Source organism: Dendrobates tinctorius, unplaced genomic scaffold (assembly GCF_039654945.1).
Source record: "Dendrobates tinctorius isolate UK_male_01 unplaced genomic scaffold, ASM3965494v1 ptg000196l, whole genome shotgun sequence".
In the NCBI taxonomy this organism is placed as follows: domain Eukaryota; kingdom Metazoa; phylum Chordata; class Amphibia; order Anura; family Dendrobatidae; genus Dendrobates; species Dendrobates tinctorius.
Genome location: NW_027361863.1, coordinates 13,740,451 through 13,884,629, shown reverse-complemented (window position 1 = coordinate 13,884,629; position 144,179 = coordinate 13,740,451). Strand labels below are relative to the sequence as shown.

Genomic DNA, 144,179 nt, shown 5'->3' with positions numbered 1-144,179 from the left:
ACTGCTCTTACCGTGAAGAACCCTCTTCTATGCTGGTGCAGAAATTGTCTTTTCTCCAAACGAAGAGAATGCCCCCTTGTTCTTGTCACAGTCCTTGGTACAAACAGTTCATTGGAGAGATCTCTGTATTGCCCTCTGACATACTTGTACATATATATTAGGTCTCCCCTAAGTCTTCTCTTTTCTAGAGTAAATAGACCTAATTTTGATAACCTTTCTGGGTATTGTAGTGAACCAACTCCATTTATCATTTTTGTAGCCCGTCTTTGAACCCTTTCAAGTTCAGTAATGTCTTTCTTGAGCACTGGCGTCCAAAATTGCACACAATACTCCAAGTGTGGTCTGACGAGTGATTTGTACAGAGGGAGAATTATGTTTTCATCTCGTGTCCCCAGACCTCTTCTAATGCATCCCATGACCCTATTTGCTTTGGTGGCAGCTGCCTGACACTGGGCACTCCAATTTAGCTTCTTATTGAATAAGATGCCTAAGTCTTTTTCCATGTCTGATTTCCCCAGCAGTTTCCCATTTAGTAAGTAATTGTAGCATCTGTTTCTCCTTCCCATGTGCATAACCTTACACTTATCTGTGTTAAACCTCATTTGCCATTTTTCAGCCCAATTCTCCAATTTACTCAAATCTGTCTGTAGTTGCAAACTGTCCTCCTTTGTGTTAACTACCTTACATAGTTTTGTATCATCTGCAAATACTGATATTTTACTGTGTAAGCCATCCACTAGATCATTAATAAATATATTAAATAGTAGGGGGCCCAGTACAGAACCCTGTGGTACCCCACTAGTAACCCTGGCCCAATCTGAGGATGCCCCATTAATAACCACTCTTTGTTTTCTATCACTAAGCCAGCTACCTGCCCATCTACACACATTTTCCCCTAGCCCAAGCTTTCTCATCTTAGTTACCAATCTTTTATGTGGGACAGTGTCAAATGCTTTAGAGAAGTCGAGATAAATGACATCCAATGATTCTCTTTGGTCCATTTGAGAGCTTGCATCCTCATAGAAGCTGATCAGGTTAGTCTGACAGGAGCGATCCTTCATAAATCCATGTTGATATGGAGTTAAACATTTATTAACACTGAGATATTCCATAATGGTATCCCTTAGAAACCCTTCAAAAATTTTACCCACAACAGATGTTAAGCTTACCGGCCTATAGTTTCCAGGTTCCCTTTTACACCCTTTTTTGAATATTGGTACCACATTTGCTTGCCGCCAATCAAAAGGAACAGACCCTGTTTCTATAGAGTCTTTAAATATAAGGAATAGAGGCCTGTCTATCACATTACTTAACTCCCTTAATACCCGAGGGTGAATGACATCAGGGCCTGGTGATTTGTCAATTTTAATCTTACTAAGGCGATTCTGCACTTCTTCCTGGTTTAGGCAGGTAATACTTAATGGGGAGTTTACATTATCACTCTGCATTTCCCCTGGCAAATCCTTTTCCTGTGTGAACACTGTTGAGAAAAAAGTATTTAAAACATTTGCTTTTCCCACATCGCTCTCTATGATTTCACCCTCATTGCTCTTTAAAGGGCCGACACCATCAATTTTAATCATTTTACTGTTTATATAATTAAAGAATAGTTTGGGGTTTGTTTTACTTTTCTTAGCAATGAGTCTCTCAGTTTCCACTTTTGCTAAATGTATTTGTTTTTTACACATTTTATTTTTTTTCTCTATAACTTTTTAATGCTTCTTCATTGCCTTCTTGTTTTAGCTTCCTAAATGCCTTGTTCTTGTTATTTATTGCCCTTTTTACATCCTTATTTAGCCACATTGGTGTTCTCCTGTTCCTAGCCCTTTTATTTCTGTACGGTATGGCTAGCTCGTAGTGGGTGTGTAAAACTGATTTAAATATTTCCCATTTATTTTCTGTGCTCCTATTTTTGAGAACATTGTCCCAATCAATTCGGCGAAGGTCCTCTCTAAGCTGATCACACTCTGCTTTCCTGAAATTCAGCATTTTCGTAACCCCCTTCCAGGGCACCTTACTGAAGGACAAGTGGAATTGTATTATTTTGTGGTCACTATTCCCTAGGTGCCCATTGACTCGGACTTCTGTTATTCTATCTGGCCTGTTGCTTAAAATTAAGTCCAGAAGGGCTGTCCCTCTAGTTGGGCCCTGCACAAGTGGTGACAAATAATTATCCTTGGTCACTGACAGAAATTGGTTTCCTTTCTGAGATACGCAGGTTTCAGTTTCCCAGTCTGTGTCGGGGTAGTTGGAGTCCCCCATAATAATCACCTCATTGTGATTTGCTGCTTTGTCTATTTGTTTCAATAATACATTTTCAGTGGTTTCTGTTATATTTGGTGGCTTATAACAAACCCCTATGAGGATTTTATTACTTTTCCCTCCTTGTATCTCCACCCATAGAGACTCCACCTCTTCATTTCCCTCTTGTACATTGCATTCTCCCATCAGAAGAGGAATGGGAATCCTACCAATGTATGACCACTATGAAAGAAGGTCACTCAAAGAGCCATTTAGTCCCCCGATGCATCCCTAGACCACTCAATACTTCACAACATGTGCTGGTACATACCATGTGCATCAACACATTAAACAAAGTAGTTAGCAAACCATAAAGTTTCACAATAGTAGAGATGGGGAGGGCACCACCAACAATAAACACGGGGATACACCAATAGTCAGTATAAGAAACTGGAAAAATAGAAATAAGAGAAAGCTACTGACCAAGAACGGGGATTACCACAATAAGTCACAAAAATATCAAAAATTTTTATTTTTATTTAGTGTCAAATTAGACCAAAACACAATTAAAAACATTAAAAAGTCACTCAATGACAATATACCTATAAGGTTAATAATATAACCCATAAAAGGTTGAATAAATAGCCCTACTCTGGAGGATGGTCATCTGGCTGTGAATGTATTTCTGCAGGGCTCAGCTGCACCATTGAAAAAAAATTTTTTTCCGCCTCTAGATTATGTCCTTTGCTCACACTATGGGGGGATTAAGGTTTCATCTTATACTATTTAGCAGTTTATTGTTATTGGTTTCTATTGTGTCCATTTGGACTCTATTTATTCATCTGTATCACATGTTTTGTGGAATAATACAATGTGACTTTTGTTTCCATGGACCAATTACCTGTCAGCATTATACCTGTACCTTAAGTTATAGGGGAACCTTTTATGGATTATATTATTAACCTTATAGGTATATTGTCATTGAGTGACTTTTTAATGTTTTTAATTGTGTTTTGGTCTAATTTGACATTAAATAAAAATTTTTGATATTTTTGTGACTTATTGTGGTGATCCCAGTTCTTGGTCAGTAGCTTTCTCTTATTTCTATCAAACCATAAAGTTTATTATCTGGAAGTTCAATGGTCACGGCATCTAAAGATGCAGGTAGTCCATTCTGCTCCCTCCCGTGTAACATCCTTCAACGCTGACTCTTGCCCCTCAACACTGAGTGCAGCTTCTTGATATGAGGCAATGAGTTGCAGAAAGAAGGCAGCAGAATCCTCAATTCTGTAAGTGAACAAAGGAGGTCCACCTGATCATGGCCAGAGACACAAAAGGAAGAATGCATGAACAGATAAGATGTTAGAAAGGGTGAGCTAATTGATGGATATTCTTTCGTTCTCATCTGCCCTGAAATCTGTAAAAAAAAAACTGTTCTGGAATGGCATAAGGAACAGGATAAAGAGTTCAAAGTGTTGACATGGCCTCCTTCCACACCACACGGTCTGCCATTTTGAAGATGCCCTGACGCATTCATGCAGTTATCACAATTTGTCAAAGCTGCACGTTCATAGTGAGGAATCAAAACCTGAATGAGTGATTTTCTGAATTCCCAACTACTCCTAAATTAGTGGTGATGACAAAGCGTAATACAAAGTTTTTGCCTTCGGTCATGGCCAAATCTAGACCTCAAGATCTGCCAATACATGTTGTTAAATTAACTTTATAGACTCATATCTGAGGTCCCGTGTACATATATATGCAGTATCTTATATGTTCTTAATCAATAAAGATGTATTTTGAAGGCCAGATTTGGTCACCCCTATCATAAATAATGCAACGTTGTTTAGTTTAACAGCCAAGTGTGCCAGGGACATATAGCAGACAGGAGGAAGGTGTTCAGGCATTTTGCAATAAGGAACATTTTCTAAACAGAAGATAGAGCCAAGAAACAAAAAAGTTTGAACCCAAGGAGGAAGCAACAATGTGACCAAACATCTTTGTTAATCATCTTTTGTGTTTTTAATATTGTCGTTAAGCTGGAACTATATGAGCTTCAGGCTATATTGATGATGCAATTGTAGGCACATTTCAATGGGATTATAAACTGCAAAGTATTTGTCTACTGTGATTCTCGTGGCAAATAAAGGAGACATGATCCACCTAAGACTGACACTGAATTTACATAAGAGGACGTAAAACTTTTGCAATAATGTTCCGTTATTTCTAATTGTTACAATATGTACTAATTATAATTATGTAATACATTGCAAAACTTTTCCTGTGGCCAGAACTGGTTTTCAGGTGACATATTGACACCTTGTTGACCCAATATGTGAACAGGACATGTCACACATGTCTGATAGATGAGGGGTCCACCTCTAGGACCTCAGCATGGACAGATCCTGCATATTTGGTACTGGAGATTTAGACAAGCATGTACGGCTCTCTAAATTTACCTCCATTGGTGGGCCATGCTCACAAATTTGGATATGGTCTAAGAAGTAATATTTTCCTTCGGAGAGAAATTTTTTCTTGACATGGGTCCCTAAGTTGGGATTGCCCACTTACCAGATATTTTTTAAACTTTTTTTTTACACAAGGTATCTGTAGACATGGGGAAATGTATTCAAGTGGAATTTAATTCTACTTGAATTTTACAAAAATTTGGAAAATACAGATTTTTTTGTAATTTCCTCAATGCAAAATCAACCTGTCCAGTTGCTCCCGCTGCTACCTGCCCTCTATCCGATCCTCCACACCTCCTTCACGTTGCATCTCTGTCCCCGTGTTCACTCTAGGCCATGAGCATTAAATTAGCAGATAATAAGTTGTCTCTGAATCAAATTTCCTGGTAAAATTTGCTTAGAAAGGTGAATTAAAATTTTCTTTGCAAACTCCAAAAAGATAGGTAGCTATAGATGAATGCATGAGAATGAAAATTTGGTAATTTGTTAAGATGTAATGTGATTAATTTGCTGACGTCAATATTGCCTCATCTAAATACATTTTTTCTACCAAAATGGAAAAGATTAATTTGTCTCTACTTTTTATATAATTAAAAAATGTGGAGTACACAGCCAAATGACAAAAACAAGTGGTCCCTTTTAGATTCCCTTAGATATTGAGCAACCAACATCGGAATGGGGATATGGAGCAAATCAGAGGAGATAATTCACAGAAGAACCCTCAATTGTAAATAATCCCAAAATAAATAGACCCTAATAGAAAATCATGGGCCCCAAAGTCACCTGCAAATGTGTTGTCATCTGCTTACCTAGGGGCTCATTTTTGAATCATAGCTTGAGCCAAATGAGGAACTTCTGGAACTCTGGTGGTCTTTTCTGACCATTTGATTAAAATCTACCATCTGGAAGTGTAGGATTGTATGGAAGGTGTGCCATAAGACTGGAATAGGACTCTCAGCCCCGACATCATGCTGCTCTTAGATTACATGGCATATGTTGATCAATTAACCCCTTAACGACCGCCGATATGACTTTTAACGGCGGCAGATAAGGTTACTTATGTCTCAGCGCTGCTTTTTAATGGCGCTGAGAAGTAAGTGTATAGTACCCCCCAGAGTCAGAATTTCTACCCCAGGTAGCCGAGACCCCAGAAAACATGATTAGGATCGTTTTTTACCAACCCCAGTGTTGCGGTCGCCATTATTAATAGAATAATGGTGACTGCATTTCTCTCTCCTCTGATGTGATCGCACATCAGAAGAGAGAGAAATGGGGTCCCCGATTCCCCCTGGTACCTCCGGTGTCCCTGCATCCCCCCCACCGTGAAGTCCCCTTATGCCAGCATCTTCTTCCAGGAAGAAAATGGCGGTCGCATACGCAGTACGCCCACCAAGATCTGCCGGCCGGCTCCCGCCAACAATAGGAAATTTTTCCTATTGGTTCATTTTGATCACTGTGATTGACTATCACAGTAATCAGAATAAAAAAATAGTAAATCAAACACCCTTTTATCACCACTTAGTTAAAAAAATAAAATAAAAAAAGTATTTATTTCCATTTTCCATTATGGTTAGAGTTGGGTTAAAGTTAGGGTTGGGCTAAAGTTAGGGTTAGGGTTGGGGCTAGTGTTAGGGTTGGGCTAATGTTAGGGTTGGAGCTAGAGCTAGGGTTGGGCTAAAGTTAGGGTTGGGCTAGGGTTAGAGTTGTGGTTAGGGTTCGGAATAGGGTTAAAGGTGTGTTAGGGTTAGGTTTCTGGTTGGGATTACAGTTAGGGTTGGGATTAGGGTTGGAGTGTGTTAGGGTTAGGGTTGTGGTTAGGGTTACAGTTTGGGTTGGGATTAGGGTTGGGGTGTGTTAGGGTTAGGGTTGTGGTTAGGGTTATGGTTAGGGTTGGTATTAGGGTTTGGGGTGTATTGGGGTTAGGGTTGGAGTTAGAATTGGGGGGGTTCCACTGTTTAGGTACATCAGGGTCTCCAAACGCGACATGGCGCCACCATTGAATCCAGCCAATTTTGCTTTCTAAAAGTCAAATGGTGCTCCTTCCTTTCTGAGCCCTATGAGGTATTGGTGTACTCAGGAGAAATTGCACAACAAAATTTTGTGGTCTATTTTCTCCTGATACATTTGTGAAAATAAAAAAAAAATTGGTTCCAAAGTACATTTTTTATGAAAAAAGTAAAATGTTCATTTTTTCCTTCCATATTGCTTTAGTTCTCATGATGCACTTGAAGGGTTAATACATTTCTTAAATGTAGTTTTGCAGCACCTTGAGGGGTGCAGTTTTTAGAATGGTGTCACTTTTGGGTATTTTCTGTTATATTGACCCCCAAACTCACATCAAATGTGAGATGGTCCCTAAAAGAAATAGTTTTGTAAAGTTTGTTGGAAAATGAGAAATCGCTGGTCAAATTTTAACCCTTATAACGTCCTAACAAAAAAAATTATGTTTCCAAAATTATGGTGATGTAAAGTTGACATGTGGGAAATGTTATTTATTAACTATTTTGTGTGACACCACTCTCTGATTTAAGGGTACAAATATTAAAAGTTTGAAAATTGCAAAATGTTCAAAATTTTTGCCAAATTTCCATTTATTTCATAAATAAACATAAGATATATCAAAGAAATTTTACCACTAACATGAAGTACAATATGTCATGAAAAAACATTCTCAGAATTAGTGGGATACGTTGAAGCGTTCTAGAGCTATAACCCCCTAAAGTGATCAGAATTGTAAAAATTAGCTTGGTCATTAAGTACCAAATTGGCTTTGTCACTAAGGGGTTAAACTACTCATTGTCGTATGCGGAATTTGGGATGGAATTTTACCCCAAACATGGGGCTATTAGTTTCTACACCAGGCTCCCTGGGCAGCATCTCTTACGCTCTTCTATTGGAAACTTCACCACTGCATTAACGTATCAGGCAGCCACCCAATTAGGCCGGCGTCACACTTGCGAGAAACTCGCACAAGTCTCGTATCTTAATACCCGGCACTGCCGCTGGCACTCGGGACCGGAGCGCTCAGCTGCATAGAAATACATGCAGCTGAGTGCTCTGGTCCCGAGTGCGGCGGCAGTGCCAGGTATTAAGATGCGAGACTTGTGCGAGTTTCTTGCAAGTGTGACGCCGGCCTTATATCTATACAACCGGTTATAGCAATGTTTGAAAAAGACCCAGGCAGGGTGAAAACGTAATTTGCTCTCGCTTTGCCAATTATCTACTGTTTTTAATGTTGTGGTGCATGACTACTTACTGAACTTATATAACTAAAACATTTCCTGCTATGAATCTCAGTGAGTGCGGCTTATTTACCAGTGGTCGGCGCTCATAAGCAAGTGAGCATTTCTTCTACAGACAGGCGATCTGATCATCGCCTATGTGTAGCAGAGCCGATCAGACAACAGCAGCTTATCTCCCATGGAGACTATTGAAGCATGCAAAAAGTAAAAAAAATGTTTTTAAAAATATTACAAAAATAAAAGTTCAAATCACCCACCTTTTGCCCCATACAAAATAAAACAATAAAAAAAACAAACATGCACATATTTGGTATCGCTGTGTTCAGAATGGCCCAATCTATCAATATAAAAAAAGTTTTAACCCAATCCCTAAAGGGCGTAACAAGTAAAAAATTCAAAATGCCAGAATTATGTTTTTTTTTGTCACCGCTGCATTGCAATAAAATGCAATAACAGGCGATCAAAAGATCGTATCTGCACCAAAATGGTATCAATAAAAATGTCAGCTTGGCGCGCAAAAAATAAGCCCTCACTCAACCCGAGATCATGAAATATGGAGACGCTACAGGACTTTTTTTTACAAAGTTTGGATTTTTTTTTTTCACCACTTAAATAAAAAAGAACCTAGACATGTTTGGTGTCTATGAACTCGTAATGACCTGGAGAATCATAATGGCATGAATGAATGTTCTGTATAAAAGGTTCATAATGTTCCCAATGATTCTCTTTTAATTATATTTGTATTTGTGTTTTAGGCTGGAGGCCGTTATGCACTAGCATCCAATTTATGTTTTGTCAAACAGGTTATTCAAAGAGACAGCAAAAATCTCTTAATTTGTGATTTGGAAAGAAGGAAAATAATTCAGTTTATTTGTTTAACTGTCCAATACATTCTTTTAAATCCATGTGGTTTAGTCAATGAGCTTAGACTTCCAAGTTTCAATGTAATTTTCAATCAAACATTCAAAAGGGGAAATGCCAAAATCTGGAACTTTAGGAAAGCTGAAATTAAGGGAAGTGCTTAATTGAGTAGACTGGAACCAAGTCATTGTAGCTGGAGAACCACTGGCCATAAATGGAATATGTTTAAGGAAATAGTAGTGGAATCTTGTAGAAAACTTAAACACGCCTGCCAGACGAATTCACTGCTTTCAAACAAGCTACCCTTGCCTTCAAATTAGCCCTCACCTCAGCTAAACAGACCTATTTCACAAACCTTGCATCTCCATTATCCCACAACCCAAAACAACTGTTCAGCACATTTATCTCTCTCCTCCGCCCACCACTGCCACCTCCAACTCCCCTCATCTCTGCCAAGGAATTTGCCACCTACTTCAAAAATAAGATCGACCAAACAAGGCAAACCTTTACTGTTCCACCACCCCAACCACTCCACATACCAGACCTCTGTCCTTCCCTTATAACCTCCCTCTCCAATATCGCTGAAGGAGAGCTTAGGCCGGGGTCACACTAGCGAGGAATATGGACGAGTGAGAGGCGCTAAAAGCACGCATTACACACGGACAAATGATTCTCTATGGGTTTGCTCCCAACAGCCGTATATTTCTCGTCCGTATTCTACGGTCTGTGCCAATCGCAGCATGCTGGGACTGTCAGCGTACTACGCCCGTAATACGCCAATGCAAGTCTATGGGTGCGCAAGAAATACGGATTACACACTGACCACACGTGTGACTTGCGAGAAATACGCAGGTCTTTTGGCTGCTGACAGGAAATGGGCCAATCCATCATCAGGAAGCCTAGACATGCAAATGAGCTCAAAAAGCGCTCCAGACATCCAGGAAGTCAGCCTCCACAGAGTAAAGCAGCGTCATGGTGCCATATTTCCTTAATGTGGAGATGCTTATAGTATTAGTGCAGGAGCAGTCAGAACTTTGGGACCAAAGGGATACCAATTATGCCAACCACGCAAGCAAGGAGGCGTCATGGAGGCGCATATGTCGCCAGATGTTCCATGACTTTGGTGATCGGCCACGTGAGGAGCAGCAGAAACTGAGTAAGTATAAGGCCCAAAAATTATTTAAAATACCTCACAAACAAAAATGATTACAGATTCTGCCCCCCTCCCCTTCCTGTCCTTCTCCTTTCTGCCTCATGAGGCGGGTAGATTTTGATGTGACATATAGTTTCACACTGCCATAATTTTGCCCAGGCCACAAGCTCCTCTCCTCTTAGCCAACCAAGTTATTAAGTGTAGTTACTTGATACATAAACTATTCTGACCCTGTGTATCTGGCCTGGATGGGCCAATTAGATATGCCAGCCTGGCTACAAAGCACACCCCAGAAGGCCATATGCCTAGACTACTGGTTGCAAATGTGACCGATCAAATATGTGAAATTGATAATATTTCCTGTCACTTTGCAGTGGAAGATGTGATGAAATGCTGGCGAAGCATCCGGGACCAATACCGCCGGGAACGTCAGCAGCGGTCCAGGAGTGGGGATGCGGGCTACGTGAAACGCAAATATGTGTATTATGACCGCCTCTTCTTCCTCGCCCCAATTCTGGATCTGAGGCCGTAAGTACATACCTCACACCACATTACACCGATACTTTACAGGGCCAAAAATATTGATTTATTTTTGCCTCTGTTCTATTTCATAACAGAACTCAATCCCACCTTACGGATCGAGGAACGGGCTCAGAGACAGAGCCCATAACTGATCCTGTAGGGGATGAGGTGGCTGGCCCATCTTCTCCCCCTACAAGAAGCATGGGTGAAGATGAGTCATCACAAGAGAACCCATTGGCTGCCCAACAAACCACACCACCAGGAGCATCTGCTGCTGCCCCATCACCCATCCTGGAAGAGCAGGGCAACTTGAGCAGCAGCCCAACTGCCCAGATCCAGGGATCCCCACAGGCTGCTGTTACATCCCGGCGAGGCCGAAGAAGGCGCCAGGTTGCTGTTCAAGAGAGCAGGACCAATGTGGACACAGGGGTCCTAAATTATTTATCTCGAGTCACTACAGATGATGGGGAGGAGGCCTACTCACATAGCCTGACCCTTTATCTCCGTGCCCTTTCTCGTGAGGTCAGGCTCTGTATTAGGGGATGTTTTCAGATTCTGCTTGATGCAAGCACCCCCCCCAATACCCCATATGAGCTTTTCGAATATCTGAAGAGGTGGCAGCTTTCCCCCAGAAATCTAATGTGCGTGAGACCACCCACACAGATGCTTGCTCAAGCAGGGTCTGAACATCCTCTAATACGTGGGCCTACACCTCACCCCCTTCCTCCCCCTACCCAACCTTCCCAACAGCAGCAACAGATTTCTGGCTCTAGCCAACCCCACCAATATGGCCACTTTTTCCCACCCAGTGTTGGAGGCTGGTCCCAACCTGGTTGGGGACGACATGGTTATATTGGTGGGTATGAGACACGGGCCTACCCGCCACAACAAGATGCCCCTCAGCAGTATTACTATGGCCACTACCCCCAACAAGCACAGGAGGAAGGTCAGTACCAACAGCATTGGCAACAGTATGCACCCACACAGGGCGATGTTGCTCAAAGTAGTCAGCAGCAACCACAGGCTGCTCCTCAACCTTCTCCTTCCCAACATTCCACATTTTATAAGTGGCTAAAAACATGGAATTAGTAAACCCATACTGTACATGAGTGTTCTTAAGCGGTCTGATGGGAGGAGATGTCCAGTGTGTTTGAAATGGTGGTCAAAATCCCAAGCCAAAGTAAAAAAGAGGTTTTCTCCATCATAAAATGAGCTAAAACAGAAAATACTAACATTTGTTATGACGGTTTTCAAATCATATGATTAAGACGCCATGACAGGCAAGGCTACCTTATGCGTTTCTGAGACATATTACATGTCTGTAAAAAAGACAATATTTCACGGCGCTACACTGGCAAAGTCAAAGGATCAAAATAGAGTACTCACTTGATAATGCATAGAAAAGGCGTGCTGTCCATATTCACTTAGTCAAATTTAGGCCAGCTAACTATATTCCAAAATCAAGGCAAACAGCCTCAAGACCATCACGCTCTCTCTATGTATTATCAAGTCAGTCTTCTAATTTGATCCTTTGACTTTCCCAGTATAGTGCGGTGAAATATTGGGTTTATTATAGACATGTAATATGTCTCGTATGTGTCGGAAACGCGTAAGGTAGCCTTGCCTGTCATGGTGGCTTATTAATATGATTTGAAAACCTTCAGAATAAATGTCAGTATTATCTTGTGTAGCTCAGTTTGATGATGGATAACTCCTCTTTTTTACTTTGGATTACAAATGTGTAAAGTTGCAATGTTGTTATTGCACTAGGTATGTTGTTGTATATGTTTGTAATTTTGTTTTAACAACAATGTTGAAATATGCCAAAAGGCCAATTTGGGCCATTGCCCAAGTTTTTCATAGGGCAAGAATATGTTTGCCTCACAAACTAAAAAAAAAAAAAAAAAAGAAAGGCAAAAGTAAAAATTTGGCAACTACACTTTACGTCTCTGTCTTAATTGTCCAAACCCCTATCAAAATACGCTTACCAAATCAATTCAACAGTCATAGATTCAGAAGGGGTAGAAATATATATATTTTGACAAACATCAAACCAACATTGCCAACATAGATCCAGCATGCTCTTGCCAAGAAGGTTCCCCCTGAGGTGCCATAAAGTAATTAGTGAAAAGATCACGCACTTTAAGGCCAAAGATCGGTCTATGTTGATGGTTGAAAGGTGGTCTCACCCTTCGTACATTGTCTGGCCTACGCACAACACCAGCAGAGGAGGAACAATCATGTATCCTGGTGAAGTTATGAAGAACCATACAGGCTTTCACTACTTCATTAACATTTTGTTCACTCAGCTGAATGGCAGACTGGAGTACCCGCCATTTGACACAAAGAATGCCAAAGGAACACTCCACCAGTCGCCGAGCACGTGATAGGCGCACGTTAAATATCCTGTGCCTGTGGTGAAGGTTGCGCCGGGGATATGGCCTCATGACATTGCGTGTTAACTGAAAGGCCTCATCTGCCACAAGGACATAAGGGACACATTCTTGAGTGGAGCCTGGTAGCTGGCGTGGTGGTGGTAGATCCAACTGGTTGGTGCGTAGCCGCCGAGCAATAATGGAAGTATTGAAGACTCTAGAGTCTCCCGTCCTTCCATAGGCCCCAATGTCAACAATTATAAACTTGTATTGAGGGTCGGCCACAGCCAACAATACAACAGAAAAGTATTGTTTATAATTGAAGAATTGGGAGCCAGAGTTTGGCGGCTTACGCACCCGGATATGTTTGCCATCAAGGGCCCCAATACAATTTGGAAACTGGCATTCTTCCTCAAAGTCCCTTGATATCCTCATCCAGTCTTCCATCCTGGCCTCGGGCATGACGACTTGATATAGTCTTGTCCATATTTCAATACATGTTGACCTGACTATGCCAGATATTGTTGATCTTCCAAACTCATCAGAAACTCAGATCAGAAACTCATGGTGGAGGGCGGCATAAGACAGGCCAGTGGCCAGGAAGCTGAAGAACAACAGAAAAGGATGATTGTTGAATGCACACATTTACAAAACAAACAGGTCCATACATACCAAACTTGGTAAGATTTCAGAGCAAATAACACACACATCTTGCTTTGCACAATGAGTAAGTGATATTCAGTACATATTCCACATAACATTCGGGTCTGTAAGTTGAAACATATGTGGACTAAGATGAGGGCCTAAAACTTACTCCAAGAAGGCTAAAATTCAAACTTTGCCCAGCACATCATGAACATAGAGAATATGGTTGTGTAGTACATACTGTATTGTGAGTAGAAGTCGCTCCTCTGCAGATATAGCTTTGCGCATCCTTGTATCCTGAAAGGTTATCGCAGGGCGCACTGTCTCCAAGAGTCGATCAAATGTTGCAAGGCTCATGCGACAGTATTGGTAGAATTTGACAGGATACTCCCGCAGAGAAGAATAGAGGCGGTGAAAATTAACTCTTGTGAGTCGTTGCCTCAAAAGTGGATGTACCCACATGCGTCTCCGCCTCCGCGGATCCACTATCACTGGGTATGGTTGGCCAAAGCGGCGTGACAAAAGCCAGTTGAAGAGAACCTGATCAGTTGTGTTGAAAGTCAGAGTGTTTGCCATGTTGCACATACAACACCAACACACCTAGTGAAGGGAAGGTGACAAATGGACAGAATGGAGGCTGCCACCTGTTCCTGAGCCAATAAATAGAGTGCAGGCTAATGATTTAAATAGTTAGCAGGCCTCAAAACCGTTAAATGTCCATTTTGCATGGCTGCTAGAAAATCACGCCATATGGATTGCATACGGATGCCATACGGATTACATGCGCAAAATACGTGACCGCACCTTGCTTGCGGATGACCTACGGAGCACTATTTAGGGGTCATTCATCCGTATTACGCCTGTAAACTACGGACCGTATTTTGCGCCGGTTAGTGTGACCCCGGCCTTACTCATCTCCTTTCCAAATCACACCCCACCACCTGTGCATTTGATCCCATCCCTTTCCACCTGCTCCCCAACCTCACTAACACACTCATTCCATCCCTAACCCATCTCTTCAACCTATCACTATCTTCTGGTACCTTCCCCTCTGCCTTCAAACATGCCACCATCACACCCATCCTCAAAAAAACAAACCTTGACCCAACTACTATGCCCAGCTATCGCCCCTTATCACTGCTCCTGTTTGCTTCCAAACTCCTTGAGCAGCATGTCCATGCTCAACTTTCCTCCCACCTCTCATCTAACTCTCTCCTTGACAACCTCCAATCTGGCTTCCGCCCCCACCACTCCACCGAAACCGCCCTGACCAAAATTACTAATGACTTACACAGAGCCAAAGCTAACATACCATCCTCCTCCTTCTCGACCTGTCCTCTGCTTTTGACACAGTCGACCACTGCCTACTGCTACCGATTGTTTCTTCCCTTGGCATCAAAGACCTTGCCCTGTCCTGGATCGCCTCATACCTTTCCGACCACACATTTAGCATTTACCACTCCACACTACCTCTTCATCATGCCCTCTCTCTTTTCGAGTCCCCAAAGGCTCTGTCCTGTGGCCCCTACTTTATTCCATCTATACCCTTGGCTTAGTATAACTCATAATGTCCCATGGCTTCCAGTACCACTTGTATGCAGACGACACTCAGATCTACCTGTCTGGCCCAGATGTTACCTCCCTGCTGTCCAGAATCCCAGAGTGTCTATCAGCCATATCCTCCTTCTTCACCTCTCGCTTCCTAAAACTCAAGGTAGACAAAACTGAACTCATCATCTTTCCTCCATCTCACATATCTTCCCTACCTGATCTATCTATTATGGTAAATGGCATCACGCTCTCTCCCACACCTGAAATCCGCTGCCTCGGAGTAGCTCTCAACTCTGCCCTGTCCTTCAAACCACACGTCCAAATATGGTGTTTGCAGGAACGCAGGATGCAGTGACGAGTCGCGAGACAATTAGATGCTTTCTATAATAACGCTTTATAAGACTAGAGGGAACTTTCCTCAGTCCCGGCCTGATCACCAAAGGGGTAACACGGGTTGCCCTCTCAGCGGTTCTATACAAGCACACACAAACGGTAGAACACGACTACTTCCGGCAACAGCTGGTCACTATAGGGCCGCGGTATGGCTGACTACGGGTCCTTAATTATAAAGTCAACTTAGCCGACCAGACGTCCCTCGCCGTTTGGGTTGGTGGTCTTTCGGCGTAGTAGTTGCTGGGCCCAGTTGCTGAGGCGATGACAAAATCTTCGCGCACTCCGGTGCGCTGATGACACTGGAGCCCCACAGGCTCCGATGGAGTCCTTGGACGGTTGGGCCACACCCCCTGGCCTGGGGCAAGCGGCAGCGAAGTGTGGTGGCGAATGACAGGCCACCTGTGCAGCTAATGGCTGCGACGGGGAGTCCGCGGTCAGCAGAGGCCCGGCCCCTGCTGCGGACCGGAGCGGGACAGTGGTGGCCGCCGGTGGTACTGTACTTGTCGCGGCCACTGGTGAGAACAGGACGGCTGCAGGTGGCGGGAAGCAGGCCGCAGCCTCAGGCTGGAACAAGACGGCAGCGGCCGCAGATAGAACTGGGGCCGCAGTGGCCACAGGCTGGAGCGGGGCAGCAAGTCCCGGATAATCGCCTCGGTACCATCCTTCTGGAGTCCTCGGTGAGCGTCCTCCCTGGCACTGGTGAGTCGCCCTCACTTTCAGCCACTCCCACCATCTCCAGCTGTCTCTGTGTCAGTCTGCTGACTCATCGTCCCGGGAATCCTTTATACTGGTCCCTCCCCCAGCCCATCTGTCTGTCACAACGGTCTGTCCCCGAATTCTTCCCCACGGGAACAGTTTCCCCTGGAACCCGGATGACGGCTCCCTTGGTTCCGGCCCGGACACTCGACGGGGGGCCGTTCCTCCCACACTCCCCCGCCCGGTATGCTTGCCTGTCCTCGGGTGAGGGTTTTTGTAGACTGGGGTTAGTTTTTTGGGACGACAGACCTTGTCGCCATACGTACTGGTCCTGTTCGTAGCGTTCAGAGGGTTTACCAGCTGTTGACCGCTCGGAGCGTCGAAGCTCGGGTGTAGTGGAGTCTTCTGGGGTGGTGGAGGGTGGTTGAATAGTTGGTTCTGGTGGGATGTCCGGGTCTACTGTAGTGCCACTACTAGGGCGACCCGCAGATGCGACGGGGAAGTCCTCTTCGTCATCCAGGTCCCTAACCGGGGGCAGGGGGTCGGGGACCTGGAGGGTCGGTTCGAGCCGCAGGGGGTCGGTAGATGCACAGGGTCGTAACATGTTACAGTGCTCAGCCCAAGTGAGAGGCGCGTTGTTTCCTTCAGATTGTATTTCGTACCCAGGCCCGTCGGGGCTTATTCGGTGCAACACTCGGTACGGGTTCACTTCCCACCGCGGTTCTAACTTGTTTTGGGGGCGTTGATCAAGCACGAGTACCCGATCCCCAGTCTGAAAGTCAATGGGTGGGGGCAGTGCTCCCCCCTGGTGTTCTAGATCCTGGAGCTTTGTATGGACGATACGGTAGAGGGTCTGCAGTCAGTGCCGGTGGTTTCGGACCCACGAGGATACCCTGGTCCAGGGTTGGGGTTCTTCCGGGTTCAATTTCACCTTCGTAATTCCTTTACCTTCCCGTCCGAACAGCAATGAGTAGGGGGTGTAACCAGTCACTCGATGCACCCGATTATTGTATATCCACACCAGCTCGGGGACATATTCAGGCCAGCGGGCCTTGCGGTCGCTCTCCAGGGTGCACAACATTTGGATTAGCGTACGATTGAATCGTTCGCAGGCTCCGTTTCCCTGCGGGTGGTATGGCGTAGTCCGCGATTTATCAATACCGTAAAGATGGTGCAGCTCTTCCATGACTTTTCCTAGGAAGCACGCCCCTTTGTCTGAATGTTTTCATTGTGGACAATCGTATACTTCAATAAAGTTCTTACAAATCGCATAGGCGGCCGACTCCGCTGTTTGGTCTCGGGTGGGGGTAACCACGGCAAACTTGGTGAAATGGTCCACCATAATGAGACAATGTTCATACCCCTGATAGGCAGGGCCTATGGTTAGATAGTCCACCGTAAGAAGCTCCAGAGGGGCTGATGTTACAATAGTTTGCACCGGGGCTCGTTGCGCGGGGGAGTTTAGCGAGCTCACACGGGCGGCAGGTTCGACAAACTTTTTCTACAGCAGCGTGCAAGCGTGGGTAGTACACTATCTGCTGCAGCCATTGTAAAGTCTTCTGATCACCAAAATTGAGCCCCCTTTTCATGGGCTTCCCGGGCCAGTTGGTTGAGAGAGGCTCCGGGCAAGATCACCTGCCATATCGTAGCTGATGTGGTTTGTGACATGGCTTTCTGATATAAAAGTCCCTTTTTGATGGCTAGTTTTTCCCACTGGCGCAACATCAGCAATATATTTTGGGTCAAAATCTGTCTTTGTGAGCCCATGGGCAATTTACCGGTGGCCAGCCATCGGCGCAGGAGTCCAATTTCTGTATCTTCTTGTTGCTGCTGGATCCAGTTGACGCAGGGCTGTTCCAGCATCCCTACTAGGAGTCTCGGATGAGGCGCTTCCTGCGTGTGGACTGTAAGCGCGGCGGTGGTGAGGGCGAACAGTGTATCATCTGCCTCTAATTCGTTATCTCGACTTCTCCCTGGGGTGGTGTGTCGGATTCGGGAGAGCGCGTCGGCATGCACGTTTTCAGCTCCCTGTTTGTAGATGATCTTATACTTGAATTTGGCCATCCGAGCCACCCACCGCTGCTCGAGGGCCCCCAGTTTGGCTTTCTCCAAATGGGCTAGCGGGTTGTTATCGGTCCGCACTACTACCTTGGAGCCCGCCAGGTACTCTGCGAACTGCTCCGTCATTGACCACACTACCGCGAGGAACTCGAGCTTAGGAGCTGTAATTGTCCAGGTTGCGTTCTGAGTCGTGCAGCGACCGGCTACCATAGGCGATCACTTTCTCCCGGCTATCCTGCACCTGTGACAACACAGCTCCTAGTCCCTGAAGGCTCCCGTCGGTATTCAGGATGAACGATTGCGAGAAATCCGCATATGCCAATACCGGGACGTCCGAGAGAGCAGCCTTGAGATCTTGAAACGCATCCTCTTGCGGTTGCTGCCACTGGATCTTCCGTCCATTCGCCCCGGTGGGAGCCCCCTTCAGCAGGTCTTGCAGGGCTCGAGCTCAGCGTGCAAAATTCTTCATGAACCGACGGTAATAGCCGGGCAGCCCCAAGAAGGCCCGCACGTCCTTCAATGTCTCGGGGGTAAGCCACCCCTGGATGGCAGTGACCTTTTCCAGGGATGGTCGGATGCCCTCTGCTGAGACGGTGTGCCCCAGGTACTTGATTTGGGTGGGGAACAGGTGGCATTTCTGGGGCTTTACCTTTATCCCGTACTTCTGCAGCCGGCCGAGCACCTGCTCCAGCCGCTTCAGGTGGTCCTCGAACGTGGTGGAGTAGATGATAATATCTTCCAGGTTTATCAACGTGGCTTCAAAGTTGTGGTCTCCTAGACACCACTCCATCAACCGCTGGAAAGTTCCTGGGGCGTTGGCCAGCCCAAACGGCATCCGATTGAACTCGAACAGTCCCATGGGGAGGATGAATGCCGTCTTGGCCCTGTCTTCCTCCGACATCGGAACCTGCCAGTACCCACTGGCCAGGTCAAGGGTTGAAAAGTACGTCGCATTCCCAAGGGCGGACAGAGACTCTTCTATGCGGGACAGTGGATACGAATCCTTGATGGTGCAGGCGTTCACCTTCCGTTAATCCACGCAAAACCGCAACGTGCCATCTTTTTTCTGAACCAGGACAATAGGGGCCGCCCAAGGGCTTTGGCTTTCTCGTATGACCCCCCTTCAGAGCATTTGGGCTAACAGAGTTTTCACTTCCTGGTATAGCTGCGGTGGTATTTGCCGATATCGCTCCCGGATGGGGGCCGCTCCTGCCGTGGGAATCCCATGGGTTATGGCCGTGGTACATCCGAAGTCGTCCTCGTGGCTGGCGAAGACACTGTAAAATTGTCCAAGAAGTGTCTCTACTTGGAGAAGCTGGGCTGGCGCTAGGCCGTAAAGTTCGGCCCGCATTCTCTCCATGATGACTCAACCTTTTTCTTGGGCCAAGGATGCGGCAACCTGTTGGGTTCGTACCGTCACTGCCCAGGGATCTTCGGGTTGCACCCTCAACTGGACTGCGGGGTCAGGCAGCATCTCCTCCAATGGCATTACTAGTTTGGCCATTTCGGCCCGGGGCTTCAGGGCGATATCCTGATCTTCCAGGTTGACACAACATACCAAGACTGTCCCTTCCCGCACTGTGGACAGGGAGCAGGCCACAAGGATGCCAGGGTGCAGGCGCTCCGAGTAACATGGCTCCACCTGCACCTCCACGCCTTCCAGTGGTATTGGGGCGCGGATCGGCAAAGCCACCACTGTCTGCCCCGGAGGAAGCACGAGCAGAGGGCCCGCCGGTGCGATGACCTTGCCCAGCGCCTCACCATCCTGACACTCCTGGAGCACTCGCGCCTCCCGCACCAACCGCTGGAAGATCTGCCCCTTGGCCGTGCAAGAACCCCACTGACTTAGGGTCTCCTGCGTGGTATCGTTGAGGAGTAGATTGCCGAACTTCTGCAGTATGTTCATGCCCAAGATGATCGGGTGACGGTCGTTAGTCTCTCCTTGGGTTAGGACCATTCCCCGGCGGCCGAGGGATTTACCACATAATGTCATCTGAAGCCACACCACTCCGGCGACCGGTACCGGCAGTTGGTTTGTGGCCACTAGTCGTATCATGGGCCCCCATTGGGGCCTTGCAGCTTCCGGAAAATACAGCCGGAAGTATGTTGCCGGCATGGTCGTTACCTGCAACCCTGTATCCACTAGGCACCGTACAGCATGACTCTCGACTTCGGCCCATACTATTGGGCAATTAGCATCCAGTTCTTCGGGACTTCCACCACCCCTCGTTGTGGCTTCCGGCTCTGAGCGGCCTCCCCCATGCCCGGAGCCCTCTAGTTTAATGTCCACTGGGGTGGGTATTTTCCATGCCGGGGACACTCCCAGGCGAAGTGGCCCAGTTCTCCACACTCATAACACCGGGGCGGTGAGGCTTAGCAACCCCGGGTATTGCGAGGCCCCCAGGGCCCAGAATTGTAGCCAGGTCGGCCGGGCGCGGGCTCCGTTCTTTTCACTGCAGCCAGCTCGCCCCAGATACTCTTCAGTTCTTGTCTCATTTCCTTGATCCATCGAGGTTCTTCAACACCGCTTACGGAAGACTCCAGGCTCCGGGCCTTCCCCACAGGAGCCGTCATCCCCTGCTCTTGCTCTCGCACCCGGGCCTGACTGCCCACTTCGGAGAAGGCTATACGTGGGTTCACTCAGACCTGTTCCCGCAATGCCTGCTTGATTAGCGGGTCCCGGAGTCCAGTCACTAACAGGTCACGCAGGGTAATGTCGATGGGCCATACCCCTATTCCATCCTTCCTTTCTATGGTGGTGTGTAGCTCCTGGAGGGCATTCATATACTGGGTGATGGTCTCCCCCTCCCCCTGCATCCGACTGAACAACCGGGTTCTCAATTCCCCCATGTCTGTTGGATCCCCGTGGGTCTCTTCGAGGATCTGTAAGACCCTGGCGAAGGTGTTGCGACGCCCCGGGGGTCTCAACATAACCGACTTCCGGGCTTCCCCTTCTAGTGCCATAAGGGCCACCTCAGCCTCTAAATCGGGGGTCATCGGGTGCATACGGAAGAGGCCCCACATCCGTTCGGTCCAGGTATACAACAGGGTATCGGAGCCAGAAAAAATTATTTTATTCTACCACTGTATCTATACGAATTGTGTTTCTAACCAAAAATTCTACTCTGAAGGCATTTTTTTGTGAGTGTGTCTAAAAAAAATTCTTGTATGCAGTCATCTCTTTCCTATTTGTGGGCCAAAAAATCATTTTATTCTGCCTCTGGATCTATACAAGTAGTGTTTCTAAAAACTTCTACTATGCAGATGTGTCTTTCCTATTTGTGGGCCAAAAAGCCCCTGCTTGTACTGTACCAAAAATACACTGGGAGTACGGTGCCAAAAAGAGTGAACTGAACCTTATAGCCTCTGGGAATATTGTGCCAAAAAGTCTCTGTTTGTACTGTATCAAAAAGCCTCAGTAGTGTGCCAAAAAAGCCTATGTGAGTATTGTGACAAAAAGCCTCTATGCTGCACCTAAAAGCCTCTGTGTACTGTGCCAAAAAAGCCTCTGGGGGTATTGTGCCAAATTGCCTCTGTTTGTACTGTACCAAAAAACCTCTGGGACTACTTTGCTAAAAAGCCTTTGTACTGCACCAAAAAGCCTCTGTGTGTCCTGTGTCAAAAAGTCTCTGAGTTCTCTGCAACCCTGCCTCTGTGTGTAGTGAGTCTAAAAAGTAATTACACTCTGCTGCTGTGTCTGTAAGAGTTGTGGTCCCAAAGCAGAGTTAGACTCTGCACCCATGTCAGTGGGAGTACTGAGTGTAAAAACACATAATTCTATTCTGCAACCGTGTCTGTGGAAATAGAAATACTGTGCCAAAAAACCTGTGTGTGTGTACTCCTCACACATCTCTGTGGGGGTACTCTGTTAAGCAGTCTGTGTGGGTGTGTAAAGGTAACAAGCAGGAACATTGGATGCAGTGATGGGATGCAAGCAGAGCAAGAGTTAACAGGTTTATTTACAGGGGAATGCACTCCACTCAGGGAGTGAGGGATTGTAGGGTGATAATAAGGAATGGGGGCAGAACTGGGAGAGTGGCAGGGTAGGTCAGGCACGAACAAAAGTTCAGTAATAAAGAGGTGAAACTTATCAGTCTGTAGTCTTTTTGGGTGCAGCTCCTCAGGGTTCCAACGGTGGAACCAACAACTGCGGCATGTGACGTCTCTGTGAGGTCTGTTACAGGCGGGGATCCAACGGTAGCATCGATAACAGCGGCGTGGGATGTCTCGGCGAAGTCTCTGGGAGGTAGGAAGATTTCCTGTGCTCAAACGTATCTAGCACGGTACTGAGTGTAGTGTTGGGAACTGCCGGGACGGGACTTCGCTCCGCAGTGTACACAAGTCCTTGGTAGCCAGGCTCTGTCCTAGCCATCTGTCTCTCTCTCTCTCTGTGCGTCGCACTCACAGTGCAGTCTCCACCTTCACAAGGGACACCTCCAAGCGTGGAGGGTAGCAGGAAGCTGACAGCTGATCATCCACAAATGGTGGACCTGTATACAGGGGTCTGTCAAGTGTTCGGTCACTCTTGAGCAGAGCATGTGCGATACTATCACGCCGGGTATGGCACTCAGCTTTGCTCTGCTCTGCTGGCACGGCACTGCACGGCTCCGCTCTGCTGGCATGACTCTGCACAGCTCTGCTCTGCTGGCACGGCTCCACTCTGCACGCGATGGGGGCTCCTTCTATACAGTCCATCACCACACTGGTACTTTCTGGTGGGGGAAGCAGAGCGTGCTGTTTTCTGCTCTGCACACTGCTCTCTGCACTGTCCTCCGTACTGCTGTGCGCCGGCACCCGACTGCACGTGCTTTCCCAGCTCTCCTCGGTGAGCAGGAGGCTCCGTCTCTCTCCTCCTTCCCTCCTGCAGCAGGGGAAGCTCCGCCTCTCTCAGGCTTCCTCCAGACAGCAGGGGAAGGTCTTCCCCACTCAGACTTCCCTCCGGGAACAAAGGATACAGCCTTTCTAGTTCCAGACCCGGCATGCAGGTACCATCGGTCCGGTCTATCTCCTTACAGGTGTACTCTGGAAAGCAACCAATTTGTTTCTCATATTTGAGTAGGCCCCAAATTATTGTCAATGAAAAATACAACAAACAAACTGCAGTCGAGGCTAACCGTGGCTGGGGGCGTCTGGACCCTTGTCGCTTTTGAAATAGTGCTAAGTATGTCACTGGGGCTATAGTTATTTTAATTCAACCTTTCAGGATATTTTCACATATTGCAGTAGTGATATTGCTGTGTAGGTTCCTGTCTCTAAATAAAAATTATTCATTTTTTGTAGAGCTCCGATGTAACAGTCAAGAGAACTATAGTGTAAAAGTCATGGAAGTGCAGTGAGGCATTTCAATAAATTTAGACTGCTCCTTCCAAGTACATTGTTATGGGCTCTGTGCACTTTCAGTCTGATTATAACACTTGTAATACTTGACAAGTTGTCTCATGAAGACTAATATGGTCCTTTTAGGGAAACTGTCTGATCAATAAAAAAAAAATACACAGTATTTTTTCTGGTTCACTGTGTTCCATTCAGGGTGGAACCTAAAGTCATGTGTTGCAATGTAAAATCCTTACCAGATGTCAATTCTTTATCAACTTGTTTAGGTCTTCTTTATGTTTAGTATGTCGTATCATTGGGAAGTAAAGGGCTGATCATGCTTCTTTCCCAAAAACTACATATTTCATGTTTTGTCTTCCAGTATTTACTCTCCCATGTTTAGTGGAGCGTTGCCTGGGCATAGTAACCAACTTTGGCTAGTTATAACAAATTATAATGATTATATTGCACATAAAAACATTTCACATCATATATTCAACACTACAGATTTGCAACACAAATTAATTAAACGATTACCCAAGTATTGATAGTATTTTATTTTCAACTCATTCAAGAGCCTTTGATAAACAACATTTTCGGTTTTTCCTTTCGGTGCCAAGATGAACAGATTTTTGGCAGCTCCAACTCTTGAACAGACCACGTAAAGTTGACCATGAGAAAAGCATGAAGATTGCAAATCGATCCCTACTACTTTCAAGGACTGTCCCTGAGCATTGTTAATGGACATTGCAAATAGCAGTTGAACTGGAAACTGGAGGCGTTTAAAATAAAAAAAACAAATCAGATGGAATGAGTGGAATTCTTGGAATGAAAATGTCCTCTCCTTTGGCACATCCTGTTTCTGAGCTGTGTATCTAACCCTATCCTGTGTGATAATGTCTGCTGAGCTGTGTACCTAATCCTCTCCTGTGTGATACTTTCTGCTGAGCTGTGTATCTAATCCTATTGTGTGTTACTGACTGCTCAGCCATGTATCTAATCCTATCCTGTGTGATACTGACTGCTGAGCAGTGTATCTAATCCTCTCCTGTGTGATACTGACTGCTGAGCTGTGTATGTAATCCTATCCTGTGTGATACTGACTGCTGAGCCATGTGTCTAATCCTCTCCTGTGTGATACTGACTGCTGAGCTGTGTATCTAATACTATCCTGTGTGATACTGACTGCAGAGCCGTGTATCTAATGCTATCCTTTGTGATACTGACTGCTGAGCAGTGTATCTAACCCTATCCTGTGTGATACTGTCTGCTGAGCCGTGTATCTATTCCTCTCCTGTGTGATACTGACTGCTGAGCTGTGTATATAATCCTCTCCTGTGTGATACTAACAGCTGAGCCGTGTATCTAATCCTATCCTGTGTGATACTGGGCTCCCCTTGCAGTCTGTGTCAGAGGGTGGTCTGTGTTGGCACGGTAATAAATTGTGTTATTTCCAGCTTTACAGACGGACAATAACACCATAGAAATGATAAGAATAATAGGCCAAATTGTTTGGTGAATTGGAACGCGCGGGGTTAAAATTTCACCTCACAACATGACGCTCTCGGGGTCCAGACGTGTGACTGTGCAAAATTTTGTGGCTGTAGTAGTGACGGTGCAGATGCCAATCCCGGACATACAATATATACATACAAACATACACAGACATTCAGCTTTATATATTAGATATCTATAATATAACGGGCTAAGCAACACTCTGCCTGAAGCCTCTATAGACTGCGCAAGCGCGAAGCACCTGCGCAGTCTTGCTCCAGACAGAGTGACGCATCCCCCCACAGAGTGACGCAGACCCCCAAGAGATTGCGGTATGCGTAAGCACTGAACACATACCGCGATCTCTGCAACACCTTATCGAGCCGGTGTTGCTGTTGCCACGGGGTCTTGCGCCTTCACGTGACGTCAGGAGAGGGCGGGTTATGGCGACGGAATTGGTGCCTGCGCAGTCCACGCGTACCGCCACCATTTTGTAGAAGACATACTGCAGTGTGTCTTCAAGAAAATGGCGGCTGAAAGCGAGGACTGCGCAGGCACCCAGTCCGGCACCACAACACGCCCATAACAGGACTTCGCTGGACACGGGGAAGAAAGGTGAGCATAAATGGTTTTTTTTTAATGTGTGCAGTTTAATAGGGGTGAAGGGGACCATTCATATCAGGATTGGGGGTGAGAGGAACATGCATACCAGGATTGGGGGGTGAGGGGACCATGCATACCAGGATAGGGGGTGAGGGGACCATGCATACCAGGATTGGGGGTGAGGGGACCATGCATACCAGGATTGGGGGGGTGAGGGGACCATGTAAACCAGGATTGGGGGGTGAGGGGACCATGCATACCAGGATTGGGGGGTGAGGGGACTATGCATACCAGGATTGGGGGGTGAGGGGACCATGCAAACCAGGATAGGGGGTGAGAGGACCATGCATACCAGGATAGGGATGAGGGGGCCATGCATACCATAATAGGGGTGAGAGGGCCATGCATACCAGGATGGGGGGGTGAGAGGACCATGTAAACCAGGATTGGGGGGTGAGGGGACCATGCATACCAGGATTGGGGGTGAGGGGACCATGTATACCAGGATTGGGAGGTGAGGGGACCATGCATACCAGGATTGAGGGGTGAGGGGACCATGCATATCAGGATTGGGGGGTGAGGGGACCATGCATACCAGGATAGGGATGAGGGGGCCATGCATACCATAATAGGGATGAGAGGACCATGCATACCAGGATGGGGGGGTTAGAGGACCATGCATACCAGGATTGGGGGGTGAGGGGACCATGCATATCAGGATTGGGGGGTGAGGGGACCATGCATACCAGGATAGGGATGAGGGGGCCACGCATACCATAATAGGGATGAGAGGTCCGTGCATACCAGGATGGGGGGGTGAGAGGACCATGCATACCAGGATTGGGGGGTGAGGGGACCATGCATACCAGGATTGGGGGGTGAGGGGACCATGCATACCAGGACTGGGGGGTGAGGGGACCATGCATACCAGGATTGGGGGGTGAGGAGACCTTGCACACCAGGATTGGGGGGTGAGAGGACCATGCATACCAGGATAGGGGGGTGAGGGGACCATGCATACCAGGATTGGGGGGTGAGGGGACCATGCATACCAGGATTGGGGGGTGAGGGGACCATGCATACCAAGATTGGGGGGTGAGCGGACCACATACCATGCATACCAGGATTGAGGGGTGAGGGGACCATGCATACCAGGATAGGGGGGTGAGGGGACCATGTATACCAGGATTGGGGGGGTGAGGGGACCTTGCACACCAGGATTGGGGGGTGAGAGGACCATGCATACCAGGATAGGGGGGTGAGGGGTGCAGCACATACCAGGATGGGAGACCATGTACCAATAAAAATGCCCGCCGCCCGGGCGTAGAACGGGTTCATAGCTAATATATATATATATATATTTATTTATATTGTGACAAAGTCCCTGGTAAAGTCCTGGGGGATATACGCGTCACTACTCTTAATGGTGTCAGTGATATAAAACCCAGAGTATTTTCCTCCTGCACACTACGTACAGTGAGGTTTAAGCTAAGTTGCATAAAGGGCTTGTTTTTATGTGGACATTTATAGAGTGGGTGGGAGGATGTCCACCTTATCTCCACCTGCAGACCAGGCACTGCCCTGTATTGACAGGACCTGTGTGATGTCACAGTCATGTGATCAGTCTCATGGACGGAGGAGTCACATGATCTGGTGCCTAAGTAGCTGGCCTCCAAAGGCAGAAGGGTGTCAGTGGCTGGAGAGGGACACTCCAGAAAAGTGGTTTGTGTTTTTTTTATGCCTGAACCGTGGGTCTTGCTAACCCTGGGTTGGCTGATCCCCACTAATGCAAGGATTGTATTTAGTGCTACCGTTTTGATATGTTTTGCTTTGCTATTTTGCCCAGAAGGCCTTGTTTATGGTTGAGCTTAAACTTGAGTTATATCATGTCTAATAAACCAAGGGCATCTTTAAAGCTGCAGTGTTCCCATGACTGCCTCCGTGTATAGCTGAGTGAGCCGATCTACCACTATACAGTATATTTCACTTTTTTTGTTACCTAGAGATCAACAAATCTATGTGTGTGGAATTGAACTTTAAGAAAATTTGCATTCTGGAGATACCTGAATTTTATCTTTCTCACTGCAGAAATTTTCCAAAATGGCAACTAGCTGTGGCTACAATTTTGCTAAACATCAAAGGGCCAGGCAAACTGATAGAAAAAAATAATATCCGCATGACCGCTCATCTGTCCCATCGACCACACAGCCCGCCTTTTGGTCCTCTGCGTGGTGCCGATTCTCTTCATCTTCTTCAATCCAGTCCAGGAACTCGAGCATTTCTGTGCGTCGTATGTCTTGTTGTCCCGACGCTATCACGCACGGCGCACATTGAGGTCTGAGGAATAATTTTTAATTTCCCTGTAAAATTTGTGTGATTTGAAAAACTCAAATCACTGCAGATCTGCTGATCTAAATTTTCAACACATTCCAGCAGGAACCTATTACAAGCCCCTCAGCAATGCTGGCTTGTAAAGACATAATCACCCTCCCAGAAAAGTATTTCTGCATCTAATATTTACCTTGGTCTCATGCAAATTTCTTCTACTTCTCTTTCCCTGTTCCTCTGGCTGGTGTGACGCTGACGACTCTACAGAAGCCAAATGAACATGTCTCCCTTCAGGCAGTAATGATGCAAATCATTTATGATAGAACTTTATAGGAGTTTGAGAACAAACGGAACAGCGACTTTTGGCATGCACTTTTTCGCCATGGACTCAAAGTCATTTGGGCAGAAAATTAATCAGTTTGGTGTAATGTCATATGTAGGGGGCAAGTGTGGGTTTTTTTTAAAATTATGCTTCAAAGTGTAACAGGTGCGGTGCATCTTAGGTCTTGATCTGAACCTACAATCAAAGATTTGTCTTTCTATCCCTCTGTCAATGCGAAAACTAACTCAGTGTTGCTGTAACCAGGGGCAGGCTGGCCAGAGTGCAGATACTCCTTTGGAATCGCATTAAATCATAATATGAGTGTTTTGGGTGACCTGAGAATACCATGGGCCTATCAAAAATGCGGCCAAACACACATTTTGTAAAGGGTTTCTCCTGCCAAGACACACGTTTTTGATGCAGAAATGTCTGTAGCTAAAACTCAACATGTGCACATACCCTTAGGCTGCTTTCACACATCCGGTGTCAGGGGTGCGGCGGAGTGCGGCGAAAAGCCGTACCGCCGGATCAGGTCTGCAGCGGTGACACCGGATGCAGATGCTGCGCCTGATCCGGTTGGAAAGCATTTAAAGGAGCCGCACTGGGGATGAGAGAGGCAGCGGTATGCGGGGGGGATAGAGATACACGTGCGCTCGCCGGGCACTTGTGGGTTAAACCTCACAGTGTCCGCGCATACGCTGTTGAAAAAGCCGTTCCGGTGCTGCAAAAAAACATTGCAGGCAACGTTTTTTGCTGACGCCGGACGGCGCAGATTTTACGCTTCCGGCTAAAAACGGAGGCGCCGCATGTCCATCCGGCACGATGCGGCGATCATTAAATTCTATGTGCCAAAACCGGATCCAATTCTGGATCCGGTTTTCACACTTTTCGCCGCATCGTGCCGGATTCAAAAAGCCGGATGTGTGAAAGCAGCCTTAAGGGAATGTGCACACGCTGCGGATTCTGCTGCGGATCTGGCCCTGTGGTCAACCTATTTTCAAAAACGCAGTGCACATGCTGCGGATTTTTTTCGCACGGATTTGCTGCGGGTTCAAATCCGCAGTATGTCAATTCTTTCTGCGGATTCCACTGCGTTTTGACACCTGCTCCATTGTACAAGTGTCAAAATGCAGGTAAAACGCAAGTCATTTTACCTACGGATTACCTGCAAATCCGCAGCAGAATCCGCAGCGCGTGCACATACTCAGTTTAATAGGGGTGAAGGGGACCATTCATATCAGGATTGGGGGTGAGAGGAACATGCATACCAGGATTGGGGGGGTGAGGGGACCATGCATACCAGAATATACATAAGGTTATGTACGCTGCATTTGTGCAGATTTTTTTTTCCTGCAGGACAGGCCTCCTCTCTTGGAAGTAAAGAAGCTGCTTACAGAAATCAGACTTTGCTGCTATATTTGGTGCATTTTGCTCCTTTTTGCTGTTGATTTTATGTGTAATTTGTCTACAGTGCATGATTAATAAAGTACGCTTTATTCACCAAAAAATACTGTTGCCTTTTTTGCAATGCATTTCCACCTTGCTTTCTATGGTGAGAAAAACACTGCAAAAATGCCAAAAAAACTGACATGGTACAGATTTTAAAAATGCAATAGTTTTCCAATTCAGTCAAGAAAAAAATGAGTGTGCAGACGTAGGCCTCTTTGACACGTGTCTCAGGTACGAGTGGTGACAGTTTTCACACGTACCGGAGACACTGACACATGTAGACCCATTCAAGTAAATGGGTCTGTGCACATGTCAGCGTGTTTCCATAGACCAGTGTGTCCATGGGCAAAACACGCTGACATGTCTGTTTATTAAAGTCAACACTGGCAGTAAAACGTTCCGCACACGTGCACTCAGGTGATGCACGCATGGGCTTTCATTTTTGGAGAGATCTGTAGCAGAGAAGTGGGACTCGTCCTCCACTCCCTGTCTTGGCAGTAGTCCATGTCCACGATTCCCATTTAAACTTTCAGTTAAGGTGTGGGTGGGTCAGTATTTGGTTTTGATAGCACAGAGCTGTGTGTCAGGTCTGTATGAGACTGTACACAGATCAGAGCCAAAGGGAGCAAAGCTACCGCCCTACCCACGAGTTACCCCGGTGATGTCATCATCCATGCAACGTATTGAAATGGACTATTATGGACGATTTGGGAGCAAAGCTACCGCCGTACCCACGAGTTACCCCAGTGATGCCATCATCCATGCAACGTATTGAAATGGACTATTATGGACGATTTGGGAGCAAAGCTACCGCCGTACCCACGAGTTACCCCAGTGATGCCATCATCCATGCAACGTATTGAAATGGACTATTATGGACGATTTGGGAGCAAAGCTACCGCCGTACCCACGAGTTACCCCAGTGATGCCATCATCCATGCAACGTATTGAAATGGACTATTATGGACGATTTGGGAGCAAAGCTACCGCCGTACCCACGAGTTACCCCAGTGATGCCATCATCCATGCAACGTATTGAAATGGACTATTATGGACGATTTGGGAGCAAAGCTACCGCCGTACCCACGAGTTACCCCAGTGATGCCATCATCCATGCAACGTATTGAAATGGACTATTATGGACGATTTGGGAGCAAAGCTACCGCCGTACCCACGAGTTACCCCAGTGATGCCATCATCCATGCAACGTATTGAAATGGACTATTATGGACGATTTGGGAGCAAAGCTACCGCCCTACCCACGAGTTACCCCGGTGATGTCATCATCCATGCAACGTATTGAAATGGACTATTATGGACGATTTGGGAGCAAAGCTACCGCCGTACCCATGAGTTACCCGAGTGATGCCATCATCCATGCAACGTATTGAAATGGACTATTATGGACGATTTGGGAGCAAAGCTACCGCCATACCCACGAGTTACCCCAGTGATGCCATCATCCATGCAACGTATTGAAATGGACTATTATGGACGATTTGGGAGCAAAGCTACCGCCGTACCCACAAGTTACCCCAGTGATGCCATCATCCATGCAATGTATTGAAATGGACTATTATGGACGATTTGGCTGCAAACTGGAGGATAACCTTTGAGTTTATTTTCATAAGTTTCCAAAATAAAGACATTTGAGTTGCACTGTCTTGGGTCACTGCCTCATTACTGCACTGTTGTGAAAGCCGCTGCCTTACAAGGGGTTGCCTGCTAATTGGTAATGATGACATATCCTTAAGCACCCCCACTGATCAGCTGACATCAGCCAGATGTAAATGGTGTATAGAGCAAAAGACCACAACTCCATTTACTGCTTAGGCCTGTTTCACACATCCGTTTTTGGTCATCAGTCAAAATCTGCCAATTTTATAAAAAAACGGATCCCCCATTTTTTCCCCCATTGATTTGCATTAGTGGCGGATTTTGACTGATGGTCGTCCGTTGGGTCCGTTATTTGACGGATCCGTGAGAATTTTAGCGGCTTCCGGGCGGACCAGATGGACACTGCAAAGTTTTTTTTTTTGGTTGACGGTCCGCTATTTTTAACTGCGCATGCCCGAAAGGTGAAAGCCGGGAGCAGTTTAACCCTGAAATGCTGTCCCGGGAGCAGCTAAAATTCTCTCTCTCTCGTTTTCCGCCATTTTCACGGATTACTACTGATCTGAAAAACGGATATGTGAAACAGGCCTTAGTGGCCAATATGGAGTACTGAGATTCGACATCTATTCATCTGGGCAATATTTAATGTACTTTAGCAGCCCACCCTCAAGTCGTAAGCTTAAGAAAATGTTTAGTGATGAACACATTGTTTTTGTGTTCGTTTAATGACAATGTAAAACTATCTATGCAACTTTATATCTAGCTATCTAAGAGAATATTTTTTAATGCAAATCTAAAGCCAGAAATGAATCATAACATTGAAAATTCTGTTTCTAAATCTTAACGTGGAAACTCAGTCTGAGGGTAAAGCCAAATGGAGAAACTTTGGTGCAGCTGCGAAGCAACTAAAAAATGAATAAGCCAGGGGCCACGGCAATTGTCAAAACTGCAAGTCAAACAATAACATGATATTGCAGGAAACAGCTTTTACCCCACAAAATTAAGTGACTGCTTATTAAATAATGACAAAGTCGCAGTAGTTAATGGCTGATATGGTTTTTGACAATGGCACTTGTCGGGGGAGGGAAATTCATTAAGCAATAAATGAACACTTCTTTTGATCAATTAAAACAGATTAAAATTGGTCACCTTGGGCTTGTGGGCACTGGAACCAGGCTATAGGGCAGTGGAAAATGCCAGAATGGCCTGATGAGTTGCATTTTCTTTTGCATCATGTTGAAGACCGGGTGTATGTGCTTTACTAGCCTGGGGAAGAGATGACACCAGGAATCCAGCGTGCATGTTCAAGGGTCTACTCATCTCTAGAAGCTGCAGCCTAGAGTGAACATTGGGCTGAAGATGCGACTTGATATAAGACTGGACAGTGGACAAGAAGTATGGGTCCGGAGAGACGAGTGGTGATTGAGGTGAGTATAAATAAATATTTATTTTTACATCATACTGTATGTTTGTTATGCTCTGGGGTCTGGGCAGACCCGAAGACAAAATAATATGGATCATTAAATTTCCAGGAAAATTTGTGTCACCAGGCGAATTTGAATTTTTGTCAGAGCCAATCATCTCTAACATTTACTCTCTTCTCAGTGAATACCGCTAATTTATAGCTTCCACATACAATGGGTACGGAAAGTATTCAGATCCCTTTAAATTTTTCACTCTGCTTCATTGCATCCATTTGGTAAATTCAAAAAAGTTCATTTTTGTTCTCATTAATGTACACTCTGCACCCCATTTTGACTGAAAAAAAACAGAAATGTAGAAATTTTTGCAAATGTAATAAAAAAGAAAAACTGAAATATCACATGGTCATAAGTATTCAGACCCTTTGCTCAGACACTCATTTAAGTCACATGCTGTCCATTTCCTTGTGATCCTCCTTGAGATGGTTCTACTCCTTCATTGGAGTCCAGCTGTGTGTAATTAAACTGATAGGACCTGATTTGTAAAGCCGCACACCTGTCTATATAAGACCTCACAGTGCATGTCAGACCAAATGAGTATCATGAGGTCAAAGGAACTGGCCAAGGAGCTCAGAGACAGAATTGTGGCAAGGCACAGATCTGGCCAAGGTCACAAAAGAATTTCTGCAGTACTCAGGGTTCCTAAGAGCACAGTGGTTTGGGACCACTAGAAGTCTTCCTAGACCTGGCTGTCCAGCCAAACTGAACAATCGTGGGAGAAGAGCCTTGGTGAGAGAGGTAAAGAAGAACCTCAAGATCACTGTGGCAGAGCTCCCGAGATGCAGTAGGGAGAAGGGAGAAAGTTCCACAAAGTCAACTATCACTGTAGCCCTCCACTGGGCCTTTATGGTAGAGTGGCCCAACGGAAGCCTCTCCTCAGTGCCCGACATATGAAAGCCTGCATAGAGTTTGCTAAAAAACACATGAAGGACTCCGAGACTATGAGAAATAAGATGCTCTGATCTGATGAGACAAAGATAAAACTTTTTGGTGATAATTCTAAGTGGTATGTGTGGAGAAAGCATGCACTGCTCATCACCTGCCCAATACAATCCCAACAGTGAAACATGGTGGTGGCAGCATCATGCTATGGGGGTGTTTTTCAGCTGCAGGGATAGGACGACTGATTGCAATTGAAGGAAACATGAATGCAGCCAAGAACAGAGATATCCTGGATGAAAATCTCTTCCAGAGTGCTCTGGACCTCAGACTTGGCCGAAGGTTGACCTTCCAACACAACAATGACCCTAAGCACACAGCTAAAATAACAAAGGAATGGCTTCAGAACAACTCTGTGACCATTCTTGACTGGCCCAGCCAGAGCCCTGACCTAAACCCAATTGAGCATCTCTGGAGAGACATGAAAATGGCTGTTCACCATCCAACCTGATGGAACTGGAGAGAATCTGCAAGGAAGAATGGCAAAGGATCCCCAAATCCAGGTGTGAAAAAGTTGTTACATCATTCCCAAGAAGACTCATGGCTGTACTAGCTCAAAAGGTGATTCTACTCAATACTGAGTAAAGGGGCTGAATACTTATGACCATGTGATATTTCAGTTTTTCTTTTTTCAATAAATTTGCAAAAATTTCTACATTACTGTTTTTTTCAGTTAAGATGAGGTGCAGAGTGTACATCAATGAGGAAAAAATCAACTTTTTTAATTTACCAAATGGCTGCAATGAAACAAAGAGGAAAATTTTAAGGGGATCTGATATTCTACATACTTTACCACATCTGTAGTGTGAGATTACCTGTGAAGAAAAATGCTGAGAATTTGTACTACTCCAAGAAATGAAGACACTTTCTTCTAAGTCTGCATGAATAGCAAATACTTGCCAACGTCATCACCCAGGCTTCCTACTTCCACGTAATGCTTCCAAGTAGAATAGAACAATCATTTGAATACAAGGAAACTGAGCTGCAGCTTCTGCAGAAAATTGTTTGCACTCGGATTATTCCTTGCTTGATTTGATTCCTAAATACTTTGCAAGTAAATAAATGAATTGTACCATCTACACCGATGGAGCAGCACTGAATATCAATTAAATAGGGTTTTACAGAAAATTTCCTGGCGTTAAATAGGGTGAATAAAGTGGAAAAGTTATGTAGCATCAAGAAATACTGTATATATGGTACATGGAAACATTCATAATTCTAAGAGGTCCTCTCCATATAATCCAACATTCCTCTCCATCCAAAGTCACATTCATGGAACTGAGGGAAACAGAATACGTGCTGTTTCCCTGCCTTTGGAGGCCAATAGTAATTGCCAGTATACTGAGGCTATATCTGAAGCCCATATGGAAAAATCTTCTTTCTACCAATGCAGCTTTTGCCATCTTGTTGTAGGGTCAGGATTTTCTTACATTGAGGCAATTTAGTGTAGAAGTTACAGAAACCAAAGAAGGCAAACACTTGACTACTACTTATGTTCTGTAGAAGGAATATACAGAACTGTCCATTGAATATGTTAGGGCACAGACGGGGGTTTGCAGCCACTCCTTAATCGCTAATTGTTAATAGTCTTGTTAGCAGGTCCAACGTCAACCATAGAACCTCAGACTGTACTAAGTATGTTATCTACCCAAAAGCAGTCAACAGACGTTATGGTTGGGAAAAAGTATTTTGCACCCTAAGCAGATTAGGCAGGTAGTGCCTCCTTCCCTCTTCTTTTTTTTTTTAAACTGTACATTTTTATTAAACTTTTACAAAATTTTAACAAATTAAATTAAGTTCAGACTAACATTTACATCCAGAGGCTCAAAAAATAAAGGAAACTACATAGACAGGGCAATGCGGAGGGTAATATAATGAGCATCACCCTAAAATATTATAGTATCCATACAGTATAATGGGCCCCATATATTACTGCATACTGCATACAGTGTAATGGGCATCATATATTACTTCATACAGTATAATGGGCCCATATATTACTGCATACAGTGTAATGGGCCCCATATGTTACTGCATACAGTGTAATGGGCACCATATATTACTGCATACAGTGTAATGGGCACCATATATTACTTCATACAGTATAATGGGCACCATATATTACTTTGTACAGCATAATGGGCACCATATATTACTTCATACAGTATAATGGGCCCCATATATTACTTCATACAGCATAATGGGCCCCATATATTACTGCATACAGTGTAATGGGCACCATATATTACTGCATACAGTGTAATGGGCACCATATATTACTTCATACAGCATAATGGGCCCCATATATTACTGCATACAGTGTAATGGGCACCATATATTACTGCATACAGTGTAATGGGCACCATATATTACTTCATACAGTATAATGGGCCCCATATATTACTTCATACAGCATAATGGGCCCCATATATTACTGCATACAGTGTCATGGGCACCATATATTACTGCATACAGTGTAATGGGCACCATATATTACTTCATACAGTATAATGGGCCCCATATATTACTTCATACAGCATAATGGGCCCCATATATTACTGCATACAGTGTCATGGGCACCATATATTACTGCATACAGTGTAATGGGCACCATATATTACTTCATACAGTATAATGGGCACCATATATTACTTCATACAGCATAATGGGCACCATATATTACTTCATACAGTATAATGGGCCCCATATATTACTTCATACAGCATAATGGGCCCCATATATTACTGCATACAGTGTAATGGGCACCATATATTACTGCATACAGTGTAATGGGCACCATATATTACTTCATACAGCATAATGGGCCCCATATATTACTGCATACAGTGTAATGGGCACCATATATTACTGCATACAGTGTAATGGGCACCATATATTACTTCATACAGTATAATGGGCCCCATATATTACTTCATACAGCATAATGGGCCCCATATATTACTGCATACAGTGTCATGGGCACCATATATTACTGCATACAGTGTAATGGGCACCATATATTACTTCATACAGTATAATGGGCACCATATATTACTTTGTACAGCATAATGGGCACCATATATTACTTCATACAGTATAATGGGCCCCATATATTACTTCATACAGCATAATGGGCCCAATATATTACTGCATACAGTGTAATGGGCACCATATATTACTGCATACAGTGTAATGGGCACCATATATTACTTCATACAGTATAATGGGCACCATATATTACTTTGTACAGCATAATGGGCACCATATATTACTGCATACAGTATAATGGGCCCCATATTTTGCTTCATACAGCATAATGGGCACCATATATTACTTCATACAGTGTAATGGGCCCCATATAATTCTTCTACCCAAACCCCATTGCTCTGGTCTCCTCAGTGTATTCTGATCCTCCGCAGTGCTTGGCACAGGGACATCATTAACTTTACCAATATAATTGTCCACTTGGACTGATAGTAATAGTGATTTGTTTGTACCCTGTTGTCAGGGGCTGGCCCATTTTATGGGGGTGCTCTGGGCATATGATTATACACCAGTAAAAAGTATGAGAGGCTCAATGTGACCAGAGCCACCTAGTTTCCTACCCCTCTTATTCGACTGGTACTGAGGAAAAGAAAGGAACAGAGAGAAAAAGAAAGCAGAGAGAGAAAGATAGAAAGAAAGAGGCGAAAGAAAGAAGAGAGCGAGAAAGAAAGAGGGGAAAGAAAGAAATAACCGAGAAAGAAGGAAAGACGAAGGAAAGAAACAGAGAGAGAAAGATTCTATAAAGATACTACAGCAGCCCGGCTTCCACTGTAGTGCCCACCAGAGCCTCCCGATGCAGGACATATCATGATCCGCTCACATGGCCGGCATCCCAAGTCCACGACAATCCTGCTGTCCACGCTGTTGGGGGAGGATACGGTGATGGATCTGAAGCATTCCCTGAAGTGCCTCCATGGTTCCGTCACAATCTCACACACTCGAGGCTCCGCTCCGCACACCTCGTACACACACACGGCTCCGCTCCGTACACCTCGTACACGTGCGGCTCTGCTCCGTACACCTTATACACACATGGCTTTGCACCTTACACCTCATACACACACAGCTCCGCTCCGTACACCTCACACACTCGTGGCTCTGCTCCATACACCTCGTACACACACATGGCTCCACTCCGTGTACACACACATCTCCACTCCTTACACCTCGTACACTTGCAGCTCTGCTCCATACACCTCACACACTCGCAGCTCTGCTACATACACCCTGTAAACCCCCCTGACCCCACAAATAAACTTCCCTCATCCAGGATGATGACAGCCAGCACAAACAGCAGAGTCCTGCATAAAACAAGGGCTGATGTGCACAGGACCTGTGGTGAGGTCATAGGAGGGGAGGAGTCAGGGTCACATGATATCCGGATTGAAGATGCTACAGATGAGGAGAGGAGCGACTACAGGACCTGTGATGAGGTCACAGGAGGGGATGAGTCAGGGGTCACATGATCAGGGGCCCTGACTCCTTCCCTCCTGTGATCTCATCAATTACAGCCTCTTGCACGACCGCAGCACCAGCGTGCAGAGGCTAAATTGCAGGTCCTGCGGGTAGAGGAGAGCATAATGCCACCCTCTGCTGCCTGCCGCTTCAGCACCTGGCTCAACTTGCCCCATTATAGCTGCGGCCCTGGACCTACAGTATCTCTAATCTTCGCTTCATCTCTAAACTCGTGGAACCCTTGGCCCACACTCATCTGATCCACTATCTCGCAGATCACTCTCTCCTTGGCCCTTTCCAATCCAGTTTTCGATCTTTACACTCAACTGAAAGTGATTCTACTAAAGTCTCTAACGATCTACTAACAGCTAAATTTAATGGTTACCACTACCTGCGGATTCTCCTGGAACTCTATGAAGTATGTGACACTGTGGATCACCAGGTCCTCCTCACCATGCTTTGATTTATTGGCCTCAAGGACACCATTAATAAAAAATACCTTAATAAAAATACCAGGGATTGTCTGTCCCCTGTCTCTGTCATCATGGGCAGCACGGTGGCTCAGTGGTTAGCACTGCAGCCTTGCAGCACTGGGGTCCTGGGTTCGAATCCCACCAAGGACAACATCTGCAAGGAGTTTGTATGTTCTCCCTGTGTTTGCGTGGGTTTCCTCCGGGTACTCCGGTTTCCTCCCACACTCCAAAGACATACTGATAGGGAATTTAGATTGTGAGCCCCATCGGGGACAGTGATGATAATGTGTGCAAACTGTAAAGCGCTGCGGAATATGGTAGCGCTATATAAAAATAAAGATTATTATTATTATTTATTATCATGTCCTCCCTCTATCTGAAACTGAATCGCTCCAAACATGAACTTCCCATGTTTCCTCCCTCTACTAACTTACCAGTATTGGGTGTTTCAACATAACTCCCCAGCAGCACACTTGCTGTCTTGGGCTGATATTCAACACAGAAATTTCCTTTATTCCCTATATCTAATCACTCACTTGCACATGTCACCTGCATCTTAAAAACATCTTCAGAATCTGCCCTTTTTTTTGTCTTTGAAACTACAAAAACTCTTACTGTCACTCTTATTCCTTCTTGTCTGAACTAGTGCAACTTTCTACTGATCAGTCTCCCTCTTACCAAACTCTCCCTTTACGAACTCACTCTGAATGCACCAGCCAGGGTTGTATTCCTGTTCAACCTCCATTCGTTGCACTCTTTAGTCAAGTTGAGCGAAACGGGTCGAAAAATTTCAAAAGTCGCCGACTTTTGGCAAAGTCGGGTTTCATGAAACGAAACTCGACCCTAAAAAAACCAAAAGTCGCTCAACACTAGTCATTACCCATTCACTATAGAATACAATAGAAACTTATCTCTGTCACCCTCAAAACCCTCCACAGTTCTGCAGCACCCTACCTCTCCTCCCTCATCTCTATTTATCACCCTACATCTCCTCCCTCATCTCTTTTAATCACCCTACCAGTCCTCTCCACAGTTCTGTGCCATCCTACATCTCCTCCCTCATCTCTGCCTATCACCTTACCCATGCTCTCTCCTCTGCAACTGATCCAAGACTAACATCCTCCATAATCCGAACCTAGCACAATACTTCTCTCATGCTGTGCAAGTTTTCTGGAATATATTACTAATGAAAGTCTGATTAAAACCTAACCTCTATGTTTTTAAGCGTTTTTAAAAACACATCTCTTTAGACAGGCCTATTGTCTCATTTTACTAATCAATCTCATCCCTGTTTGCTCTTTTTATACGTGCCTCAGAATCTGGTCGCTCCATTCATCTGTCTCCACATCCTCCATGCGCCTAGTAGCACTTGGTAACGGTACCAAGACAGATACTGTCTTGTGACTGAATCACGCAGCTTATTTATTATAATGATGGCCAGGCCATACAGGACAAGCAGTTTTTACCTATTGTGCTTCCCTTATTTCCTTACAGATTGTAAGCCTGCAAGCAGGGCCATCACTCCTAATGTAACTGTTGTTATGTATGTGTTACTTTGTATTGTCTTTATTATTTGAACATGTCCTCAATTAATTGTAAAATGCTGCAAAATATGTTGGTGCTATATAAATAAAATTATTTATTATTATTACTTAACAAAGAAAGCCCGTTCCCATTTCATGCTGTTCGCAATGGCACCACATGGAAGAGGAATGTCACAAGACCTGAGAAAGCTGAGGACTACAAGAAGATCAGCAAAAGTGATACACAAATGTAGCAGAGATGGAATGGCAATCATCTCACAGAGATGTCCAGGTTGACCACCTTTGATGAGAAGAGTTGAAAAAAAATCAACATGCAGGTTCACTACAGTTAGAAAACCAAATCAGGGTGAGTGTTTCCAGTGACATAATATGATGTACCCTGCTGAGGAATGGCATGCATGGGTACCGTCCATGAAGGAAGACTCTCTTAAAGCGCATGCACAAAAAAAGCCCACAATTTGCCAGAATCCATGATTAAAAAATAGGACTCTGAAATGAAAGGTCAAGAAAAATGTTTTCGGAACTGCTGCCTTCAAAACCGTATACCATTGCGATGGTTAGGAGGACAAGAAAAAATGCATGCTGCCTACAGTGAAACAGGGTGGTGGCAGTGCCCTTAAGTGGGTGCTGCATGAACGGCTGGTGTCGGGGAGCTACATGTCATTAATGGTATTATGGATTCACAAATGTACTGCTCTATATGGAAAGAGAACATGCAGCAATTCCTCCGTGTCTTAGGTATGCACTTTTCCAACAACACAATGATCAAAAACACACATCTGCTGCATTTCTGAAGAGACACGTTGTCATCACTCTCCATCCAGCATCCAGGCTCTAAAAGAGCTCGTTCTTGAAGAATAGAAAAAGATAAATGTTACAATCTGTCGCCAACTTGTTCCTTCCAAACCTAGAAGACTTGGTGCTGTCATTAAAAATCATGAAGGTCATACACAATATTAGATGTTGTAGTTGTTGAAATGGGGGTGTACTCATTTTTGTATCAAGTGATTTGAGTAAAACTAAAGAATTTGTAATGAAAGTTATATTATTATTAACCTTACTTTCAAGTTATGGGTAAAAATAAAATGTTCTATGAAAGTCAGTCTTGTCAAAAATTTTTGAAACAGTTTTTGTGTTCAGTGAGATATTGATTAAAGTCTTACTTTTCAAAAGGGGTGTACTCATTTACGCTGAGCATTACTGTATGTAGTGATTTTATCTGGATGCCTTTGTGCTATATTGAAAGAGTTTCATAACTTGAGTTGCAAAAAAAAAAATCCATGCAGAGAATTTTCCCAGGATAATAACATAATTATGTTTCATAAGATCTTTATTCGTATGAGCGTCATTTTGTAGAGTAGATCAGTGGTCTTCTCATCCCCCCAACTTCCATCCTATAAACCTCACATAAGCTAAACTTATACTGAAACATTTTGTAAGGTGTCTACGTATGAGCAGCAGCATTACAATATATGGATATCGTAACGCTTCATTATTTGCTGTTTTTCTTTGTTGACCTTTTTCTATTAAGCAAAAGTTCCAAGGTTCCTCTTGCATAATAAGGTGAACAAACATCTTATGTTTGGTAATTGCCTGGAGCAGTTTGGTTCCTGAAGTGATGCGCACATGGAAGTGGGTGTTATGTCTTCAGATAGGACTATAAAAGAAGACTACGCTGCACGGTTGGTTTAGAGGTGATCCCTACCTGTCGCAATGTGGGCGAAACGACTACTCCTGAGCATCTCCCTCCTGGGTCTCATCGGTGGAGCCACGTTTCAACTGTAAGTTTTTGGCTGACATTCATTTACTCTGCTACGAAGGCCAAGCGCACAAAGCACCGTTGTACTTAGCCAATGGTGTACATCGGGAAAACCTCTGGGCATATATATTAATACTGCCAAGTGTAGACATTCACCAGAAAGACGCCAACAGTGTGTTCTTTTTGGCTTTGTTTGGCAGGTAAATATCTGTATATGTTAATTTAAGGGGATCTTCCACCCTGGCACTTAAAATTGGTTATACTTTTCAAATGTGTACACCTTGTGCCATCATTTTGCCTCCTAGCTGCCTATTCTGCTCAGATTAGTTCCCTGTTCCTCCTACTTCCATAGTGTCCACCACAGTGGCATTTGGAGTGCCATGGTCAGCCTAAACCACCCCACCTCTACCTTTCCTATTTGACAGCACTGGAAAGCCAAGGAAGGTGTGGTTTAGACTTACCACTGGACTCCCATGAAACAGGAACATGTACAGATACAGTACCACAGTGTCCCTCCACAATGCCAGTCACAGTGCCCCCTCACATGTACAGATACAGTACTACAGTGTCCCACCACAATGCCAGTCAATGCAAGTCAGTATCACACCATGGTGCCAAATTGTGCCCCACACCAATGCCAGACAGCGCCACACAGCAATGTCACACAATGCTACACTACAATGCCAGTCAATTCTCCAATGTATTTCCAGATGGCGCCTCATGGCATCGCCAAATATTGCCCCACTATGATGCCAGCCATGGCACCCAAAAGCAAGAAAGTGATCCACTACACTGCCAAATAGTGCCCATCACAATATTAGCTCGTGCCTCACTACAATGCCAGTCAGTACCCTACCACAATGCCAGTCAGTGCCCCAGTACAATGCCAGTCAATGCCCTACCACAATGCCAGTCAGAGTCCCACTTCAATGCCAGTCAGTACCCTACCACAATGCCAGTCATTACTCTACCACAACAATTGTCAGTGCCCTACCACCATGCCAGTCAATGCCCTACCACAATGCCAGTCAGAGCCCCACTACAATGCCAGTCAGTACCCTACCACAGTGCCAGTCAGTGCCCCACTACAATGCCAGTCAATGCCCTACCACAATGCCAGTCATTACTCTACCACAACAATAGTCAGTGCCCCACTACAATGCCAGTCAGTGCCCTACTACATTGCCAGTCAATGCCCTACCACAATGCCAGTCAATGCCGTACCACAATGCCAGTCAGAGCCCCACTACAATGCCAGTCACTGCCCTACCACATTGCCAGTCAGTGTCCTACCACAATGCCAGTCAATGCCCTATCACAATGCCAGTCACAGCCCCACTACAATGCCAGTCAGTGCCCTACCACAATGCCAGTCAGTGACCCTCTACAATGCTAGTCATTACACTACCACAATGCCAGTCATTACTCTACCACAACGATAGTCAGTGCCCCACTACAATGTCAGTCAGTGCCCTACCACAGTGCCAGTCAGTGCCCCACTACAATGCCAGTCAGTGCCCCATTACAATGCCAGTCAGTGCCCTGCTATAATGACAGTCAGTGTCCCACTCCAATGCCAGTCAGTGCCCCACTCCAATGCCAATCAGTGTCCCTCACCAATGCCAATCAGTGTCCCGCTACAATGCCAGTCAGGGTCCCACTCCAATGCCAGTCAGTGTCCCACTCCAATGCCAATCAGTGTCCCTCACCAATGCCAATCAGTGTCCCGCTACAATGCCAGTCAGGGTCCCACTCCAATGCCAGTCAGTGTCCCACTCCAATGCCAATCAGTGTCCCTCACCAATGCCAATCAGTGTCCCGCTACAATGCCAGTCAGGGTCCCACTCCAATGCCAGTCAGTGTCCCACTCCAATGCCAATCAGTGTCCCTCACCAATGCCAATCAGTGTCCTGCTACAATGCCAGTCAATGCCCCACTTCAATGCCAGTCAGTGTCCCACTCCAATGCCAGATAGCTCTCAATGACAATGTCAGAAAATACTTCACCCCAATGATAGTCGATGCCCCAATGTAATTCCAGAATGTTTCTCACAGCAATTAGAGTCATAGTTTCCCATCATATTGCTGAATTAGGAGCCCTCACATGGCACTAACACAGAACCACAGTGCCCCAAATTAATCCCAGATAGCGCCTCATAACAATGTTGGACAATTCTACACTACAATGCTATTCTCCTATTTAATCTAGATAGTGCCCCATGGCATTGCCAAATATTGCCCTACTATGATGCTGTAAGGAGGTGCCGGGGACCCTGATGTGCCCCTTCTCTCCTGAATACCGAGCACATGTATCACGAGTGGCTTCCTAATGTTTTATTAATATAATCTGCGGTTTTCCAATGTTCTTGTATTGTGTAACGTGCTATACTATAATGTGATGCTTACTACTGTAAGATAAAATGTATTCTTTAACTCAGGGGCAGAATGGGGTATTAAGGGTTAAACAGATGGGAGGCATTAGAGGGGGATGGCACAAAGTCCCAGGGATATAGGGAGAGGATTTCCAGCCTTTAGAAGAAAGCCCGGGCAGGCTTGCAGTGTTACTGGGCAGTGACCTTTGTTGCTCTGTCACCATTATTAGTTTTTCCAGTGAAACATGGTCCCAAATTTAGACATATCTTAAGGGGTATTCTCAAACTTGCCAAGTTTCCACTATCCCCGAGGATAGCGGACAACCTCCCTATTGCTGGGTGACTGACTGCTGAGAGTCCCACTGATACGGGCACTTCATTCTTAATGGCATCACTGGAGATGGTCTTTAGCATTCCCATAAGAAATAATGGAGAGTCAGTTCTCATGACTGACCACAGCTTCATTCACATAGGGCTCCCCAGAGCCCTTGTCATTGGGATCAATGGGGTCCCAGCAGATGGACCCCCCCCTCAGTCTTGAAGTCATCCCCTATCCAATGGATACGCTACAGATTCCAAACTTGAGAATATCCCTATGATGGCAATACAAGGTTAATAATTTAATATCTACATTGGGTCTGACGCAGTTGGAGCTCAGGTCTAAGAAATGATGGTATATAAAGTAATATTGGTGGAAGTTTGGCCTATGGGACCTTTACTGATACGAGTGAACCCAATGGAAAATCCAACAGCATAGACCAAAGCTACAAAAATCTCGGAAGTTTTAGATGTAGGTTCCTGGTATTTGGAATAAATTCTTTGTTTTGGTTCTTCGAGGTGTTAGTTGGGGTCCCTATCCACCCCTTTCCAATGCCAACTTATGACTAATATCTAAGGCACCTCAGAAGGTATATCTAAAATATAAGAAAGTTGCACATAACCTATAAGTGATATCATAATATTACCAGCTACTTTTCATATCAATATGGTTTTCTTAAAGATTCCAGCAATTTGCCCCTTCTATAACACCTATAACGGTATAGCCACTGTGCCGACATGAGCATGAATGTAGTTCACCCTTACTTTTTTTCCTGTCTTTTTATCGGAGCTGGTCATGTTGTAATGACAGCAGGTTTTAGATCAGTGTATTCCATGATTGTTGTCATTACTCAAAAAAGACCTTCCACTTGCCATAAATATATATATATCCAATGTAAATGCTGCTGTTTTCCTGAATCCAGGGTTGTTTTTCCTTTGTTCCTGTGACTCTCCATTCCTGAGATATGGCCCCCTTTATAAATCTAGTCTTGATAGCCAAGAGGGCACGGTTCTCTACTTTGTGGGCATCCACTTTAGCACTTTAGGGGACGGAGGGACACAGGAATGAAAACTAAACAACGTCAGATTAAAAACAGCAATATTTGCGAGTGTACGGGAAAAAAAAATTCAGGTGCACTAGAAAATATATAAAATTGTTATCAATATTAGAAAAATGGGAAAACCTCAAACTTACCATAGCTCTCATTTATTTGTATTTTAAAGTATAAAAAAATTAAAATTAAAAATGAAATTATGTATAATAAAAAATGTTAATTTTTCACTGGCTTTACTGGCCCAAGCCACAAAATGTCATCAACTTACACTGGTTACTTGAAGCTTCTTAGCGCATAACTGCAAACATGTTCATTGGTAAAATAGGAATGATTAATTCCCTCCTTAGAAAAATACCAAACTATCCAGAAGTGCCCACTGGGTTCCATAAACCTCACCTTTATTGTACAGGGCTATGCCTGAATTTGCCAGGGCTGTATATGAAAATTAAGAAGAGTCCTTAAACATTCTGGACTGTGGAACATTATGAAAGCCTCATTGGAAAATTTGAAATAAGACCTCCAAATATTTTATGTCATAGACAGTTTTGGCCTCCCCTGGTGGCACTGGAGGCCTCTGGGTTAGTATGTTAGGTGTGACCTTCAATGTCACACACCTTGTTTACTGCCTAACCCAACAAAATATGAAAAATATGTAAAACCCAAAAACTGAGCTGGACTACAAGCTGGTATAGATACAAAGGGTAAGAACACGTTCAGACTGTGGCCTTTCATAGACAAAGTCCAAGAAAAATACAAAAATCTTGTATTTTGCACAAACAAGTGGCGTGGCCGCCCTTTCTGAGCTAAGTATTTCACCCGTGTAGCTTCCCATGGATGGGTGTCTCAGTCGGACCTCTGTCCTGCTCTGCCCTTATTCACATTGACATCGTTTGACACATGGCATAATACTAGAGACAGGTTAGGACTATCCCAATGGGGTACCTTGTTGCGGTGGGATGGCTTTTATCCTTTTTTTATTGAACTAGTATTAACTAAGTACCCCATGCCATTTCCATGTACTATTAACCATCAAAATGAAGTTCAACTATATTAAACTATGGCACTTCCCATCAACACTAAATACTACTCCTTACTCTTGGTAAAAATCTCATATATTAATCATAGTAAAAAATACATCCTACCTAAGATAAATTCATATGGATAGATAACCCGATAAGGACTGAGAAAATCCAATATCCCAAGTTATAAATTATGCAGCAGATAATCAAATAGCTGAAAGATTATATAACGATTCACCTTGTGTGAAGCTGTGTGCACCGTCATGGGACCCCGACGTGCGTTTCACCGCTCGGCTTCTTTTTTACTATGATTAATATATGAGATTTTTGGATTACCTTATAAATAACCCTCATGATGTTATCTGTCCTTATATACTTACCATAGATTTGATTTGATCATTGCTATATTCATTAATAGAGGTATTTGATTCCCCTATTTATATGATGGTACATAATTAAATATACTCACCTTAGGTTTGAATTATTTATTGATTTATTTCCTTTTATTTATAGTCAAAATATTTTTATAAATTAATCTCTGAATATTTATTACACTGCACTTTATTACAGAGATTTGGTATTTATGTATTGACTATTATATTGGGAATATATCTATTCCTATAGGGGGATATTGCTGTGATTGCTTGCCGATCCTGGTTTGAGGTGCTCTGCTTTTTTAATATGATATTGGTTGTTTTTTATTGTATAATTAAATAAAATGTATTATTTTATGGATCTCTTCATACTGTATGTTCTTCCTTTACCATGAGTAAGGAGTAATATTCCACGTACTATTGCAGCTTACTGACTTTCTTACTGTAGGGTATATGCTCAGTGACCATGACAAATGTTATATTCTCTAACTACAGTGTCCCCAAAAAAGAGACCAGAATCAATTACGCCATGATCGTCTCAGCCATGCAGAAGAGTGAAAAGACAGGACAAGTCTGCATCTTCATTGACAGCGAAGAGAGTGTTCAGCTGAATGTTACACTTGAACACCAAGACTCCAGAATTTCTATATTCAACCAGTTGGTCAATTCTAAGTTTTTCGAATGTGGATTGTTTCCAGTAAGTGATAATATATCAATGGGTCATCAAATAAAATATTATTCATGAGTTTGTAGAATGAATAGAAAATGGACATAAAAATAAAATCCTAACTTGGTAAATTAGGTTTATGATGTTTATGTAGAAGTCGCACCACTGTGTTTGTCATGTAGCTTTAGAATGTTCAATGTGCAGTTGGGTGTAGAGTACATTTCCCAATGGTCTCTCAAGGATGTTTTCGGTCTCATGCACTAAGTGCCGGATCACCAGGGACTTTATGATGAACCATTAGATGGTACACTCCAAGAACACAAAAAGACTTAAGGATTTATTGCCATTTTTTTAGATGAGTAAAAATTCTTGGAAAAACAAGAATCTTTGTAATTTAAATATTGATTAAATTTAGCCTCATTCTCCATTTATTTTTACTTTTAGATTTTTTTTTTTTAAATGCTCATTGTGCTTTTTAGAAAGGTGACTGAACATGCAAAGTGCTTACAAGCTCTTTCTTATTGAGTTTGTAAGCACGGCACTTAAGGTTGATGGCGTGTGCAGTTAACTCCTGATAGCGTCAGACTTAGACCAACTGAACTCCTCCAATGCTACAGAGGCAAATCTGCCTCATACTGCAGCACTGGAGGGCAGACACTTCAGGCCAGTGCTGTCATAATGCTGATGGCCTGACCTGTCAATCACACAAGATCACCCTACCTCTTAAAGCAACCAGGAAGTTGTATGACTAAGGAAAAAGATGAAACATACATAAATGGTTAACTCTTACACTGCCTAAGTCTACCAGAAACCTATCTATTAATGTCTACGTTTTCCTGCTCTATTAAAGACTTAGCCATTGACCCCTAAAACCACCCTGGATTTTAAGTGATATTTTATTTATTTATTTATTTTTTATTATTTTTAATTTTAATTTAATTTAATTTTAATTTTATTTTAACTAAAGACATAGAGATGAAGCTATGGCCACTTCAGAGTTGAATTTTACATTGATAAAAAGCAAATAAAAACAATTTGACTTCTATTTTGTCTACTCAGGTCCCCTTAGTGGACTCCGCACAATTGGCTTATGTCGCCTTTTCAGCTGTTGGAGCAACAGTTGATAAAAGGGTACGCAAAGGTGTTGTAATTGAAGCTATGAGAGGAGGTTGCTTTGCCCAACTGGAAAAAACTTTGTATGCACAAGGAGAAATAGGTGAGTGAAATGACCCCTTGTCTTCAAAGCCTAGCTTCAGACTCCTAAAGTTAATTTTTGATTCATTAATATCTCATGATCTTCAGCATACTTGCTGGGTGCTTCTTTCTAAAGCTGGCCATACACTTTAGATGGTTGTTAGATCGCTGCCAGTCAAAAGATCGCTTGGTCTACTGCTATCTCAGACGACTCTCCCGAATACAGGAGAGCTCATTTGGCCAAACACTACTGTGTTCTCTATGAGAAAGTTGCTGGCTGACACATCTGCGGTTTATCTCATGGAGAACGTTGTGGTCAACAGACTGCAATCGAATATGCCTGATAGTCAATTTTCCCAACTATCAGACGGCCGGCACTTCCATACACATTAGATCGTCAGCCGAACCTGTCGATATTGCCTGGTTTGACCGACATAAGTCTAATGTGTATGGCCAGCTCAAATTACTTTTTTCTAAGAGTCATAGTAAATCACAGAGAAACAAAAAGTTAAATATTGGAAAATAATTACATTTCTATGACCATGTTCCAACTTCAATGAGGTGGTACAATGAGCATGAAGAAGTATTCTGACCAAAAATGATACCATATGCTGCTACGTCTAGAGATAAGGAACCTTAGTGACAATTGAGTGGCTCCAACGTCACCTCCGAATGGGGTTGTCTTTTGTTGGACTATCCTTTTGTCTTCGTATCTGATCTTTGACCTTTTAAAGTAATTTCCAAGGTCGTCTCCTCCTGGACTGTCTTTGGGTCAGGGCCTGAGCCCATTGGAAGATCTTCTGCTACTCTAATTGGCCATATACCTAATGTTTTTTTTCTATGTTTTTTTTTCGTTTCCAGTTCGATGCAGAGTGTTTTGCCTAGATTTTGACCTGAAACCCACTAAGCAAAAGGTAAGTGTAATTGTAGTTATTCTTTTTGCTATTTGCTCCTGTTTTCCTACACCAAAATCATACTGGACAGTAGGACAATTTGCAAATGTTAATCTAAAAAGTTGCAGAATTACATTTATACATACATATTTCTCCTTCAATAACTTTTGCCTCTTTGTTCATGGTGCATTAAGTAATTTAATATAAAAGAAATTTGTAGGGTTTTTTGTGAAAAGCTTTGGTCCGCTTTGCTACTGGTCTTTTCAGGTTTAATAAACTGTGGGTAAATTGGGGGATACACATGGAACCCTATGTAATTCTTAACATTTGTATTAAATTTGTCGATAACCAATAAGTTTTTTTTATTTTTCTTTCCCATTTTGCAGTTTACCCGAGTCTTCTTGGTGGTAAGAAATCAATGACCTTCCTGTCCTTGTTTAGTGTTATTATATTTCTGTGCTCATACAATTACCTATGACATAGTCCAAAACCCAATGTCAGATTCAGAACATGTGCACATCTATATATACAGTAGTTTATATCTTTATTATGAAGTTATTTCATTCTTGCCTACTTTCATTCGAGCCTTTTGGCGTGTCAGAAGCGCCATCAAAAATTTACTCCCATAATCACAGTCCTTTTCAAGGCTACATCAATTTCATACCTCCTTTACTACCCCTCAAAGCCTCTTCGATGACTCTTCCACAGAGGACAACTTTCAGAAGTCCTGCCCCCAAAAAAGTTTTGGGGAAATATAGCAACTCTAAACAAAAACGTACTGTAACTTGAAGTTCTTTGGCCCCAGTGCAAAATCTTTAACAGGACCCAAAAGTACCATGTGCCCTCTATAATTCGCGTACATTAATGTTTTGGTCTTTGGGCACCAGGGTTCGGGAGTGACTTCTATTTCGGCACCCCCTATAGTTACTACTCGGCAATATTCTTATCAATAGACTTTAGATTGAAATTATTGACTCCAAAAATTTTTACTAATAAATAAATAAGTAGTTTTTAGGGGCGACCTTTACGGCTGCTTAGTGCGTCACATCTGACGCCAACTGAAGGTTATGAGTCAAAGCACAGATGACTAAAAATATCTGATAAATATGCCCTGTCATCTGCACCTGGGGGGTCCACTCTTGGTTCACTGCGGTAGAGGAAGATGGGTCCAATGGTGGTGGCAGGAGGCTGAGGATGAAGGTAGTGGCTTCCATGCTCCACTGTCGGGATGCCAAGCAAATCTCAACATTTACATTGTAGGGCTCCAAAACTGAAGACCGGGTCAACTGCTGTCACTACTGTTCTATACCTTGTGTGCCATACTTTATCAGTGCATGTGTTTTACAGCGAAAAATAACATAGATACACATACAGGGACTGAAAAAAAGTGGGGTAAAAAATTAACCAATAGTAAAAAAAATAAAGTAAAAAAAAAAGTTTATCCCCAGTTTTCCCACCTCTGGGACTCCCAGAGATCAGTTGTAATCTGTGGAGCAAGTTAGCAGTAGATATTCTGCAGTGCCCCCAGAGGAAAAATAAGGTATTACATTACATTAAAATTGATGAGTCATCCATGTAATTCATACACACACCTGGACCTCCAGATCACTGAGCTCAGTATGTTCTCACTTTAACCTAAATCTTTTCTAGGAGCAAAATGGAGCACGAGTTGCACAAATATTGGATCCATCCTCAGATCATGATGTGACATCAGTGGAATTTCCTCTGAATGAGGATGCTGGTACTGGATCGTACCATTTGATATTTGAAAGGGAATCTGGTGAATCTGTATACAGTTATTTTACAGTGGAAAGATACCGTATGTATTCATTGTCTTCAATACCTAGTTTGAATATGGATTAGTTTACCACTTCTCGACTTTGCCAATTTCTCCTATATCTCAGAGGTGTAGTTTTATCTCTCTTACTCCTCTTTATTTCATATTTTTTCTAGTCAAAGATAAATTTGCTATGGTTGACATCTTCATTTTACTTTTGGATTAATTGCATCTAAAGGTCTCACACACATTGTTAGCCATTCTGTATTCTTTAAGGTTGGTGTTGAGCACACCAGTCTTAATGAAGGGCACGCTGTAGTACGATGCACCAAATTAATTAAGAGGTGCTCGCTATCTGATGAATTTCCTGGTACAAAGAAAAAAGGTGGCACTCACCAATCTTCAAAATCCAAACTTTGTTTCATGATGATTAAAACATCTTCGCCAGAAGAACGGGGGAAAGGAGTGTGTAGGTGACTATGGCCGTTTCGCCCTGTTGCGCTTCTACGGGTCAACCAAATTAATTTGGTGCATCATGTTAGTGACTTGCACCTCTGTGTATCAGGCTGGAAGTGCTATGCCAGTCAAAAAATGCTTTTTTGCTGAACATGATGGCCGATCTAACCACACCTCATCCCAACTTGCCTTGGCTCCTCCCCAGCTCTGCCCATTTTGGCTGAGCTGCTTCAAATTGGCATGAAAAGGGCAAAAGTAAAAAAAAAAAAAAAAATTGTGTGTGTTGTGCAAACATTTTGCAACTTTTCAAAGCATTTTACGACAAATACACTTTGAAAACCCTTTGATGATTTGCTATATGTGTGTGGCACCGTATAGCGCCTCTGTGATGGTGAAAATTCTCCACTAAATGCAATACTTTTGCAATTGCGTACTCAGTGGGGTGCTCATGTGGCAACATTAAAGGGGTTTTCCCATGAATAAAAGTTCATTTTAATCAATAGATCTTGGAATAATAATAATTTCCACAATTGGACGTGTTTATATAAAATGTTCTTACGCTGAGATAATCTTATAAATGTGCCACTGCTGTGTACTGTGTAATGGCCGTGTCTGACCGTACACGGACATGGTCTGATCATACCACAGCGCCTGGGCTGGGGGGGGGGAGAAAAAAGTGTACAGACAGGACAGCAGAGATCACAAATGATTCTTTATTTGAAGTAAAACATTGTTTTAAAAAAAGAGAGTTAAATGTTTTATCTCACGAAAATAACCAGCTGTGGACTTATAGGTCAGACAATGCTCCACCAATAGGTGGCAGGAGTGTGCCAGTGATCGCCATGCTGGAGGTGAACTAGCTTGCCTGCCCATTTTCCCAATACCTGGCCTCTAAGTCACAAGCTGGCGGTCACCACAAGGAGAAACAGTATCCACTAAACTTCTATATTGTCGCAAAGGATTACTGGGACCGGGAGCGTGGAGAGAGGCGGAAAGGCTGCGCGGGACGTCGGAAGGTGAGAATAACAATTTTTTTTTTTTTATTATTATTTTTTACATTCTATCTTTTACTATTGAGGCCGCATAGGCGGCCTCAATAGTAAAAGTTGGTCACACTCGTCAAACACTATGTTTGACAAGTGTGACCAACCTGTCAATCAGTTCTCCAAGCGATGCTCCAGATCTCTTGGAAAACGCTAGCAATTCTGCAAGCTAATTACGCTTGCAAAATGATAGTTTTTCCGCGGGAAAATCGCGGGAATTTAAAATGCGATTTTCCCGCGGAATGGAATTCGGGAATTCTCACGGTAATTTCCGCGAGAGTTCCGTTACATGTGAACCCAGCCTAAGCCCATAGCAGTTTATGTCTATCCTACAACATGGGTCAGGAGACCTAAGTGGGCGGATAACTATGATTTTAGAACTGCCACATTTTCCACATGTGGTCATTGTCTGTCTGTTGTAGCTCGTACTCACTTGCGAGAGAGTCGCACGATTCTCCTGCAAGTCTCTTGCATGAAAACCTGGCACTGCCACCGGCACTGGGACCGGAGCGTGCGGCTGCATAGAAACACATGTAGCCGCACGCTCCGGTCCGAGTGCTAGTGGCAGTGCCAGGTTTTCATGCGTGAGACTCGCACGAGAATCACGTGCGTCTCTCACAAGTGAGTACGAGCCCTTACTCTGAGCCTCCAATATTGAGTTTCCACTATATTATCTCATTCATGCTATTCATTATATTACAGAATTGCCAAGATTTAGAACCACAATCGCTTGTCCAAATCAAATTTCGGTTCTGGAGAAATCAGCACCAATTGAAGTATCTGCTGCGTATGTACCATCATTTATGAAATACACATGTACAATGATTATTGGAGTTAAGTGTTGGCTTTAATCCTGAATTACCCTAGTAGATGTAGACCTGCCTATAATATGGACTCTACTGGCCACTATTCCGGGTCCCTTTAATTAGCTTTCCATTATTGAAAAGGGATTAGTAAAGATGAACTGAAAATTTTTGTCAACATTGGATTTCAGCCTCCATTATCTTTTACTGCAAGCCAAAAAGTTGACTCTCTAGTCGGAAGATCGGCCATCGATGAATTGGCTTTTTACCCTCTTGCCAGTCTCTGATGGTCAAAATGAAAAAATAACTACACAATTACATTTTTAACTTTAAAAACACAACACGGTCGTTTCTTATCTCATCTTTTTTTAACTCCTACAGGTACGTATATGGTAAGCCATTACTTGGCAGCGTCATTGGAAAGTGCTGCAGGAATGTAGGATACACTTATGGTAGAGCGAAAAATTGTATGAGGGGCTTGAAAGACATTTGCGTGGACTTCACTGGAGAGGTAAATTTGTTCATCCAAATAATAAAATCAACCTTTTTTTCTATATTACTTTCAAAACTTAGTGTTACCTGCTACGATCTTGTATGCTGGGACATGTACTGGAACAGAAGACCCTCCAAGAACCGTCATAGGTTGACTTGCTACCGTTCTCCATTATAGAGGCATTCTCCCCTAACAATATACTTTTAGGAAAAAAAAAACATCCAAGAAATTGCCAAAATGGAACATAAGACAAAATAGTAGGAATCTTAAGATGATTGATGGGTGCTGAAAAGAAATAAAACACAATCAAAACCTAAGACCGCTAAACTTCAAAGCTTCAAATTTTTGGTTCAAGAGCCAGAATTTTATTGATGAACTATTGCACTCCACCGGTTGAACCAATGAGAATGTGGGGTTAGAAGTTCAGCTCTTTTATACATGGATCATTTGGGCAGGAGACAGAGTGTTTAGCATTTTTCGAGTATCAGAGACTGACATGACTTCCTAGAACCGGAGGGCTCGGTAACACTGGTAGACCGCAACAGTATGTGAGAGTTTTGGTTCTTTATTGTCACAATTTGAAACCTGCACAAAGTTCCAGAGCATAGCCAACGTTATCTAAAAGTGTCAAATACTTAAATCATAACCTCGTTTGTATTGCTTTGCAGTTGGACTCAGGAGGTTACATTAAATCTCTAGACCTGGACATCTTTATATTGCAGTTTTCAGAATACGACAGTAGCATCCATTGTGAAGTTACTGTAAAAGAAGACGGGACAGGTAATAAATGATGAGTGATTCCTGTTTAATTAGAATTTGCCGGCTTCGCCAAACTTTCCAAAGAAAATCAGCTCTAAGTGAGTTGTTTCAGGGTGAATCAAAATTTCTCACCCAATTGCATTGAAAAAATGTGTGCAACGCTCTGAGGTCTGCTAGGACTGTATCAAACCCCTTTCAAACTAAAACGGCCTTACTAATGTCAAATACCCTTACAATATATTCTTATGGGTATATAGATGGTAACCAGTAACACAGTGTTTCTCTTAACTCTTTCCCTATTAACTATATCTGTGTTATTCTCTTATCCTCACACACTAATCTTCTTCACTGCTGTGCTCTCACACACTATCTGTACTGTTACTTCGGTATTTTATGGCTTTCTCACCCTATCTTTATGGCTAAGCTGTGAGTTGAGACATTCTCTCACTATCCAGATTCACCACTAATTAGCAACTGCATTCCCTGTCTTGGCTTTTATACAGGCTCTGATGGTCCCTCCTGATTGTCTGTGTTATACCATGTTTTCTCCAAAAATGGACACCCATATTTGTCTGCTAGATCTATCGACATAAGACTATTAAACCCAAGGACACACTGGCTTGCCATTGGCATCTTTGATTTCCTTCTGAATGGACCAATGACGGATGTGATGACTCCCAATATATCTAGATTGACCCTTATTACTTATTATGGGCTCAATCTGATTTCCATATGGGTCATAGTGTTTTTGCCGGCTACTTCTGCCATATAAAAACCCGAACCCAATGATACGACACCCAGCAGAAGTTTGACCCAAGCCTAAGGCAACTTTGTTTTTCGTTTTTTATTCCCACCAATTACTCTCGAATAACTTTGATCAATCCGTGTCATAAAAAAACATTGAATAGGAAACTACACATTTGTAATCCAATTATTTCTATTTACTATATATCATCAGGACTACAAAAATTGATGACACCCCAAATGATCAGCTCACTGCCGAGTAAACTGAGCACAGCTCCACAGACTTGCCCCTGGTATTGCAGCTACTACAACTCAATCCTATCCAAATGAACGGGCTGCAGTAGCAATAGCAAGAGGACAGAGTCACGCCTGGTGAACAAAGAGTGAGGCGTTGCCTGTAGGGGACCGTTGCAGCCCATTTAGTAATTTATCTGTGGAAATTGAATCCTTATCAATCTGTTGATGGCCTAATCCTAGGAAAAGGTCACCAATACTATAGTAAACCCTTTAAAGGATTATTCAGGAAAAAAGTTATCCTCTATCCATAGGGTAGAAGAATAGTTTTGCCAGCTTCTGGGATTCCAAGATTGGGTCTCTGGAGGTCGGAGAATGTGCTTTGCCGTCCCGTTTTGAATGGAGCGGAAGCCGAGCATGCATACCTCCGCCCCTCAAAAATGATGCTGCAGAGCTACTTACTCGGGACCATCCGGAACCTCAGCAACCAGATCATTTTTCTCTATGCTTTTGATAGAGAAGAACGTGTATCTTTGTGAATAACTAGTGATGGGCGAACGTGCTTGAGTATCGTCTTATCTTAGCATGCTCGGGTGTCATCCGAGTATCTCGGGCATATTCGTATATTATGTTCTAGTCCCCGCGGTTGCATGATTTGATGTTGTTAGACAGCCTGAACACATATGAGGATTCACTAACTAACAGGCAATACCTGCATGTGTTCACGCTATCTAACAGCCGCAAATCATGCAGCTGCGGGGAGGAGAACATAATATGCAAGCACGACCAAGATACTTGGATATTACACGAGCATGCTCGAATAAGACCAAGCAAGTTCACTCATCACTAGGAATACCCCTTTATGAAAATGAATCGAACGTGATGGGCGAATGTGCTCGCATAACGTCTTTTCCGACCATGCTTGGGTGTTATCTGAGGATTTTGCGTGTGCTCGTATATTATGTTCCAGTCCCCGCGGCTGCATGATTTGCAGTTGTTAGACAGCCTGAACACATGTGAGGATTTCCTAACAAACAGGCAATCTCGAGATGTGTTCACGCTGTCTAACAGTCGCAAATCATGCAGCCGCGGGGACTAGAACATAATATACGAGCACACCAAAGATACTCGGATAACACTAGGGCATGCTCGAAAAAAGACAGAGCATGTTCGCTCATCGCTAGGAATAACCCTTTATGAAAATGAATCGAAATGAATATCTCAAGTTGTAAAAGCTGCAAAATAATGTCTTTATTCATTTTACAGATGTCCTAGATACCCAATCCTGTTATATTTCCATCACCAACCGGCCGGTGAATCTGCAGTTGGATTATTTCTATTATAACCAATATTACAAGCCTGGTCTAGATTATCTATTTGCTGTGAGTATAAATATTCTTATGGTGGTCCATGTCCAATTAACAGTATTTTGCTCTTACTACTTTACCCTATTTTGAATGCATTTCTCCCCTCACTTTGGTCTCATTTTTATAGGCCACGTTAATAGACGAAAAAGGCAATCCAATGCCCCAGGAGAATATTACCATAGAGGTCGATGATCAAGTCGTACAGAATGTATTAACAGATGCCCAAGGAAGGGTAGAATGTGCGATCAATACGACACTGTACTTTAAGCCAAACATCACCATCCGCGTATGTATATGTATTATATAGTTACATACATTGAAAAAAGACCAAGGTCCATCAAGACCTTGATATTCAAAATATCAGTCAGTTTTATGTGGGGGTTGTTTTGGATTTGGTAAATAATTGTCTATCTGGGCAAAAAAAAATAAATGGCTTTGGTAAAGGGAAATAGTCAGAACAAAATCTTTTGCAGCACTTTTCCTCTAATTTGGTCTCAACAATTGACCATTAATGAGATCAAATTGGAAAAAAAATTGCTGCAAGACATTTACCAAACCATTGGAATATTAGAAAGATGGCAAATGCCTCATTTTACATCCTTGTGGGAAATTTGGAGCTGAGGAAATGGCTGCTGGTCTAACACCCAATGTACAAATGAGTGAAAATGCAAAAGATGATCACTGAAATTTTAAAAGGAGAGTTAAAACTGTTAAAACGAATCTGTCACCAGGCATTTGCTGTGTAATCTCAGAGCACCATGATGTAGGGACAAAGATCCCAATTCCAGGGATGTGTCACTTACTCAGCAGCTTGCTCTTGTTTCAACATAATTAGTGTTTTAAGATTGTCATGGCAGGACTAGGTGTCTCGTGCCAGGTAGTCCAGCTAATCTGTGTAACCACACCCCTACCCCTTATTGACTGACAATGTAGCAGTGCTATAAATGCTGAGCTGTGTATAACTCCACCCACAACCTTGATAGGCAGCTTTTTGCATAGAAATCTGCCAATTAGGGTTGAGGGTGGAGTCATACACAGCTCAGCATTTAAAACACTGCCACATTTACAATAGAGAAAACAGGGATTCTACAGTCATATGTAAAAGTTTGGGCACCCCTATTAATGTTAACCTTTTTTCTTTATAACAATTTTGGTTTTTGCAACAGGTATTTCAGTTTCATATATCTAATAACTGATGGACTCAGTTATATTTCTGGATTCAAATGAGGTTTATTGTACTAACAGAAAATGTGCAATCTGCATTTAAACAAAATTTGACCGGTGCAAAAGTATGGGCACCCTTATCGTTTTCTTGATTTGAACACTCCTAACTACTTTTTACTGACTTCCTGAAGCACTAAATTGGTTTTGTAACCTCATTGAGCTTTGAACTTCATAGCCAGGTGTATCAAATCATGAGAAAAGGTATTTAAAGTGGCCACTTGCAAGTAGTTCTCCTATTTGATTCTCCGATGAAGAGTGGCATCATGGGCTCCTCAAAACAACTCTCAAATGATCTGAAAACAAAGATTATTCAACATAGCTTTTCAGGGGAAGGATACAAAAAGTTGCCTCAGAGATTTAACCTGTCAGTTTCCACTGTGAGGAACATAGTAAGGAAATGGAAGAACACAGGTACAGTTCTTGTTAAGCCCAGAAGTGGCAGGCCAAGAAAAATATCAGAAAGGCAGAGAAGAAGAATGGTGAGAACAGTCAAGGACAATCCACAGACCACCTCCAAAGACCTGCAGCATCATCTTGCTGCAGATGGTGTCACTGTGCATCGGTCAACAATACAGCGCACTTTACACAAGGAGAAGCTGTATGGGAGAGTGATGCGAAAGAAGCCGTTTCTGCAAGCACGCCACAAACAGAGTCGCCTGAGGTATGAAAAAGCACATTGGGACAAGCCAGTTACATTTTGGAAGAAGGTCCTGTGGACTGATGAAACAAAGATTGAGTTATTTGGTCATACAAAAAGGCGTTATGCATGCGCTGTATTGTTGACCGATGCACAGTGACACCATCTGCAGCAAGATGATGCTGCAGGTCTTTGGAGGTGGTCTGTGTCAACTCATTTGAGAGTTGTTTTGAGGAGCCCATGATGCCACTCTTCATAGGAGAATCAAATAGGAGAACTACTTGCAAGTGGCCACTTTAAATACCTTTTCTCATGATTTGATACACCTGGCTATGAAGTTCAAAGCTCAATGAGGTTACAAAACCAATTTAGTGCTTCAGGAAGTCAGTAAAAAGTAGTTAGGAGTGTTCAAATCAAGAAAACGATAAGGGTGCCCATACTTTTGCACCGGTCAAATTTTGTTTAAATGCAGATTGCACATTTTCTGTTAGTACAATAAACCTCATTTGAATCCAGAAATATAACTGAGTCCATCAGTTATTAGATATATAAAACTGAAATAGCTGTTGCAAAAACTAAAATTGTTATAAAGAAAAAAGGTTAACATTAACCCCTTCGCACCTGAGCCTGTTTTTGCCTTCGTGGCCAATTTTTTCAATTCTGACCAGTGTCACTTTATGAGGTCATAACTCTAGAACGCTTCAACGGATCCTACTGATTCTGACATTGTTTTCTGATGACATATTGTACTTCATGATGGTGGTAAAAAATTTTAGATATGATCTGCACTTATTTGTTAAAAAAAATCAAAATTTGGCAAAAATTTAGAATATTTTGCAATTTTCAAACTTTTAATTTTTATGCCCTTAAATCAGAGAGTGATATCGCACAAAATAGTTAATAAATAACATTTCCCACATGTCTACTTTACATCTGCACAATTTTGGAAACATAATTTTTTTTTTTTAGGAAGTTATAAGGGTTAAAAGTTGACCAGCGATTTCTCATTTTTACAACAAAATTTGCAACACCATTTTTTTTAGGGACCACCTCACATTTGAAGTGAGTTTGGGGGGTCAATATGACAGAAAATACCCAAAATTGACACCATTCTAAAAACTGCACCTCTCAATGTACTCAAAACCACATTCAAGAAGTTTATTAACCCTTCAGGTGCTTCACATGAATGAATGGAATATGGAAGGAAAAAATAAACATTTAACTTTTTTTCACAAACATTTTACTTCAAAACCATTTTTTTTATTTTCACAAGTGTAAAAAGAGAAAATGAACCTCTAAATTTTTTGTGCAATGTCTCCCGAATACGCCAATACCCCGTATGTGGGGCTAAACCACTGTTTGAGCACACGGCAGAGCTCAGAACTGAAGGAGTGCCGTTTGACTTTTTCAATGCAGAATTGGCTGGAATTGAGATCGGATGCCATGTCGCATTTGGAGAGCCCCTGATGTACCTAAACAGTGGAAACCCCACACAAGTGACCCCATTTTGGAAATTAGACCCCTCCAGGGAATTATCTAGATGTGTGGTGAGCACTTTGAACCCCCAAGTGTTTCACTAAAGTTTATAATGTAGAGCCGTGAAAATAAAAAAAAATCATTTTTTTTCCACAAAAATGATCTTTTAGCCCCCAATTTTTATTTTCACAAGGGTAACAGGAGAAATTGGACCCTAAGAGTTGTTGTCCAATTTGTCCTGAGTATGCTGGTATGCCATATGTTGGAGAAAACTACTGTTTGGGCACACGGTGGGGCTAGGAAGGGAAGTAGTGACGTTCTGAAATGCAGACTTTGATGGAATGGTCTGCGGCTGTCATATCGCGTTTGCAGAGCCCCTGATGTACCTAAACAGTGGCAACCCCCCACAAGTGACCCCATTTTGGAAACTAGACCCCCCAAGGAACTTATATAGATGTGTGGTGAGCACTTTGAACCCCCAAGTGTTTCAGTAAAGTTTATAATGTAGAGGCGTGAAAATAAAAAAATCATTTTTTTTCCACAAAAATGAACTTTTAGCCCCCAATTTTTATTTTCACAAGGGTAACAGGAGAAATTGGACCCTAAGAGTTGTTGTCCAATTTGTCCTGAGTACGCTGGTATGCCATATGTTGGAGAAAACTACTGTTTGGGCACACGGTGGGGCTCGGAAGGGAAGTAGTGACGTTCTGAAATGCAGACTTTGATGGAATGGTCTGTGGGTGTCATGTCGCGTTTGCAAAGCCCCTGATGTACCTAAACAGTGGAAACCCCACACAAGTGACCCCATTTTGGAAACTAGACCCCCCAAGGAACTTATCTAGATGTGTGGTGAGCACTTTGAACCCCCAAGTGTTTCACTAAAGTTTATAATGTAGAGGCGTGAAAATAAAAAAATCATTTTTTTTTCCACAAAAATGATCTTTTAGCCCCCAATTTTTATTTTCACAAGGGTAACAGGAGAAATTGGACCCTAAGAGTTGTTGTCCAATTTGTCCTGAGTACGCTGGTATGCCATATGTTGGAGAAAACTACTGTTTGGGCACACGGTGGGGCTCGGAAGGGAAGTAGTGACGTTCTGAAATGCAGACTTTGATGGAATGGTCTGTGGGTGTCATGTCGCGTTTGCAGAGCCCCTGATGTACCTAAACAGTGGAAGCCCCCCACAAGTGACCCCATTTTGGAAACTAGACCCCCCAAGGAACTTATCTAGATGTGTGGTGAGCACTTTGAACCCCCAAGTGTTTCACTAAAGTTTATAATGTAGAGGCGTGAAAATAAAAAAATCATTTTTTTTCCACAAAAATGATCTTTTAGCCCCCAATTTTTATTTTCACAAGGGTAACAGGAGAAATTGGACCCTAAGAGTTGTTGTCCAATTTGTCCTGAGTCCTGAGTACGCTGGTACCCCATATGTGGGAGAAAACTACTGTTTGGGCACACGGTGGGGCTCGGAAGGGAAGTAGTGACGTTCTGAAATGCAGACTTTGATGGAATGGTCTGCGGGCGTCATATTGCATTTACAGAGCCCCTGATGTACCTAAACAGTGGAAACCCCCAATTCTAATTCCAACCCTAACCCCAACACACCCCTAACCCTAATCTCAGCCCTAACCATAACCCTAACCACAAACCTAACACCAACACACCCATAACCTTAATCCCAGCCCTAGCCCTAGCCCTAACCCTAGCCCAGCCCTAGCCCTAGCCCTAGCCCTAACCCTAGCCCAGCCCTAGCCCTAGCCCTAGCCCTAACCCTAACCCTAACCCTAGTCCTAGCCCTAACCCTAGCCCTAGCCCTAGCCCTAACCCTAACCCTAACCCTAGCCCTAGCCCTAACCCTAGCCCTAGCCCTAGCCCTAACCCTAAAGGCCCCATCTCACTAAGCAATCTCGGTAGCGAGATCGCTGCTGTGTCACAACTTTTGTGACGTAACAGCGATCTCACCAGCGAGATCGCTATGTGTGACAGCGATCAGCGAGCGGCCCCCCTGCCGGTATCACTGATCGCTGGAAGAAATCTCTGGACATTTCTTTGGTCGCTGGTCTCCCGCTGGCCAGCACGCATCGCTGCGTGTGACAGGCGGGAGACCAGCGATCAGGTGTAAAAAATAATAAAAAAAATAAAAAATATAGTTATTCTCACCTTCCGATGTCCCGTTCAGCCATCCTGCCTCTCTCCACGCTCCGGTCCCAGTGACCCTTGCACGAATGACCGCGAGACTTTGTTATCCCGCGAGACTGTGACATCTCGCGGTCATTCGTGCAAAGGATCACTGGGACCGGAGCGTGGAGAGAGGCAGGATGGCTGAACGGGACGTCGGAAGGTGAGAATAACTATATTTTTTATTTTGATTCTATTTTTTACAGGGATGGCCAGCGATGCCGGGCGCTCGGCATCGCTGTGCTGATCGCTGGTGAAGCTGTCTGTGTGACAGCTCACCAGCGATCACATAGCGACTTACTAGCGATCCTGACACCTTGATATCGGTGTCGGGATCGCTGGTAAGTCGCTTAGTGTGACGGGGCCTTAACCCTAGCCCTAGCCCCTGCATTTTTTTTTTTTTACTTTTTTTTTTTTATTTTTGTCACAAGATCGCTGCACTGCGATCTGACTCATAGTAACGCCACTTCACCTCTGATCATCTGTCAGTGTGAGATCAGAGGAGAAGCAGCGTTACTATGTGACAAGATCGCTGCCTGGCACATAATAACGCCACTTCTCCTCTGATCTCACAATGACAGATGATCAGAGGTGAAGCAGCGTTACTGTGTGACAAGATCGCTGCCTGGCACAGCTGTGCCAGGCAGCGATCTAGTCACACAATAACGCTGCTTCACCTCTGATCAGCTGTCAGTGAGATCAGAGGGAGAAGCCGCGTTACAATGAGGGAGATCGCCGGGAAACAAGCAGCTTTCCCAGCGATCGCTCCCATTGGCTGCTGTGACGCTGACGTCATCGGGACCTGAACCAATCAGGTCTCGATGACGTTGGGGGTCCCAGCATGCATTGCGCACCGGGATCCCCGCGTTGGAAGGTATGTGGGGGTCCCGGGGGGCACAAAACCGCCGACAGTAGATAAACGTTGGCGCTGCACAAAGCCCAGCAAGCACCAACGTTTATCTACTGTGGGCGGTCGTGAAGAGGTTAATAGGGGTGCCCAAACTTTTACATATGACTGTATCAAAACTTTACCAAGCCTCCCAGTAAGTGATACATCACTGCATGGGCAGACACACCGCATGTGCCGCCGGTGTGGCTGCACCGGGGCCCAGAAGATCTGGCCTGTTCATCCAGCCCCGAGGCTCCGGGGGGCCCTGGCCAGATTACTCTCATGTGCGGCGGGCAGGGAGAGATCCCTGCAGCTCCGCTGCCTACAAGAGAAAATAGCAGTGGAGCGGAGCTGCAGTGATCTGTCCTGCTTCCTGCCCGTGCTTCCTGTCTCTCACAGCAGTCAGTCGCGGCTGGATGATGTCATCATTCAGTGCGCAGCTGACAGCTGTGCATAGAGAGGAAGCTGCCAGGGAAAGTGACACTGCGGGAGAGCGTGCAGAGAGGTGAGAGGTGCTGTGCGTGTGTAGGAGAAGGGAATGATAGAGGTGATTGCGGAGAAGGCAATGATGAGGGTGGTGGGGGACAAAGCAATGATGCAGGTGGTGGAAAGAACAATGATGAGGTGGTAAAAAGGGCAATAATGGGGATGGTGGGGAGGAGAAAAATGATGGAGGTGGTGGAATGGACAATGATGGGTGTTGTGGGGAAAAGGCAATGATGGTGGTAGTGGAAAGGACAATGATCGTGGAAAGGGAAATGATGGGGGTGATAGGGGAGGAGAAAATGATGGAAGTGGTGGAAAGGGCAATGATGTGGGTGCGGGAGGGGACAATAATGGGATGCAGGGGGAGTACAATGAGGGATGTGGGGGATTGGGAAGGGAGGAAGGGGGATTTGTAATGGATTTAGGAACAGAGGGAGGTGAAGGAAGACTTTATTATCGCTTATTATTTTTAAAGTGCACCTGTCAACTGTTTTGGCTGCTAGAAGATGCTGCCACTGCCTTTCGGGGCTTATCTACAGCATTCTTATCGTACTTATCTGCCCTGTTGAGGGCAGAGCAAAGTACTGCCGTGCACAGGTGCTGGGTCTCTCTGACCTATCACGGCGCCTGCGCACTGCAGTACTTTGCTCTGCCCTCAACATGTCTGATAAGTACGCCTGCGCAGGAACGCGATGCTGGGGAGCCATGAAGCAAGCAGGAGGGCGGCATCGCAAGAAGATGAGAGGTGCCGGACACAGACCTGCGACACCTATTGGACTGGACTGCCCCTCATGTGAGTATAATAAAACTTATTTTTCTTATCTTTCAGGTTGGATCGGGTGCTAATCTACAGCATTATAGAATGCTGTAGATAAGCCCTGAAAGGCGGTAGCCACATTTTATAGCCACCAAAACATGTGACATGTTCCCTTTAATACAGTCCCTTAGTATATAGTGTACTCACTTATTATACATAGCACAGCCCCTTAGTATATAGTGTACTCACTTATTATGTACAGCATAGTCCTTTAGTATATAGTGTACTCACTTATTATGTATAGCGCCATCCCTCAGTATATAGTGTAGTCACTTTTTATGTATAGCACAGTCCCTTAGTATATAGTGTACTCACTTATTATGTATAACACCATCCTTAGTTTCATAGTTTCCTCTTTTATTATGTATAACACCGTCCCTTATTACGTACCATCCTCTCTAATTATATATGGTGCCGTCCCTTATTATATAACTTCCTCTGCTGTTATGTACAGTGCTATCTCTTACATAGTGTATTCTTGTTATTTTGCTATTCACAGCAGATATAAAATGACTGTTAATGGAGGAGCTAGTGGTCAGACTACTAGTCCATTATCTCCTTCATTAGAAAAGAAGCTTTCCCATTCTCCATCAGCCATCATTGCATTTTATATCTAACAAGAGAGGACGGTATGTAATAAAAAACAGGGCTCTATATAATCCAATATGTAAGGGACGGTGCTGTACATAGCAAGAGAGGGTACTATATAAGGGATGGCCATATACATAATAAAGGAGACTATGTAATATATATACATGTATGTGTGTGTGGCTATATATATAATAGCTATAGCTTTGTTGCCATGAAAGGAGGGGGGCCCAGACACATTTCTTGCACAGGGCCCCAAGCTGTTAGTGTCCGCCCCTGCATCACTGTAATCAGGCTCTCTGCCTCTGCATCATGAGGCTCTCAAATCCCAAAGCTGAGAGATTCCCTTTAATTCAAGCCAAAAATGTTAAAAAAAATATCATTAATGATTTTCTTACCTTGATCTTTCCTGTGATCTAATTTTGCTTCATACTTCAACTAAAAGTGTGACAACTCTAGGTAAGGCAACTGACTGCAGCAGGAGCCTCTCCCCAATACTTGGTGTACAGGAGGAGAACATTAGATATAATAGTTTCTCTTTATATACGTTCCATCTCTTGAGCACAGGCCGCAGGAGGAGCTCTCAGTTTCTTAGAGGTGAAGAAGAACACCAGTATCTGCCTTTTTATCTAAGCTCAGTTTGACATTGATAAGTAGGAACACCAGTAGCTGCCCTTTTACCTAAGATCCACCACTGCTCGGTTTGCTATAGATGAGCAGAAACAGCAGTAGCTGCCCTTGTTTCTAAGTACCATTCCTTTCATAATAAGAATCAGGAAAGTTTTCTGTGTGTCCTCAAAAGGATTTCTCCCCCCCAAAAAAAATAAGGAACCATAAAAATGCCCTATAATGGCTATGCAAATTGCCTCTTCAGAAAGAAAGAGGACTTTTACTCTACAGCGCCACCTATTGGTAGTAGCGATCCTACAAGTCACAATCAACCCTTTAACGAGTCTTGTAATATGACTTAGGATAAAAGCCAAATCAGAATCTCAATTTGCAGACACGGTGTTTCGAGCTATTGGCTCTCGTCAGTGCAAAGTATGAGATCTGATTTGGCTAGGTGAGAGGCTCTGGACTGAGGTCTAAGAGGTAAGGTTTCTCCTTGCGGAGAGTGACATGCCAGCTCTGGCTTGTCAAGGTAAGGAGGCTTATTCGCCGTGCAATGCTCCTCTGGGAAAATAATATGCAAATTGCCTCTTCAGAAAGAAAGAGGACTTTTACTCTACAGCGCCACCTATTGGTAGTAGCGATCCTACAAGTCACAATCAACCCTTTAACGAGTCTTGTAATGGCTATAATGGCTATAATGGCTACTGATATGTGAATGAGGCCATAATCGCTGTAGTGTGGGGGACGGTCAGCATGTTTTAGATCATTACGAACCAATTTTATATTTTGATATGACAGCAATTGTTTTTCTGCATATTAGACATTTTGGTTTTCTCCTTTTCTAGGTCAGCTATCCAAATGAAGATCAATGTTACATCACAAATCAGGATTACTCATGGATGTACTATCCTGGATATCCGTATCGACCTAACCTAGGATATCCTTCAGCTGAAATAACCGCTTTTCGCTTTTTCTCCGAGTCATATAGCTTCATACAAATAAAAAGGGTGCAAGGAACGCTCTCCTGCAATATGGATCATTTCATAGAGGTGGAATACAAAGTCACGGAAGCCGGAGTCGGGAAAGATGCAACATCAGTGACGTTCTTTCACTTGGTAGGTGTGAAGGAAGGGAAGAAAATCTGTCAAGACACAGTGTTACACAATGCCCCAACGTGACGCTCTTGAAGACGAGTCTAATTTTTTGAGCAAACCTTTAAAAGAGTTTTCTGTGACCTTTCAGAGGCTATAATCAGAGGTGACAAGTAGTGGTACATTGGTGGATCCAGTATCATCTGTTGGAACCCTACACTAAAACATCTAATAGGTTAATTGTGAACCTTCACACAAGAAAAATACCCTGGTGTCAAGTGATGGGTTCCAAAATCTTCTCCATGTTGGGTTGTTTTTGGTGAACTTTTGGAATCCATTGATGTGCCAGCACTTAGGTCCACCAGAGCTCCTTTACTACTCAGGTCATTTGACCATTGTGGCAAGTTTGATCTGGATTCTGATAAAGATTTTGCATGTTTTTCCCAACTCTTTACTCATCAGTCTTGTGGCCAAGTGGCTTTCTCTTCAGGTATACAGGTCGACTAAAAGGGTTATCCATATTGATAGCTAGATTTGAGCAAAAACATTTGCAGAACCCTGATATAGCAGCAGCCATGTTGTTAGTTCATGGCCACCCGACCAAAGCCTTGCAAACCTATTTCTTTGCCACCTCTTCTGATTCATAGGCCTCCATCACATCACGTGAGCATCATGCTTCAATGATGACATTGGGCTGGGCTTGCTAATCGGTAAAGACACCAAGGATGCGGCATGTAGATGGAAATTCGCATGGCTCTGGTCTAACGGTCATGGAATACCAGCGTGGCCACTGGACTAGGGCCTGCAAAGCAATTTTCTAACTCTCATGATGATTTAATCTTTGGACAGTTCATCATAATCGAATTGGAGGCTGTCCAACAACCGAACGGGCACTCTCGAGGACGTCTGTTTACAGGTCCTGCGACGTTCATCTCTGTTCACTGTGTAGCGGTCAGTCTCCAGTACTGCATCTCAGCACATGGATGCGAGCTGAGTTTTAGTACCTAAGAATAGCCACTGTACAGTGCTGGGCTGTTCTGGCTTCATACATCTTGTACCTACGGCAACTGTAGGACCTGATAACAGCGGTGAGGATACGAGGGGTCGGACACGACCAATCTTATCTTATAATAATTGCCTATAATAAGGACCAATCTTCAATTTGTTTGAGAGTCCAGCTCACCCACGTCTGACCTCACCGCACCTCAGACTCGGATCCGGCCCTGCCCTGGCCGCACAGCAATAATAAAGGAAGAAGTGATCCAGCTGAGTTCTCTGGTGATTTATTGAGTGCTATTCAGACAACAGAACGTTGTTAATGCGTTTCTGGCTAGACGCCCTTAATCATAACCTTATGATTAAGGGCGTCTAGCCAGAAACGCGTTAACAACGTTCTGTTGTCTGAATAGCACTCAATAAATCACCAGAGAACTCAGCTGGATCACTTCTTCCTTTATTACCAATCTTCAATATCTTAGTCTGGGCCAAACCCCTTAAAGAGAATGTATTTTAAAATAAAAAAGTGTTATTCTTTTTGTCTCACCTGTTTTGTACCTTTTTAGACCAAAAAGTCATGTGATTTGTTAAAATTTTGTATGTAATTCTAAACTTTGTGCAAAAAATGAGGAGGGAGAGTAAGTAATGGGACTACAATGCATTTGAGCCAAAATTTTACAACTTTTTTAAAAAAGTGAAAAATAAAAATAAAGAATCGTTTACAAAAAAATATAATCTTATAGATGCACCTTTTCTGGGGTCTGGGGTGGATAGGAGAAGATTTTTTTAAGCCAGTGGGGGGGCAAAAGCAATGGTCCCTTTCTAGGCTATTAATATCTGAGCTCACTCACTGGCTTTCCCTCTCTGGTGGAGAAATTATTGCGGGCGCCCACGCAACTTTTTTCAACGAATTAACTCCTTAATTTAACACCTGCATGTCCCAAATTTTACACACATACCCTAATCTAATTATTAGTCAAAGGCATATAAAAAAATAAATTAAATAAAATGGTTTACTGTATGTAAACCATGTGTTATTTCATGTCGGGTTTTGTATTGATTTTACAGAAGCCGGCAATTGATATAGCGGCTATTCTGCTATGTAGAACTCTATGAACTATAAATATATACAGTGTATATATATAGGTGTCTCAATGACATGTGTGTATATATACTGTATATGTATTCTATGTGTGTATAGCTATTCTTTCTATTCTTTATTAAACCTGTCAGTGTGATTTTACTGTATCGCAAATTGAATTGCCAACTTTTGTTAAAGGACACCGGTTCGTATTTCTCGCAAGTCACACTTGTGGACGGTGTGCAATCCGATTTTCTTTCGCATCCATAGACTTGCACTGGCGAGTCAGGGCTAATAATCGGTGACAATCGCAGCATACCGATTAAAACGGGCGAGAAAAAAATCGGATGCTGGGAGCTGCCCCATAGATCAACATTGGGCCGAGTGCAATGCGATGTTTTATCGCATTGCACTCGTCCGTTTTTCTCACTAGTGTGACTCCGGCCTCAGCCATTAAAAGGTATCAACCACTGAGGACTCTCAATTCTAAATATTTTTCTATCTACTGTCTAACACGGTACAAAGATTTATATCTTTCCTGTACTAGAAACAGGGAGATCATACAAGCTCCTCGCAGATCATGGTTACGGCCGGATTATGGTCAGACCCATTTTATTATTATTATACATTTATATAGCGCCATTTATTCCATGGCGCTTTACATGTGAAAAGGGGCAAGTATAGACAAGTACAATAAGCATGTGTAAGACAAGGGCCCCACAGGTACAGAAGGAGAGAGGATCCTGCCCGCGAGGACTCACAGACAAATATTTCTCCATAAATTTGTAAATCTCCAAAGTTGATTATTTTTTTTTCACACTTAATAATTTTTTATTTATTTTTTTAGATCAAAGCAAGAGGAGAGATGAAGTTACATAGTACAAAGACCGTTAGTCTGAGCGCCGGTGAGAATCCGCCGTGCACATACCTGGTCACACAGTGTCACCCACTTTGTAATATTCATATTCTCTCCTTACAGACGGGAAAGGATCCTACCAGCTAAACCTGTTTGTAACCTCTGATTATGCAACCAGCGCTCAAGTAGTGATTTGGGCACCAATGCAGACGGAAATCATCTCAGACTCCGTGACTCTGCACATAGAAAGCTGCTTTAATAATCAGGTAGATATAATGATGCAAAACATACAGAAATATGCAGGGAAATTCTGTGGGGAATGGTGACGTCACACCGGTAACACCATTTTTATTTTACCAGTGATTAACCAATGAATTAAAATGATCAATGCAATGCACACAATTCATTTTTAATTTAAAACGTTTTAATAGGTTAGATTAATGATTGCCGCTCTGGAGTATAATGCAGGATGTAACTCAGGATCAGTAATGTAATGTATGTACACAGTGACTGCACCAGCAGAATAGTGAGTGCAGCTCTGGGGTATAATACAGGAGGTAACTCAGGATCAGTAATGTATGTACACAGTGACTGCACCAGCAGAATAGTGAGTGCAGCTCTGGGGTATAACACAGGAGGTAACTCAGGATCAGTAATGTAATGTATGTACACAGTGACTGCACCAGCAGAATAGTGAGTGCAGCTCTGGGGTATAACACAGGAGGTAACTCAGGATCAGTAATGTATGTACACAGTGACTGCACCAGCAGAATAGTGAGTGCAGCTCTGGGGTATAATACAGCATGTAACTCAGGATCAGTTATGTAATGTATGTACACAGTGACTGCACCAGCAGAATAGTGAGTGCAGCTCTGGGGTATAATACAGGATGTAACTCAGGATCAGTAATGTAATGTATGTACACAGTGACTGCACCAGCAGAATAGTGAGTGCAGCTCTGGGGTATAATACAGGATGTAACTCAGGATCAGTAATGTAATGTATGTACACAGTGACTGCACCAGCAGAATAGTGAGTGCAGCTCTGGGGTATAATACAGGATGTAACTCAGGATCAGTAATGTAATGTATGTACACAGTGACTGCACCAGCAGAATAGTGACTGCAGCTCTGGGGTATAATACAGGATGTAACTCAGGATCAGTAATGTAATGTATGTACACAGTGACTGCACCAGCAGAATAGTGAGTGCAGCTCTGGGGTATAATACAGGATGTAACTCAGGATCAGTAATGTAATGTATGTACACAGTGACTGCACCAGCAGAATAGTGAGTGCAGCTCTGGGGTATAATACAGGATGTAACTCAGGATCAGTAATGTAATGTATGAACACAGTGACTGCACCAGCAGAATAGTGAGTGCAGCTCTGTCGTATAATACAGGATGTAACCCAGAATCAGTAATGTAATGTGTTATGAATGAGTCACCGAGGAGAAAAAAGCAAAACAAGCTAAGTCACAGAATACCAGAGAGGTTGGTAACTATGCAGATTGCAGATCCCTGATCTTACCACACAACTCGCAGTAGCCGTGGAGCGTGCCTACGATGAACCTAGATGCCTCGTCATGGCCAGAAGACTACATAAGCCTAAAGCAAGAAAAGGGAAAACTAACTGCCCCAGAGCAGACCCCAAAGGAATAGACAGCCCCCACACATGTATTGATGGTGAAAAAAGATGAAGGCACAAACACAGGCAGGAAAATAGGCTGAGCAAATGATGGGGCCCAAACTAACAAGACAGGAAAGGAAAGGTAAGATACTGTCTGCAACCTGCAAAAAACCCTACAAAAATAATGTCAAACTGATAGCAAAATTAACCCTGAAGTCACTAGACTTCTCCCACTATATCAGCACTCTGAAATATTCTGAGACAGAGCAAAAAGAGACCGAACTAGTAAGGGACAAAAACCAATTGGCAAAATACTGATAGAGAAGAGTGGAAATTCAGCTCAGCCATCAGCCGGGGCTGGCTGACCACACAAAAAACTGAATAGACCAACAAAATCAAGTGTGAACATTAGCAGAAAAACTTAGCTTTAGATGACTGGAAAAGAGCTGAAAACCAAGAGCTGACAAGCCAGAAGGAATCACCAGCAACTGAATAGGGCGTCGGCTGTCTTATATCCAATCTGAGAATCCTGAGATCCAATCGTCATCCTCATTCCCAGGTGGCAGATCTCCACTGATCAAACCAGCCACACCACCTCCCGTCACCACCAGAGGGAGTCCAGAAGGGGAACTCACAACTGGTGAACCAGAGAATGAAGGATGTAACTCAGGATCAGTAATGTAATGTATGTACACAGAGACTGCACCAGCAGAATAGTGAGTGCAGCTCTGGAGTATAATACAGGATGTAAATCAGGATCAGTAATGTAGTATATCCTGAGTTAGCACAGGATCAGTAATGTATACATTGCCCTATTCTTTGCCAGACAGCTTCAATATATTTGTGAAGATTATCTCATTTTTATATATTTAATATTACTTTAATTTGAGGTTAATTTTTTGTCTTGTATATAATTTATGTTTTTAGGTTTCCTTGGATTTCACAGAACCGGTGGTAACTCCCGGCTCAACAGTTGTACGAGAAATATCAGCAGCTCCCGGTTCAATCTGCGGGCTAAAAGCTTCGGATGTCAGTCTCCGTTTACTTGGAACATATGATTCTTTGAGCCCTGATTATGTAAGAGTCCTAGTAGCACAATTGGGATGAGAAATTCCATTATATACAGCTTTGAATAAAGAAGATATTGTACAAACCATAGGAGATGGGCACTAAATAAACATGTTACTTCTTGAAGGGTGTGTCTCATAATGAGTACCCCTTTTTATATATAGTAGTTTATATTTGGGTATATGGATGTCATAAACGTGAAATTCTCACCAAAGATTCCTTTTGAAGGGATAGCACACGAAAAAAAAACCTATCCCCAGGATAGATCATAAAAGCATAATCAATAGGGGTTGCACAACAAAGGCCTCCATGGATCTCAAAAGCGAGGGTCCTGGGTTCCCCTTTTCGAAGCAACTAGAGCCGACAAATGACCCTTCCACAGGCTCGCTGATCGCTGTGTGATTTCTGGGGGTTGCACAACCAGGTCCTCTTCCAGTCATTGGAAGGACAGTCCTGTTTCCCTCATTTGAAGCGATAGGCGCAGATTCACAATACTGTTCATCTGTCTCTGCCCATCCCATAAAAATTGAATAGAATGATAGTGCACATGGATGCCCATAGCTTCATCTGTAGAGGAAAGGGAACCCTGTTCTCTGGATTGGCGAGAGGACCAGTTCCAGATGAGGTGTAATTGCCAAAGGTTAGCGAAGTCAGACAGGCAGCGATCATCTGACCACCGAGTTGGCTTCTATTTTAGTAAGGATTTTTTTTTTAGAAGACAACTCCTTTAACTATTGATATTTATGTGTTGAATATTCTTTTTTTATCTTGCATTTCACTATTTTAATGCCTTGCACTTGTGTCTGTCTTAAAGATATATAACGTGCTGAGCGACTATCAGTATGGCTACTACGTTCACGGTTTTGACTTAACAGAACCAGCTCCACCTTGTGAGGATCCAAACACAGAAGTGTTTTGTGGTGGAAGATTTTACCGGCGTGTGAGCAGCCCGACCGATGGGGACAGCTACGAAAATTTCCTGGTGAGTGCAAAGTAACAGTAATTCTGCATGTTGTAGAATCGGGACACTACACGATAGACGAGCTGATAGAGCAGAGAATAAACGACTCTCGTGGAAACGCTCTATAACCAAACGGCATGGACATTAATAACTATAGTTTTCACAAATCATATAGATATGCATGAAGCTTTAAACAGTGAAATTCTGGGTGCTGAGACCACCACTGATCGATAGTATGAAGAAGCCAAAGTGCTTCGCTGATTAGTCCTCTTCTCCGAGACTCAAGCTAGGCTCAACAGAAAATGTATGGAGTCCATCTTTTGTCTTGGTGCAGCTATGAATTTTCCCCAATTTTAGTACTAGGTAGGGATCAAGATTATGGCCTGGAAGATATGTCAATTGTGAATGCAGCCTGCTTTTTCATTTAAAGCCTACAATACTGGCATAGATAACCTAGTGCAGCCCTGCTCTTCGTCTAAACTCAAGATAGACTCAATGAGAAAGCCTATGGAGTCTATTTTCAGTCTTGATGGAGTCTTCTCACCCATTTTAGTACTCGGTAGAGATCAATAATTTTGGCCATGAGGACTTGACTATTATGGCCAGTCACACTTTGAACTCTATGGCACTGATGAACTTAACTGAGTGTAGCACTGGGTTATTATCAGCACAAGACTGAAGATGGTCTCCATGGACCTTCTGTTGAACCTATCTTTTGTCTTGGAGGTTAGCATGGCTAAGTCGAGCATTACTCTTTTCTGAAACTCAAGAGACTCAACAGAAAGTGTATGGAATCCATCTTCATTCTTAGAGCAGAACAGCACTGAGCTGATGTTGTTGTCTTCTCCATTTTAGTGCTCAATATACAGTAGTTCAAGATTGTGGTCAGGAGAAGTTGAATGAAGTGTCCAGTCATGCAGTGCCATGATACTCCAGTCAATGTCTTTGGCCCTGACAAAAAGAGCAAAGGGCTGCACTGGACTAGCACAAGACTGAAGATGGACTTCATAGACATTTCTGTTGAGATTTTCTTTAGTCTCAGACAAGAACAGTGCTCCATTAGAACATTCTCTGAGACTCAATATAGAGGCAACAGAGGAAGCAGAAGGTCTTTGGAGTCAATCTTCAGTGTTGGAGGAGATCAGTAGTCAGCTGCCTTCTTCTTCTCCTCCATTGTATTACTGAGTAGGGATCAAAATCACGGCGAGGAGAAGTTGACTAAAGTGGCCAGTTGGCACATGTACCATGTCTCTCAATTCAAAGTCTATCACATTGGCAAATGTAGCTTATTGTAACATTTCTCTACTTCTTGACTCAAGATTGACTCAATAGAAAGTCAATATAGTCACATAAAAGATTGGTAAGTAAGATGAGAAAGCTTGGGCTAGGGGAAAATGTGTGTAGATGGGTAGGTAGCTGGCTTAGTGATAGAAAACAAAGAGTGGTTATTAATGGGGCATACTCAGATTGGGCCAGGGTTACTAGTGGGGTACCACGGGGTTCTGTATTGGGCCCCCTACTATGTAATATATTTATTAATGATCTAGTGGATGGCTTACACTGTAAAATATCAGTATTTGCAGATGATACAAAACTATGTAAGGTAGTTAACACAAAGGAGGACAGTTTGCAACTACAGACAGATTTGAGTAAATTGGAGAATTGGGCTGAAAAATGGCAAATGAGGTTTAACACAGATAAATGTAAGGTTATGCACATGGGAAGGAGAAACAGATGCTACAATTACTTACTAAATGGGAAACTGCTGGGGAAATCAGACATGGAAAAAGACTTAGGCATCTTAGTCAATAAGAAGCTAAATTGGAGTGCCCAGTGTCAGGCAGCTGCCACCAAAGCAAATAGGGTGATGGGATGCATTAGAAGAGGTGAAGAGAAGAGATGAAAACATAATTCTCCCTCTGTACAAATCACTCGTCAGACCACACTTAGAGTATTGTGTGCAATTTTGGACGCCGGTGCTCAAGAAAGACATTACTGAACTTGAAAGGGTTCAAAGGCGAGCTACTAAAATGAAAAATGGAGTTGGTTCACTACAATACCCAGAAAGGTTATCAAAATTAGGTCTATTTACTCTAGAAAAGAGAAGACTTAGGGGAGACTTAATATATATGTACAAGTATATCAGAGGGCAATACAGAGATCTCTCCAATGAACTGTTTGTACCAAGGACTGTGACAAGAACTAGGGGGCATTCTCTTCATTTGGAGCTAAGACAATTTCTGCACCAGCATAGAAGAGGGTTCTTCACGGTAAGAGCAGTGAGGCTCTGGAATTCTCTTCCTGAAGAAGTGGTGATGGCCAACTCATTGAATGAATGTAAGAAAGGAATGGATGCTTTTCTTGTGAGTAACAGTATAGAAGGTTACGAATAACAGAATATTATAGGTAGATGGTTGACCCAGCTTAGGGGAAGGAATTTTTTCCCTATGGAGAAAATTGGCTTCTACTCTGTGGGATTTTTGCCTTCCCCAGGATCAACAATGCAGAACAGCTGCACTAAAAATAGGCTGAACTAGATGGACATAAGGTCTTCCTTCAGCCTTCAAAACTATGTTAGTCCATCTAGTCTAGACGTAGAGTAGCACTCAGCTGATGTCTTCTTTTCCTCCATTTTAGAAATTGGTAGGGATCAAAATCGTACCTAGAAGGAGTAGAATAAAGTGACCAGTCATGTATTCATCCTGCTACTCCATTTATAGTCTATGGCACTGGTTCAATGGAAAGTCTATGATGGAGTTCGACTTCAGACTTGGAGGAGAGCAGTTCTTAGCTACTGTCTTTTCATCCATTTTTATACTTGGCAAAGATTAACATCTCGCCAGGAGAAATTGAAGAGAGCAGCCAGTTCCACTTGTGCCCCACTGCTCCATTCAATGTCAATAGTACTGGAGAAAATTGACGAGCGCAGCGCTGGGTTATCGGGACTACTTAGGCAATACCACACATAAGCTTTGATTAAAATACATTAGCCATGTTTTCCTACAATCTCACTTTAGAAAGTAAATAATTCAGCTAGCTAATCTTTAATGACCCATTTCTTTATCTCTTTATTTCAGTCATTCAGCGTGATTCTTGCCAGCAATCTCTTGTTTAGAAAACCACAAGTCTGTGGAATGGAAAATGCCGACAACTACTATGGTTCCTATGGTTCAGGTAAGTGCTAAAAATTCTACCATAATATGGAACCACCATGTCCTATTTCAGAGTCTGTCTACCTTGGAACCTATTCCTTAGGCAGCACCATTATACGAAGGGCGGACATGTAGGGAAGCAAGGCGACCAACAAGCATCTCATGAAAGCAAGCACTCGTCTCTTCTTTACCAGTGTCTAAAACTGGAATAATATGGAGATACCCAACACATGTGAAATTTTATCAAGCAATCAGAATGTGTGTGGGTACAGGTCACCCATGCCCTAGGGAATGTAAAGGAAGATTAAATATATTTTTGGCATCTAGACATCTTAGGTCTCTCTAGTCTTCTGCTTGTTAAGTGCCTTCTGCTTGTCAAGTGCCTTCTGCTTGTCAAGTGCCTTCTGCTTGTTAAATGCCTTCTGCTTGTTAAGTGCCTTCTGCTTGTCAAGTGCCTTCTGATTGTCAAGTGCCTTCTGCTTGTCAAGTGCCTTCTGCTTATCAAGTGCCTTCTGCTTGTTAAATGCCTTCTGCTTATTAAGTGCCTTCTTCTTGTTCAGTGTCTGCACAGTGTTTTCTATGATGATAAGTTCTGTTAGGTATCATCATTACATCAAATACTACCCAGTTAGAAAACAAAATTAACCTCAGCCCAAAATACAGCATACGTGTCAGGCGTTGTATATGCAGCTGAGCTCAGAAGCCTGTAACAGCAGCGATGTGAGATAGCACTCGCTGCCATTATCCCCTTAAATTTGCTTCTGTGAAGATCTGACAGCGTCCGTTAAGGCATGCAATCCTGGGAATGTGCTGTTTCAGACACCCACCTGTTGCTTTTCCATGTTGTTATGCCTGGCAACCAGGGGCATGCTGAAGGCCACCTTATCTGCCATCTTGGTACAGGTCAGCCACAGGCCGGAATTTATAACAGACTGTAATTTTCGCTCTAAATGTCAGATAATCACAGGTGCAGGCCCCTATGTGGACTTTAATAAAAAAAAAAAGAAGTTTTATAAAAATCAGAAATAACTGAATTACCCATCCTTTCCCCCTTTAAGGAAACACAATAAACATTTTTGTTTAGTATACCCAAATACGTAAAAGTCTGATCTATCAAAAACATCCTAAAGCATAAAAAAGAAACACCAGAATTTCCATTCTTTAGTTGCCGTACCACCAACAAAAAATACAATAAAAAGCTATTGAAATATTGTAGGTAGCAAAAAAAAAGAACAACCTCATACAGGTCCATCTACGGAAAAATAAAGAAGTTACAGGTCTTAGAAAATGACATAAAAAAATAATATTTTTCTCAGAAATTGCTGCAATTTTTTAAAGCATTTTTTTTTGTTATTTATTTTAAACTTAGTATCAAACTAATCATACCGACCTGGAGAAGGATGATGTCACATTATTTTTACAAGGAAATGAATGAACGCTTGGATTTTTTTTCCCCAATTACCAGTATGTGGTCAAGTGAATGGTGTCTCTCAAAAAGTGCAACCTGTCCATCAAAAAATCAAGTCCTCACAAAAAAAGTATGACTCTTGGAAGAAGGAGGAGGAAAAAGCACAAAATCCAGAACTTGGCTTGGCATGAAGAATTGTTTGCTGATTTCTTAGAGATCCAAAGCAAAGACATAGAACTATATGAAAATGAAATTTTGGAGGTCAGCCGACACTATGGGGGAGTGTACAGCATTTTATTATCCTTCCTCTAAGGGTGGCTACATTAAACCAAAATTCTATCCTTTAGCCCTTTCACGTCGAGGCAAATTTCCATTTTTGCGTTTTTGTTTTTTCCTCCCCTTCTTCCCAGAGCCATAACTCTTTTTTTTCTATCCACATAGGCATATGAGGGCTTGGTTTTTGCGAGACGAGTTGTACTTTTCCTTGACACCATTCATAGTGTACTGGAAAACGGGAAACAAAATTCCAATTGAGGAGAAATTGTGAAAAAAAAACCCACAAATCTGACACTGTTTTTTGTGAATTGTTCTTATAGTATATTTTAAGTGGTAAAAATAACCTTGTAAGGCTAGTTTCACACTAGCGTTTATTCCACGCAGCGCACGGCGCCGCTAAGCCCCGCCCCCTGCCGGCTCCCTGCCCGCCCCATCCGGTCATCGCCGCCTACTATCGCACATGGACGCTTGCGATCTGCGCACCCTATCTTTAGCATAGGGTGCGCAGATCGTGTGCTGGCCGTGCGCTAGTAGGATTTTGGTGTGCGCTGCGCACTTTTGAAGGTGCGCCCGTGTGCGCCAAACGCAGCATGTTGCATTTCGGTGCACCTTCAAAAGTGCGCAGCGCACACCAAAATCCTACTAGCGCACGGCCAGCGCACGATCTGCGCACCCTATGCTAAAGATAGGGTGCGCAGATCGCAAGCGTCCATGTGCGATAGTAGGCGGCAATGACCGGATGGGGCGGGCAGGGAGCCGGCAGGGGGCGGGACTTAGCGGCACCGTGCGCTGCGTGGAATAAACGCTAGTGTGAAACTAGCCTTATATGATTCTCCTCATCAGTACAATTTCGGGGATACCAAACATAGCCAGTATTTTTACTAATTTAGTGATGGGGAAAAAAAAATTTTGGGTTGTCTCGTCAATTTCCGAGAGCCGTAACATTTTCATTTTTCAGCCGATGGAGATGGGTGAGGGCTTATTTTTTTTGCAGTGCTAGGCAACATTTTTGTTGATACCATTTTGGTATAGATGTGATGTTTTGATCGCTTGTTGCAGCATTTTTTGTGGAATTGTCACAAGCAAAAAAAACCTTAATTTTTGTGTTCTTGAATTTTTTTTGCTTACGCTGTTTACCGATCGGGTTAGTTACTTTTATATTTTGATATATCTGAGTTTTCTAAACCTGGCCATACCACACATGTGTATTTTTTTTTATATATATATATATATATATATATATATATATATATATATATATATATATCTTTATCTTCAGTGGGGGGAAAAGGGGGATGATTTGAACTTTTATGTTTTCTTACATTTTATTTTCATATTCTTCTTTTTTTTAAACTTTTTACTATAATGAATAGTCCCCTTAGGGGACTTGAAGCTGCAATAGTTCGCTTGTGCTAAATTCAGTGATGCCACATCACGGCCTCCTTTGAAGTTCAGTCACAGGCAGGGTTTCGAAGGAGCTCCATAATCACAAGCACGGAGGTTTTCAATAAACCCCCGCTGTCATTGCAACCTATCGGCGACCCGCGGTCACATCACCAGAGCGTTGATGGGTGGAGAAAATGACGCGTCCCCGTGCCGTCATATGTTAAATACCGCTGTCATAGTACTAAAGGTCATAAAGATGGGCACCAAATAACAAGGCTCATATCTCTGAAACTATGACAGATTTTAAAAAATAAACAGAACACTCAGTGGAAAACAGGAGCAGCAAAAACTGCCCAATTTTGACCGAGTGAAACATCCCCTTTAAAGTTTTGAAGCTTTTTTGGAGGCCATTTACAAATAATTGTATGAATTCTAACTGACTTTAATACATGTGCGAAGATAAATGTGGATGATCTATGCTAAATGGCTCATAATTTTGTTCTATGCTTTTATTTCTGTCTTCAGCTTCACCTAAATTTGCTACAATTACAGCACAACAAGGTAGGAATCAGTAATTTACTGCACCCAACATTGTGGGAACAGAGACATAATCCAACTAAACTGTTCATTTACTGACTTTATATAAACAATGTCCAGGCTTCTCGTGTATTTGTGAACGGTTCAGAATTTGTTCCTGACCACACAAGGATAGTGCTGTGACGGACACAGACATGGCAGGGCGTGGAGACACGGGGGTCAGTGGGTGCTCTCGTCCACTGGCCCAGGTGTCTTTACAAAGACTACATGGACCAGGCCTCATCCCAGTGAACGCCCGCTCTCTCTCCCCATGGGCAGAACACTATTCAGACAACACAGGGTGAGGGCAAAACAGTGTGGCAATAATTTATTGAACCGTCAACACACAATAGCATACAGAACAGTCCAAGCAAATACCCAAGATGATGCAAATTACAGAGTCTCACCCTTCCACTGACTCGCCGGGATAAGAGCTGCTTCCAGTGCCAAATACCCCCACCGGTGGCTCCTCACTTTAGGTGGGCCCCCACAGAGAGGAGGTAATGACAAGCTTAGGAAGCTAACTGAGAGCAGTGAGGTATGTGGCCAGGTGACACGATTGTCCCAACCTGGACACATACATTTCTGGGGTTTCAGTGATGGTCAGTGAAGCAGTCCTGTGTTCTTCCAGCTGGGGCTGTAGTCCCCTAAGCTGATCTCCTGAAGAGTTACATAGATCAGAAGAAAATGTCTCTTTATATAGTTCTCAACTGGTCTTCAACTAGCATCCAGAGGTCAGAGAGAGATGTAAATGAGACCAACCTGCATTATTTGATTATGTACTCTATTTGCATAGTTCTCCCTCCTCTGTTTGGAAATGTCAACAAACTGTCTGGCATGGATAAAGTATGTAATCAGCATATCAGCACACATCATTGTTCAGTGGCCATGCATTACTGTTTTGCAAATATAACAGAAAATGAGCTGTAGAAGATAATATTAGAGGTAAATATTCGTCCTACAGGGAGAGTCAATGCTTCAGAGTACAGTTTAAGATTCTGGGCCTACCCAATTTACGTCTGGCATAATTAAGAAGAAATGCTGTGGTCACACAGGGTTAATGTGAAACTGGTTTACTCAGAATGTGGACATAGGATAGTGTCACAGTCTCTCAGATCGGGGTGCAAACTTAAAGTCACATTTTGTGTATGGCTTTGTTGTTCTACAATATAAATGATATATGTTTGTTTTATAGATGTCTGATGTGCCAGTCAGGAGAAATAAAGAGCTGAAGCCATATGCAAGTTAGGATAGAAGTACGATGGGGGAATATCAGTGCACAAGAAAAATGTGCATGTTCTTTAACACGTCACCAGAAATTGTTTGCATTATTTACTGGGACCATCTGTCCTGCAAAGCGCTACAGAAATGTAGCAAAATTGCAAACACCTCAATATAAAAACGTAACCAACACAATCTGTGCATAGAGGTGTTATCAGTCACTGGACTGGGAGGGGAGGAGGTGAGCTGTGACATCACCTATTGTTAGTGGTGGATTCTGGGTTATCTACTGTATATAGAGGTGTTACCAGTCATTGTACAGGAGGAGGAGGTGAGCTGTGAGATCACCTATTGTGAATGGTGGATCCTGTATTATGTACTGTACATTGTACAGAAATAGGAGGAGGTGAGCTGTGACATCACCTACAGTGAATGGCAGAATCTGTGTTACCTAGTATATAAAGGTTTACCACCAGTCATTGTCATACTGTTTAGCAATGTTGGACAATTTGGCTTAGAGATAAATCAGGATTCAATGGTGTTTTGCATTTTTTAGTCCAAAAACGGTAACAGGGCTACGTACTTTCCAGACGGAATCCATAGTTTGTTTCTCAGCATAGTCTATAATTGCAGCAGTGAACAACCTGCTGTCCTATCAGTATGGGTAAATAGATATTGGACAGAAAAGTCCTTTTTTGGAATTTTTAAAATATAGAAGAAAAAAAAATTATATATATATTTGCCTAAAATACAAAGGAAATGTGACATCATAGTTTAGGCTCTTTAGTGATCATTTCATTTTAAACTTGCTTCATTGTTCTCAATAACAGTAATCTCGATCAGGGGTGCACACACGTTTACATGCATCACCATTACATGTATGGCATCTTTGCTCCCCAGGCCTGAACTGTGCAATCTCAGATGCTGTAAGCAGAGTGCAGTTTTGTCTCTGAAGTATTGGAGGAGCGCTGGGACACTGAAGATGGCCGGGATAAGGAGTTATCATTCCAGTGATCCCGCCAGCTTCAGTGCAGTGCTTACAAGCTCTATGGAAAGAGCTAGTAAGCACTGTTCGAGTTCAGGACCAGAGCAGAATTCATCAGCAAACTGTGTCTCACCTTAAAGACCTGGCAAGCTTATACATGTGACTGGCCATTGTGCAATACTTTATTTAATCATTTACTGGTGGATTCGCCATATCATTGTGACTGCCGTCAGTAGGACACGCTGCACTCATTATCAGACTGAACAATACAGAAGCATCTAAGATCAGTGATAGGACAATGATGTTGCCCTTGTCTCTGATAAGGTCATTTCTATCTACGATGTCTTCTCTTTCTAGATGGCGTCAGCTTTGAGAGTGTTCGCAGCATTTTTACAAACTCATTTGGATGGGACAGTGTTCTCATAGGGTAAGTACTTGTTATAAAACTTGTACTAAACTTGTAGTAAAACCCTTTTAAAATGTCCAATTCAAAATGGCCTTCGAGTTTGGAAATCGCATCAGGATAAAGAGGTGGTCTTCTATCACTGTCCTCAGCCAACTCTTGCAACCCTATCAACCATGAATGGAGCTGCAGCGCGCATGCGTAACTACTCCACCATCTAATGGGACATTCCAGATCCAAATTCTCAGGATCTTGGGGGAATACTCAACAATTATAAAGTTATCACCTATCCCAAGGAGCTCAGTCACCATCAAAACTGAGCTAGGTCTGCTATGGTGCAGCAGCTCTCGCGGAGGATGACCACCCATGACATTGCCATCTCATGCCTTCCCATACAGCTCACTGAGCGCTACATACAATAGAAAAGAGATAGACGAGGTTATGAACAACTGCTGTCCCTTCCTCGGGTGCCCCATTTATCTCTAACCATGACTGCTCCTGCTCGATTACATAGTAATCCCTGAACGAACATTTACACCAGACCACAATTTCCACCTCCATGGATGGAGACTACAAAAGAACCCTGTGTTGTCTCATGTATTGCCTCCTGCCCTCTGCTATGTCTTCTTGATCATGGTAGAACAGACTTTACGGGATTAACACTGTATTACTGAATGTTTCCATAATCCTTAGGTCAGACGGTAGAGGAACGGTAACATCCACCATCCCGCACACGATCACCGAGTGGGAGAGCAGCGCGTTTTGCATTTCAGAATCGGCAGGTGTTGGTTTGACCAATGAGCCAGCAAAAGTCATCACATTTCTACCTTTCTTTGCGGACGTAACAGTAGCCCAGTACTGCACCAGAGGAGAAAGAAGCATCATAGTTGTGTCTGCCGCAAACTACCTAGGAAAGTGCGTCAAGGTAGTTAACTCAGTCTTCATATTATCTCATACGGATCCACTTCCAAATATGTAAAATGGTGGACTATTCAAGAAGAGGATCGAGAGATTGTTTCCAACTGTACAGCATTAGGGTTCAGCAAAACCATATGTACCTAGCCATCATACCTCTGCATGAGGAATACCAAGGCTTTCATACTATGGAGCCTTTTATGTGCCACCATACAGCACTTTCATAAAGCCAGGTATTTTTTTCTCTGCAACGCTATGGTGTTTCAGAGAAAAATATAGTTTGAAGATTTTCCAATCACCAGCTCCCATTGTCAACTCTGCACCTTTGCTGTCACGTAGGCTGGCCTCCATAGGAGACTGAGATTTTCACTGTATACTACAAACAATCGCAGGATCAAGTCCCTTAAGGGGACTTAAAATAATATGCAAAATGTACAAAAAAAAGTTTAAAAAAATGTAATAAAAAGATATAAAAGTTCAAACACCTTCCTTTTGCCTAAAAAAATAATAATAATAATACAAATAATAAAATATATATATACGGTATATATGTTTGTTATTACGGTATTACTGTGTTTAGAAATGGCCAATCTATTAACTCACTCAATTTGTAAACGTTGTAAAAAGAAAAAAAAAAAAAAACAGAACTACATGGTTTTTTGGTCTCCAAACCTCCCTAAAAATGTCATTATAAGGAATCAAAACAAAGTATACACACAAAATTAGTATCAATAAAGTCAGCAGCTCACTGTGCAAAAAAAAAAAGAAGAAAGAAATAGGTAATACAAAGTACAAAAAACCAAAACTTTTTTTGCAATGTTCTGAAGTTTTTTTCATCACCTAAATAGGATAAAAAATTGATGCGTGTTTGGTATTGCTGTCATCAGACTGACCTTCAAAGTCCTGTTTCAAGGTCATTTTTACCATACAATGAATGTCGTAAAAATAAAATAAAAATAAAACCAAAAAAACAATGAAGGAACTGTGTTTTTTCACCATTTCATCCCACTTGGAATTTTTAAAAAAAATATATTAAAATAAATGGTGCCATTTAAAGCTATAAGTCATCCTGCCCCCCAAAAAAACAATCTCTTATGCGGCTATGCTGACGGAAGAGTAAAAAAGTTATGGCTCTTTGATGAAGTTGTGGAAAAAAACAAAACCGCCCTTGGTCCTTACGGAATTAATATCAATACTTTTGCTTTTGCTCAGGTGAAATTAGAAATTGAAGATTCTGAAGATTACGTGGCGACTCCCTATAGTGATGAGGATGATGAGGTCTGCATTTGCGATAAAGAAAGGGCCTCAAAGCAGTGGGTTCTGGATTTTAATAATATAGGTAAGATCTTTTTTTTCCATTATTTTTCTTTTTGGACATTGGTATTATTGATGGCGCCGATACTATTAATTCATTGGTTTCTTTTCTATTGTCATTCAAAGGTGATATCAGCGTCACGGCATCGGCATCAACAATACAAACACTGGATACTGATCCATGTCATGATCTGAATGACGATAATGGAGGAACTCGTAAAGACACAGTCATAACAGTCATAAAAGTAGAGGTAAAGGTTCTGCTACTGCTACGGTTCTGTTTTCTGTCTGTAGCAACTTTTGATTCTGTTTTATATAAATTTGTTCAATGTGAACACAAATTTCGTTTTGTTTCTTACCGTACTGCAGCCTGAAATTCAGGTTTTCTGTTTCTACAGACTGGTAATGTTAAAAAATTATTATTTGTCCTCCCCTCAAAAATGGATTTCTTGGATAAAAGATTAAGCAAAAGGCAAAGAAGAGGGAGAGGAGGGCAATGCAGCTGCAGATTCTTTAAAACAATGTGAATGACAAAAATTACTATTGCGCTTAGAGTCACTTATTCTATAGGTTTCTTCAGAGGAATATAAGATTTATAAATTAACAAGTAAGCAGTCAAGTACGCAATATATTAGCAATATTGTAAAACTAGATTCAGACTATTGGAGAATAAAAAATCGAAATAACATTAAACTAGTCATAAAAATCCATTGGCATGCTGGATTTGCTCCTTTTTGCATGTACTATATGTGGAGAAAAATTACCTCATAAGTCAGCAGGGGCTAAACGACGGCGGAAGGGAGAGCTGAGCCGAAAATGAAAAAGGCAGATTCCAAGATAGAAGTCCCGCAGGTCCTTATGAGTTGAATGACAATCCTCCAAAAGGCTTTCGGATAAATGCTTATTCCTTGTAGTCAGCAATGGCACTGGTGGCGGTGCTGTCCCGGCCGGTGGCAGCAACCGCTCCTGATGCAGGCAAAGTGGAAAAAAACACGCGCGCTACCCTCCGTGCCTGACTGTCACGCTGTGCTCGTCAACACAGGACCTGCGTGATGTCAGAGACACGTGGTGCGCTAGGCTGCAGCCACTAGAGATCATGATGAGGACAAAAAGGCTATCCAACGCGTTTTGGAGACTCTTATTTCCTTCCTCAGGGATTTTGGAGTCAACACACACTTGAGCGTCACTGTGGTTTTTACAGATTCTATAAAACAGCTTTAGTCAAGTTTGACTACTGAAGGCACCAGATGCCACCACAGGCTTGGACTCATGGAATTTGTAAATTTTACAATATTATATAATAAAAACTTTCAAATAGTCACAGGTACAAGTCCCCTATTGGGACAGAAAAAAGTGAAACTAAAATAAGAAATGTCAATGCCAATAATGGGTCCTGTGGTCTTATTGACTTTATTGCTATGGCAACGAGGAACCACATAGCTAGCAGATGGAAGACTAATGTGTTGTCAATAACGCAGGTGAAGAGAAGGGTTAATTTGATAATGTTATACGAGAAAATAGAAGCCATTAGATCTGATTCATGTCAGGAACCCCGCACTGCACTTGCTCACTGAGCCAGTGCGCGTGTCCTGAGTAAGACAACCTGTGCTCAGAGATTCCTGTGGAGCGGGCAGCAGCATAGAAGATGCGTGCTTCAGACCCGCAGGACCTGAAGCATGTGACTGCTGGGGGCGTGGCCTAAACTCCAGAGAGCTAGGAACTGCAGGAAAACTCCTAGAATGGTAACAACGTAACAAAGTTAATTGGCATAAACAGGGAAATAAACCAGATCAGGCCGGGGGTCAAAGCACGAGATAGCACGACAATTACCAAAGGGCTAGAATGGATAGTCAAGATGTAGCCAAGAAGTCAGAAACCAGAGAAGCAGATATACAGTACAGAATCAACAGGCAAACTCACAACGGGGGACAGAACCGGATCAGAACCATATTCAAGCTATAAGACAACGAACAGGCACACAGGGGTCAAAACACTCGGCCAAAGGCAAAAGTATAACTGACAGGGATTGGAGTTTCCCTGGGCTATAAGAAGCTCTCCCTGAACCAAAGAGAGACCATAATAATTAACCACAGGCGTGCAGGTCAAAGCCTGCGCTGAGCTCAAGACATTAACCCCTGACGTGCAGGTCAAAAACCTGCACTGGGATCATGACAATTCACTTGATGTTTTTCATAATATCTGGGACCCTTTGATTCGGGCACATGGGGATGATGACCTTTCCAGGATGATATCTTTATCCACATAGCGTGCTGACATGGTAGCTGTCTCCTACAATTATAGTCTCTGAAGTGTACTCTCTGGTACATCACGTCTATTTATTTACTTTATATTATCGGCACTCATTATACATTCTCCCTCTTTCCCTCCCTACTCTGTTAAGAATAGATTGATATTACCAAGTCAAGGATAATGTACAACATATTGTGTTTTTTTTTCTTATATACTTCCCCCTACGAGGGGATCCTTGAACTTTAATGTGAATGTACTTCATGTTTAATGATGTTTCCTTTTCAATAAAACCGTTGAAACTAAAATAAGAAATATAAAAATAAATATAAATGTTTGAATCATCCCTCTAACCAAATATACAAAAAACAAAAATTGTATTGACATGTCTGCAAAAGCCTGATCTATTAAAATAATAATAATAATAATAATAATAATAAAACCTGTGAATTAAGCGCCAATGGTAAAAAAAAAAGAAATAAAAAAAAGGTTCAAAGAAGCAGAATTGCTGCTTTTTTGGCCACCTTGCATCACACCAAAAATGTAACGAAAAGAGATCAAAACGTCATACATACCCCAAAGTGATGATGACAGTAGAAACAGAGGTTTTCTTTGCAAAAAAAAACCCCAAGCCCTAGCACTGCTCCATACACCAAAACAAAAAAGTTAGGGAGCTAAGCAAGTGGTGATACAAAAAATAAAATTCTAAAAATTTTCACATTGTTTTCAACTTTTAAATACACTTCTGGCCAAGCTCTTATTAATGGGTCTAGGAAGGGTAAAAAAAAAAAAAATGGAAAAGATTGATACTCACCTCCGGGATCAAAATAGCACTTCTATACTCCTCACTAGAGTTGAGCGACTTTGGTCGGATCAGGTTTCATGAAACAAAATTTGTTTCAGATGAAACTCTTCCGACTAGGGCAAAAAAAAGTCAGAGTTTCGACCCCAATGCAAGTCAATGGGGAATAAAAGTTGGCATTGAGCGAACGAAACTCCGACTTTTTTTGCCCTAGTCGGACGAGTTTCATCTGAAACAAATTTTGTTTCATGAAATCCGATCCGACCAAAGTCGCTCAACTCTACAGGTCCTCTCTGTTTCTCCTGCTCGGACAAAATGTGAATGCTTCATCCGATCAGCACCCGATGATTGGCCGCAGCACACTTTTTATGCTCTCGCCAGATGTTGATCCATGTACACCAGTAGAGGACACAGCGATGAGTATGAAGAGTCCGGGAGGTGAGTATCACTTTTTGAGATCCAATAATTAATTAAGAGTTTTTCCAGAAGTGGATAAACTATTACTAAGGCCGGGATCAGACTTGCATGTGCAATGCGAGAAACTCACGTGAGTCTCTCGCATCAATAACCGCCAGCACTCAGGAACGGAGTATGCAGCTGCATGTGTTTCTAAGCAACCGCACACTCCGGTCCGAGTGCCGGGTATTGATGTGAGAGATTCACGCGAGTTTCTCGCATTGAACACGCAAGTCTGACCTCGGCCTTAGCGTGAAAACATTTTTTGGAAAGCTAAGAATGTATTTTATTGAGTCTTCTTTTTTTATTATTCTCTAAGGCTGAAGGAGTAAAACGCGAAGTTTCATACAGTTACCTGCACCATGTGAATGGTAGGACGTGACCTCATTTTGAGTTTTTATGATATTTGCAAGTTTTATTTAGAGGGACAATATTAAATTTGTCACATTTTTGTTTACCTCAGTTTTTAGGCACTCTAAATTTTATTTGCTTTGTAGCTTCTGCTTGGCGCTGTTGTTGCTTTTCTTATATTTGCTTTGTAGCTGCTGCTTGGCGCTGTTATTGCTTTCCTTACTTTAAAAAAAAAAAAGAAAACATAATAAATTTACACATCAGTATATGACAAAGCCCGTCTTATGTGAAAGTGACATAATTCCTCCATTATGATTGAACGTACTGCCGCCAACACCACCAGTCTGGAAGTGATGAGAGATCCGATCTAACTGAATGTTTTTGTTTTGTTTTTTTTAAAGACTCAACTGCGGAAAATTACGTAGAAATTCAGAATCCGAATAACTTAGTGGAAGGTTCATATGACTTATACGCAATTGTCGCAGGTGAGTTTCAGTTTCACAGTTTTCTTTATCTGATTCATTCTTCTTCGGAAAATAAAAGAGAGAATTTTGAAACTTTTTTATTCTACTAACTTTTTGCTGTTTCTTGTATAGTACCGATATGCTCCAATAAGTTCCTAAAGCTTAAAAGGGTGTTGGAGTTGACTAGTGAAATAAAGTTATCACCTATCCTCGGGATAACTTACTGATCGGTGGGATAAGACACACAACCGACTTCCCTTTCCTTAAGGGGCAACTGGAAAAAGTGGAGCGTAACGCCCGTCATGCCCCTAGGGAATGAATAAAACACAAGCCGCACGTTCACACTGATGTTACATGAAGAATATTTCCCCTTTCTGAAAAATCGGTACGGGTCCCAGCAGTTGCGCCTCCTCCGACCAACACGCCTGTCCTACAGAAAAGTGAATATTTGTTTTCACCGGACAACCAATTTAATCTGGCAGACAAGAAGGCAGGCCATCAAATATTGACTTGAAACTTCTCAGCCATGGAGTAAAGTTTCCATAAAGGTTCTTTGAGGTTGAACAATTTTTGACTCCTCGACCCTAAAAGTGGCTCTGCAGTGATTGCTAAAGAACTTAACATTGAGATACCCAACATTGTATTTCATCTGCGGAGCTGACATTACATTTATAGCGGATATCGAGTTCTTTAAAATTAATGGTCAACAATACCAGACCAATTGGGGTCACGCTCTCTGCACCTTAGTTGATGTGTGATGTTCCTGTGCCCCTTGCATCCCCCCTCATTGCTTACACGTCACACCTTGGGCCGTAACTGTTCTTGGCTGTGCATGGTGTTCCAATTTTGACTTGTATACCCCTCTTAAATTCAGAGAGAAATAGGCGGTAAGGGGAAAAGACAGAAGAGAGGACGGAATGGTGATCATGCATTTCTATAAAGACTGAGATGACTAAATTATAGCTCCCTAGCCATTAACTAATTGATTTAATTTCACTCTCTGTCAAGCATGCATCAAGACAGTTGAAACGTCAAAATTTTAATTTTTTTATTTTTATTTTTTTTTACCAAAAATGTACTTTAACTGTAATGTATTCCTATCTCCCAAGATCCTATCCTAATATCTAATTGGTGTAATAATAATAATAATATTAGTAAATACTGCCAATTAGAAATGTAGTATAGTTCTTCTGATAACTTATGTTGCTTACCTCATATGCTAGGCATTGCAGCAGCTTACGTATCCGTGGTTACGATCACTAGCAACTAACTGCCACTATATGAGTGGTCATAACCATGGATACTTAAGCTGCAGTTATGCCCTGCACATTAGGTAAGCAACATAGCTTATCAGAAGAACTATACTACATTTTCTAATTGGAGATATTTGCTAATATTTTTATTATACCTAATACATATTGAGATAGGATCTTGGAAATGGGAATACCCCTTTAAGGGTGTTCATTAGTGTTCCCAGTATATCACAGCCAGGTACTATAACAAGATTCTTATGGAAGCACTTTTCCATACATCGATAGCGGTACTCAATTTTTTCTCTATCTCTTATTTCGCCACCAAAAAAGCTCCCACATCTCCGCTTCAGCAGCAGACAGACATCTGCAGGAAGTGGCAGGCAGAGTATTTTACAATTTTTGCCTTTCTGATCTTGCAAAGCAAAGCAATACTTTCACCCATCCCATTGATTACACAATCAAGACCCAATGAAGCCTTGAAAGCCCTGTGACGTAAAGGAAAAATAAGAAAAAAAAAAAAAATCCACTTTTTTTTACTTAAAAAATTAAGTTTTAAAAAAAACTAAAAATCTAAAAATTAGTTATGCTAAAAAAATCATGATATTGCTACAAAAAATTAAATTCTGCACAATCATAAATAAAAATCTGCCCTCAATGTATGGACCTCAGCTACGGCATATCATACAGTATATAAAAATACCTGTTGCACAATGTCGAAAAAATAAAATTTTTATTTTAGGATTTTTACTGTCTTTTATTTATTAAAAATTTAGGTTGAATGTGAAGCAATTTGTATTTTTTACATTTCTTTAGACAATAAAAAAGGCAAATTTGTTTATAAAGTAACAGCTCAATAGTTCTAAATGATAAAACATAGTTAAAAATGGAAAAAATGTAAAGTTATAGTTGTTTTAACAATACGTGCAAAGATTCAAAATACTGAAGTGGTTATAGTTCCAGAGGGAAGGATAAAAAAATAATAAATAATATAAAAAATTCACTTCACCAGGAAAAGGATTGCAAAAAAAATGCTTTTTTTCTTCTTTTCATTTTAATTTTTGTTAATTTGCTGTAAGCCCATAGATAAAAAATAGGGGAGCGAATTTACTATTGTTGTTGCTGCACAATTGAGCAGATGCCATAAGCCATTGAATCTCCTATGTGCAAATTGAAAGGACTCTGCTAACTGTGTCACAGTCAACACAGTAAAGCTAAAAAACGTGAACAACCAAAAACAGGCGCTGTCAGTATTCTCTGTCTTCATGTCTCTAGTGTGAATATTACATTTTTAGAGTTATACATTTTAATTATAATATAATTATTTATAAGGATACTCATATTAAAAAAAAATGACAGCGATACATTCTCTTAGATTTGGGATGAGATATTAAAAAATTATTTCTGCTCTAAGTTATATTTTATGCAATGCTTTTTTTTTTTTACAACGTTCAGGTGACACATTACAACTCGGAGTCGAGAATCTTAATCGTCTGCTGAACTTGCCAGACGGATGCTGTGAACAGAACCTTTTGCGGATAATTTCCACTGCATCTTTTCACAAATACCTTAGTGACACGGGCCGATTAACTCCTGACCTTGATGAAAAAGTAAAAAATGTTCTCATTAATGGTAAGACCTTCTAAGCTGCTCTGCTATGGATGTTCGGTTGTCACCATTTTTATGTATATGACTATAGAGTTATTATGACTTTCACCATTTTTATGTATATGTCTATAGAGTTATTAGGACTTATGGGAGAGTCTGAAGAGTTGGGAGGCTTCGATATGGGTCAGGTCATTGGTTAATTTTACCAAAATTTGCGTGATACATGTAAGGCCAGCGTGATTACTCATTCACACTAGCAGGATCCCCTACGCAACCGTGTGGAGCCCAACTGCTTTACTGGTATGATGCTGTACTGATCCCATACACTACCATACAGAAGTCGTTGGGCTACCCTACTGATTACCGCAGTCCATATAAAATCAAAGGGATCTATCGATGATTTATTTTTCGCCCAATTGAATTCTCTGCTTAATTCCTGAAATTGCAGCAATGGAGGACCCATATACAGCTATGGAAGAGCTCTTAAAGAATCTCTCCCATCAAAGTTTTTATTCTCTTAATATATTGAGTTTATCATATCACAATTGCTCAATTTGCCTTTCTACCCAGATAATTCTTCTCTTTTCTCAGCTCTTTGTAGAAACAGGAAGTCTCTTTTCCCTGCATGAATCATTCCCCTCTTCAACTCCTGACTCTGCTGCTCTGCTCTTCCTCCTGCCATAAATTTTTGCAGTGACTCATGACTCTTGCAGAGAAAATTGACCTCCTGATTCTACATAGAGCTTAGAAGGATTCAGCTAGTCTGATTTTAATCACATGATGTCATAGACCTAATGGAAAAGAAAAGAATTTGCTCTATAGAAAGGCAAAATGAGCAATTGTAAGTGCACAGTTCTATATAATATGATGACTCACTATATTAAGAGTTTGCAAATTTTGATGGGAGGAGTGGTAGGAGTGATTCTTTAAGTCTTCAAAAAAATGGAGGGTTAATATACTGTAGATGTGTATACATATATTCTATATCAATGGTAAAAGCAGAATTGCAGCATTGCAACAAGTATACAACTTTTCAGAAGAGCTGGAAAAGACTTAGCTTAGATTTTTCTTAAAAGGTATCACATAAATTATTTTTAAATAATCAGCTAATGAAAATATTATTTTCTATTGTTTTGTTTTTTTTTATGACAGATTTATTTTATTTTCTTTGGGAGCAAAAATCTTGCCTAAGCTGCTAACAGCAGTCAGAGATTTGCTTTACAACAGGTCGTAGAAAGCAACAGACAAGATCTGACTTCTGCAGATTATTGTAGTCATGCTCCGTGATCTGTGCAGAGGTCACTAAGCAGGGAGGGGGAGGAGGGGAGGTGTTAAAATAATGCAGTGATGTCTCCTAAAAAGTGCTATCTACAGAACAGGTCTTAAGCTGGAGTCACACATAGCGACTTACCAGCAATCCCGACAACGATATCAACGTGTCAGGATCGCTGGTAAGTCGCTATGTGATCGCTGGTGAGCTGTCAAACAGACAGCTTCACCAGCAATCAGCACAGCGATGCCGAGCGCGCGGCATCGCTGTGTTCGTTAGCGCTGATGCCATCCCTGTAAAAAAAATAGAATTAAAATAAAAAATATTGTTATTCTCACCTTCCGACGTCCCGCGCAGCCATCCTGCCTCTCTCCACGCTCCGGTCCCAGTAATCCTTTGCGAGAATGACCGCGAGAATGTCACAGTCTCGTGGCAGCGCGTCGTCTCGCGGTCATTCGTGCAAAGGATCACTGGGACCGGGAGCGTGGAGAGAGGTAGGATGGCTGCGCGGGACGTCAGAAGGTGAGGAAAACAATATTTTTTATTTTTTTTATTATTTTTTACAGCTGATCGCTGGTCTCCCGCCTGTCACATGCAGCGATGCGTGCTGGCCAGTGGGAGACCAGCGACGAAAAATATGTCCAGAGGTTTCTTGCAGCGATCAGCGATACCGGCAGGGAGGCCGGTCGCTGATCGCTGTCACACACAGCGATCTCACTGGTGAGATCGCTGTTGTGTCACAAAAGTTGTGACTCAGCAGCGATCTCGCTAGCGAGATTGCTATGTGTGACTCCCGCTTTAGCGGTGAAAGTGAAAATTTACAAAATTACTGCGGCTTTCTAGATATATTAAATATATATATATTATGTTAGTGATATGGAAAATGTATTTAAAAAATGTTCAAAAAAGTCAGTTTACCATTAAAACTTTAATGAAAGTTTTTTTGTCAAATACTTAAATAGGTATAGTTTGCTAAGTACTTGTAAAAACAACCAATTTTGCAATTTACCTCTCGTTAGAAATCCTCCACTTTCTCAAGAATAGTGGGATTTTTTTTATTGTTTAATGCTGTTTGCCTTGGTTATTGGCAACCACTGCATCTTATCAGTGGAGGTTGGTCTTCTAGGCAAAGAGTGCCATTGTGATGCTTGACACTACTCAATGTGTGTCACCTCACACAGTCTAAATGTGGGACAGGATAGTCTTGTAAATTGTAATAGACAGAGGGAAAAAAAACAAAAGCATAGTCAAGAAACAGTCCAAGGTCAGAGTATCTCGAATGTAGCAGATCAAGATAAAGGGGTAAGACAAATGGATGGTCAAAAGGTTATTTCAAGTTCGTCAACGGAGAGCAGGATATACCGTGATTCAGAGCAGACAAACACACCACTTGAGCAGAGCTACAATTGGCAATGGCCCGGCAATTGTCAGCGTTCTAAATAACCGTATAATCACCAAGGATAGATGACACCTGGAGGAGATCCCACACACCCAGCCAGATAGAGGGTAGAGCCGTCACTTACAATCCTGACAGCTCAACTTGAACTGTCACTCACAGCTTCCCTAGGACACCGTAAGTGGTGGAATCATGACAGCCATTTTTCAATGAAGAAAAAGTAAAACGACAATGCAAAAAAATAAAATTGTCCAGTGTTTCCTGATGACACATTCCCTTTTACCATTCCCAAGTTAGTCTTTTATGACTTGCAAAGTGCAGAACTTTCTGTAAACTTTTTTTTTATGAATTAGAACCTCATTCGATTGTACATCAGCTGAGCAAACACTTATTTTGGCAGTAGGGATCAACTTCTGAAAAAATCCCTGCTCTACACTGATATGTTACAGGTTTAACATGTTCCTAACTTTATGAAATATCCATAAAGAAGGCGATATGATCAGTATTTTATCTATTTTAAGCCAGCTGTTAAAAAAATTGACTCTGCTAAAATTAGTGTTTTTTTTATATTTGTAGCCTACGCAAGACAAATTCCATGCAGAAACTGGGACGGCCAATATTCTGTCTACCGAAATTCATTTGTTCCAAATTCTTGGTAAGGGCAAAGCGATATATTTAGCCTTATGTGAGTAAGCTGCATCCAAAGGGGCAGATGAAAAATATGAAGACCGGTTTGGAAGCAGTGATCTGAGTAGTTTTTATGTCTACACCTAAACTTTTGAGGGTTTTGAGCAGTTTTTGTTCTATGACTAACTAGTTGTATCGTCTATGTTCCAGGGTGCTCGTGAACTCATACTATGCGTTTGAAATGGCCAAGGATATTATTTATGTTGATACAGAAATGCAACAAAAGACGCTGTTACAGCTGGGAAATCTCCAGGACCTCACGACCGGCTGTTTCCATCCAGTGGGGTCATTTTTTACCACCCAGGTAACGGGCACTCTCTTGAAGACAGAAGTAGAATTTCTAAATTTCAGATATAAACAAACCCATAACATTTAACACAGTGCCTAACCAATATTTATTACTGGTCACGGATATCCATAAATATCTATCAATATGAAATGAGTTGGAATATTTATTCTAATCTAACTATGGCGTCTACTTAACGAGAACCTACTACTAGCCAAAAATATATATATTTTTAATCTGGCCTAAATGTGATGTTCTCCTGAATTTGCCATTGTCTTTCTTCTGTTCCTACATCGCTCTGTTACAAAGATACGACTCCCTCTTCTTTCTATGAATATCCTGGCTTGTTAGTCAAGTGGGTGTAGTCTTCAAGGAGATGCCCAAAGTGAAGAGTTGAGGAAGACACCCTCTTGTCTAACAAGACTATATTTATATACAGTCAAGATGATTTCCTTAATAACTTACAATTCAGTTGGTATAATAGGGCGTTAAATCCCAAAATCCTCATTAAACTAACTATACAGTGTTATAGGGGACTTAGTCCCTATGAAAATCCTACTAGCAATGTAACTCTTACTGGTACTGGATTTGAGAAAATAACTTTTAATTTCTGACCAAATAAGAGGGCTTCTGTGCACCCTGGGCATAGCCAAAATCTCTGTGCACCATTATCCCCCTTATTTTGCATCTTGGGGACTTCCTCTGCTTTTGATTGACAGGGCTCCCTTCCTAGAGTGAACGCTGCCTTTCCTGTATGTGGATGCACACTGACACTGGTTGTGCCGGCCTTGCATGCACACACTTCATTGCGGGTGTACACATAGAGGCGGGTCATGTTTCCTTCTTGGTTTTTCTTTGTTGGCACCAGTGGCCATGCTGGTACACCAGGAAGTTCATCGAGCGACTTCAGAGAAGAGGGAAGAGCAGGTAACATGCTTGACTCTGTTGCATCACAGAACATGGGATTATCACCGTGCTACCAATGATAACCCTTTAAAAATAAATGCCACCATATTAATTAAGTCAGGCGCCACAATTCTCCGCCCTCTCCTCTTCTCTAAAGCCGCTCGCTGCACTTGTACAGCCGGAATTGCAGCAAGTGTCATCAGTAGCCAAAAGCCACTTAGAAGAATGCGTCTTGGCACAGCGAGCATGCCCACTATGAAATGTGTGTTCACAGGGTCACCACAGCCAGTGTCAGTGTGCAAGCACACACACAAGGCTGTGTTCGATCTAGGAAGGCTGCAAGGGAAGTCCCTGTGATGGAAAATGAGGGGGACATAACAATGCACCAACCTTTTATCCATGCCCGCAATGCACCCAAGCCCACTCGCTTGCATACAAATTAAACATTTTCTCAAGACCTGTACCAGTAAGGTGAACAGTGATGCTATGGTTTTTTTAAGGGCTAAGTTCCCTATACCACTATATAGTTTGGGTTGCAGACTCCATTTAAATTCTAGCATAGCCCTGGGAATATCCTCAGATGAGGGTAGAATTGCCATCTTATTTTTACATAAACGCTCCATCTTTTCTGCCCAGCCTGAAATTTTTCTTTGGAGGGGGCGATTGTTTCCATCAACTTAAGTGCTAGGCTCATCAGATTAGGTGAATCATCCAAGCTCAAGGTCCAGGTGGGCACATGGGCCAAGGGTGTTGGTACAGCAAACAGGTGAGACATGCAGGACACAGATAATAGGGATACTGGAAACTGCAGTCAAGCGGCAGACATCCAGGAGACCACGTACAGGTAGGGGAGATGTTGGAAACCATAGGTAGAAGACATCTAGGAGATCAAAGCCAGGCAGGTGGGATGCTGGAAACAGCAGGATGACAGGAGACATCCAGGAGACCATAGACAGGCAGGTGCAATGCTGGAAACCGGAGGCAGACAGGAGACATCCAGGAGACCACGGACAGAGTGCTGATCAGATCAAAGTGCTAAGAGCAACTCAGAGTCTGGTCTATGTCTTGTTGATGCATAGAAATACATGCAGCCGTACGCTCCAGTCCGAGTGCCAGCGGCAGGGCCGGGTTTTGAGGTGCAAGTTTTTGGAAAGGGTGACCCTGGTCTTACGTTCTAGTTCACAATATTTGGGATTGAGGGGTCTTTGGTCCAATTTATGGCCATTTAGTTAAAACAGATACTACTCCCTAGGCTAATTCACACTGGTGATGGATTGGGTAGAAAAGGATCAGCTGTTGTCAGTAGATTGCTTGGGATCGAATGCCAAAAAATTATCCCAAACCGACTTTGCTTTAGGGACCCTTCTACTTTCGTGCACACCGCTGGCTCCTTTTTATAGCTTAGCTTTGAATCTTTTCCTTCCTTACAAAATAATAATGGGGAAACTGAAATCCACTACCGTGCATGGAATCTTGACAGTTTGCAGATATATTTTATTATTATGTAATTATTGTATATGTTTAATTTAACACAAAAAAACTTTTTGTAGGATACAAAGGAGAATGACATCCTCTTTACGGCATATGTGGTACAGCGATTACTGAAGTGTCATTTATACGGCATCGGGGTAAGTAAATATAAATGTTCTAGTGGATGAGATAAAACTATATGGATTAAAATAAATTAAAAAAATGTTGAGTATTTGAATAATTTATATTTAAAAAATGGTAAAATTTGATAGAATAACGTCAGTGCTGATCCTATCAATAAATTCATCTATAAATGGTGGGTATGTGTTTTTGTTTTTTTAAATCACTCCATCCAACAGTAGACCACCCTTCACTATCCATTGTTGTCAACTTTTCCTTTTTGTCAGGGTGCCGTCATACTTAGCATTTTTAATTTTGCAATGCAGTTTTTTTTTGCACTTGGTACATTTTTGACTTTTTTTTATCATTTTCTTCAAAACATAGACAAAATATTATATTAAGTTCCCAAACAGGAATTTTTCTTTTTTTTTCTCCTTAAACAGCATGCCCTAGGTGTGTGATTTTTGCTTTCTAATATTTTCCTATAGACTTTTGTAATGGAAAAGAAAAGATTTCAATAAAATACTCATGTCAAAAAAATTTTCTAACACCCCCACCTCCCCAAAAAGCAGCTGAGATTCTTTTTTGTCTAAAAACCACTCACAACAAAAAGCTTGTGACCTAGGCCTTATTAAGACATCCGTACGCATTCTAACCATGTTGTTCATCTATAGTCAATGTACCCAATATGCTAATGTTCACATGCCCTGCTTTTTCAAGAACTGTGCATCCGTGCAAAAGCAATGGAGACGTGGTAATTTTTTTTCCGATAGCACAGATGAAATGTGCCAAAACAAGTCTATGGGTCTGTGAAAAACCTCTTAACGACCTTTGACGTACTTGCACATTAAAAGTTACAGTGGGTACGGAAAATATTCAGACTCTTTTACATTTTTCACTCTTTGTTTCATTGCAGCCATTTGGTAAATTCAAAAAAGTTCATTATTTTCTCATTAATGTACACTCTGCGCCCCATCTTGACTGAAAAAAGCAGAAATGTAGAAATTTTTGCAAATTTATTAAAAAATAAAAACTGAAATATCACATGGTCATAAGTATTCAGACCCTTTGCTTAGTAGTGAGTAGAAGCACCTTATGAGTTAGTACAGCCATGAGTCTTCTTGAGAATGATGCAGCAAGTTTTTCACACCTGGATTTGGGGATCCTCTGCCATTCTTCCGTGCAGATCCTCTCCAGTTCCGTCAGGTTGGATGGTGAATGTTGGTGGACAGCCATTTTCAGGTCTCTCCAGAGATGCTCAATTGGGTTTCGGTCAGGGCTTTAGCTGCACCAGTTAGGAATGGTCACAGAGTTGTTCTGAAGCCGCTCCTTTGTTATTTTAGCTGTTTGCTTTAGGGTCATTGTCTTGTTGGAAAGTGAGCCTTTGGCCAAGTCTGAGGTCCAGAGCACTCTGGAAGAGATTTTCTTCCAGGATATCTCTGTACTTGGCTGCATTCATTTTTCCTTCAATTGCAACCAGTCGTCCTGTCCCTGCAGCTGAAAAACACCCCAATAGCATGATGCTGCCACCACCATGTTTCACTGTTGGGATTTTATTGGGCAGGTGATGAGCAGTGCCTGGTTTTCTCCACACATACCGTTACAATTATCACCAAAAAGTTCTATCTTCGTCTCATCAGACCAGAGAATCTTATTTCTCATAGTCTGGGAGTTGTTCATGTGGTTTTTTTTTAGCAAACTCTATGCAGGCTTTCATATGTCTTGCACTGAGGAGAGGCTTCCATTGGGCCGTTCTGCCATAAAGGCATGACTAGTGGAGGGCTGCAGTGATAGTTGACTTTGTGGGACTTTATCCCCTCTCCCTACTGCAACTGTGGAGCTCAGCCACAGTGATCTTGGGGTTTTTCTTTACTTAACTCACCAAGGCTCTTCTCCCACGATTGCACAGTTTGGCTGGACAACCAGGTCTAGCAACACTTCTGGTGGTCCCAAACTTCTTCCATTTAAGGTTTATGGGGGCCACTGTGCTCTTAGGAGCCTTGAGTACTGCAGAAATTCTTTTGTAACCTTGGCCAGATCTGTGCCTTGCCACAATTCTGTCTCTGAGCTCCTTGGCCAGTTTCTTTGACCTCATGATTCTCATTTGGTCTGACATACACTGTGAGCTGTGAGGTCTTATATAGACAGGTGTGCGCCTTTACAAATCAAGTCCTGTCAGTTTAATTAAACACAGCTGGACTCCAACGAAGGAGTAGAACCATCTCAAGGAGGATCACAAGGAAATGGACAGCATGTGACTTAAATACATATTTTGCTTAAAAGGTAGTGTAAAAATGGTATGAGATGCAGGAAATGGTTTGAATTCATGTTTTTTTTTTCTCTGAACAACTAAGTCACAAATAATGAATCTGACAACCATAATATGTGATATGATGAATTAATCAATAGATTGGGGTGTTGACACAAGTTAAAGAAGTTGTCCTCTACTTGGACAACTTCTTCTCCTACACCTCGCTCGGTCCCTATAAAATAATAAAGCCTATACTCACCTCTCGTGTTGACGTTCTTCCTGCGGTGTCAGCACTTGCTCTCCCTGGGGCTCTCATGTGGTGTTGAGAGACTTGAGGCCAGCGTCTAAACAGTGCTGGCGTAACTGTCCCTGCCTTCGGACAAATCAAACATGAAGAGTTAAGGCCCTTTTACATTTAGCGATGCACCAGCGATCCGACCAGCGATCCGAACCGGTCAGGATCGCTGGTGCATTGCTAAATGATCGCTAGTGAGCTTTCATACAGAAAGATCTCACAGCGATGCAGCAGCGACGCAGCGCACGATACTCACCTTTCACACACAGCGATCCTGACCTCCTCCCGCCCGGATCCAGCGTCGCTCGTCTCACACAGCAGGAAGTCTCAGCAGGAAGCGCCCGACGAGAAATGGAGCCGGACATTCTCGCGCGATCAGCGATGGACAGCGGGGGAGCCGGTCGCTGGTAAGTATCACACATAGCGATATCGCTAGCAATATCGCTATAACGTCACAAAACCAGTGATGTTTTAGCGATATTGCTAGCGATATCGCTTAGTGTAAAACCCCCTTAAGTCCGGGATCGGCTGAAGCCTGGACTTCCTGTTCATGTTCAATCCGTACAAAGGCGGGGACAGTGATGCCAGTGCTGACTGGGAGCTGGGGTCAAGTGTCACAAGACCACATGTGAGTTTCCGGGAGAGCGAGTGTTGACTCCACAGAAATGCCGCCGGCACGGGAGGTGAGTTTAAGCTTCTTTATTTTATCAGGGTCAAGCGTGGGGTATGAGAAGAGGTTGTCCTAGCAGTGGATAACCCTTTTAGTTTGGGCTAAAGATTTAGTTGAGCTTCATATGGTATCAAAACTGACCCCTATAAGTTTGAAGTTCTATGTAAAATTTTTATAAAGTTCAACGTTACTGTATTTTCCATTTCTCATAGGACTCACTGTTAGAAGGAGGTTTGAGGTGTCTCCAAAATGCTGACTTAGAGTCTCTGAATGTGTACACGCTCGCCTACACGTCCTATGCCGCAGCTCTGGCTGAACTAGACATTTTGGATAGAGTGTTGAACATTTTGAGACCAAAGGCCATTCCTGAAGGTATTGTAAAACTATTCTTTTATAAATCCCTACGTCCTAAACACATAAGTGATACAAACGGTAACACCAGCCATGATCAGCGTATGTTGCTGCAAAATCTGTACAGATGACTAAAACCTGTCTGTTTTAGCAAATCCTTGTGTTCTCCTTGAAATATGAAATCTGAAAGATTCGTTTTTCCATAGTTACTAAAGTTTTGAAGTCCAAAATTGAGACCTTTAAGTCCCATCTATATAAAGGTGGATCTTACATAAGTCTCACCCATTTCAGCCAAAGACATGGGAATTTCCCAACAAAATCGGGACTATTAGCAATTATATTCTTAGAAATCTGTTCTGTGTTGTTCTTTTTCTATTCCTCCTGGAATACACGAACACTAGAGATGAGCAAATGGATTTAATGCCACTACGTGTTCACCTGGCTAATTTGTACAAATTGTGATCTGTTTCAAATGAGTTGCCTAAAATGGCTACACATTGCAGAAGTTTGCATCACCCAGTGAGGGATCACATGACCTCTGGTGGACTTCCCTTGCAGCTATCACATCACATGGTATAGTACACCCAATCCGGAGGGATTATAATAGCCTGTATAAAAGCTGAGGCAGGGAATGCAGCAGCTATTGTGAGGTGAATCTGGATACTGAGAGGATGTCACATCTCACAACCAAAGAGATGGTGGGAGAAAGCCATAACACATTGAATAACCTGTACATATAACGTGTGTGACAGAAGTGCAGAAGATTGGAATCTAAGGAAAAGAGACAAATACAGATTTAATTGATGCAGAGAGAGAGATAGAATTAGAGGCTGATTCATCAAAACTTTTACTCCAGAAAATTGGTGTAAAACGCTTTGAAAAGTCACAAACTTTTTGGGCAACATGGAGTTGCGCAATCAGTTTTTTACTTTTGTTATTTTAACCCCAGCTTGAAGCACCTAAACTAAAATGGGCAGAGCTGTGGAGGACCCAGGGAGGGAAAGGAGCACGGCTACGCCTGCCTGTCGAATTCAGCAAAAAATAAAAATGGAGTGGCATTTCTGGTACGGCGCACAGAAGGGCACACCACTGAGAAGATTCACTGAATTCATTCCATGAGTCCTTTTTTAAGAATGGCCTGCGAAAATGCAGTCTTAATGAATCGTGTTTTCAGTTTATTTGTTGGCTATGGAATATTTTCGATTAGCCATGATTTTCCGTGAATTGCATTACCTGGAAAAATTCAGCGAAGTTGGCAAATTCCAATTTCGACTCAACTCTAAGTAAAAGTGGAAATGTCTTATTTATGATTCTCTGATATTGTCTTGCCTCTAGGTGGTACAATACACTGGGAGAGTGAAAACTTACCTTTAAGGAGGCCGTATTTTTACTTCCCCCCTGCGCACGCTTCAGCAGATGTCGACATAACAGCAAACATTTTCTTGGCCCTTCTAAAGATCTACACACCAACTCCAGAGAACAAAGCTCTTCTGGGCCAAATAGCGGCATGGCTGACTTTTTGTCAGAACTCCAGAGGTGGCTACTCATCTTCACAGGTATTCGGGAGGTTATACAAAGACCCCTGTCTGAGTTTCACACCTGTAATGAAAACATTTTAAAAAATGAAGACTATATCAATGTTGTCTTCTTCCATTAGGACTCGATGATAGCCATTGAGGCCATGACTGAGTATGGTCGATTGTTCTTCGTTGGTGAAAGCGATGCTGTCGTTGTTGTCCAGCAAGGAGATATTGAAGTTGCCCGAATAAATGTAGATGAGAGCAACAAGCTGCTGGTTCAGAGTGTGAAGCTGGAGGTTGTACCGGGAGATTACAAAATTTCCACCAGTGGGACAGGCAACCCCCTGGTACAGGTAAGATAACAGTCCAAGTAAGTCATTGTGTTGTCTTACTTCCATTTCCACATAACAGGACTGCCACCAGAAATTCATCCCACCACAAAACTAAAGGGCTATCCAAAGGATATAGAGTCTTTCGGGGACTTTGTTTTTATTAAAAATGCAAATATTGTTGGCTAGAAATCTTTTCTGCAGTACGACTATGGGCCCCCTTCACGATCACATCATATGCTGATTGGTGGCCCCCATAGCTGACTTGTAGGTACTCCTGTGAAGCCCAATTTTAGACTGGACTTTATATGAGACTATATATTACGATAGTTTTGCCTTGTAGTAAAAGCAATTGAACAACTCCAAAAAATCCAAAACATAAAATAAAAATATGAATTTATAATCTGGTTTCCTCCTGAATAAAATGAAATAAAATAAAAAATAAACAGTATACAGTATATAGTGCATCAAACTATAAAATTAAGTAACCCGTAGTGTAAGGGTGTGTGCACACGTAAACGTTTTTTTTCGCATTTTTTAAGCATTTTTACAGGCAAAAACGCTAAAAAAATCACTTAAAAGAAGCATCCCATTCATTTTAATGATTTCTGCACTTTTTGTGCCTATTGATGCATTTTTTTCCGGGAAAAAACGCATCGCGGTAAAAAAAACGCAGCATGCTCATTAGTTTTGCGGAAAAATCCACATTTCTAACTATTTTCTATGAGACTGGGGCCGCTCCAGAAAAAAACGCTTAAAAAATGTGCGTTTTTTATGCAAAAAACGCATGGAATACGCGCAGAAAAAAACGCGCGTTTTCTGGGAAGGAGTCCGGTTTTCATGCAGAAATTTTCTGCATACGTGTGCAAATAGCCTAAAAGTCACAAAGAGAAAAAAGCACCACAATTGTGTATTTTTGGTTGATGCACCCCAAAAATTTAAGAAGCGAACAAAACATCATGGTACCAGTAAATATGTCAGCTACTCACACAAAAAAAATATATATATTGCATGGCTCCATTGACGGTATAAATAAAAACGTAATGGGTCTTAGAAAATGGTGATGCCAACCAAATTTTTTAATTTTTTTTCCATCACTAAAATAAAAAACTACAAGTCTGGTATCGCCGTAACCATACTGCCCTGGAGAATTATATTACCAGGTCATCTTCATCCCTCAATGAATGCCTTAACCTAAAAAATAAAAATATCTGAATCGTGATATTTCACCATTTTACCATTCTTTCTCGACTCTCAGTACATGATATGGTAAAATGAATGGTGCTTTGCAAAAGTCATCCTGCAAAAGATAAGCCTCTATGTCTATGGAGCATTAAAAAATATGGCATTTAGAACAGGGTGAGGAGAAAAACGAATGAGCAAAAAATGAAAAATTGCCCGGTCATGAAGCGGTTAACGCTGTGACTCTTTTTCTGTTGTTGTATTTTTGCCTAAACTAATAGAGGTTGGATTACCTGAAGACCACCTACAGTGTATCATGTTGTCTTCCTCTGTCAACTCAAAAATATTCTAGAGATTGTTGTGACGTTATAGAACTATAAAAACAGTGACCCTTTTCCCTTTAAAACTCCATAACACACATACAGGTCTCGGAACTACTTAAAGATGATGTTGCGCTGGATTTTTAACCTCTGTACGGCGTACCTCCTCAAATTGTCCCTGCTCCACTGATTCTGGGACAGTTTTTCTTTTTTTTTTCTGTGACCCTCCATTCCAAAGTTATACCTCCTGGAAATAAAGATACAAATTTTTCCTTTCCTCAACTGGGCGTGTACCACAGAAGTTCTCAGTGGGCGTTTGCTTTTCCTCCCTTGAGGCTGGCCAATGAAAACAAGGCTGCGCCCACAGACAAGTCCTGTGGTGTACGTCCGGTTGGTGAAAAGTAAAATTTGCATCATTATTACCGGAGGGCATAACTTTGGAATGGAGTGGCACAGAAAAAAAAAGAAACTATTCCAGAATCTGTGGAACAGCCCTAATTGGAAGAGGTAGTCAGTTTAAATAATAAAACATACATTGAAAGGTTCTTTTAAAGGGATTTTCCAGAAAGCAAAATGCATTATTACTTATCCAATGGATAGATCATACATTTTTTATTACTGTACCAACAGCAGAATGTAGTCACATCTCAACCATCCATTATGTGTATGGGGGTCAATCTGGTTCCTGAGCAAGCCACTCCACTGTGCACGGATAAAGCTAGAGAGGTATCAAGTAGCTTTGTTCAAAGTGATGAAAAAAGGTTTTTCAATCCAGCAAAGCGAAAAATTCTTCATTGCAATAAGTAGCATCGGTAAAAAAACATATTTGACGCGTTTCAAGTCTGGCTGACTCTTGATTGTAGATACATGAGTTTAAAACTTATCAGAAATAAAAGCAAAACAGTTGAGTAGAAACGATGTCCAAGAACTAGAACTGCGGCACACATCATCAGTAGGGTAAAACTAACTTGTCTCACGAAGGTCCTGCTCAGTGCGAGAGGAACTGCAGGTTCAGACATTTAGAACTGCGGCACAGAAACATGATGAAGGTCTAGCTGGTGTCCATCCTGGCATCCAGTTGTACATCTAGTTCTTCTGCCGATAACTGTTGCTTTGAGTTCCTGCTAGATAGCTACCCATCCATGGCCTCAATTTCCTCCCCTGAACATATGATTAACCCCTTCGCACCCGAGCCTGTTTTTGCCTTCGTGACCGGGCCAATTTTTTCAATTCTGACCAGTGTCACTTTATGAGGTCATAACTCTAGAACGCTTCAACGGATCCTACTGATTCTGACATTGTTTTCTCATGACATATTGTACTTCATGATGGTGGTAAATTTTTTTAGATATGATCTGCACTTATTTGTTAAAAAAATCTAAATTTGGCGAAAATTTAGAAAATTTTGCAATTTTCAAACTTTTAATTTTTATGCCCTTAAATCAGAGAGTGATATCGCACAAAATAGTTAATAAATAACATTTCCCACATGTCTGCTTTACATCTGCACAATTTTGGAAACATATTTTTTTTTTTATGAAGTTATAAGGGTTAAAAGTTGACCAGCGATTTCTCATTTTTACAACAAAATTTGCAACACCATTTTTTTTAGGGACCACCTCACATTTGAAGTGAGTTTGGGGGGTCAATATGACAGAAAATACCCAAAATTGACACCATTCTAAAAACTGCAACTCTCAATATACTCAAAACCACATTCAAGAAGTTTATTAACCCTTCAGGTGCTTCACATGAATGAATGGAATATGGAAGGAAAAAATAAACATTTAACTTTTTTTCACAAACATTTTACTTCAAAACCATTTTTTTTTATTTTCACAAGTGTAAAAAGAGAAACTGAACCACAAAATTTTTTGTGCAATTTCTCCCGAATACGCCAATACCCCGTATGTGGGGCTAAACCACTGTTTGAGCCCACGGCAGAGCTCAGAACGGAAGGAGTGCCGTTTGACTTTTTCAATGCAGAATTGGCTGGAATTGAGATCGGATGCCATGTCGCATTTGGAGAGCCCCTGATGTACCTAAACAGTGGAAACCCCCCACAAGTGACCCCATTTTGGAAATTAGACCCCCCCACGGAATTATCTAGATGTGTGGTGAGCACTTTGAACCCCCAAGTGTTTCACTAAAGTTTATAATGTAGAGCCGTGAAAATAAAAAAAATCATTTTTTTTCCACAAAAATGATCTTTTAGCCTCCAATTTTTATTTTCCTAAGGGTAACAGGAGAAATTGGACCCCAAAGGTTGTTGTCTAATTTGTCCTGAGTACGTTGGTACCCCATATGTGGGAGAAAACTACTGTTTGGGCACACGGTGGGGCTCGGAAGGGAAGTAGTGACGTTCTGAAATGCAGACTTTGATGGAATGGTCTGTGGGTGTCATGTCGCGTTTGCAGAGCCCCTGATGTACCTAAACAGTGGAAACCCCCCACATGTGACCTCATTTTGGAAACTATACCCCCCAAGGAACTTATCTAGATGTGTGGTGAGCACTTTGAACCCCCAAGTGTTTCAGTAAAGTTTATAATGTAGAGGCTTGAAAATAAAAAAAATCATTTTTTTTCCACAAAAATGATCTTTTAGCCCCCAATTTTTATTTTCACAAGGGTAACAGGAGAAATTGGACCCTAAGAGTTGTTGTCCAATTTGTCCTGAGTACGCTGGTACCCCATATGTTGGAGAAAACTACTGTTTGGGCACACGGTGGGGCTCGGAAGGGAAGTAGTGACGTTCTGAAATGCAGACTTTGATGGAATGGTCTGCGGGTGTCATATTGCATTTACAGAGCCCCTGATGGGCCTAAACAGTGGAAACCCACAATTCTAATTCCAACCCTAACCCCAACACACCCCTAACCCTAATCTCAGCCCTAACCACAAACCTAACACCAACACACCCATAACCTTTATCCCAGCCCTAGCCCTAACCCTAGCCCTAACCCTAGCCCTAACCCTAACCCTAGCCCTAACCCTAGCCCTTGCCCTAACCCTAGCCCTAACCTGTGTACCTGCTTTTTTTTTTTTTACTTTTTTTTATTTTTGTGACAAGATCGCTGCCCTGCGATCTGACTCATAGTAACGCCACTTCTCCTCTGATCTCACACTGACAGATGATCAGAGGTGAAGCAGCGTTACTATGTGACAAGATCGCTGCCTGGCACATAATAACGCGACTTCTCCTCTGATCTCACAATGACAGATGATCAGAGGTGAAGCATCGTTACTGTGTGATAAGATCGCTGCCTGGCACAGCTGTGCCAGGCAGCGATCTAGTCACACAGTAACTCTGCTTCACCTCTGATCATCTGTCAGTGTTAGATCAGAGGAGAAGCCGCGTTACAATGAGTGAGATCGCTCCCATTGGCTGCTGTGACGCTGACGTCATCGGGACCTGAACCAATCAGGTCTCGACGTCGGGGGTCCCAGCATGCATTGTGCACCGGGATCCCCACGTTGTAAGGTATGTGGGGGTCCCGGGGGCACAAAACCGCCGACAGTAGATAAACGTCGGTGCTGCACAAAGCCCAGCAAGCGCCGTTTATCTACTGTGGGTGGTCGGGAAGAGGTTAAGAGTCAGCCAGACTCGAAACGCGTTAGTAGTTTTCATGTCGATGCTACTGTTTTAATGAAGTCACAATAAAAAATTTTTGCTTTTAATTCACTGTGCTGGATTTCAAAACCTCTTTTCATCACTTTGAGCAGACTATCACACAATGTTTGGTGCAACTGTGCAACTAGAAAAACATTTCTGTCTAGAGAATTTTCTTTAGCTTTTAGGCCTGCCGTATTTTTTCAGATTTTACCATTTTTCACAGTAATTTCCATTGAAACATAGTAACATAATATTTAAGGTTAAAAGGAGACTTTAAGTCCATCTAGTTCAACCCATATCCTATCCTAACATGTTGATCCAGAAGAAGACAAAAAAAACTCATGTGGCAAACAGTAAACTTCACATTGGGGAAAAAAATTCCTTCCCGACTCCACATACGACAATCAGACTAGCTCTCTGGATCAACGCAATATCATGGAATCTAGTAAATATACCCTGTAACATTACATATTACATAAAGGCAGCATTTATGCAAATATATCCCAATGTGGGAAGTTGTTTGGATCGGAGGCAGGGCTTAAATTTTCGAAGAGGGATTCACATGTTCAGATTGTAGGAATAAATAATGACCTTGATTTTTCCTTTGCAGTTAATTTCTTATTTCAACACCAAGGCAACAAATGAAGGGAGCGAATTATACGTGAATGTTGCTGTTCAAAACGGAACCTGCACTAAAGGCATCGCTCAGGTCATTGGCGTTGAAATTTGTGTGGGGTAAGTCTCCACGGGCACAGTTCTTACTCTTTGGAAAATATTATACTAAGAGGCATCCATATATAAATTCATTTCTGGCTGTCCTGCTATTTGATGCTCAGCAATAAGCTGTAATTTATGGAAACAGCAGCTCGGCCACAACGGGATTAAAGCATTGCATTACCGTTAATTGAAACCTGCCTATTGTATGGATATGTTTGTTCCTGCCGAATGAGAGCCACATCATGTAGCTGCTGTAACACGGCTAACGGTTGGAGATCCTGAATGTGGGTCACAATAGATATGTTCTCCAAGCTTTATCTTCAAATACATTTTTTTCCTTCATTTTGACCTTTTTATAAGGACCGCCATACACATGAGATGACTGTCAGCCAAACTATGATTCAGGCGTCTGTTTTGCCGGCAGCTATCTTGGACGTCTCTCCCATACAGAGGAGTGCTCCTTCAGTCAAGGATTCCTGTGTTCTCTATGAGAGTCACTGTGAGACATGCTTGCCAGTGGCTTATCTCCTAGATTGCAAGAAGATCAGCAGTTACAAATTAGACTTGTAGAATTGATATCTCCCTCCATAATAAATTGTCCGGGCCCCCCATACACATTAGACAGTCAGCCATACTCTTCGATAGTCTTATCTGTTTGTGGGGCTTAGCACAAGCGTTTGATGTCTCAATGGCATATTTCAACTACTTTTCCAAGGGTATATACAGTGGGGAAAAAAAGTATTTAGTCAGTCAGCAATAGTGCAAGTTCCACCACTTAAAAAGATGAGAGGCGTCTGTAATTTACATCATAGGTAGACCTCAACTATGGGAGACAAACTGAGAAAAAAAATCCAGAAAATCACATTGTCTGTTTTTTTTTTCATTTTATTTGCATATTATGGTGGAAAATAAGTATTTGGTCAGAAACAAGCAATCAAGATTTCTGGCTCTCACAGACCTGTAACTTCTTCTTTAAGAGTCTCCTCTTTCCTCCACTCATTACCTGTAGTAATGGCACCTGTTTAAACTTGTTATCAGTATAAAAAGACACCTGTGCACACCCTCAAACAGTCTGACTCCAAACTCCACTATGGTGAAGACCAAAGAGCTGTCAAAGGACACCAGAAACAAAATTGTAGCCCTGCACCAGGCTGGGAAGACTGAATCTGCAATAGCCAACCAGCTTGGAGTGAAGAAATCAACTGTGGGAGCAATAATTAGAAAATGGAAGACATACAAGACCACTGATAATCTCCCTCGATCTGGTGCTCCACGCAAAATCCCACCCCGTGGGGTCAGAATGATCACAAGAACGTTGAGCAAAAATCCCAGAACCACGCGGGGGGACCTAGTGAATGAACTGCAGAGAGCTGGGACCAATGTAACAAGGCCTACATAAGTAACACACTACGCCACCATGGACTCAGATCCTGCAGTGCCAGACGTGTCCCACTGCTTAAGCCTGTACATGTCCGGGCCCGTCTGAAGTTTGCTAGAGAGCATTTGGATGATCCAGAGGAGTTTTGGGAGAATGTCCTATGGTCTGATGAAACCAAACTGGAACTGTTTGGTAGAAACACAACTTGTCGTGTTTGGAGGAAAAAGAATACTGAGTTGCATCCATCAAACACCATACCTACTGTAAAGCATGGTGGTGGAAACATCATGCTTTGGGGCTGTTTCTCTGCAAAGGGGCCAGGACGACTGATCCGGGTACATGAAAGAATGAATGGGGCCATGTATCGTGAGATTTTGAGTGCAAACCTCCTTCCATCAGCAAGGGCATTGAAGATGAAACGTGGCTGGGTCTTTCAACATGACAATGATCCAAAGCACACCGCCAGGGCAACGAAGGAGTGGCTTCGTAAGAAGCATTTCAAGGTCCTGGAGTGGCCTAGCCAGTCTCCAGATCTCAACCCTATAGAAAACCTTTGGAGGGAGTTGAAAGTCCGTGTTGCCAAGCGAAAAGCCAAAAACATCACTGCTCTAGAGGAGATCTGCATGGAGGAATGGGCCAACATACCAACAACAGTGTGTGGCAACCTTGTGAAGACTTACAGAAAACGTTTGACCTCTGTCATTGCCAACAAAGGATATATCACAAAGTATTGAGATGAAATTTTGTTTCTGACCAAATACTTATTTTCCACCATAATATGCAAATAAAATGAAAAAAAAACAGACAATGTGATTTTCTGGATTTTTTTTTCTCAGTTTGTCTCCCATAGTTGAGGTCTACCTATGATGTAAATTACAGACGCCTCTCATCTTTTTAAGTGGTGGAACTTGCACTATTGCTGACTGACTAAATACTTTTTTTCCCCACTGTAAATCTATTAAATTATGTATTATTTTCATCTTATGTAGGTAAAAATCGCCCATAAAGGAGGGCTATGTGTCTGCTTTGGGACGAAAAAGGGAGTCCAGCCCTTTTTTAGAATACTTGAGTTGAGCAATTAAGCCAAGGGTCATGGAAAGAGTTCAGGGGAATTTTTTTCCATACACAGCACAGTCCAGGAATGCAGGATTCCTGCTCTACATTCCCTTTTTAGCTCACAGATTCAAGCAGCAGAGCTGAGCTGTTTTGATCTGAATCAAGCTCTCCAGTGAGATAAAACACTTGTTCTAAAGCTCTGCATGATGGTTTTCTCTCTGCCTCTGTCTGTTCCCTTCTCTGTTCTTTATTTCACCTCCATAGAAAATAATAGGCTGTGCCGCATGACACTCACAGTTCATCTCTTCGACAGACTTTAAATTGTTTTACACAATGGATGACAAGTTCAAGAGGCGGGGAGAGGGGTAAAAAGTGACTGAAAAGTGGGGAAGAAAATTGATTTCTCTGAGGAGAAGCATTACAAAGTTTCTTTAAAATCGCCTGCACTATTGACTTATGCAAAGTTTGTTGATATACAAGTTTCATAAGATGTAGAAGATAACAAGTGAAAAGAACTGTAAAAAAAAAGTTTGCCTTACGTGAAATGCAAAAATTTAGTGTGAACTTAGCCTACATTGCTCACGCTGTTTTTGACTCCCATCACATATCATAAATTAATTAATGATGAGTTAAAGCGTGGTTACAAATGCTGATTAACAAGGGTCACTAATTCCCACTCTCTAGTATCACTATCCCTCTTTGACCTCTTCCTAATTGTGTGGAGTGTCTTTGGGTGTTTGCACTATTGGGATCTCCATCAGATCCTTTTTCACAATTGAACTTTGTGCATAAAGTGTCTAAACCTTCCCAAAGTTTAGGAGTGCTTCAGTTGATCGGCTGCTGCCTGTTCCTGAGTCTTCGGTGCTCAGACTTACCATGCTCTTGCTGGCCTAAAGAGGACTTAGTTTGGACTCAATGTGTTGTTGATGTTGTCTCCTCTTCCTCTGCCAAGAGGAGGAACCATCACTGGATCTTTGAGGAAGTGGACAAGGCACAGACTATAGCTCATTACTTGATCAACGCCTATCACTGCTGTTGCATTAACTTTGTCAAAATCTACGTAATGTAATGGTCCATCCCAGATATACAGAGGCCTGCTACCAAATTCACCTTAATTCTGGAATCGGTTAACTTCATATATAAAAAGGTCACAAAAATTGGCATGTGGATGTCCATGAGGGGTCCATTGGAGCATGCAGCAGACATTGTCCGGCGTGAGCTGTTTGCCTCCATTCTCTGCTGAGAGTGTGAACACATTAAGCCAGGCATATCAGGGTTAGTAGTACATGATTTGAGACAAGCTGCTGATCCAAGTATTGCAAATAATTTAAAAAAATTCAGCAAGGGAATGGAGGTGGTTTTAATTGTGCAATTCAATGGGAATTTATAGAATGCTGGGATCAAGTCAAGAATAAGTTTCGAAAGTACGGTATAGTAAAAATGTATTGGATGCCAATAGCAGACATTCTGCAATATGGTCTATTTTTTTCTTATTTTTAGTTACTATGGAAGTCGAGAGAGGACTAATATGATATTAGTTGACATTAAAGAAATGACTGGATATCCAACTGATCGAAGCTCAGTCAACAAAGTAAGTATCAGAAGTTTGGGTAAAATAGAAGTCAAGAGCTTGCCTGCTAAATTTAAAGGATTGTCCAGTACTTCTTTTTTTTTTGCACTCTATGCCCTTTCATGGTCCAATAATTAAAAAAAGCCATTCACCTGGTGATCCCCGTTAGTACCACTCCCCTAGACCCTTGCTAATCTCCAAGCTTTCATATGACCGCTGCAGACAATTTAGAGCCGCAGCAGTGATGCATTGTTCACATTATCCCCACCCATAAGAAAAGACTGACGGGATACCTGAAGATCAGTATATAGGAAAATTGTCAGGTATGTTTTTGTTTTTTTTTCTTGGTTTGTTTTTATACTATTTACTAGATGGAGGCCTGATGCTATGGCATCGGGAGGGCGGTAATGTCACGATGGGGGCAGGCTTTGCAGCAATGATAATCTCTCCCCCCCATGTGCTCACCCACCTATCCACTCTCTCTTTCCCCATGTGCTGACTTCTCCTGTCTGTGCGCTCTTCTTTGACCTGTCTAACCCATGTACTATCCCCTTTATCTGCTGTCTCTCTCCTTCCTGTGCTGTGTTCTCCCCTCATGTGCTGTCCCGTTTGAGCTGTCTCCCCCCTGTGCTCTGTCTCTCTCACCCTTGTGTCTGACCGTGTACAGAACATACCACAGCTCCTGGGCAGGGGAGGAAGCAAAAGACAATACTGACATTACAGCAGGAGATCGCAGAGGATACATTTTGTGAGGTAAAATATTATTTAAAAACAGTCAGTGAAACATTTTACCTCACAAAATGAATCCTCTGTGATCCCCTGCTGTAATGTCAGTATTGTCTTTTTCTTCCTCCCCTGTCCAGGAGCTGTGGTATGCTCCGCACACGGTCAGACACATTTTTTAAAATGAACTTTCGCTCGTGGGAAAACCCCTTTAATGTGACCGATTTCCTCTGCCTGTACACACGTCGCGTATCTGCTGCCTTGATCAGTCGAATGATTCACTGCGCCTGCACGGAATCCGCGCAGGCGCAGTGCGACGGTGTTCCGCTGGTGGTACCGCGCAAGAGGCTGCGTGAGTGTGAGTAGTGTGTATGGAGTGTGTGTTTGTGTGTAGTGCGACGGTGTTCCGCTGTTGGTACCAGCAGCGGTTTCCATGTTGAGACACCCATCACTTGGATGTCTCAATATGGTGGTCGGTGAACTTCCTCTGCTTGGAATTCTGGGATATGGTGACATCTGGACAGAACAGGAAATGAAAACATGGGCTATGTGAAAAGAAATGTACTGGACGACCTGTTTAGCTAAATAACCTTAAAAGTAAAATTTTTAAGTTGGCAAAGTCATCTAGATTCTTGACTGATGAAGACATTGAATAGCAAGAGTATGGTGCTTGGATGCCTCCGTGAGCACCAGACACTTTGAAGTAACTGGCACCAGTGATTGACCACTGCTCTATTCAGATGTCTTCTCATTGTGGTCATGAAGTGAGGAACGGGGGGTCGGGATAATCAGTGGGAGTCCCATCAGTGGGGGCCATAGTAATCGGAAATCAATAAGGTAGCTACAGAATTTTGATTGTGGAAAATCCCTTTGAGATCTCCTCAACATAATTTCATTGCATCTTCGGATAAAACTAAGTTATGTTTTCTTCTTTTTTAGTTGGTGTTCGAAGAGAAAATATCCGAATATGGATATGAAGAGAATCACGTGTATCTGTACCTGCAACCTGTGAGTATTCACCTGTCTTCCGGCTTTCTGATAAATTCACCTTAAGGTTCCAATGACATTGTGTAACATCCTTTATATTGTACAGATCAGTACTGGCACTGAAGTCTGCTTCACCGTGACATCGTACATGGAAAATCGGGTTTTAGCCTACCACAGCGGCACTGTGATCGCCCGCGATTATTATTATGAAGGTAACGCATCTATCTTATATGATAAAGTAAGATCTCTCCGTGCATCTTCTGAAATTCACTGCTCGTAGATGTACGACAAACCCTGGGACACTTTCCCGCTTTAGAAAACAATGCCCAAAATTAATAAAAAATTACGCAATCTCTGCCAAATCTTTATCGAACACACTTCAATTCCAAAAATCCATAATGAGCAAATGTTGCAACTTAATAATAAATTTGTCGTAAATTACGCCAGCAGGCTTTTTTAAGCGTGGTAGTGCACAATGTTAGATAAGAGCGGGAGAACAATGTTGTCAAATGTCTCAGCCAAATCAGATCTCACACTTTGCACTGAAAGGAGAAATATTCCAAAACACAGTGTCTGCAAATTGAGATTTTGGTTTGGGCTTTTACCCTAGTTCATGTGGCAAGGCTCGTTAGAGAGTCAATATTGACTTTTAGGATTGCTACTTCCTATAGGTGGCACTAGAGTTGTAGTCTTCTTCCTCTCTGATGAGACAATTTGCATATTTCCCAGAGGAGTATTGCGGCTTAAAAGTCTCCTCACCTCGACATGTCATGCTTGACATGTCGCTCTCTCTTGGATCCACATTAATGTGCATTTTTTGTGCAAAATGCTACTTTTTCAACATGTTATGGTTGCAGCAGAACTGTAGTTATTCCTCGTATTTTAAGACAACTGTGACCTTTGTGGATTATACAACTTTTATATAGAAAAGAATCATAGAATCATAGAGTTGGAAGGGACCTCCTGGGCCATCTGGTCCAACCCCCAGCTCAAAGCAGGATTCACTAAATCATCCCAGTCAGATGTCTGTCCAGCCTCTGTTTGAAGACTTCCATTGAAGGAGAACTCACCACTTCTCATGGCAGCTTGTTCCACTCATTGATCACTCTAACTGTCAAAAAGTTTTTTCTAATATCTAATCTGTGTCTCCTCCCATTCAGTTTCATCCCATTGCTTCTAGTCTTTCCTTGTGCAAATGAGAATAAAGTTGATCCTTCTACAATGTGACAGCCCTTGAGATATTTGTAGACAGCTATTAAGTCTCCTCTCAGTCTTCTCTTTTGCAAACTAAACAAGAATCCATAAATACATTAAACATCACACCAAATTTTTAGCCAAACTGTTGTAAATTATTGGGCACAACATCAATGATAATTCTCCCACATCTACCTGAGTTAGTGGGTGTTTCTCATTCTGAAAGCCATTTTTCAACCTAATGGAGGATCTTCCAATAGGTCTCTAATACAACAGGACCATGAAGAAGAAGACTTCTCAATTTACAGTTGATTTTTGATCACTAGGGTCTATTTCTTGTGGAATGATTCACTATCTTACACATGTGGTAGATGTGTTCAGGGGACATACTTGGCAGGTTCTGAACTTGTGACCCCCTTAGATGCTGCAGTCAATGCTAACTAAGGCATTTAAGTGGTTAGACAATGGGGAAAAAAGTCTCTGTCACACTATTCTCCCCAATCTACACTGGGTTTAACAGGGAAATAGTACTATGAACATATATTGCTAAACAGAAGGATATAAGAGCGACAAAAAAAAATTAAGTAAATTTTATCAGAAAAGATATTCAAATGTTTTTCCCAATTTAAGAAACATTAAAGTCAAAAAATGCTTTTTTTCTTGTTTTCTTTTTCTTTGTAGTCTGCTTGAGACTATGACAATAATTTGCGGGAATTTTTTTTTTCTTTTTAATTTACAGAAGACATTGCTTCTGCACCATACTACCACCCCTGCTCACCTTTACTTGAGGTAAGAACAGTTGAGTGTCTCGACATGTCCTCTCTTTAAGTGTATAGAAGATTAAATTCTGAAATTCTTCAATCTTCTGAAGGTGTCGTTTCCAGTAGGCTGCCTCCATAAGTCTTGGGGTTGTGTACCCCACATTTGATACTTGGAATCACAAATAAGTCCAAATGAATTTCATTTTCCAGATCCTCACCTGTCCCTCAGAGCAGGTTTTCCAGTCCTCTTCTAGGAGCCTCCATTCCTCTTCTAAGCGCTTCTCGTCATCTTCTAGGGTCTTACAGTATTCTTTCATCTTCAAAGTAGACTTCTAGGCCTCTGAAACTTACTAGACAGTGTGACATCATGAGGTTGTAAAGCAATGCTCATTGTCACAATGCACATGTTATAATGTAGATGATATCACATGATGTCTAGGCAGCATCAGAGTTGCCAAAAACCGCAGTGAATATGGAAGAGTACTGGAGACACCTAGAAGAGGACAAGAAGTCCAGGTGAGCAGCTACACATAGAAGCTTGTAAGGGTTGGTGAGCATTGAGTATGGTTTTCTTTTTTAAACCCTACATATATTATTCTCTGGAGTCTGCAGAGACCATTGAATGCCATTCGAATTTCCCAGCAGAGTTTAAGTGAATCTGTTAAATTCAAATTTCATCAGATTTGCTCATCTTGTGACCAATAAATAAAAAAAATAATAAAGTGATGGATACTGGAAGCTTGACCGAAAGCACTGAAGAAGTCACTCTCAGAGTTGGACAGATAGGGGTATGTGGTACCACCGTAGAATGTGAGCAAAGTCAATCAAGCCAAAGATCTGGTAACCAAGGCCTAGAAGACCCAGATATGAAGAAGGACTGTAGGGAATGGTTCCTTGAGATTGTCAAATCCATGGTAATGGGTGTATGGCAAAGCTTAGTGATCGGTATCCTATGAGATATTGCAGTAGGTTATATACTTCCGCACTCAAATTGCAAAATCAAGAATAATTTTATTCAACGACTCATGTGAAAAACAGAAATTCAGAAAGCCAACCTTTAGGCCACATCAGGCCTTTTCAAGGTATCTCTGTATATACAGTGGGTACGGAAAGTATTGAGACCCCTTTAAATGTTTCACTCTTTGTTTCATTGCAGTCATTTGGTAAATTAAAAAAAATCATTTTTTTTCTCATTAATGTACACTCTGCACCCCATCTTGACGGAAAAAAAAAAACAGAAATGTAGTATTTTTTGCAAATTTATTAAAAAAGAAAAAACGAAATATCACATTTAACGAAACAAAAATTGATCATATTTATGAGGGATAATTTTTATAAATAATAATTACAAAATTAGTATAGTATGACATACATTAAATATTCATCTAGTATCATCCATGGATTGAAGAAATCATAGCCACATAGAATAAAATAATTAGGTCCAGAAGAGATCCATAAGTAAGTCGAAACGTTGCCTTTCTGAATTCAACTATTTTTCACACAGGTCGTTGAATAAAATTATTCTTGATTTTGCAGTATGAATGGCGAAGTGTATTTTGAATATATGAAGAGAACGTCTTACTTCTGAGCACCTCTTATTTTTTTTTTTGCAGTAGAGCGCACCCTTTTTGCCATTAGTGCAGTTTGTTAGTCAGTCAAGCCAATTCAATATGTCGTTGGGTGGCACAGGGATGAGATGGCTCTGGACAGCAATGAGATGGAGATATTACACATCATAGGAACTAATATATACCCGTTTTCATCCCGTTTTGGTTATTTCATATGTTAGTAGATGCATGTGGTCAATACAGAGTAAGATACAATTAGACCATCCAACCATAACTGGTTATCTTTCTTTCTCCAGGAATAAACTTGGTACCTTCCCATGGATCAACTTTCATGATATTATGCTTTCAGCACCAAGTAGAGAAGTTGTAGCACTTTGTTTGCAAACTGTAAGACTGATATATCTATGAAAACTGCGCAGATGAGACAATTCCAGCAAGAAAAAATACAAGAACTTCAAGGAAAATTCACAGCTTTCCTCGTGTAGTTACCTTATATCTACAGCACAAAGAAATTAATTTGACTCCTATGATCAACTTGACTTTCTCTCATTTTAAAGTCTCTTCTGTGATATTACATCTGTAGTTTCATTATGAAATATAGTAAAAGACATTCAGTCTTCAGCATCGTCTTCAACTTGTTTTTGTCATTCGCTTTAATTATGTGCAGAAAAAAAAAAGTTTCCAGAAATAAAAGAAGAAAGTCTATTGGTCAATCATCAGGACCTTCAAGGGAAGGTCGAGTTATATCAAAGAATTGGAAAATGGAATTATAGGTGAACAGGAGCGTAACTGTCTCAGACACCACCATGTTAGTCTGCGTCTGATGGCCCCATAGTATGTCTCAGATGGTCTTATAATTCATGCCCGAGATGGCCCTGTAATACATTCCTCAGATGATCCATTTTACTTTTCTCAGTTGGCCCAATAGTACATGCCTCAGATGGGCCTACATTACCTGAATCAGATGGTCGCATAGTACCTGATCAGGTGATCCATTGCACCTGCCTTAGATGGCTCCATAGTGCCTGCCTCAGATGGCCCCACAATACCTGCCCTGAATGGCCCACAGTAGCTGCTTTGGTTGGCCCCATATTACCTGCCTCAGGTATGCACATAGTTCTTGTCTCAGATGGCCCCATAATACCTGCTTCGGATGGACCCATAATACCTGTCTCAGATGGCCCCATAGTGGCTGCTTTGGTTGGCCCCATATTACCTGCCTCAGATATACCCATAGTTCATGTCTCAGATGGCCTCATTATTCCTGCCTTATATTCCGAAATAATGCTTTCTACAGGTGACCCCGTAGTGATTCCCTTTTATGCCCCCATAATCCTGCCTCAGATGACCAATTAGTGCCTGCTTAAGTTGAGCCCCATGGTAGCAAGATTTAGCAGATATCAGACTTGACATCATACTAATAACGTCACTCATCTATTGCAATTTCAGCTTGGGACTTGCCATTGACCACAGAGGCTCATAGGATTAATTTTCTGGAAAATGTATGGACCATTGTAAGAAATCTTTTTGCAGAGAATTTGGTGACAGATAAAATCCTAAAAAATCTAGAAAAGATCTGAAATAAGAAATATAAAACTGAGACTAACATCATAAAGCAGATCCAGTCAGGGCTAATCACAACCCAAAACTCATCAAGTAGGTACAACATCCAGGGAACGCTAGATGCAAAGCTATAACTGGTACCGCCTGAATCCCAGTAATAAAATGATGTAATACAGTGTTATAGGGCAGGACTATAACGTGGCACTGCATGCTCCATACATTACAATATAGGTTTGGAGGAGTCTCATATTGTTTTATGCATGGACCAGCAGAACAATGTCCAGGACCCTCTTCTGGGCAACATAGTCTACAACTCACCAGAAAGAAAATAAATAAATTTAGCATATCTTACTAATCGAGAATTTTTCTTCTTCGAACTTGAGTACAAGTAACTAAAATGGTAATTGGAAGAGTTTTCGAAAGGTAAGGAAGCATGGCAAAGGCTTATGAAAGATGTTTGGGATTTTGTAAGCAAGTACAATTGAGGATGGTTACTTTCTTGTAAGCCCACCAGGGCCATGAGCTCTTCAGAACTGACATGTAATGGCCCATTTGCAACTGCACAGGTTTCATACACTAAAGGCTAATATTGATGCAAAAAAAACAGATTACTTACGGTTAATACTTTTTTATGGAGTCCACGACAACATCCACTGAGAGAGTGGATCCGCCCCTAGGAACAGGAAGCCTACAGAAATAAAAGGGGTGGTCCCCCTCGCCCCCTCAGTTGAACTACAGAGAATGAGAGGAACTGCCAAACCAGATTTAATCCATTGCCATAGTAAAGTATCTTACTGCACTTAAAAATATTCAGGATTGAGAGTCCTCAGTAGTTGATACCTTTTAATGGCTAACTGAAAAGATGGTAATACATTGCAAGCTTTCGAGACTACTCAGGTCTCTTCATCAGGCTAGACTAATACAAAATCTGAAGTCACATATTTATGCACAATACAGCCTAGAAAAAATGCATTTACTGCACTTAATCATTTACAACTATATATATATATATATATATATATATATATATATAATCATCACCCAAAGTGAACGATGTACATCCACAAAACAATAGGAGGGGGAAGTGAGTGGGTGGTGTCGTGAACTCCATAAAAGAGTATTACTGGTAAGTAATCCGTTTTTTTCTCCTCACCACGACAGCACCCACTGAGAGACTTTCAGAGAACCATCATCTGGGAGGGACCACGGTGTTGAGGACAGATCTTCTGAAAACTAAGTCAGAGGATGATGACAAATCAAGCCTATAGTGACTATAAAGTAAAGATGGTGAAGACCATGTTGAAGCCTTACATATAAGATCAATCGGAACATCCGCCTTCTCAGCCAAGGAGGATGCCATAGTCCATGCCGAATGTGCCTTTATTCCATCAGGTGGACTTTCACCTTTTGCTGAGTAGGCAAGACAGATTGCATCTCTGATCCATTGGGACAAGGTGCTTTTCGTGACTCCAGACCTCTTACCGTGGCCCTGAAAGGACACAAACAGACCCCTGCTCTGCCTCCAGGGATGAGTTCTCTCTATATAACTCAGGACAGCTCTTTTCACGTCAAAGGTGTGAAATCTCTCCTCCTCCGGAGTCGAAGGATTATCAGAAAAGGAGGTAAGAAAGATCTCCTGATTTCTATGAAATCTGGCCACTACCTTAGGGAGGTATGAAGGGTCTGGCTTCAAATCTATCCTATCCTGAAAAAATAACAGGAAGGGAGGGTCAATTGATAGAGCCTGAATGTCACTCACTCTCCTAGCAGACGTTAAAGCAACTAAGGCCTCTTTCACACATCAGGTTTTCGGCGTCAGGCGCGATCCGGCGCTTTTGACTAAAACCGGATCCGGCGAAATGCAATGCCGGATCCGGTTTCCCCCCCATTGACTTGCATTAGAGCCGGATCGAGCCGGATGGCCATGCGTTTCATCCGATTTTCGCCGGATCCGGCAATGTGACGCGATCCGGCGTCTGGAAAAAACGGCTACTGTAACGTTTTTTGTCTCCGGCGAAAAAGCCGGACACGCCGGATCCGGCGTGTCCGGCTTTTTCATACAATGAAAGCCTATGAGCGCCGCAGTGCGCCTGATCCGGCGACAGCCGGATCCGGTTTCTTTGGTCTGAGCATGCTCAGTAGCTCTGCCCACAGGACATATATAAAAGCAAGACAATGGGACCCTCAGCCACACCCAACATGCCACCCAAGCCAAGAACCAGGAGCAGGAGAAGGCAGCAGACATCTGCAGCAGCAGCACCATCAGCACCACCCCAAATGGAGCAGCATGCTGAACAACGGGAGGGGAGTCCAGCAGCAGATGAGAGACGGTAATTATCAAATCCCCCATTCCTCCAAACTAGGGCTATGGAATATCAAGATATTCATTGGCCCTTTGTTTCTCTTTATTCAACAGCCGCCCAATAGATGCAGCAGCAGCAGCAGCAGCAACACCACCCACAGCCATGGAGTCTGGCCTTGAGGAAGACAGCACATCTTCTGGGAGCCCTCCCTCGCATCGTCAGCGTTTGACGGTAAGTTTTTATTTCCAAAATCCATCATCTCTGTAATATATGTGTATTCATTGCCTTTTATTTCAAAACAGGAATCACAAGATGAAGAGGAGCTCCCAGAAGAAGAAGGAAGGGGTGGACAGACACTTGGAGTGGGCTCACAATTGGTAAGTTTTTTGCATCAAACGCAGAAACACAACATCACACTACACACAACACATAGAAAACAATGTTCTGCAGACCACACACAGCAAACAAATGCCTACATCCAAAGACATAACATTTTTTGTTTTCTTCTCTAGTCTTCCCAATCTGGTGCTCGGCCAAGAGGTCCTCGCAGTGCCTCCCAGGGTCGTCGGCGACAGCAACGCGGCGGTCACCTGCGTGTAAGTATAAATATTTTTGCTTTGTTTTTTTTGCACTTTTTATTTCATTTCTTTTGTGGAGGCTAATTATGTTATTTTTGTCTTTTTCTTTAACAGCCTTCACAGCTTGCTCCCGACTCTGACGGTGAGGATGGAGGGATTGATGTGGACCGCCTCATCGATCTCGTCAGAGAAAGGGAGCCGCTCTGGAATATGGCTGACCGCCACCACGCTGACCTGATCGTTACCCGACGACTCTGGGAGGAAATCTGTTCGCTCCTTGTGGACCACTGGGAGGACCTCGAAGCTCGGGCCCAGATTAAAGAGCGTAAGTATATACAGTACCGGTTGCTTGATTTAAACCAGTGTTTCCCGAACTCCAGTCCTCGTGGTCCCCACGGATCATGTGTTCAGGATTTCTATTTACTTTGGAAATCCTGAAAACATGACCCCTGGGGACCATGAGGACTGGAGTTTGGGAAACACTGATGTTGTATACTAACCACTTTGTCCTTTCTCGTTTCAGGGGAGAGAATTGTGAAGCGGTGGCGGTCTGTGAGGGATCGTTTCAAGGAGTTCAATAAAGAGATGCGGGCCCCGAGTGGATCTGGAGGACGCAGGAGCAAGTACAAGTACGCACGAGCCCTGTCGTTCCTCCGGGAGACAATGCTCACCAGAAGGTAAATATTACACACCACATGTGACAAAAAAATGTTTAGATGTAACTTTTTTTTTTCAGCCAGGGCCATACCATGTCACTATTTTAATTGTTTTTTTTTCTCTTTATTCCACAGCACGGTGAGCAGCACTCGGGAGCCTGCACGATTGGACCCTTCTGAGGCGATCCCTGAGGAGACCGGCACCGAGGGACACTTCGACCGCCCCGGTACATCTGCACCTTCCCAGCCTTCCCACACATTCGACCCATCTGTCCCATCCACCAGCACAGGAGCATCGTGGCCGCCTACATTACATGAAGCTGCTGGAGAGGAGATCGCTTTCCCTTTACCCCACCCTTCTGCCCCTGCCACCTCTAGTACACCTGCGGGTACTGGGCGGCAGCGGCAGAGGGGTCAGGAAAAGACTTATGCGCCAGAGTTCTTGCATCTGAATGCATCTTTCCAGAACTGTCTAAAAGTCTTGTCAGAGCAAATCTCCGCAGGCTATCAGCAGATCAACTCCAGCATTCTGGAGGTGAAGACACTTCTGCAAACCATGCATTCAGAAGCAAGATCTTCGCCAAACCACACCTTTTTCAGGTCTGTTGTGGAGCGCATGGAAACGCTCTCTCCTGCCCAGCAGATGCATGTAATGCATTCATGCCACGCTGCTCTCCAGCAAGTTACCTCCCAACCTCCTCCTCCCACCACAGTAGTTCCTCCACCTGCACCCCCTCCAGCCACTTTCCATCCTCCCCCTCCTATTACATCTACACCCCCTCCAGCCACTTTCCATCCTCCCCCTCCTATTACATCTACACCCCCTCCAGCCACTTTCCATCCTCCCCCTCCTATTACATACCATCCACCTCCCCAGCACCAGCAACCTCCCCAGCACCAGCAACCTCCCCAGCACCAGCAACCTCCCCAGCACCAGCAACCTCCCCAGTACCAGCAACCTCCCCAGTACCAGCAACCTCCCCAGTACCTGCAAACTCCCCAGTACCTGCAAACTCCCCAGTACCAGCAACCTCCCCAGTACCAGACATCTCCCCACTTCCAGCAACCTGCCCCGTACCAGACATCTCCCCACTTCCAGCAACCTGCCCTGTACCAGACATCTCCCCACTTCCAGCAACCTGCCCCGTACCAGACATCTCCCCACTTCCAGCAACCTGCCCCGTACCAAACTCCTTCCCCATACAACTTGCCATCAACATCATCTGCTCCTACAGTCCCTGCCCAACCCTCCACTCCACCACCCACCACCTCTTCTGCTTCCCACATGTCCACCCATTCTGTAGTTTTTTCCACACCTTCACCTCTAACTGTTCCTTCCCCACCACGATCCCAGTCCTCTCTCCACACTCCCAGTGTCGAAGTGTCCCGCAGCCCCTCCAGCAGTATTTCCACCACACACTACACAGATTTATAATGTGTGTATTTAAATAAAAATGACCAGTTTTATGGTTTCAAAGCTTTATTAAACAAGTTTATTAACATTTTTAAAAAGTTTACTAAAAAAAACATTTTTCAATAAAAGTTAAATTATTTTACACTGGTTGTCTGTCATTTCTTTCTGCGGCGAAAAAGGTTAAATACAGGGTATTTAAAAGGTGAAATGGTATTCAAAACTAGGTATATAACTGTGGGTAAATTTTAGCTTTTTGCCACAGTTGTGTTCCTGGTTGTGTTTGAAGCAAAGTATTTCACCTAAAAAGTTGTGTTTATTGTTGGTGATTTCCTAACAATGTACACAACTTTTGTTAAAAGGTGAAATACTTTGCATAAAACACAACCAGGTACACACCTGTGGCCTAAAGCTAAAAATAGAGACCATGACAAGATAGCCAACTTTGGTTGGCAAAGGTATATACTGTTGGTACAGAAGGTACACAAGTTTGGTTAGGGCACAAATCTTTCACACTCTGTCATCCTGCCAGTGTACTCTGCCTTGAGGTGACATAAAGTATAGTGCAAAATTGTCCCTCATTACTGAAACCGTCACAGAACTTCTAGTGGTAATGTCATGGTAATCTTGCAAGGTGGTTTCTTCAGAGGTGTCCTCAATGGAAATGGGTTCCTTGCAGATAACAAAATTGTGGAGTACCACGCACGCTTTGATCACCTCGTCCACAGTTTCTGTCTTGAGGTTGATCGCAGTCAATAGGACCCGCCATTTGGCTGTCAGAATACCAAAGGTACATTCAACCATTCTTCTTGCTCTTGTGAGGCGGTAATTAAAAATGCGTTTTGGTCTTGTCAATCCTCTGCTAGAGTACGGTTTCAAAAGGTGTTCTGACAGCTGGAAGGCTTCATCCCCTACACAGACAAATGGCATAGGTGGACCAGATGTTTGCGGCAGCGGTCTAGGTGGTGGGAACTGGAAGGTGTTTCCATACAGTTTACGCCCCATGGCAGACAGTTTGAAAACTTGAGAGTCATTGGAGCGGCCATAGGCCCCAATATCAACCGCAATAAATTTGTATTCCGCGTCAGCGATGGCCATGAGGACAATTGAAAAATATTTCTTGTAATTGAAATATTCCGATCCCGATCCAGCTGGCTTTACAATGCGGATATGTTTCCCGTCCACAGCGCCCAAGCAGTTGGGAAACTGACATATCTGTTGAAACTTGTCAGCAATTTCAATCCACCTCTCTGTTGTGGGCTCTGGTAAAAACTCTTCAGCTAAGGAGTCCCACAGTGCACGGCATGTGTACTTCACAATTCCAGATATGGTGGAAATCCCGAGTCTGTACTGGAAATGCAGTGACGAAAGGGATTCTCCAGTTGCAAGAAATCTGTGGGGAATTAAAAAACAATAAATTAGTTTTAAATCACAGCATTACATACCAAAACTCAGCTATAACACTTGGAGATACAAACTACCACCAACAAGATTGCAGTGAAAGTGTGCTCTGATGCGATCACATCCAATAAATGTGGCTTACCTTAAAGTCACCATCAGACGCTCTGCGGGTGAAACAGAGAAGTGGCAATAGGTGTCCGCTTTTCTTATGAGGTGTGCAATGCGCTCCACCAAGTAATCAAAATTCTCCATTTTCATCCGAACATATCCAAAAAATTTATCCGGGTTTCGTCGAAGGTCCATGCAGAGTGTAGAATAGACCCCACGCGTCATTCTCTTGGCTGTGATGGGGTGGATCCACAAACGTCGTCTACGATGCCTGATGCGCTGCTGTCTCGCTCTCTCCTTCTCCAGAACAATCACCCTCAAACGATTCGCCTCCGCTATAAAATCCGCCAAATTCTTCAAAATATTTCCAATGACAACATCCATCTTCGCCAGTAACTTGCTCTTCTCTCCAACTTGCACTTTCTCCTCTACAACCTGTCAAAGAAGGGCTGTAGGAACATGCTATATATAGTTTTCCAGTAGCCAATCCCGTTCGGAAGGCCACAAGGGTCAATTTTAAAAACCGGATCCGGCGTAATCCGTCGAAAAACGGGTAGAAAAACGGATGAACCGGATGAGACGGATCCGGTTTTGTCTGTCAAGAAAAAGACGGATCCGGCAGAAAACCGGATCCGTCACATCCGGTTTTACTAAACATTTGCCGGATCCGGCGTTCCGGCACGACGCCGGATCGCGCCTGACGCCGAAAACCTGATGTGTGAAAGTAGCCTAACAGGGCCATCTTCAGTGAAATAAGTTTTAATGAAACTGAGTCTAAGGGTTCAAACGGAGGCCTTGTCTGGTCATCAAGGACCAGGTTTAAGTCCCAAGGGGGTAAGTGAGTAATGTGCACCGGGTTGCTATGCTCAAATGCTGAAGCAAATCGTACAACCCACCTATCCCCCACAATATTGTGATCATACAGGGCCCCTAGGGCTTTAATCTGAACTTTAAGTGTATTAACTGAAAGACCCAGCTCCCAACCCCTCTGCAGGAATTCCAGAATGGCGTTAATAGGTACCTCATTAGAGAAGGCCCCCGTATGAAATTTAAGGAATTTCCTCCACACTCTACTATAAATTCTTGTTGTGGATTCTTTCCTACTCTGCAGAAGGGTATCAATCAGGTTGCTAGAGAACCCCCTTAGCCTTATTAACTGCCTCTCAAGTTCGACGCCGTCAAGTATAGACCCTTCACCTGAGGATGATGGAATGGGCCCTGAGAGAGCAGGTTCGGATCGGATGGTAGGTTCCAGGGGTCAGAAATGGACATGGCTCTGAGCCATGAAAACCAAGGCCTCTTGGGCCAAAACGGAGCGATGAGGATCACCCTCGCTCTCTCCTCCCTGATCTTCCTGATGACCAATGGGAGTACCACCATCAGGGGAATCACATACGCCAGATGGAAAGGCCAAGGGGACTGGAGGGAATCAACCATCTCCGGCCGGTCTGCCCTGTTCAGAGAGGCAAGCCTTCTGACTTGTTTGTTGGCTGTAGTAATGAACAGGTCATTTCCGGAAGCCCCCATAAGTCCACTATCTTTCTGAAGATGTGATGGCAGAGTGACCATTCCCCCTGATGCAAGGTAAGACAACTGAGAAAGTCCGCTCTGAAGTTGTCCACTCCCCTTATGTGAAGGGCTGTCAGCGACAAGAGATGGGATTCTGCCAGCTCGAGGATTCTCTGCATAGCAGACATCAGAGTCTTTGATCGTGTTACACCTTGACAATTTAAATATGCGACGGATGTGGCATTGTCCGACATGACTCTCACATGAGACCCGTGTAGCTGTGGGAGAACTTCATGTAATGCATGACTGATAGCTTTTAATTCTTTTAATTTAGAGGAGTCGTTCGCCTCTTCTATGGAACACTGACCCTGGACTAAGGGGCCCGTTACACATAGCGATATCGCTATCAATATCGCTGCAACGTCACCGATTTTGTGATGTAGCAGCGTAATTGCTAGCGATATCGCTATGTCTGATACTTACCTCCGACTGGCTCCCAGCTGCTCATCGCTGGTCGCGTGAGAACGTCCTGGACCATTTCTGGAAGTGGGCGGGAGGACGTCAGGATCACTGCGTCTGACAGGTAAGTAGCGACCCCCGACCCCTGCGATGTCGCTGGTGAGATCTGCCTGTGTGGCAGCTCACTAGCGACCACTTAGCGATGCACCAGCGATCCACATCGTTGTCGGGATCGCTGGTGCATCGCTAAGTGTAACGGTACCCTAAGCTATCCCCTAAATAAGCCCCCCAGCCAAAGGGACTAGCATCAGTGGTAACCACCCTCGAGGGTCTGACCACCCACGGAACCCCATTAGAGAGATTATCTCGATCTAGCCACCATGATAGGGAGTTAATTACCTCCAAAGACAATGTTATTTTGTCATCCAGCCTACCCGGTAGCCGCTCCTCCTCTTCGAGGACCTCATGCTGCAGATGTCGAGTATGAAACTGGGTCCATTGAACTGCTGGAATGCAGGATGTAAGGGAGCCCAGGAGGGACATAGCCTCTCTAAGACACATCTGAGGGTTATCTATTGCTGCCCTCACTTTTGCATTAATACCAACATCTTTAACTCTGGGAGGAGAGATCTCTGACTTACAAAATCTAGATAAAGACCCAAGATGGACTGAATAGTTACCGGGACCAGTCTGGACTTGACCCAGTTGATCATCCAACCTAAAGCCTGCAAGGATGAAATTGTGTCAGCAAGTCGATCTTCACATTGGGAGGCAGACTCTCCCATCACCAGGAAATCATCTAAGTATGGAACTATCGATATGTCTTTCAGCCGCACATAAGCCATCACCTCCAGCATCAGCTTGGTGAAGACCCGAGGAGCCATGGATAGCCCAAAAGGCATTGCCGTAAACTGAAAATGACTGATGTGACCCTCCATGACGACGGCCACTCTGAGATATTGCTGGAACTCTGCATGTATTGGTAGATGATAATAAGCATCCTTCAAGTCCAGAACCGCCATGAAGTATTTGGGAAACAAAAGTTTAATGGCTGATCTTATAGATTCCATCTTGAAGGTATGGGACCGTAGAAAGTTATTTACCTTCTTCAGATTAATGATGGTTCAATATGAACCATCTGGCTTAGAAATCAAAAATAAAGGAGAATAAAAACCTCTCCCCCTTTGGTCTGCCGGGACCTCTACCAGAACATGCTTAGATAGTAGACCCTTAATTTCCAACTCCAACACCTCCTGTTGTGCTGGAGACTTTAGAGAAGTCAATATGAAGGAGTTAGGGGGAACTCGGCTGAATTCCAATTTCAAGCCAGATTATACAAGGCTTAAGGCCCAGGGATTAGGTGTTATTTTTTCCCATTCCTGGCAGAAGAATGACAACCTGCCACCCACCAGAGGGTCAGGACTAGCAGAACTTATCTCTGTCCTTGGAGGAAGACCCACTGAAAAGGGCACCTTTCTGCTTGGTCTCTCTATTGCACCAGCAATCCTGGTTTCTATAGGACCTCTTCCTACCAAACGGCTGCTTCCTGAAGGCCCTCCTGTAGGACGGGAGAAATTGATTAGGGGACCCCTTCCTTCTTCCCCTGCCTTGGTCAGGATGTCATCAAGCACATTGCCGAACAAGTTCTCACCCTGGCATGGAATTGCGCATAGTTTTGACTTAGATTGCGTATCCCCTTTCCAGCCCTTTAGCCACAAGGCACACCGAGCAGCAATACCCAGTCCAGCCGATCTGGCCGGTAGTCATAAGGAGTCTGCTGAGGCATCCGCCAAATAAGCCGTAGCTCCCCTGATCAAAGTGATAGAAGACAGTATCCTGTCTCTAGAGACCCCAGACTTTATCTGCTCCTCTAATTCTTCCACCCAAACCAGCACTGATCTAGCCATACAAGTACTTAAGATAGCTGGCTTGAAGGCCCCTGTACATGACTCCCACGATCTTTTAAGAAGCGTGTAAGCCTTCCGATCCAAGGGGTCAGCCAAAATCCCGGAATCCTCTACGGGCAGGGTGGTGCGCTTTGAGGTTGAAGATACAGCGGCGTCTACCTTAGGCACCTTAGACCAAGTCGTTAGGTTGTCGTCATCAAAGGGGTATCTCCTCTTTGAGTTCGAAGGAGGAAACCCTCTCTGTCCTTGCTTCTCCCATTCCTTTCTAACCACATCCTTTACTGTGGCTATTATTGGAAATGTTTGCCTTTTCCTCTGTGAGAGGCCAGCGAACATAACCTCCTGCGTGGTTTTAGCCTCCTTTTTGTCCATAATCCCCATGGTCCCCTGAGTGAGATTATCGACACTCTCAACGGGGAAGCATGAATGACCTTCTTCCTCAGATGATGATGATGCCTGAGAGGAATCGGTAGATTCAACTTCCTCCTCGTCAGAAGAGGGATTTGAAACAGGGGAATCTCTCCTTACGCTGGACCTACGTTTTCTAGCTCTATCTAAGCTCTTGAAACACTGGAGCTCCTCTCTAATCATGAGCCTTATATCACTCGCTCTGACGGATGATTCTTCCTCCAGAGTCTTACTTATACAGGTTTGACATAGCCTGGGGTAATCAGTAAGGGGCTGTGAGCACAGAGCACATTCCCTAAGCTTAGACTTCCCAGATTTTTTAATCTGAAGGGGCACATAGAAAGAAGGGGCAATCAGCTTAATAGGTAGAGTTCTGTAACACTAACCCAGTGAAGCTTGTCAGCATTGTACCGTTTTTGGAGGCAGAGGCACAGCCTGAGATGAAGATTTCACAGACTTCCTGCTTTTCTCACACTTTTCCTCAGGAGAGCGTCCACTGCTGCTCCTGCTATTACTGTGCATCTGCACTTCCACCTCCTATGGATGCACTACAGAGTCTCCTGGGGAGGACATCTTGGCACACTGACCCAGCCCTGCGATGTCCGTTATATAGACCAAGCTGGTGCCTCCCCAAGCTCCCCCCCCTGGGAAACGATCCCCTACTTCTGGGTCAGGAGCGCACTCTCCTCTTTTTTTTCTTTCTTTGCACATACGCAGCCACCATAGCCGGCCTCACGCTAACTCCATCGCCTCCTCCAGCCCCCTCAGAAGCTCACCAACTACTTCCGGGGCAGGAGGGCTTATCGGCCTACTGCGTACGCGCGCCCGGCTTCCACGCATATTTCGGCCTAATGTAGGAGCTGGGTGGCCGATGCCCACACCCTGCTCCTCCCGGATGAGTGCTGTCCCGTCCTGCCACACCGCGCTCCAACCTGAGCCAGGGCGGCTTCTCCCGGACCCTGGCCTCACGCTATCCATCACCAGACAATGGGGGAGCTGACCAGCAGGACTCCCCCGACGCTGCTTCTGGCGCTGCAGCCCCTGCCTTTCCCACGGACACCGCAGAGGCGGCCTACACAGCGCAGGTATTCTCTTTTTGCAGGTTCCCGTAGGAACAGGAAACCAACTGGGGGCGAGGGGAACCGCCCCTTTTATTTCTGTAGGTTTGTTGTTTTGTGGATGTACATAGTTCACTTTGGGTGATGATTGTAAATATATATATATATATATATATATATATATATTTGTAAATGATTAAGTGCAATAAGATAATTTACTATGGCAATGGACTAAATCTGGTTTGGCAGTTCCTCTCTCAGTGGGTGCTATCGTGGCGAGGAGAATAATTTATACAATTGAATTCTATAAATGATTATTTTCTCCTCGCCACGATTGTATCCATCTATGTAAACATTTGGGGTCCTACAGTAACCATAACTAGTATCCGCTCCAACACTGTAAGGCTGCGTTCACACGAGCGTATAGAAAAATATGCTTTTTCATTCCTTAAAGAACCGACTATGTTGATCTGCATGGTGGTCAGGAGGCAATCCATATGGCATTAGTTTTGTTTTTTTACATCAGAAATTATACAATTTACAAGACCAAATTCAATTTCTTCTAAGAATTGTAATTTATCTGAAAAAAAAAACAAACAAAAGCAAATGCTGTTCAGATGATCTATAAGGGACCCGTTTTTCTTTTCTGCGTACCCATGTAACGAGGGCCACAATGGCACCGTCCAGCCTGCCACGTGTGTTGCTGCTTCCTGACGCCCCCCCCCGGGTCGGGGCAGGGCTGACTCTGGCCGCTCCTCTGTCTCCTCCCCTTTAGGGATCCGTTCCCTAAGCTGTATCTTCTTTTTCTTTCTCCGCGCCTACCGCAGGCGGGTTCTGCTCACCAAGGGATGGGGCCTGGTCACAAGGCACCCTCCCTGCCAGCCAGATTTTCGCACCACACTCTTCACATGACACCAACGATTGGTGGAGCTTTCGCAAGCTTCCGCGCCATTTTTTGTCTTGTTAATACTCACAGCCGCCATCTTGTCCTTGTTAGGGTTTCTTCTATCTTCTTTAGGCAGCAGTCCGCTACCCTGCTCGCAGCGCCACTTGTCCATGTTAGGGTTTATGCTATCTTCTCTAGGCAGCAGTCTACTACCCTGCTTGCAGCACCACTTTGTAGCGAGGGCCCGGGTGCCAGCTGTGATGAGGGGCTTTAACTCTTCAGCACCCGGGCGCCCCGAAACTACAATTGTGGAGTGTTTGCTAGTGTTGGACTGGCGTGTGTTGGATCCTTCACCCACCTGCGGGATTCAAAAAAAGAGAAAAAAACATATATTTCCACATGCAAAAGCCAATTTTATTGTATCAATCATTATATTAAAATTACACAAACAATTGTGCATAATTATCTAAAAAGTGCTACTAGTGCATGACCATGAGTCCAAAACAGCAAGCAGCACCACCAAAGAGCATGAGGTAGTTTTGATATTATGTAACAATGAAAATACTAGTAAAGCAAAAATAATATCTCCAGACAACTAACTTTCATAATAATTGCAATACCACACAGTAGCGTTTCATAGTAATGAGATGATATGTAACCCAAGCTACCAAACGTGGACAGACAACTTAGATAATCATAAGTATAACTTACCACAGCTCCAGTGATGTGCCACTATCCCCAACGCGCGTTTCGGCAGCGTGCCTTCGTCAGGGGTGTGGCATCATGACCTCAGTAAGCCCCTTAAAAATCCCCATCATCCAATCATATTGTACCTAAATTGAATCATCCAATCATAGTAAGCCGGAAATCAGCTCAAAGCATGATGGTACATTTAGGTTTTATGCTACGATTATACAAAATTCATCCCCATCAATTTAATTAGGATTACGCCTCCTGAACAGATGCATGAACCGGAATGTTTTTCCTAAACTCGCTATTAGTTATAACTGCCATACTCATACTCGGATGGCTTAGTAACGGCGCATGCGCCACTCGACCGTCCAGGTTAATGACGTCGGGGAGAGCGTCAGAGCAAGAAGTGGCACATGTGACCCCGCTGCCGCAACCCACGTGGGGATGTGGGCGGAGACAATGGGCCGGCGCACCGCCCACCGCTGATGTAAGATGCCGTCACCAAGGACACAATCCGCCTGCCAGATCCATAAATAGTATCATCACATAAAGATAAGTATAACTGTTCCACCTGACCTTTTCTTTCCCAACTCATTTATAAAAAAGACAAATACAACAACCGTGTATTATATATTATACCCACTATGTATTAAAAATGACAAAAATCAATTAATAAAAAGCGGCCATATGAGACCGTCAAGTCCAATAAACAATTAATGTGATATTGCAAAAACATAATAAAGTGCAGATTAAACATCCATAAAATTAATATTGCGTAGATAAAAGTGCTACACATATTACATGCATAAAAATATGTACAATGTGCAAAAAATTATTTTTACAAAATCTGTACCACACATGGGTACATATACCACAAACATGTAAAAGTGTAAAACTGTAGAATATAGCAAAAAAGAAAAAAGTATGCAAAATATACAGTGTCATTCAAAAATATCCAAATATACACTAAAGTGCCTCTGTGCAATTAAGGTGCAAATACATAAACCCTATTAAAAAATGATGAAATCATAAATGACATATTTTCCCCTTAATTATAGAAAAATATCTCCTATACTATAAAATAATATTTAAGATCAGTTAGAAACAAAAATACATCAAAAATATATCAAAAGTTGTTTTCGGAACTTCATCCATCGATGTCATTAATTCAAAATTCAACATTCATGGGTCTTTATTAGAGTTGAGCGAAACGGGTCGGTCAAATTCATAAGTCGCCGACTTTCGCTGAAGTCGGGTTTCATGAAACAAAACCCGACCACAGTGTGAAGTCGGTCACGAGGTCAGCGACCAGAGCGCCAAAGTCGCGTTTCAAATGATGCTTCCAGCGCCCTTTTTCAGCAAATGATGGAGGACGCACACTGTGGGCAACGCGATGACATGGGCATCGGTCACCACCATCTTTGAGAAGGGCATGCAAGTGATTGGCTTGCTTTGTGTGGCATCACAGGGGCTATAAAAGGGCGTGCACGCCGACCGCCATCTTACTTCTGCCGATCTTAGCATAGGGAGAAGTTGCAGCTGCTGATTCTGAATAAGGGAGAGCGTTAGGCAGGGAAGAAGAACAAAAAAACTGCTTCTGGTGGTAGCGATTTCCACTGTACAACACATCACTTTGTGTGCAGTGACAGGGAAGGCTATATTTTTGTGCATCAGCTCTGTTGGTTATTCGGCTGCCTTATAAGGCTCCCTGATAGCTGCATTGCTGTTTGCACACTGCTGTGCAAACTGCTTTTTTAAAAGCAAAAATACTTTTCTTCCTCTTTTCTGCAAAGTTACCAAACGTTCATTTTTCCACACTTTTGTGTGCAGCAGTCCTGCTTATTAGGCTGCCTGTGTCCATACTTGGACTGAGAGGATCATTGTCAGCCTCCTAAAATCTCTAGGAAGCTTCCAATTCTCCCCAATACTATATACACCTTGTACTTTGTCATACACCAGCCAATTTCAGCCTGTTAAATTGAGGTGTAATCTATAGTGGGCCAGAGATGATAGTTCAGCCTCCAAAAATCTCTAGAGAGATTCAAATTCTCCACAATACTATATACAGTCTGTACCTTGTTTTACAGTACCATATAGCTGGTGGTATTTTGGGTACATTTTTCCAAAAATGAGGAAGTATGGTGGAAGAGGCCGTGGAAGTGGGCGGGGGTTGCCAGCTGGTACTGATGGTGGTGGTGCATCTGCTGGTAGTGGCAAAAGCACAATAGCAGCTAAGGCAGGAGGTGCTGAGCCTGCGTCATGGTCTGGCTCCGGAAAGCCTGGAAGGCTACCTTTTCTGGGGGTAGGTTAACCGCTTTTAAAGCCAGAGCATCAGGAACTGGTTTTGGCTTACACTGCCGAAACAGACTCCAGCAAATATGCCCTCCTCTTCTGAAGTTTCAAAAAATACAAGCACTGAGTCATGAAGTGCTGGCTCCTGGTCAGGAAGAACCCCTTTCCTTGTGTCCTTCACCCCCCACCAAAAGTGAATGATGCAGCAGGCCACACTAAACATTAGTCCATGTAGCTCTTTCCCACATACCATGCCTGGGTTATCAAGTCAAATCATGAATTCCCCAGTCCAAGATGAATCTGACATGGAGTGTGGGTGGCCAGCCAGGGCAGGGGGGGTTAATCGGTACCGGGCCGGGGTCTCAGAGGGATGTGGCACAGTGGTGATGACCCGGTCCGTGGGCCTGGGCGTCCACGCAAAGGGGTGAATAACGTTTATAGGTGAATGATATGTGACGCCACCTGTGGTTTCTGATCAGATTGACCAGCGCTGCAGTGTCGCTTCTCTGGGACAGATGTTGTGGTGCAGCTAAGATATAGAAGCCCTGCACAGGTAGGGGCATAGTCACAGGGCAGATGAAAGAGTTGGTAGATGGTGTGCAGTGCAGGATGTAGCAGAGCCGTGCGCCAGGCGCAGGAGAAAGATGACAGACACAGTCGTGCAGTTCCTTTACCTGTACTTGGTAAGTGCCGTACAGGACCCAGAGTACAGATGGAGAAGGAGTTGTTCAGCCTGGAAGCAAATTTGGAATTCTCTCTCTGCAGATAGGTAGTGTGGCCTCCGTTCTAGTGCTTATCTGAGGTACTCGCAGTACTGAGTTCACTGAAGTTCCCCCTGTTGACTCTCTTTTGAAACTTTCTCATATGGCAGGCAGCTGTAGCCTTTTCCTTCTGGCTCAGACAAGTCACTGCTGGGGCCTCAGAGCCTTAGTTGGGAACAGAGCATTTACAGCTGCTACTTCCTCAGGTTTCTGCTGCAGGACCGTCAGTGTCCCTACAAACTCGGTATCCGGACCTTGCGCTCCAGCTAGGAGTGAGCCTTAACTCTTGCTCAACCTCCAGCTCCCCTTCTCACATCCACACACTTCCCCTTCCCTTCACAGACTGCCCTAACTTACCTCCTCCCGACCACAGAGAGCAGCTCCTCAGCAGTCAGGTTCAGAGGTCTCCCTGCTGGCCTGGAGTGGGAACTGTGTTGTGTGTTGGTTTAACTGCTAGAGAGATCCTTCGTTGCTCCCAAGCATGACATCACACTCCCTAGGAGGAAGGTAATGCCACTGTGGCGACTGTACACCTAGGGGCGCCACAAGTGCATTGATGCCCAGCCACTGCTAGATGATTCTGCTGGTACATTGACCCAGACCACTACATTCCCCTCGCACTCTACACAGCCAGAATCTGACCCTGATGAAACTCAGGTTCCCCTTCCCGCATACTATACCACCTTACACGGTGACAAAGAGGAAGGTGCAGATGAAAGTGCAGGTTCCTTGAGCAGGTGGGGGAGGCATACTCATGGGTGGCGGCACTGGCACAGGGCCCCTCATAGTACGTAAAAGTGTCTCTGCCGGTGGGAGCCACCCGCCGTCAGACACATCGCCGTACTATGAGGGGCCCTGTGCAAGTGCCGTTGCCAACGAGTGGGTCCCCCCCTGCTTGCTCAGGATCACAGCACTTGCAAAGTTGAAATACTTACCTCTCCTTGCTCCACCGCCGTGATGTCTTCCGTGTTTCCTGACAGTGACATTCTGGTCAGAGAACGCGATGACATCACGTCTGTACGCCCTCTGCCTAAACAGTCCAAGTGCAGAGAGATGGAAGATGGGGACGACGAGTAGTCCAGACTAGTACAGGGATTCCCTAGCGAGGAGACTTATTTAATTGTTTTAAAGGTTGGGAGCAATTTTTGGGGAGCACTATACTCTAGAGAATGATAGATGGGGCCCAAAATACACTGGAACATTCCAAAGATGGACATCAGACACTGGAGCAGCATTTACAGGGCCCATTATACACTGGAGCATTAGAAATGGGGCCCATTATATATGGAGCATTATTTGGGCCCATAAGACAGTGGAGCTTCATCCATGGGGACCAACATATACTGTAGCATTATGTGGAGCTCATCTATACTGTATGGAACATTATATAGGACCAATGATTCTGTATGGAGAAATATATGGGCCTCATTACTCTGTATAGCGCACTATGCGGTGGCCATAATACTGTATGGAGGAATATACTGTCTGTTTTTGGAGCTATTGGAGATTTTAAAATGGATATCAGTCATGTGATGTAAGAAGTGAAGTATTTTTCATTGTACTATGCCGCTGTTTCTCTGCCATATCAGAGGATCATGAATTGTGGCATGTGTTAAAGGAGCCCAGTGACACTCTTTGGCCCTCGGCCCACGAAAATCTGGAGCTAGCCCTACCCCCCCCCACAACTTTAGCCAAATAACCCCCAGTTTCAATGCCTAACTATTATTATAAAGTAAATCAAAGTAGACAACCTTAAGTAATAAGAATTGATGTTTTTGGCATTAAAATGGGCACTGTAGGTGTGTTTCCTGTCCTCCAATCACTGCTGACATTTCGTTCGACCCGACTTTTGCGAAAGTCGGGTTTCATGAAACCTGACTCGACCAGAAAAAAGGCAAAGTCGCTCGTCTCTAGTCTTTATATCAATAGATTACAGAACTTCACACGAACTACGAGGAAATATTACAAATTAATATCATAAAAACATCAAAATTAAAAAAAACATACCATTAATATACATACATATAAATAGATGCCAATGTTAAATTAAAACCAAACAATGTGCGAGGCCTGAGTTCAGATAAAAGGGACGAAACTTAGTGTTTCATTTAGTCCCTCCGGTTGTAAGGTACGTAGGGACCAGATCCATCTGGCCTCCGACTGAACTAACAGACGACTAAGATTCCCTCCACGAAGATTTGACTGAATATGGTCAAGACCTGATAGATTGCAAGAGTGGTATTGTTTGAATTGTCTTGGGATTGTCTTTAATTTTTCCAAATCATCTTTATTTGCTTCTGCAAATATATCGCATATATGTTCACGTGCCCTCACTTTTAATGCCCGTGTCGTAAGGCCGAAATAGATTAAAGAACAAGGGCATGTTGCATGATATACAACAGTTTGAGTTGAACAATTCATACGATGCATAATTGCATACTTTCTGCCATCCGATGACACAAACTCCTTTTTCCTTTCAATGTTAGGGCATGCAACACATTTTCCACACGGCACAACAACCCCATTCAAGTCGAGGCTTTGATCTTATACCTGGAAATATTTGTGGCTGGTTAGTAAGTGTATAATAATTCCTCACTAGATGGTCACGCAAGCTATCACACCGTCGCGCTGCCATGGCTGGTTTAAGAGGTAAGTATTGCTTAAGTGTTTTGTCTGCCAAGAGTATTGGCCAATGCTTGTTAATTATTTCATACATCTTTTCCATTGCGAATGATATTTAGTAATTATTCTCGGTGCATTGGTCATAGTAGATTTGGTCGATTGTGAAAACATTAAATCATGGCGGATGGAATTTTTTGCCCTACTATACGCATGTTTCACACTTCTCTTGCCATATCCACGTTCATAAAAACGTTCTTTCATCTCTGCTGCACGTACCTCAAAATCTGTGTCTGTAGAGCATATTCGTCGAATCCTCAAGAATTGACTCACGGGTACTGATTTAATCACATGGCATGGATGTGATGATGATGCGTGTAAAACCGCATTCACGGCAGTATCCTTCCGGAATATATCTGTCCGCAGTAAACCAGAAATATCTTTTTTAACCAAGACATCTAAAAAATCAATTTGAGCCCTACTCCATCTATATGTCAATCGAATATTTAACTCATTGGTATTTAATTCCTGAAAAAACATTTCAAGATCCTCGGATGACCCTTTCCAAATCAAAAATACGTCATCGATATAGCGGGTCCAAAGTGCGACCCGATCCATCAATGCACTCCGATCCGCTGAGAACAAGTTCCTCTCCCACAGCCCCAGGAACAGATTTGCATAGGAGGGCGCACAGGCTGCTCCCATGGCTGTACCCTGGAGTTGCAGGTAGATGGACCCATTGAATACAAATACTTTGTGAGTAAGAAGGAACTCCAAAAGATGTAATTTAATTCAATTTCATCTTGGGAAAATCTTGTCATACTTAAGTAATGGCTTGTAGCTTTCAACCCATTCTGATGCCGATTACTCGTGTAGAGAGACTTCACATCACAAGTGATGAGGAGCATGTCCTCGTCAATGTGTATGGAGTTTACTCTATGTAGATGGTTTAATAAGGGAATCAATATATTTCCCTATATTTTCAGTTAGTCCCACAATTCCAGATATAATTGGCCTACCTGGTGGATTATGGGCATCCTTATGCACTTTTGGTAAAAAGTACAAGGTGGGTGTTGTCGGATCCTTAACCAAAAGTAGATCACGTAGTTCTCGAGTAATTATTCCATTATTTAATGCTTGCTGCAAAATTCCGCCAAGTTTAACCCTATATGAAGATATTGGGTTAAAGGTCAATCTTTTATAACATGAGGAATTCCTGAATTGACGGTAGGCTTCAACCTCATACATCCTACACGGCCATACGACAATATTGCCGCCTTTGTCAGCGGCTTTAAATACTACGTCATTCAGACTCTTTAGACGTTTCAAGCTCTTGTGCTCCAAATCACTCATATTGTTATTATATATATTAGTAGGAATCTCCTCAAAATCTTTAGTTACCAACCGTACAAATATTTCTATGTTAGGACACATAGATAATGACGGAAATTTTTTAGATTTTTGTCTAATAGAGGATGGTACTTTACCTAAAGAGGGTGTATCATGTTCAATTTGCAGTTCTTCCAAAATTTCCAACGCCTCCTGCTCCTCTGGCATAGGGAACATTTGTCGTAGGTCCTCATTATGAAACCATTTCTTAAATACTAGAGATCTCGCAAAAACATGTAGGTCTTTCACAGCCGTGAATTGATCAAACCTAGTGCTGGGCGAGAAAGTTAACCCTTTAGATAAGTTCTAATTCAGTATCAGAGAATGAGTGACTAGATAAACTAATTACTTTGGGTATATTCTTGGATTCCTGGTTAGTTCGCTTATTATTAGGTGTTTTAAAATCTCCTTTTATTTTTTCCAAACCGAGTCCTCATCGGAAAGTATGAGAAATGTGAACCTTGAGAAGATTCCCCAACTGACGACGTAGACGAAAATGACATAGATCTTCCACGTGTTTGAGGATTACGCCGTCTCCATCTATATACTTGGTTGGATTGATAGTCCATGTTGTCTCTTGCAAGTTTTTTAGCCTGCGATTCTTTGATTTTAGATTCCCATTCTTCAGATTGTTTGTTCAATGATGTATTAAAAGTTATAACTGCCTCATTCGTAGAATCCTGTTTTAATTCTGTATACAATCCATCAATCTCTACCTCTACTTTCTTAATAGATTTAGTATTAAGTTCAATCAATAATTCCATTAACTGGTATGAACACTTAGTACATGTTTCTTCCCATTTGGATATAAAATCCTCATCGTCAACCGGAAAGGAGGGAAACGTCTGGATCCGTAATCCACGTGGAATGAGTTTCTTTTTGATGTAATTATCAAGAAATGCCCTATTCCACCAAATTTTTGTCCTTTTATGCAATAAACGTTGTATTTTACCTTGCAAAGTATTTAAATCTTTCTGTTCTCCAGGCCCCGCACAATTGGACTCACCACCAAACACCTGAGCCACCTGTGACTGCCAGACATTGTCTCTAGTTTTGTAGTCCATGCTTGTAAATGATAAGAAAATCTGTGAAAATACACAGCAAGATTAAACCATCCTATTATTACCAAAGTTTCCCCATCATGCTACCAGAATCTAAATATTGTAATCTGAAAATTATTTGGCTGTACTACGTTTACATATATGAAATTCAAAAAAAGAGAAAAAAAACGTATATTTCCACATGCAAAAACCAATTTTATTGTATCAATCATTATATTAAAATTACACAAACAATTGTGCATAATTATCTAAAAAGTGCTACTAGTGCATGACCATGAGTTCCCGTAGGAACAGGAAACCAACTGGGGGGCGAGGGGAACCGCCCCTTTTATTTCTGTAGGTTTGTTGTTTTGTGGATGTACATAGTTCACTTTGGGTGATGATTGTAAATATATATATATATATATATATATATATATATTTGTAAATGACTAAGTGAATTAAGATAATTTACTATGGCAATGGACTAAATCTGGTTTGGCAGTTCCTCTCTCAGTGGGTGCTATCGTGGCGAGGAGAATAATTTATAGAATTGAATTCTATAAATTATTATTTTCTCCTCGCCATGATTGTATCCATCTATGTAAACATTTGGGGTCCTACAGTAACCATAACTAGTATCCGCTCCAACACTGTAAGGCTGCGTTCACACGAGCGTATAAAAAAATATGTTTTTTCATTCCGTAAAGAACCGACTATGTTGATCTGCATGGTGGTCAGGAGGCAATCCATATGGCATTAGTTTTGTTTTTTTTTTACATCAGAAATCATACAATTTACAAGACCAAATACAACTTTTTCTAAGAATTGTAATTTATCTGAGAAAAAAAAACAAACAAAAACAAATGCTGTTCAGATGATCTATAAGGGACCCGGTTTTCTTTTCTGCGTACCCATGTAACGAGGGCCACAATGGCGCCGTCCAGCCTGCCATGTGTGTTGCTGCCTCCTGACCCCCCTGGGTCGGGGCAGGGCTGACTCCAGCCGCCAGAGGTGTATCTAGGCTTTCTGGCACCCGGGGCAAGAATTCAGTCCGGCGCCCCCCACACACACACACACACACACACACACACATGCGATTTGCACACTTAGTCCTGTACCCACGAGCTGCTCTTCCTAATGTTCAGTGAAAAACTGAGAGAAGCAGGAAAAGAAACTCGTCACAGGACCATAAGTATGAAAGTCTCATATGAGTGAAGTGTCCATGTGATGACTACTGGAACCTGCAGAGCTGAATCCTGACATTGCAGCTTCTGAATTCTCACAACGAATGCACTACACACTTTTAGGATTCTCCCGTACCGGTGGCAAGAGTACACGGTCATATATCAGCACATGTATGTGATTTTATATACTTCTGGCCACATTCCGACTAGACGTGCACAGCCTCGCTCGGTTCATTTTCATTGAGTGAAGCCATGCATGTCTAGTCAGCATGTGACCACATGTATGTAAATTACCAGCACGAGAGAATCCTGACAGCGTTCAGTGAGCAC

General features: G+C 42.8%; 2 protein-coding genes across 2 annotated transcripts; both read left to right on the top strand.

Annotated features, from left to right (window-relative positions):
• The first annotated feature begins 41,915 nt into the window (after positions 1 to 41,915).
• On the top strand, positions 41,916 to 120,242 carry LOC141056193 (ovostatin-like). The gene is made up of 37 exons (XM_073552899.1): positions 41,916 to 42,049; positions 47,660 to 47,861; positions 48,891 to 49,047; positions 49,887 to 49,939; positions 50,305 to 50,325; positions 51,569 to 51,737; positions 53,897 to 53,981; positions 54,379 to 54,508; positions 55,159 to 55,270; positions 57,494 to 57,609; positions 57,722 to 57,880; positions 67,350 to 67,619; positions 70,520 to 70,577; positions 70,652 to 70,794; positions 73,087 to 73,236; positions 74,042 to 74,209; positions 77,266 to 77,362; positions 80,936 to 80,971; positions 83,550 to 83,619; positions 84,289 to 84,520; positions 85,723 to 85,849; positions 85,951 to 86,075; positions 89,649 to 89,700; positions 90,082 to 90,165; positions 92,850 to 93,026; positions 96,245 to 96,323; positions 96,506 to 96,659; positions 99,098 to 99,175; positions 102,566 to 102,725; positions 104,040 to 104,260; positions 104,362 to 104,577; positions 110,278 to 110,402; positions 114,319 to 114,409; positions 116,051 to 116,119; positions 116,205 to 116,310; positions 118,032 to 118,081; positions 119,918 to 120,242. The coding sequence occupies exons 1-37, from the start codon at positions 41,982 to 41,984 to the stop codon at positions 119,921 to 119,923; spliced, it is 4,416 nt and encodes a 1,471-aa protein (XP_073409000.1). The 5' UTR covers positions 41,916 to 41,981; the 3' UTR covers positions 119,924 to 120,242.
• Positions 120,243 to 120,363: 121 nt separating this feature from the next.
• Positions 120,364 to 126,277, top strand: LOC141056194 (uncharacterized). Its single transcript, XM_073552900.1, has 4 exons — positions 120,364 to 124,083; positions 124,180 to 124,390; positions 124,589 to 124,742; positions 124,857 to 126,277. Exons 2-4 carry the CDS (start codon positions 124,276 to 124,278, stop codon positions 126,154 to 126,156), a joined length of 1,569 nt encoding a protein of 522 aa, XP_073409001.1. The 5' UTR covers positions 120,364 to 124,083; positions 124,180 to 124,275; the 3' UTR covers positions 126,157 to 126,277.
• Positions 126,278 to 144,179: the final 17,902 nt, after the last annotated feature.

Excerpts from the sequence above, each read along its gene's own strand:
- LOC141056193 (XM_073552899.1), top strand. The coding sequence starts at position 41,982 with ATGTGGGCGAAACGACTACTCCTGAGCATCTCCCTCCTGGGTCTCATC. Across the intron at positions 49,940-50,304 it reads TGAAACCCACTAAGCAAAAG|TTTACCCGAGTCTTCTTGGT; the intron begins GTAAGTGTAATT and ends CCCATTTTGCAG. Across the intron at positions 85,850-85,950 it reads TCTGGATTTTAATAATATAG|GTGATATCAGCGTCACGGCA; the intron begins GTAAGATCTTTT and ends TGTCATTCAAAG.
- LOC141056194 (XM_073552900.1), top strand. The coding sequence starts at position 124,276 with ATGGCTGACCGCCACCACGCTGACCTGATCGTTACCCGACGACTCTGG. Across the intron at positions 124,391-124,588 it reads TCGGGCCCAGATTAAAGAGC|GGGAGAGAATTGTGAAGCGG; the intron begins GTAAGTATATAC and ends TTCTCGTTTCAG. Across the intron at positions 124,743-124,856 it reads GAGACAATGCTCACCAGAAG|CACGGTGAGCAGCACTCGGG; the intron begins GTAAATATTACA and ends TTTATTCCACAG.